Raw genomic sequence first — 124,923 nt, 5'->3', positions numbered from 1 at the left:
GCCCTGCTGCACGGGACAGCTCTGCACCTGGGCGCAGAGGACTGGCAGGGCTCAGGGCATGGCCTCTGATGTTTGCATCACCTCCTAGTCCTCCTCACCTCCCTCCCCGGGTCTCGGAAAGGCTGCGCTTGCAGTTCACATGGAACAGACTAGGTGCACAGCAGTGTGTGAGTTTAGGGGGAGGGGCCCCACCATGCAGGCCCAGGGCTTCACCGGGGGAGCGGGGGGGGGGGGGGGGGCAGCGTGAACACGTCCCGATGTGCAGGAGGCTCTGCAATGACAGGAGGGAGCGAGCCTGGCTCCCAGGGCAGGATTGCACGGGCTTGTTGGTGTGATTCCCCGGGCAGACAGGTAACTCAGGCAGCGCAGGTTCCAGGCTCCGTGACAGCATCGTAGGACCCGAAGCTCAAAGGACGGAGCTGTGTTTCTCACGGCTTTGGAGGCTGGGAGGCCCAGGGTCAAATGCCAGCAGATTGGGTTCCTGGTGTGAGCCAGTCTCTGGGCCTCACATGGCCTATGTTTTATTATTATTACTAGAGGCTCAGTGCACAAAATTCGTGCATGGGGTGGGAGGGGCAGTTCCCTCAGGTCAGCCTGCACCCTCTCACAATCCAGGACCCCTTGGGGGATGTCAGACTGCCGATCGGGCCTAAACTGGCAGTCAGACATCCCTCTCGCAATCCGGGACTGCTGGCTCCTACCTGCTTGTTCATGTGCTGTTTGAATGGTGACGCTGAGATGAGCTCGGTGTGCAGGATTGAGTTTAGAGAAGCAGAGGGCTATTGCTAGTCAGGCAAGTAGCCAAGCCCCCAAAGCTCTCATGGCTTTTATTTGGGGAGTACAGCAAATAACAATGGAGCACAGCAAGTGACAATGATTAATGCTTATGAGATCATCTAAGCTAAGTTATACATTACACTATTAATTTCCTATGTTATACAAAGACCCTTTCCACCTGCAGCAGTGCACCCTCCCTTGAACTTTCCATGCCCTCATGGACTATTTATCACGTCAAGGAAAGTTCTGCCTCTGAACAATAAGTCTTGCTTCCAAGACTTTGTTCTGAAGTGGCCTGCTTGCAGGCCCCCGCCTTTTCTTGGCAGAGCGTCCTCTTCTAGTTAACTTCATTCCACTTGACCAGCTACACTGCTTGCCTGCCTGCCTGATGCCTGATCACCCCTAACTGGCTCTTCCTCAGCCCCTGCCCCATGGCTTCATCTGGAAAGTTCTTTGGCTGTCAAGTCTAATAAGCATATTAGCCTTTTATTATTATAGATTATTACATGTGGGGAGAGAAATGGAAGATCACTGCCTCACTTTCTCTTCCTTGTCTTTTTTTTTTTTCTTGTCAGATTTGACTCTGAGGTTTTTTTTCTTTTAAATTGTTAAAAGTTTTACATATGTCTTGCCCTGGCCGGTTTGGCTCAGTAGATGGGGCGTCAGCCTGCTGACTCAAGGGTCCCAGGTTCGATTCCGGTCAAGGGCATGTACCTTGGTTGCGGGCACATCCCCAGTGGGGAGTGTGCAGGAGGCAGCTGATCGATGTTTCTCTCTCATCGATGTTTCTAACTCTCTATCCCTTCCTCTCTGTAAAAAATCAATAAAATATATTTAAAAAAAGTTTTACATGTGTCTCCTTTTTCTCCGATTGACCCCCCACCCGCAGCCATTCCCATCCCGGGAAAGCCCCCACTGCCCCAGTGTCTGTGTCCTCTCTTCCTTTCCTTATCAGGCCCTCAGTTTTAGGAGGCCACCCTCATGGGCTGCTTTAATGTCACTCCTGAAAGAACAATCCCGTTGGGGGTTAAGGCTTCAACAGATGAATGTGGGGGAGGAGACCCAATTCTGTCCATAGCATCCAGGCTTCTGGGGTTCCCAACTTCCATCCATCCTTGTCTTTATTATTTTATTTTATGTATTTTTATTGATTTCAGAGAGGAAGGGAGAGGGAGAGAGAGATAGAAACATCAATGATGAGAGAGAATCATTGATTGGCTGCCTACTGCATGCTCCCTACTGGGGATCAAGCCTGCAACCCAGGCATGTGCCCTGACCAGGAATTGAACCTGGGAGCTTCAGTCTGCAGGCCGAGGCTCTATCCACTGAGCCAAACAGATTAGGGCCATCGTTGTCCTTATTACAGGGGGTACCACACACCTGGTACGTGCAGAGAAAGCAAGCATATAAGTAATTGCATCATTTCTTCTTCCCATCTCCATCATCCAGGTGATATTCAAAGCATGGTTATATTTCCAGGGACTTGATTGAGGGGGGCTGCAGCCCTGAGGGCACCCTCCCCAGGCTCCTCCCAGCTCTGGAACCAGTAGCCACAGGCAGGTGCGGTTTTGCTCCAGCCGCCCGAGGGCAGGAGATGGTGCAGGGTGCGGAGACGCACAAGCCCTCCTGTATCATCACTTCCAGCTTGAAATCCGGGTGCTGGGCCTGGGACCCGGGCGTGGGAGCCTCGGCCTCACCCCCTGCCCTTCCAGCTCACCCCAGACGCCAGGGGCAGCAGCCCCTCTGGAGCGGGACCCGCCACGCCCATTCCTGGTTTAGTCTAATGTCGAAGTTTCCTCTTTCAAGGAACGAAGAGCTGCAGAGCCCAGAGGAAGCCCCGACAATAAGGTGAGGAGGTTTCGGTGCACACAGGAGAGGAACCTCGGGCCAGCTCTCTATCACAACTGCCTGGGCTGTGGTGGGAGACTTGCTCACTTCCTCATTTCTCAGAGGCGGAGCCTGCGGTTCAGAGAGGGCCACAGACAGGCCACGGGAGCCTGGGAGGGCAGCACCTGCCCTGTCTCTCTCCTGGCTCCTGCCCGTAGCCTGTCCTTTGCCACCTGATCTCTGTACTAGTAACCGAGGCATCTGAATCCTGCTAAGAAGTGGAGAAAGAGGCCCCAGCCGGTTTGGCTCAGTGGATAAAGTGTCGGCCTGCAGCATGAAGGGTCCTGGGTTTGGTTCTGCTCAGGGCACATGCCCAGGTTGCTGGCTCAATCCCCATGGGGGGGGGGGGGCATGCAGGAGGCAGCCGATCAATGATTCTTTCTCATCATCGATGTTTCTATTTCTCTCTCCCTCTCCCTTCCTCTCTGAAATCAAGGGAGAGAGAGATAAAGTGGAGAAAGAGGATGAAGCCACAAGCGGTGCCCCTAATTACCTGGGTAATTAGGGGCAAAATGCACTCATCGCCTTGGCCCCTGGCCAGCCTCTCTCCACCACCACATGAGGGCGGCGCTGGGTGAGGGCTTGAAGGCTGCTGGGAACGCCCCTTCTAAGGCACAGTGAGGTTTTCCTCTGCACCTGGCCTCCAGCACCTCCTCTGGTCCAGGTTGGTCTCTGTGGCTGTTTCTCTAGCTTTTCACAGGCCCCAGCAGCCTGCAACTGTGCATCCTGAGCCACCCGGGGTCACCCAGAGGTCATGTGGTGTCTGGTATGAATGTGCAGGAAATGGGTTGGTGTTGGTGTGTAGTAAGCTTAGTTACAGTAGCACCAGGGAAAACCCCCCCTCTCTCCCTCTCCCCGCTTCTTCTCTCTCTCTCTCTGTCCCTCTCCCTTCTCTCATCCCCCCTCCCCTTCTCTCTCCCTCTAGACCCTCCTCTCTTCTCCTTCTCTCTTTCCCTCTCTCCCTCTCTCCCACTCTCTTTCCCTCTCACCCTCTCTTTCCCTCTTTCTCCTCCTCTCTCTTCTTTTCTCTCTCCCTCTCTTCCCGCCTCCCTCCCTCCCCAGAGGTTCCTGACACCCTACTTTGCGACCACCTCCCATCCAATGCCCAGCAAACCAAATTAGAGCCTCCTGCAAAACCTCAGCTCAGCCAGAGAGGTGAGTGTGCTCTTGCCTACAGGGACCACCTTCCTGTGGGAACCTGCAGAGGCAGAGATTCATGTTTCTGCCACCAGGTGGCAGCAATGGCCCTTCCAGCTCTGGTCCTCTTCAACCAGCCATTGGAATCAAGGGAAAGGTCAGACCAGACTTCTGTCATCAGCTGGAGCGGGTCCAGCTAATTGCTTGAAGCCAGTTAGTGTGAATATTTAGCATCGATTAATTACTCTTCTAACTACTTTATCTACAAAAGCCCCTTTGAGCTTTAGGACCACCCACTGAGGTCCAGAGTAATGATCTGTTTTCCACTGTAGGAGCGATAATGAGGTTCGCTGACGTGTCTCTATTTTTTTTCAAATGGATTTATTGAGGTACAGTTGATAGACAAAAAAAAGGCACCTATTTAATGCATGCAATTTAATGTGTTTGGACATATGCATATACCTGTTGAAACCATGACCATAATCAAGGTAAGAAATACATCTATCACTTCTCAATGTTTCCCTGTGTCTCGTGTTTTGTGGAGCTTTGTTTGTTTGTCGTAAGAAAATGTAAGCCCTGGCCGGTAGCTCAGTAGGTGAGAGTGTCTTCCTGATACACCAAGGTTGTGGGTTCGATCCCCAGTCAGGACACATACGAGAAGCAACCAATGAATGTGTAAATAAGTGGAACAACAAATTGATGTCTCTCTTTCTCTCTCTCTTTCTCTCTCTCTCTCTCTCTCTCTCTCCCTCTTTCTCTAAAAAAAAACCAACAAAAAACTTAATAAATAGCCCAGCTGGCAGAGATCAGTGGTTGAGCATCAACCTATTAACCAGGAGGTCGCGGTTCGATTCCCAGCCAGGGCACATGCCCAGGTTTCGGGCTCCATCTCCAATGGGGGGCATGCAGGAGGCAACCGATCAATGATTCTCTCTCATCATTGATGTTTCTACCTCTCCCTCTCCTTTTCTCTCGGAAATCAATAAAAAATACATTTAAAAAACTTCATCACTAAATAGAAAGAAACTTTAATGTGAGATCTACTTTCTTAACAAAAATTTTAAGTGCACAATGTAGGCACTCCGTTGTACAGCCGGTCTCCAGTAGTTATACATCTTGCATAACTGACACTTGATACCTGCTGAACACACACTCACCATTTCCCCTCCCTCCAGGCCCAGGCAGCCCCCACTCTATCCTCTGCTCCTATGAGCCTGAGTATCTTAGATACTTCAAACAAGTGGAATCACGAAGCATTTGTCCTTCTGTGTCAGGCTTATTCCACTTAGCATAATGCTTGACAGGAAATGCGTAAGGGAGTTCTTCAAGCTGAAAGGACAGGACGGGATGTTAAATGCACTCATGTGCTGCTTCACAGGTTCCGAGCACTGTGTCCCCCGTGGCTTATCAGGGGGATCACTTCATAAATTATATAAATGTTTAACCACTATGCTATACACCTGAAAGTCATATAATATTGTACATCAACTGTAATTTAAAAATTAATTATGAAAATAGTACTAGAGTGGGGAAACTCAAAGGCATGAAGGAAAATCCCGATATGTTCAACCAGTGGTTTACTGGTAAATGTTTAACAACCAGATCATTGGGTACAGAGAGAGTCCTGATTTGTAGGGTTTTCCAATGTCCTTGGTGTAAATATTGCCATCTTGGCCAATTCCAAGCACCCAATTTGAAGTCACTGAACCTGGAGTTGGGAAAAGAAGGGCGCAATTGGCTCTTGCCAACCAGAGAGAGCCAGCTTCAGTACACAAGTGTATGCAATGAAATGAGAAATGTTTTTGCCTGGCAAATCACCATATGCTAAGTCAAAAGGCCATCATTAGGCAGGAAACAAACTTTTTTCAACTAACACTCAGCTGATTTCCTTAATATGAAAAGAGTGTCTTCAAGTCATTAAGAAATCCACAAGGAAATACAAATGGTCCTTAGAGGTAACTCAACCTAGTTATCTTTAACCTAGTCACAAAATGACAAGGTACATTAAAATGATAGTGAGTTCATTTAGGATATCATCACGGATGAAAATGTTTAGCACAGAAATAAGCACATTGCAGGGGTATAAACAGAACAACATCCAGGAAGCAGGATTTGCCAATATCTGTAGAAATTACAAACATACGTTTTGATCTAGGACTTTCTTCTCTAGAAAATTATTTCACACACACACACACACACACACACACACTCACACACATGATGGATGTTCATACAACTAATTCGTTACAGTATAATTTGACTCAGCTGAAGACTGAAAGTGCCATAGTTTTCCACCAACGGGGGACCAAGTACTTTATAGAGTAATATACTTCCAGTTGGAAGACCATGGAGTCATCAGTAAGAATAGAGAAGGTTTCCTATGTACTGATTGATCCAGAAAGATCTCCAAGGGGGGTTTAGTTCATAGTAATGCACCAATGTAACTTTCTTAGCTGTGACAAATGCGTCATGATGATGGAAGACTTTAATGATGAGGGGAGCTGGGTGAGGGATTTATGGGGCTGGGAGAGCTCTGAGGAGGAGGTAAGTGTGTGCCTGGAGGATAGAACAGATGAGCTGGGACATGGAAAACGAGTATTTGAAATCAAGACTGTGCAACTCTCCCAAGCACCGTGGACGTGTTTTGCACAAAGTAGCAGCACAGTAGTGATGAATATGTGTCAAATGACAGGCTTTGCAGATCTCCCTAGAAGCAAATGCACAAGTCCCAGGATTTTGCGTAAAGTTTTGCTTTAATTTTGGTAAAGGAAATGACATATATCTGTTTTTCTTCTCCCTGTATCTGCTCACTCACAACCAGAGGGAATAATAGTTCAAGAAGACCAGAAGTGAGAGGTGAACGAAAGTTTGTTTTTCTCTCTAGGGACAGGGCCAACTCAGCAAAGTGCTTCCCTAATGTGCAGGAGTGGGTTGCGGGGGGGGGGGGGGGGGGGGGGAGAAAGGTTGGAGTGTCCATGTGTCTGGCCCTTTCTTTCTGGATCCGGTGTCCAAGACCTTTCTCATGTCCTCAAGTTTTTCTCATCCCTCCTTTATTTTGGAGGCCCTCAGCCCCGCCAGGAAAAACAGGAGGGAGGTTGGCGTCCGGTAGAATGCTGGCTCTGGGGGCTGAGCAGCTGGTTCTCTGTGATTTGGTGTTTGGGGGACTCAGATAAGGGGTCACCCGTGGGAGGCCACAGGGGAGGAGGAAGCCAGCTGCCATGTGGGTGCTCCTCAGCTGGGTGAAGTCCGGAAGGAGAGGCAGGTGTAGGAAAATGTTGGGAGGACATGAACTTCCTCTTTTCAGCCCTATGGGGAACCACACTTTCTGCCACTTTTTCTCCCACAGTGGGACTCTGGACAGTCTGGGCCAGTAAGTGCAGGAAGTGTCTGCGCAGAAGTTGGGGTGGGGGCCCTGGGGTGGTTGAGACCACCCAGAGAGAGACCAGAAGGTTCCAGACAGAAAACCCCAAAAAAGGGATAGCCTGTCCCTGACTGAATGAGTTAAAACCAGATCAGATGGGGAAAGACAGACAGCACACCCGAAGTTCTTCAGCTGGTCATGAGGACAGGTACAAAATTAAAAGGAAACCTCATTTCTCCCAAGGTCTTGCAACAACTATAAAATGTCACAAGGACGCCCACTTGCTGTGGTGAATGCTTTCCTCCCATGACGCTCCGAGTCTGGTTTTGCTATTCCCATCTAACTACTCAACACAGCATCCGATTCCTAGTCAACACCCATACTGGGCGAAGGGCCCAAGCATGAGGGGGCGGCACGTCCTGGAAGGTCCTGGACAGGCAGACCAGCTTCATTGACCAGGATGTCACCAGACCCTTCCCCAGGCTCCTCCTACTCTGCACTGGGGCCTGGTAATTGTTTGACCTCCCGAGGGCGCCCCAGAGACACCCGGAAGTCAAGGTTGGGGAGCTGTCCTGTCTGTGGTGCTGAAACAGGGTCTCCAGAGGCTTCTGTCCAGTTTGAGGCCAGGAGGGAAAAGGTGTGGGGATGGATGGAACCATGGGAGAAGCAGACCATCGGGAGTGATGGGGGCTGGGCTCCTCCCTCTGCTCTGTCTCCCATCTCTCCAGTTCTCTCTCAGGGATTGTCTGTCCTGAGGATGAGGTCCATCTGTCCCACCTGGCCAAGCCACAGGCAGGAGGTTGTTTGGGCTAAAGCTCTCTGTCCACTGTCCTCTGTACCACTCCTTTCAATAGCTTGCTTCATGACAGCCTCACCCAAACGAACAAAATCAAAGTGAGAGGCTAATCTTCACAGTTGACAAAGGAGAAAACTTTAGGGTCAGAGTCAGGGTTACTAAATACTCCAGGTCTGTCCACCCTCCCCCGTGCTTCTGGGCCGGGGAGGGTAGTCTCAGGCCTGATGGGGAAGGGAAGCACTTCCTGGATACTTATTTCTGGCTCTGATTGATACCTCTTGCTGGACTCACGTGACAGTGTCAGAGGGACTTGGAGAGGAATGAGGCTACCTGGCTGCCTTTTGATTCTGAGTCAGGATGTGGGAAACCATGGGTCTGAGTGTCTGTCCTCTGTTGGGTCAGCGACTGAGGTGCCCTGCCTCTGTATTGCTCTCAACTAATTTTCTGTCTTCTTACCACTTTCCAGAACTCTCCATGGGTTGTCTCTTGCACCATTCATGGGGTTTATAGCTGTGAGTAGAGGGGAGGAGCCGGGGACAATGGGTCCATGCCATCCTCTCTGGATTGGAAGTTTAAGCATCAATGTTTCATGTTTTCAGCGGATGGGTTGATCTGTATTGCTATAATGACACTATGATGAACAGAAGGCTGACTCAGCTGTTCCTTCTGGGTCTAGGGCAGAGGGGTTCAGGCGTTTTCTTACACCATATTTTTTTCCTTAGGGGTCACTTTATGAACATACTAGATAGAGGCCCAGTGTATGAAATTCATCCATGGGGAGGGGGCGGTCCCTCAGCCCGGCCTCCACCCTCTCCAATCGGGATCCCTCTCGCAATCTGGGACTGCTGGCTCCTAACCACTCACCTGCCTGCCTGCCTGATCACCCCTAACCACTCTCCCTGCCTGCCTGATGCCCCTAACTGCTCCCCTGCTGGCCTGATCATCCCTATTTGTCTTTCCCCTGCTGGAATGATCACCCCTTACTGTCTCCCCTGCCAGCCTGTTTGCCCCTAACCACGACTGCCTTGGCCCCCGCCACTGTGACTTTGTCTGGAGCAGCAAGTAAATTCTGGGCTGTTTTTGTTTAAACTATTTTTAAGTTCAAATATTGGTTTATTTTCAGGAGGAAGATTACGAGCTCCGGCTTTTTCCTTCATTTTTTTCCAACCCAGACACATATTTTTGAGCCCATTTTGTAGGATAAAAGGGTGTTACCCAGATGGTGATTTGGTGAGGGGAGTTCCTGGAGGAGGGATGTGGATGCTAAAAGACAGTTAAGGAACGCACCAGAACAAGGGTTCTTAGAGAACGGCTTGAGGGGTTGATGACTTAGGCTATGGTGATGGAAAAGTGGACTGCATGAGATTAAGAATAACTTAGAACAGCCCTGGCTGGGTGGCTCAGTTGGTTGGAGCATTGTCCCATACACTAAAAGGTGACAAGTGTGATTCCTGGTCAGGGCACATACCTAGGTTGTGGGTTCCATCCCCAATAAGGGAATATACAGGAGGCGACCAATTGATGTTTCTCTTTCACCTCTCTCTCCTTCTCTCTTTCTCTCTGTCAAAATCAAATAAACATATTCTCGATGAGGATTTTTTCAAAAAGAATAACTTAGAGCAGAGGTCAGAAAACTTTAGCGGGGGAGGGGAGCTGCCTACTTTTGTAAATAAAATTTTGTTGAGACACAGCCACATTAATTTATTTTCAGATTGCCTATGGCTGTGTTTGCACTGCAACAGAGATGCCTAGCTGCAACAAAACCCACACAGCTTGCAAAGCCTAACATATTTGCTCTCTGTCCCATTACAAAGTTTTTCCCTGATTCGTGATCTAGAATGTCAAATTCAGAAGCTTGTCAATGGTTCTTTTGGGCAGAGGAGATAGAGCAGTGTTTTGACTCCGAGTTTTAGGAAATCCTATAGTGTTAGTAAGTGATTTTGCCCATAGCAGGCAGGCAGGATGGACAGGGAAGATTCAGGAGTGGAGCGAGATGATGGGAAGGGATCCACAGAAGGAATCGGCGTAGAGAGTGAGGCTGACATGTTGTAATACGGTGTCCAGGACAGAACAGATTACACCCAGCCTCTGAGTGACACCACTAACACCATCCCGGGGACGGAGCCAGCGTGCATCAAACTCTCACAGCATACCATGACTTTTGCTGGGTGTTTCCCATATGTACTTCTAAAAAACATCTTTTTTAAAGAAGAATCTCTTACCCGTTGAGACAGCCTGGAGGAACCTGGAGAATGTTATGCTAAGTGAAATAAGTCAGTCAGAGAAAGACAAGTATCACATGATCACACATATAGGTGGAATCTACGTAACAAAATAAACTGATGAACGGAGTGGATCCAGAGACATGGAAGCATGGGACAGAGTGCAGAATATCAGAGGGAAGGCGGGGGAGAGTGTGTGGGTGGGAGGTAATCAACCAAAGAACTTGTATGCATAAATGCAGGACCCATGAACACAGACAACAGGGTGCTAAAGGTCTTGGGTGGGAGTGGTGAGCAGGGGTGGTTTGGAAGGGGTCAATGGGGGAATAAAGGGGACATATGTAAGACTTTCACCAGTAAAGAATTCTTTAAAAAAGAAAAAATATCTTTTTAAATTGATTTCAGGGAGGAAGGACGAAGGAAAGAGAGAAACATCAATGATGAGAGAGAATTGAGCCCACAACCCAGTCATATGCCCTGACCAGGAATGGAACGATGACCTCCTGGTTCATAGGTCCACACTCAACCACTGAACCACACCAGCCAGGCACCATATGTATTTTTCTAAATTGTTTTTATTGATTGATTTGAGAGAGGGAGACATCAATTTATTGTTCCACTTATGCATTCATTGGTTGGTTCTTCTTTTAAAAAGATTTTCATTGATTTTTTTTTGAAAGACAGAAAGGAATGGAGAGGGAGAGAGAAAGAAAACATGGATGCGAGGGCAGGGCATTGATCAGTTGTCTCCAGCACGGCCCCTACTGGGACTCGAGCCAGAAACCTGGCCGTGTTCTCTGACCTGGAATCAAACCAGCAACCTTTCGGTGCACGGGACGCACTCAACCAACGGAGCCACACCAGCCAGAGCCATTGGTTGATTGTTGTGTGTGCCCTGACTGAGGCTCGAACCCACAGCCTTGGCGTAACAGGACAACACTCTAACCAACTGAGCTACCGGCCAGGTTCCATGCGTACTTTTATTTAATGCTCATAGCAACCCTGCGATGTAGAACTTCTTATGCCTGATCACAAATCAGGAAATCAAATCCCGGAGGAGTAAGGTGGCTCAGGTGATGTCATATTCTTGTTAATCGATGGAAAGAGCATGAACTTGATCCCAGGTCTCTCTGATTGCAATGCCTAAGATAGTTCCAACATACCATGAAAGGTATATACAGTAGTTTATAAACGCACTGCCTGTGGGGATGTGAGCTCTCCAAAAGTCAGCTGGTAGGTCCCCCTTCCCATAGACTAGAGGATATGGACATTTTGGTCTCTCACTGGGTCCTGATATTTGAGTATTCCGGTTCGATGCTTGTCTGAGGAGGATTCTTCCCCTGTAAGCGGAGGGAGGCATAATAAACCTCTGGCTCCATCCTCAAGATCGGGGCGGCCACTGCAGAGCTAGTGGAGTCAGCCGCCGGGCTGTCTAACTCTGGAGTCTTCTGGTGACCCTGTATGGAGAGCAAAGAACAACTGAGTCAGAGCAGGATGGGGGTAGGGGGAGGAGTTCCTGCAATAAATTTGATTGCAATAGGATCTTTGTTCATTCTCCCATTTTTTAAAATAAATTTTTAAAATTTATTTTTTGTTAATCCTCACCTGAGGATATCTTTTTCCATTGATTTTTAGAGAGGGGGGAGGGAGAGGGAGAGAGAGAGAGAGAGAGAGAGAGAGAGAGAGAGAGAGAGAGAAGGAGAAACATTGATGTGAGAGAGACACATCTATTGGTTGCCTCCTGCATGCACCCTGAATGGGGCGGGTATAGAACCTATAACCCAGGTACGTGCCCTTGACCAGAAATTGAACCCACAACCCTTCTGTGCATGGGCTGACACTCTAACCACTGAGAAATATCAATCATATCATTCTTTCATTCTTTTATTGAATATTTCTCAAGGTCCCATTTAATCACTTATCCAACAAAGATAGCTCTTATTGGTTGCTTTCCAATTCTAGTGACCACTCTCACAGACCTTTGTGGAAAATACTATTATTTTACAAAGAAAGATAGTAAGTCTCAGAGAAGTTAGATACTTCTTAAGAGCACACATCTACTGGTCAGGAACTCAACCCCTGGTCTCTCAGAGCTCTCCTATGTGCCAAACACTGGATATGCAGGGAGATGTTTATGAAAAAGAACTTCTACTCCTGTGTGTCTCTCCTTTATTCCTTTTTTTAAAAAAAAAATCCTCCCCCAAGGATATGTTTTTATTGATTTATAGAAAGAGAGGAAGGCAGAGAGAAACATCGATGTGAGAGAGAAACATGGATCAGTTGCCCCCGTGTGTGCCCCAACCAGGCATCAAACCTGCAACCTTTTGGTGTATGAGATTATACTCTGACCAACTGAGCCACCCAGCCAGAGATCTCCTTTACTTTTACACCAAGCAATTCTCTGACACCAGCTGGACATCCTACAACTGGACTCAGTTCTGACACCATCTACTTGAAGATATTGTCAGATCCCACAGGTTAAAGGCTCAGTCCCACAAGATCCCCCGCCCCCACTGCCACTTCAGATGCCAATCACAAGTCCAGGTTGCCACCTGTGCTTCTGACCAACTGGCTGTAAATCAGGGGTCCCCACGATTCCCTCCTCAAGTTCAATTAATTCGCTAGAGTGACCCACAGGATTCAGGGAAACTAGCCATAGAGCAGCTTGTTATGGAAGGATGTGATACAGGAAAGAGATGAGCATTTGACGAAGTGATGCATGGGCCCAGGTATGAGGGAAGGGCAAGGAGCTTCTATGTCTCGCCAAGTGCACCAACTTGAAATCTCCTTCAGCCCCATAGTCAGCATGTTTATGGAGGTTTCAGCATGTAGACATGATCAATAATTAATTCCATTTCCAGCCCCTCTCCTCTCTCTGGAGAATGGAGGATGGGGCTTAAACGCCTAAGCTTCTAATTATAGCTCAGTCTTTCTTGTGACCAGCCCCCATCCAGGAATCCACAAGAGTTGCTTCATTACACCCTAGCTGGAGTGCTCAGTGGTTAGAGTGCCAGCCCATGCACTGAAGGGTCATGTGTTGAATTCCTGGTCAAGAGCAGGTACCTGGGTTGCAGGTTTGATTCCTGGCCCCAGTCTGGCACCTATTGGAGGCAATCAATCGGTGTGTCTCTCTCACATCGATGTTTCTCTTTCTCTTTCTCTCTTTCTCTCCCCCTCCCTCTTTCCCCCACCCCTGCCCTCCCTCCTTTCCACTCTTTCTAAAAAAATCATTGGAGAAAATATCCTCAGGTAAGGATTAACAACAACAACAAAAATGTTGCCTCATTAGAAAAAAAAAAAGACTCTTCTATCACTATGGAAATTCCAAGGGACTGAGGAGTACAACCATTTTCTGCTATTGACTCATTCCTTGGCTCCAGAGTTACTGCAACATTTCTCAAACAAGGCTGTTCACTTCCTCTTCCTCCATTCTCTCTTGAACTCAAGCCAATTAAGATATCTGCCTGTGTAAGGCCACCAGATCTGCTTTCGTCCAGATCAGTTCTGATGCCACTTACTAAGTTTAAACCAGTGGTTCCCAACATGGGGTACATGCCCCCCCAGGGGGGAAATTCGATTTTTAAGGGGGATAATTGGAGAATAAGTTATCAACAATGACATTTTTGCATTTCTTATGGTTCTAGGGGCCTCATATACAGTATATAAATATATATTGTGATGTGCTTATGCATTTCAGTTCTCTATTATGTTTTGAAACTTTGCTATTTTTTATATATCACTTCAATTACTGTTATTTTTTAAAACAATTTCTTAGTGATTTCTTCCTGAGTACTTCAACTGCCCTTTCATTCTTTTATTTTTCTCTTTCACGGATGCCATGTTCTTTGGAAGCTTGTTTAGACCATTTAATGGCCTTTTAGGCTTCCTCCATGTGAATAGGAGCTCACTTTTTGAATAATAAGAATTCTATGTCACAGGGGTGGGGGTGGGGAATCAGGATTTTAGAGATGCTTTGGTGGGGCAATGGCCAAAATAAGGTTGGGAACCACTGATTTAAACAGTCATTTCTCAGACCCTATTTTACCAGACTTATTAGCATTTGAAAAAAAGTGAGCACTCTCGCCCCCTTAAAGTTCCACTCCCACTTGGCTGCCAGGACGCATCCCTTCACTCTCCTGGTCAATTATTTTTCTTCGGTGGTCTTTTTGCTCTTTCTACCACATCTCCCTGACTCTAAGTGCAGGGCTCTGTCCGTAGACCCCTTCTTTACTTTCTGGCTTCATCCACTATCAGACCTTGGTGTGGAAGACCCCCAAGTCTCCATGCCTCCCACCTGGACCCCTCTCCTGTACTCCAGACTCTGGCCATCTACTTGTCACCATCACATAAACATCTCAAAAGTGCCTCACACTTACTGTAACCAAAACGAAGTGTGATCGCCTCTCAAAAACATACCTTTCCTGCAGAGTTGGCAATTTCAAGAATTCGTATTTCAATTCTTTAAGTTGCTCAGGGAAACCACATTAGAGTCATCCTTAGTATCTATGGACATTTGTGGACATCTATGGCAATATATGGATCCCTATGACATCATTGGGCATCTATGACATCCATGAATACATCCATTACAAACAATGGACATCTCTGACCATCTTTGAATATCTATGACATGTATGGACATCTATACTATCCATAGAGTTATCTTTGACATCTATGGACATCTATAAGCATTTAAGAGCATCTATGACTATAGACCTCTATGACATCACTGGACATCTACGATATCTATAGAGTCCTCCTTGACGTCTATGACACCTATGCGGTACAGGCAGTGAGCTCACACCCAAGAGTACCCTATCATTCTATTGGCAAATCCTGTTGACCCCACCTGCAAAATGTATCCAGACCCCAACTGCTTCACACCAGATTCATCACTGATGCCCTAAGTCTGTTTTATGGACCAAACTGTCAAATTCATATGTTGATGCTCTAACTTCCAAGGTGACTATATTTGGTGATAGGGCCTTTAACGGGGTATTTAATTTTTTAAATGGTGTCATTAGAGTAGGACCCAACATGACTTAAGGCTTCATAAAAAGAAGAGAGACCAGGAATGCATGGGCACAGAGAAAAGGCCAAGAGCGAGCATGAAGGTGGCCATCTGCAAGCTCAGAAGGGACATTTTACATTTGTAACGTAATAATTTATAAAAATACAGATATTGACAAGTGGGAGATACTGGCCGAAGGAAATGATAAATGCATGGGTGATGGCTGATCATGTGCTCAAAAACCTCACAGTGGTACCCACATAAGGTAGAGTTCCATGAGAGTCAGAACTTGGAGGATGAGCAGGAGCAGGGTGGGTTGAGGCAGGCATGTGAAGAGGAGAGGACAGTCTAGCAATGATTCTGAGATGCAAAAGGATTACTTTGCTGGAGGTGAATGAACAGGCGAGTGTAGGAGGCACAAAGCATGGAAGGTGACTGGTTTTTCCTGCCTCAAATGCCGGACCAAGTTGTCTGGGTGCTCGGCAGTGTGAAGAACCAGTGCATTTCAGACTTGGTTGTGATGGGGCAGTGCTGGGAAGGAAAGGTAGGAGGGCTTCAATAGACATGCTTTGCAGTGTATTAGTGCAGAAAGAGCTGGTGGAGGACTGGGCAGGACAGGGCCGGGTCTCTGGTTGGGTTTCAGGGACAAGAATACCGTTGGTGAGATGGAGAGCCTAGTAGAAGTGTATTTTGGGGTGTATTAACCATGTGTGTTTTATGTCTTGATATCTGGGGCTTTGATAATCCTAGAGAAACTGTCCCTTCCAGGATGAGGTAATTGCTAGAGATAGTAAAGGACTTGCCTCTAAGTGTGACTTTCATATTGCAAACCAACCAGTCCATTCCAAACTCCATGCCTCCAACCATCTCCTTTACGGAACTCTTACACTTCCGACCAGGCTATTCCTGCCCTGATCACACCAGGACCAGGGATCAGACAATGAGAGACAGCCCCTAAAGCCCAGAGCCTGTTGAAATTATTCAAACTAGCTAGTCCTAAGCCTGCTTCCCCTGCCTCACTTCACCTTTCCCATGGAAACCACCATCAAGGTTCCTGCCCAAATTTTCCCCTTCACTCCTTCTGCCTCCTGACAGACCCTGGTGCTGCCCTGTGTGGCCCTGTGGTGTGACGTTTTCCCCTCTTGGGAACTGTGAGGAACAAATCAACAAGGTGTCTCCTTATCTGTTGGCCTGGCATACCTGAATAATAATAAGACCTACAATTTCCAAAGGAGTGGAAAGGTGAAGAGCTCGTTTCTGGACATGCTGAATGCAATGCAAATGTGGGCCACCCAGAAAGTGGGGGCAGGGTTGCATACCAGGATGTCCATGTTACTCACCAGGGAAGCTGGCCCCATGGCAGTGTGGATGTTGTCCATGCCCATTGCTGTCCTGGCTTTCTTCCTGCGGGTTTTCACTCTGTTGGGAGACACCAAGGTCTTTGACACAGGGTCACTCTTTGAGGCTGGAGTGAGTGACTAAGGAAGGTCAAGGGTGGGGCAAGACTAGGAGCCTTCATTTCAAGACTTTGGAACAAAGTCTCTCTCTCCACCCCCAACTCAAGCCTGGCTCAGTGGCTACTGGCTGGATTCTCACCACCATGGAACCCCTTACCTTTGCTCCTGGCCCTCACAACCTCTCCACACCCCTATTCTCCACCTCTGGCCCACACCTGTCCCATCTCACACAAAATAGATGAGGCAGAGACATCCAGCCAGCAGTGCAGTGACACCGGCTCCCCCGATGGCCGCCCCAACCACATCTGCCCTCGTCCTTGGTTCCCCTGCAGACAACAGAGACATGGGTGAACTCCAAGCTTAATGAGCAGGCATATATCTCCTCTTCTCAAGCATGAAGAGATAGGTTCCCCTCTCCTCCCATCCAGGGCTGAGCAACTGGGTCCTCCAGAACCATGGGGTGAAGGACACGGTCTACATGACATCTCCTATCCAGTCCCCACACTCCTGTGCAGCAAACCTCATCTTTTCTAGGACCTGGGTTCTTCTCCATCTAGGGTTTCTCTGCCACAGACTCCAGACCTGGCTGCAGCAGGACCTTGAGCCTCAGTGTCCCATGGGCACTCCAGAGAGACACACACAGAGCGCTGTGGGTTGCCGAAAGACCTCTCTTCTTCCTTCCTGGGAAGGTGTCAGAGTATTCTCTCCTGGCCTCCACTGGCCCTGTCGCTCAGGGTCAAAGGTGGTCTTTTGTGACTCCAGAAGAAGGTGAAATCCAGGAGGTTCTCAGACCTTCAGGCGAGACCAAGAAAGCTTTCATGGTCTCATTTGGCCATGCCTCCCAGGAGCCCTGGGGTCAGGGATATGTCTCTAAGCAGCACCTGTTACAGTCTGATGGAACTGCTCAGAGAGTCCTAACAGGGTCACTGACCAGTGGTGGTGGGGACCAGATGCCGTCACCAATGGGAATAGGGCAGGAGGAGGATTGGGCTCCAGAGACAGGTCAAGGTGAGGGCCAAGGGGAGGGCAAGCAAAAAATAGAGATCTTCAGAGAAGTGAAACTGCTCTGCATGACACTATAATGGTGTACACATGTCATGATACAATGTCCAAGCCCATCGAGTGTACAACACCAAGAGTAAACCATAAATATGAGTTTTGGTTGACAATGATGTGTCAGTGTCGGTTCATCGAATGTCCAATGTCCCCTCTGGTGGGAAATGTGCATGTGAGGGAGGGTGTGACGGGTTTAGGGGAAATCTCTCTGCCTTCTGTCTCCTGCTCAATTATGCTGTGAATCTATAACTGCTCTTAAAACTAAAGTCTACTCTAAAATTCCCCAAACATTTGTAACTGGGGGAAGATAAAGAGCATCTGTAAGGATGGGCAGGGAGAAGGTTGTGGTCACTCTAGCCAGACTGTGGTTGGAGGGTATTGGGGAAGAGGTCAGATAGGGGTGCTCACATTTAACTGCACCCACACCCCCCTGCTGAACTCTGAAGTCCAGCTCTGAATCACCCAGACAGAGACCCATGTCAGTCAATGCCCCATGACAGAAGGCTCCTTCCCACCTGCACTGTCTCCTAGGCAACCACCTGGTGTTGGGTTCTGTGTGGCACCTAGGACAGGAAGAAAGAAATTCCTTCTTCAGTGAACTGAGATGGAGTAAGGATCATTTAAACATTCCCCCTCCACCCTCAGAGACCACAGAAATGCAAGAGGGGCAGGGCTTTATCCTGCCAGTCCCCTACACAGCCAGGTCCCCAGGACAAAGCACCCAGCACACCTGCCTGACCCTCCTGCTCTGCACACCCTCAGGGACCTGCTGTTCTGACCCAGCACTCACAGGTGACATTGAGCTGGATGGTTGTCTCCACGGTCACACCAGCGGCAGGAAAATGCACCTGACAGGTGAGGTTGGTGCCGTGGTCCTGGGGCCGTGGTGTGAGGGTGAGCACGGAGGAGAAGCGGGTCCTGGGGCCCAGGGAGCTGTGGGCAGCTGACGTCCAGGAGAAGATGGGGGGCGTGCCCCGCTCACAGGCCCAGGGCACAGAGCAGGTCAGGTTCCTGGGGCGGCCGCTCTCCAGGGTCCCCGGGATGAGGATGTGGGGTGTGTGGTTGAGGGCTGGTGAGGAGGGGGAGACAGGGGATCAGGAAGGAGGGCCCCAGGTTCGGCCCTGAGAGAAGCCTCGGGCTTTGGTCCAGTTCCTCCCTCTGAGCCCAGCACACTGTACCCTGACCCCCTCCCAGGATGGGGTCCCATCCCAGCCCTGCCCGGGGCCACCGTGAACTCCCGAGGCCTCTCCTGGAGCCCGTTCCTTACCCGTCACTCGCAAGGAGAGCATGTTTTGTGAATAAGAATATTTATCCTTTGGGTATTCTGTCCTCTCCACCCGAAAAAAATATGATCTGCTATCTGTCCTCCTGGCGTCTCTGATGTCCAGGGAGCAGTTTTTGGTTCTGGGATCCCCGAGGAGGTGGAATCGGCCCTGGGTCTCCTCCTGCACGTTGCGAGCCGGGTTGTTTGTGACCACAGCAGCATCGTGGAATTCATTAGCTCCTTCTGGGAACCAGTAGCCATATGCATTGGGAGGATTATTCCAGTAGTACGATGGAGGGTTGAAGGTGCAGGGCACAAACACGCACAGGCCCTCCTGCACCATCATGGGCGTCTGCACTGTCAGCCTGTAGGATTTTCCATTCTTAGCCAAGGACCCTGCAGGAAAAGGAGGGTCAGCCACAGCACCTACCCCCCCCCCCCTCCCCTCTCCCCTCAGGTGCTCACCTGGCAACAGCAGGGGCAGCAGCCATAGCATCTCTGACATGTAGGGTTTCAGGGCTCCTGTGGGTGAAAAAAGAATGAAGACAGTGGGAGGGGGGACCGTGGTGAGACCACGGAAGCTGGGGAGGAGCACGAGATCTTGGCCGTTCACAAAAGAGGAACTTCAGAGCCCAAGCGCTTCCCCTCTCTGCACAGAGCAGGCAGACACCCCACAGCCCAGAGTCCCAGGACACCCTCCCAGAGAAGGACAGACAGGAAGCTGACTCCATGTCCTGTCCTATCTTGAGTTTTCCCTGCAGCTCCAGAGCAGAACAAGGACCTCTGAGGACACCTGGGGAGGGGACATGGGAGTCTCCTAAGGTCCTCCCGTTGGGGGCTTTTCTGAGTTCTGGTGTCTACATCAGAGAGGTGGTTCACCCCTGCATTGACTGGAGGTGCCAGTCTCATCTAGAAGCTGTGGTTTGTCCTACAAGGTGTAGGATTCTGTAATGTCCATGTGAGAGTTTGGGGCAGAAGGAAAGAAGGGGGCCCCAAGTGAAGTGAAGTGAAGGCAGCATTCACTCATTCATTCATTCGTTCATTCATCAAACACTCAGTGAACATCTACATGTTGGTTGGCTGAAGACAAGACAAGAACAGATCCATGGACTTGGTCTATGTCCCTGAGGTGCTCCCCACCCAGTGACATCACTTCCTCCCAAACACAGTGTTGTTGGGCTGGCTTTAGAACGGCAGTCACTGTCAGTCTACCACGTGTCCTGGTGGCATGCTGGGTATTTCCTAAAAACAGAAGTGCGGGTTCCTATTTTACATCTTATTCTGATTCGCGGTGTTGCAATGATGGCATCTCCAAAGTGAAAACCGTGTCGCATCTTCATGTAGCACAAAGGGAGACCACAGGTTCCCTGATGCCAGGGCAGGAAACTCTTCTCTATGATTCTGTCACTCAGAGTGTGTGAATGGGAGAGACTGTCTCAGTTCCTCATCACGCAGAAGAGAGTTTCCTGTTACGGAAAAGCGCTGCAAAGTTGTGGATTAACAATGAGCTCAAACATTTCTCTTATGCCCTAACTGGTTTGGCTCAGTGGATAGAGCGTTGGCCTGCGAACTCAAGGGTCCCGGGTTCGATTCCGGTCAAGGGCATGTGCCTTGGTTGTGGGCACATCCCCAGTGGGGAGTGTGCAGGAGGCAGCTGATGGATGTTTCTCTCTCATCGATGTTTCTAACTCTCTATCCCTCTCCCTTCCTCTCTATAAAAAATCAATAAAATATATTTTTAAAAAAATTTCTCTTATATTACGCAAAGTTCTTTCCATATGGAGTATGTTTCTCCTGGTCTTTAGGAGTAAGATGATATTTGCCTTTCAAATAAAGTACATACTTTCTTGTGTCAGCTAGAGTTCACAATTTCCTTTTTGCATTGACTGCTGGGAATCTCAGGGATATATCTAGACTTAATTTCAGAAACAGTGTTATTCTAGCTCCCTGGTACAATGATGTCCACTTTTCCTATGATATATCTGTTTTGTCTTAAAATATGGCTACCCTATTAGTGCTATAAAGTTGTAAGGCACCTGAATTTCTAAGTTGGACTATGAGGGCTCTGATTTCTACATAAAATAAAAATATGTAAGTTTGATTAAAATATGCTTCTCACAGTAAAATGTGCCTCCAAGAATGTAATATTGCTAGGAAACTTGAGCAGACTATGCAGCTACAATTAAAATTTAGGTTCAGCTCATGTGGTTTTCTATCTGAGTCTGTGGATATGCATCTGGCACACTCTTGATCCCGGTGACATAAAAGCATTTGCCACCAGATATTTGAAAAATCTTTCTAACACAGTAGTGTCTAGATAGATGGGCCTTCAGTCTTACTAATACAGAGAGACTTTTGTGCCCTCATTTGGTGGATAAGAAGTTGAGTTTTGTCCTGGCCGGGGGTAGCTCGGTTGTTTAGAGTCCTCCCAATACAGCAAAGTTGTGGGTTAGATCCCAGGTCGGGACACAAACCCTGACTCTGTGTCCTGTCCCATCTCAGGAGCTTCCCTTCAGCACCAGAGCAAAACCAGGCCCTCTGAGGTCATCTGAGGATGAGACGTGAGTCTCCAAGAAGCAATCAATAAATGCATAAAAAGTGGAATAACAGATCAATGTTTCTCTCTTCTCTCTCTCTCTTTCTCTCTCTCTCTTACACTTACCTTTTCTCTCTCAAATCTAAATAAAAAATAAGAAAAAGATATTGAATCTCCGAAAGTAAAATGATATCTTGTTCTAGGCTGTTAAAAAAACATGTAAGAATATAAGAGAAAACCCACTACAAATGATGTGTATCATAAAGAAAGTTATACCATTTTCATGGAAGGGAGGATTCTGTGAGTTCTAATTGTATTTCTTTTAATAATTTCATAATTTACATAAAATAAAATGTAGCCACTTGTGTATGCATTTCTATGAATTTGAACAAATGGGATTGATCCATAATCAAAATATAGAGCATTCCCACTACCACCGAGGCTTTTCCCCAAGTCTTTGTCATTCATCACTGCCACCTCCAGCCCCCGATTCACCTTCAATCATGGTGAATTAATTCTGTCTATAGGAGAATTCCTATAAAGTACTGATTTGTGTCTATATTCTCTCACTCAACATAATATGTGTGAAATTGATCCAAGTTCTACATATGTGTTCTCTGTAATCTATTATTACTAAGTGGTATTCCATTGTATCTCATCCTGGTTTTAACCTGTAATTTTCTAATAACAAGTGATGTTAAGCTTGTTCTCATGTGGGTAGCTGCCATTATTTTTCTTCTTAGGTGAAATGGCAGGTTATTTTTTTGGCTATTTTTTTTTTATAAAACTGTGGTAACACAAACTTAACAAAACATTTCTAATTGTCTGCGTCAGTGGCATTAAGGACATTCACATTGTTGTGGGACCATCACCACCATCCATCTCTAGATCTTTTGTCATTTTTCCCAAACTGACTCTCTGTGCCCATGAAAAGTGCAGCTCTCCATCCCCCCAGATGCTGGCAACCACCATTCTACCATCTATGTCTATGAATTCGCTAATCTAAGTACTTCATGGAAGTGGTATCACACAGTATTTATCCTTTTGTGATTGACTTGCTACACTTAGCTTAGTATCCTCAACCCACATTGTAGCATGAGTCAGAATTCACTTCCTTTTTGAGGAAGAATAACATTTCCTTGTATGTGTACACCACATTGTGTTTATCTGTTTTTGGTTGATGGGCCCTTTGGCTATTTTCACCTAATAGTGAATAATGCTACTATGAACAGAGATGTATAAATATCCATTAAAGTTCCTGCTTTCAATCCTTTGTGTAAGTACCCAGAAGTGAAAATGACTGGTTCTTATGGTAATTCTATTTTTAATGTTTTGAGGAACTGCCACACTGTATTTAAAAGCAGATACACAGCCTTGGAATGGAGAGCAAAGCCCAAGAGTTTCATTTTTTTCATATCGGCTCCAAGTCTTGTTATTTCTTGTTTTTATTTTATTTGATTGATTTCAGAGAGGAAATGAGAGGGAGAGAGAGAGATAGAAACAATCATGAGAAAGATACATCATCTCTGGGCTGCCTCTTGCATGCCCCCTAATGGGGATGGAGCCCACAACCCTGGCATGTGTCCTGACCAGGAATCAAACCAGAGACCTTTTGGTTCCTGGGTTGACACTCAACCACTCACCCACAGCAGCCAGGCACCTTTAGCTCTGTTAGAAGTAACTTTCACAGAACACAAGCTCCTGCTCCCTAAAATGTGGGTCATTCATGAGGTGACCCACTAATGTATTGGAACATGGAAGAGCAGAGCAAACAAGGTCTGGAGACATTCAATGATTGAAAAGGTCACATGGACAGTGCAGAGAGCTGAAAGATGGGAACCCAGAGACACCCAGGTCTTAATCCCTGTTACCCCAAAATGTTCCCATATAAGGGAAAAGGGGGCTTTACTGATGGGATTAAGGTAAGAATATTTACATGAAGACCATCCTACATTATTAGGGTTGATCCCTGTATCCAGTCACAAGTGTCCCCAACATAGACGTAGCAGCTGACTCTCTACACACAGAGCAGAACAAGGCCAGGTGACCAGGAGATAGCTCTGAGTGACGCAGCCACAAACCAAGGACAGCCGGCACCCCATCACCTGGAAGAAGCAAGAGATGGGTTCTCTCCTTGAGCCTCTGGAGGGAGTGCACCCCAAACAACAAGTGTATTTCTACACAATGGAACCCATTACACACGATGGGGTGTAGGACATGTTACCCCAAGATGTGGCACGCAATCTTTCTTTGTATCTGAGGTCTCCATCGACAACTTAGAAGGGCAGAGGGAGAAGATATTTTTACTCCCTACATGAATTTCTGGTCTCAAGAACTAAGAGACTAAATTTCCATTTTTCAAAGACACAGAGTGTGTGGGAATTTGTCACAATGGCCTCAGGAAACCAAAAGAGGCAGGAATTCATGGAGCACCTCTGGGAGGAACCAGAGGAGTATTCAAGAAAAGACCTCCTTCTCCAGACCCATCCCTCTGTTCCTCTTTGCAGCCAATTTCCTCAAAGGGTTGTCTGGACCCACTATTCCCATATCCCCTTCTCCAATTCTCTCCTGCCTTTGTTCCAATCATATCTTCACACCTTTGCCACCAACCACAGAAACCTCTGTTGTCAGGGTCTCCAATGACAATGTGTTTCCTTCAAGACATTGAACATTCCGAATGAGTGGCCACCATTCAGCCCTCTGTACTGCCCATGTGACCTTTTGCAATCCTTGAATGTCTCTTCTCTATGTGCCATCAGTCCTTTTTCTCCCTCACCTGTTGTCATCATCTCACACTGACTATCCATGTTCACATCTCCCATCTGGACCCCTCTCCTGATCTTCAGACGTCCACACCAGCTTTCTCACTGACAGCCGCTGTTGGATATGAAGTGTCTTCTCAGAATGAACATCTACCTCAAAACCCTCCTCTCTGTGTCCATCAAACACACCCTTTCTGATGCTCAGGGGAGACACTTGGGCACCACCCTTGCTAGACTTTCAGACCCCAAGTCAACTGGAACTTCAATGTATATCCAGAAATTAAACCTCACTCTCCACCTCACTTCTCCCGTTCAGCCACCATCCCTTCTTGCTTTCTGTGTCCTTCCCATTCTCTGTTTGGCAACTATGGACACTCTAGTCTATTCTGAAAAGAGCCGCCAAGAGAATCGGTTACAAAGAATGTTCAACCATATCTCTGATTTCCTCAATGGCAATGGCTTCCTGGTTCCTGCATTTGCTGCAAGCTTTCATTAGGCTGCACACCATTGGGTCTGCACCTCCCTCCAGGGGGTCTAGCCCTTTCAGGCGCCCCTGGACTGTCATGTCCGAGTCTTGTCTCCATCACACACCAGGCTGCTTCTGCCTCAAAACTGGGACACTACTCCCCATCTTCCCGGCTAATCTCCTTGAGGGCAACACACAGTCTGCTCTCTCACCAGCATCAAGTCTAGGCTCAGAATCACAGTTCATACTCTCAGATGTTGGAATTGTCCCTCCATGTCACCTGATCTTTCCTTGTATGATTCCTCCCCAAACACATATCACCATCCAACAGGCTGTAATAATTTTTAAATTTATTTTTAATTTATCCTCTTGTCTCCAGAATGACAGCTTCTGAATGACACAGATTTTTCATGCAGGGTTCATGGTTGCATATCCATTACCTACAACAATGCTGGCACATAGTAGGTGTTCAGTTATACTTTCTAAAGTGTCTGTATATAAATGACTAATTATGATTCCATTCAAATCTATACAAGAATCACACACACACATGTTCAATTGGATGACTATTAACTAAGTTCGAAGTATGATCATCTGTTGGAGATGTATGGATGGGGAGGGAAGGGTATTTCAGCCGAAGGAACTGCACATGCAAAGTCTCAGAGTAACAAAGGCCCTAGCCCAGCCAGATGTGAAGATGATGTGAGATGCAGGGAGATCATAGAATCTAGTGGAGAGTCCAGCAGGAGACAATCCACTCTGAGCCCTCAAGTCCAGCCTGTGGTGGTTGCACCTCATCTCTGGCCATGGAGAGGAAGCGTCATTGTTCACACTGTGTAGGAAGTGGACCATATGTCTCTGGATACACAATCTGGAGACAGGTAGCTGGTGGGTTCAGGGACCCAGGGAAGAGATGAATGCACAGGAACAATCCCAGCATGATGAGCAGGAGACAGCCATCAATATAGGCTGTGATTGGGAAGAATGATGGACAAGTCTTAGTGGATTGGGGAGAACGGGATGGTCTTAGAGAAAGGGGCCACCATGTCATCACTGTGATGGGAAGCCCAGCAGAGAAGTGGGTTTGGGGAAGAAGGTGACAGTTCCATTTTAGCAATGCTGATGGGCAGACCGGTGGGAGGTGTCAGTGGGTATTGGGTGGTGAAACACCTGCATCACTCACCTGAGGGATTAACCTGAGACTGTGTTTGCATCCTCTGTGCTCCTTTGGGGCCCCGGGGCCTTCCTCCTGTGGTACCTGACTCTGAGGGAAGACACCGGGATCTTTCAGTCTGATCGCATCAGGTTCAGTGGGCAGCAGACCCAACCCCCTGCTCCCTGTTCAGGGCCTGGAGAGGAGACTGAAGTGGGAAAGGGTGTGTCTGGCCTGACAGACCCTCCTGATCACTGTACGTACCTCCCACCCTGGAGACCTGGCTTATGGGACATTCAAGAGGTCTGTCTGTATGGAGTCCTCATTCACCACACCTTCACCTCCTTCCAGCCCTGCCCCTGACCCATCGGGATCCAAGGTCTCACTTCAGCACTCAGCCTCCTGCCCCCAGGCCTCCCTTCCCCCCTGAGCTGAGCTCACATGAGGACAATGAGGCAGAGGAGAAGGAACAGGATCTTGACAGCGGCTTCCCCGATGGCCATCAACACCACCTCCGCCCTGGGTCCTGATAATCCTGCAAGAAAGAGGGACGAGGATGGAGCCCCCTGCTCAGCTGCAATCCCATGTCCTCCTATTCCCAGTAGGACCCTGGACATCATTCTTCAGGCGTTCCTGCATCACTGGATTCGGGACCGCTTGGGCTCTCACCCTAGACCAGTGATGGCGAACCTTTTGAGCTCGGCGTGTCAGCATTTTGAAAAACCCTAACTTAACTCTGGTGCCGTGTCACATATAGAAATTTTGTGATATTTGCAACTATAGTAAAACAAAGACTTATATTTTTGATATTTATTTTATATATTTAAATCCCATTTAACAAAGAAAAATCAACCAAAAAAATGAGTTTGTGTGTCACTTCTGACATGCATGTCATAGGTTCGCCATCACTGCCCTAGACCCTGCCCTGATCCCCAGCAGTTGGACAGAACTGGAAATGTGTAAGTTGGAATTCATCAAATTGAAACATTCTGATGATCAACAGACATGATGGGGAAAATGAAAAGCCAACCCACTTAATGGGAGAGAACATTTGCTAGCTATAGATTCGATAAGCAATAATAACCCGCCCATATGCCAAACTCTTAGAACTCAACAACGAAAAGTCAAGGAACCAGATCAAACAATGGGCAGACACTCGATATGAAATGTTTTTTTAAGGCGATATACAAATGAACAATAATTCCGAAAGAAAATAAGCGATGTCATAATTATCACAGAAATGCAAATCAAAGCCACGTTGAAGTAGCCTTTCATAACAACTAGTAGCCTATCTTTTTTTTTTTAAAGGAAAATACCCATGTTGGCAATTGTGTGGAGAAATTGGAAGCCTTATACTTTGCTGGTGGGAATGTCAACTGATGCTGCCACTGTGGAATACAGTCCGGAATTTCCTCAGAAAGTTATACATAGAAAGTACCATTTGACTCAGCAATTCCACTCCCAGGTACATGACCTAAAAAACAGAAAACATGTCTGAACAAAAAACGTACATCAAGTTCCCAGCAGTATTATAACCGCCAAAAACTGGGAACACCCTAATGTCCATCAACTGATCAACAGAAGAACTGAATGTGGTACATCCATACAATGGACTATTATTCAGACAACCCCTTAATGCCCTTGTTCTCCGTTAGTGAAGATGAGCACACAGCCAGGTCCCTTCATGCCATGGACAATTCCACAGTCACAGAGATGGGGGCGGGGCGGGTAATGTCTGTCTTTCTGATGGCAAAGGACCTACTAGGTCCTTCAGGTGAACAACCAACGCTCACAGCAGCGTGTGGACACTGCTCACTTCCAGGGGAAGACTGAGCTTCTGAGGGCAGACTTCAGTGCCTCTAAGGGAAAAGTCTTGTGTTTTTAATAATTGATGGTTAGAGGGAGAGAGGGAAGGAGAGAGAGAGAGAGAGAGAGAGAGAGAAACATTGGTGTGCTGTTCCAATTCATTGGTTGACTCTTGTATGTGCCCTGACCGGGGGATCAAATTCACAACCTCGGTGCACTGGGGCAGCACTATAACCAATTGAGTTACCTGGCCAGGCCCAACTTCAGTGCTTCCTTCATTATTGGCCATGTGACTATATTGCTTGTTCAAAAATACATAAATTAAACTATTGGAGGAAAATGAAAACTTGAGCCTGGAGGATTCGTCAGGAGATGGAGGACCAGGGCCTTGAGAGGCAGCTCAGCCATGTGGAGGGTGCCTAGTTCTCCTGGTGCAGCTGACAGGGGCTAGGAGAAGTCCTCAGGGAGCAAGGGGCCAATGGGAACAGATGCTCACAGTGGCCATGGGGGCTGAGGAAGAAGACGGATCCCTGGGTCCATCCACAGGGGCTGTCTGGTCACCAGGTGAGTCCAGGATGAGGCAGGGTCCAGCCCTGTCCAGATCTGGAAGTGGCCCTGCTCCCTACAGCCCATGATGGGCTCCTTCTTACCTATGCCGTCTCCTAGGCAACCACCTGTTGTTGGGTTCTGCGGGGCACCTGGTACAGGAAGAGAGGAGTTTGCTCGTCAGTGAGCTGAGATGGGGTGAGGATTGTTTAGGCATTGCACTTCTACCTTCAGAAATGCAAGAGGGGTAGGGCTTTGTGCTCTAGGTCCCCTCACAGCCAGGCCTCCAGGACAAAGCACCCAGCACCCCTGCCTGGCCCTCCTGTTCTGCACACCCTCAGGGACCTGCTGTTCCAACCCAGCACTCACAGGTGACGTTGAGCTGGATGGTTGTCTCCACGGTGACACCAGCGGCAGGAAAATGCACCTGACAGGTGAGGTTGGTGCCGTGGTCCTGGGGCCGTGGTGTGAGGGTGAGCATGGAGGAGAGGCGGGTCCTGGGCCCCAGGGAGGTGTGGGCAGCTGACGTCCAGGAGAAGATGGGGGGCGTGCCCCTCTCACAGGCCCACGGCACAGAGCAGGTCAAGTTCTTGGGGCGGCCACTCTCCAGGGGCCCCGGGATGAGGATGCTGGGTGTGTGTTTGAGGGCTGGTGAGGAGGGGGAGACAGGGGATCAGGAGGGAGGGTTCCAGGTGGGGCCCTGAGAGAAGCCTCGGTCTTTGGTCCAGCTCCTCCCTTTGAGCCCAATAGGCTGTACCCCAACCCTGTCCCAGAATGGGGTTCCCTCCCAGCCCTGCCTCTCCTGGAGCCCGTTCCTTACCTGTCACACGCACAGAAAGCATGTTCTGTATGTAAGAATATTTATGCCATTGGGAAATTCCTCTCTCCACCCGAAAAAAATATAATCCGTCATCTGTCCTCCTGGCGTCTCTGATGTCCAGGGAGCAGTTGTTGGTCTGGGGATCCCCGAGGAGGTGGAATCGGCCCTGGGTCTCCTCCTGCACTTTACGAGCCGGGTTGTTTGTGACCACAGCAGCATCCCGGATTGGATTAGCTCCTCCCTGGAACCAGTAGCCATATGCAGGGGAAAGATGATTCCAGTCGCGCCCCGGGTGGGTGAAGGTGCAGGGCACAAAGACGCACAGTCCCTCCTGCACCATCACAGGTGTCTGCACTGTCAGCGTGAGTCTTTCATCCTGAGCCAGGGACCCTGCAGGAAAAGGAGGGTCAGCTGCAGCCCCTGCCTCACTCCCCCGTATCCCTTCAGGCGCTCACCTGCGCACAGCAGGGGCAGCAGCCACAGCATCTCTGACATGGAAGATTTCTGGGCTCCTGTGGGTGAAAAAAGAATGAAGGCAGTGCGGGGGGGGGGGGCGGGGGGGCCATGGTGAGACCACGGAAGCTGGTGAGGGGCATGAGAACTTGGCTGTTCACAAAAGAGGAACCTCAGAGCCCAAGCACTTCCCCTCTCTGCACAGAGCAGGTAAACCCCCCACAGCCCAGAGACCCTGGACACCCTCCCAGAGAAGAACAAACAGGAAGCTCACCCTGAGTCCTGTCCAATCTCGGGTCTTCCCTGCAGCTTCAGAGCTGAACCAGGACCTCTGAGGACATCTGAGGAGGGGACACGGGAGTCTCCTATGGTCCTCCCGTTAGAGGCCTTTCTAGACTCTGGTGTCTACACCAGGCATGTAAAATATATGGAAGGATCTTAGGTAAAGTGTCAGGGGCAGCCATTATTTCATTCACTCATTCATTCATTCACCCATTCATTCATTCACCCATTCATTCCCTCATTCATTCATTCTGCACAGAGAGGGGGGACACCCCACAGCCCAGAGACTCTCAGGCGCAGGTCCATCCAGCATGTTCTGGAACTGGGTGAGGCCCGCCCTGACCCACAAGGGGGCCAGCAGGGGCCTCTGCAGATCTGAGGACTGACAGACCATGAGTGGGTGTCTGAGTCCTGCCCAGGCTGTTTGTGCCCTCAGTGGGCACTTCCTGGCCTGAAAGTCACAATGTTGGGTACACTTGTGGTTCTGAACCAGGGCCCGCCGGCAACATTTGGCAACGTCGGACTCATGTCATGTTCATGGCTAGTGAGGAGGGTGCAACGGGCAGCCAGTGGGTAGAGTCCAGAGACGTTTCTGCACATCCTGCTTTGCACAGGATGGCCTCCTGACAGCAAGCCCAAAGGTCAGCCATGTCAAGGTCAAGACACCAGATCTAGACCCGGAGGCAGGCAGGCAGGGAGGGGTGTGGGACATTTATGTGAGGGTGTGGCATGTCAAATATATGTAAGGATCTTAGTAAAGTGTAGCAGGCAGCCATTACTTCAGGCATTCATTCACCCACTCACTCATTCATTCACTCCCTCATTCATTCACTCACTCAACAAACAGAGTGAGCCTGTGGCCTGTGTGGGGGCTGGAGGAGAGAAGACCAGTAGACGCCCTCCATCCATGCCCAGAGATGGTCCCCATAGGAGTGGGAAGGAAAGATGACCTCAGGACCTGCCTGGTAGGGGCCATGATGGTGAAACAGGGCTGGGGCCATGACTGGAGGCCCCAAGAGCCACAAGAGAGCAGATTGGGTGTGGCCTAGACTCTCCAGGGACAAGAAGGAACGTTCCCAGTTGTAGGACCTGCTGTGGGCCCAGGGACAGTGAGGGGGTGAAATTGCTGAGGGGGTGGGGGGTTAGGGAGCTTTCTGCTTTCTCCCTGCTCACATGACATCGTCCCCCAGGTCTGGCCTCCTTTCTCACTTCCCTTCCTCCTGCCCTCTCACAATCTGGGACTGCTGGCTCCTAACCACTTGCCTGCCTGCCTGATTTCCCCTAACCGCTTCTGCCTGCCAGCCTCATCGGCCCCTAACTGCTTCCCTGCCAGCCTGATTGACACCTAACAGCTCCTCTGCCGGCCGGATTGCCCCCAACTGCCCTCCCCTGCAGGCCTGGTCACCCCCAACTGCCCTCCCCTGCTGGCCATCCTGTGACTATGGGGGAGCAGCCATCTTGTGATGACATGGGGCAGCCATCTTGTGATGCGAAGGCGTGAGGGTCAATTTGCATATCACCTCTTTATTATATAGGATTACACGTGGGGAGAGAAATGGAAGATCACTTTCTCACTTTCTCTTCCTTGTCTTTTTTTTTTTTTCAGATTTGGCTCTGAGCTTTTTTTTTTTTTTTTTAATTGTCTAAAATTTTACATCGGTCTCCTTTTTCTCCAATTTACCCCCTGCCCCCAGCCATTCCCACCCTGGGCAAGCCCCCACCTCCCCAGTGTCTGTGTCCTCTCTTCCTTTTCATATCAGACCCTCAGTTTTAGAAGGCCACCGTCATGGGCTCCTTTAATATCACTCCTTCTGAAAGAACAATCCTGTTGGGGGTTAAGGCTTCAACAGATGAATGTGGGGGGAGGGGACCCAATTCTGTCTATAGCATCCAGGTTCCTGGGGTCCTCACCTTCCATCCATCCTTGTCTTTATTATTTTATTGTATGTATTTTTACTGATTTCAGAAAAGAAGGGAGAGGGAGAGAGAGATAGAAACATCAATGATGAGAGAGAATCATTGATTGGCTGCCTCCTGCACGCCCCCTACTGGGGATCAAGCCTGCAACCTAGGCATGTGCTCTGACCAGGAATTGAACCCAGGACCCTTCAGTCTGCAGGCCAAGGCTCTATCCCAGGGGTGGGCAAACTTTTTGACTCGAGGGCCACAATGGGTTCTTAAACTGGACTGGAGGGCTGGAACAAAAGCATGGATGGAGTGTTTGTGTGAACTAATATAAATTCAAAGTAAACATCATTACATAAAAGGGTACAGTCTTTTTTTTTTTTTTTTTAGTTTTATTCATTTCAAACGGGCCAGATCCGGCCCGCGGGCTGTAGTTTGCCCACAGCTGCTCTATCCACTGAGCCAAACAGATTAGGGCCATCCTTGTCCTTATTACAGGGGGTACCACACACCTGGTACGTGCAGAAAAACCAAGCATGTAAGTAATTGCATCATTTCTTCTTCCCAGTTGAAAGAAATACATCCATCTCCATCATCCAGGCGATATTCAAAGCACGGTGATATTTCCAGGGACTTGATTAAGGGGGGCTGCAGCCCTGAGGGCACCCTCCCCAGGCTCCTTCCAGCTCTGGAACCAGTAGCCACAGGCAGGTGCGGTTTTGCTCCAGCTGCCCGAGGGCAGGAGATGGTGCAGGGTGCGGAGACGCACAAGCCCTCCTGTATCATCACTTCCAGCTTGAAATCCGGGTGCTGGGCCTGGGACCCGGGGGTGGGAGACTCGGCCTCACCCCTTGCCCTTCCAGCTCACCCCAGATGCCAGGGGCAGCAGCCCCTCCAGAGCGGGACCTGCCACGCCCATTCCTGGTTTAGTCTAATGTCGAAGTTTCCTCTTTCAAGGAACGAAGAGCCTCAGAGCCGAGAGGAAGCCCCAACAATAAGGTGAGGAGGTTTCGTTGCACACAGGAGAGGAACCTCGGGCCCGCTCTCCATCACAACCGCCTGGGCTGTGGTGGGAGACTTGCTGGCTTCCTCATTTCTCAGAGGCGGAGCCTGCAGTTCAGAGAGGGCCACAGACAGGCCACGGGAGCCTGGGAGGGCAGCACCTGCCCATCTCTCTCCTGGCTCCTCCCTGTAGCCTGTCCTTTGCCACCTGCACCCTGTACCAGCGACCGAAGCATCTGCATCCTGCTGAGAAGTGGAGAAAGAGGCCCCAGCCGGTTTGGCTCAGTGGATAGAGTGTTGGCCTGCGGCATCAAGGGTCCTGGGTTTGGTCCCTGGTTGCCGGCTCAATCCCCATAATGGGGGGGCCGGGCATGCAGGAGGCAGCCGATCAACGATTCTTTCTCACCATCGATGTTTCTATTTCTCTCTCCCTCTCCTTTCCTCTCTGAAATAAAGGGAGAGAGAGGTAAAGTGGAGAAAGAGGATGAAGCCACAAGTGGTGCCCCTAATTACCGGTCATCGCCTTGGCCCCTGGCCAGCCTCTCTCCACCAGCACATGAGGGCGGGGCTGGGTGAGGGCCTGAAGGCTGCTGGGAACGCCCCTTCTAAGGCACAGTGAGGTTTTCCTCTGCACCTGGCCTCCCGTGTTTGCTTCGGGCAGCACCTCCTCTGGTCCAGGCTGGTCTCTGTGGCTGTTTCTCTAGCTTTTCACAGGCCCCAGCAGCCTGCAACTGTGCATCCTGAGCCACCTGGGGTCACCCAGAGGTCATGTTGTGTCTGGTAGGAATGCGCAGGAAATGGGTTGGTGTTGGTGTGCAGTAAGCTTAGTTACAGTAGCACCAGGGAAAACCCCCCCTCTTTCCCTCTCCCCGCTTCTTCCCTCTCTCCCCGTCCCTCTCCCTTCCCTTCTCTCTCCCTCTAGCCCCTCCTCTCTTCCCCTTCTCTCTTTCCCTCTCCCCCTCTCGTTCCCCCTCACCCTCTCTTTCCCTCTCTCCCCTCCTCTCTCTTCTTTTCTCTCTCCCTCCCTTCCCACCTCCCTCCCTCCCCAGAGGTTCCTGACACCCTACTTTGCGACCACCTCCCATCCAATGCCCAGCAAACCAAATTAGAACCTCCTGCAAAACCTCAGCTCAGCCAAAAAGGTGAGTGTGTTCTCGCCCCAGGGGACCACCTTCCTGTGGGAACCTGCAGAGGCAGAAATTCAGGTTTCTGCCACCAGGACATATGCATATACCTGTTGAAACCATGACCATAATCAAGGTAAGAAATATATCTATCACTTCTCAGTGTTTCCCTGTGTCTCGTGTTTTGTGGAGCTTTGTTTGTTTGTTGTAAGAAAATGTAAGCCCTGGCCGGTAGCTCAGTAGGTGGGAGCGTCTTCCCCATACACCAAAGCTGTGGGTTTGATCCCCAGTCAGGACACATACAAGAAGCAACCAACGAATGTGTAAATAAGTGGAACAAGAAATTGATCTCTCTCTCTCTCTCTCTCTCTCTCCCTCTTTCTCTAAAAAAAAACTTAATAAATAGCCCAGCTGGCAGGGATCCGTGGTTGAGCGTCGACCTATGAACCAGGAGGTCGCGGTTCGATTCCCAGCCAGGGCACAGGCCCAGGTTTCGGGCTCCATCTCCAATAGGGTGTGTGCAAGGGGCAACCGATCAATGATTCTCTCTCATCATTGATGTTTCTACCTCTCCCTCTCTCTCCATTCCTCTCTAAAATCAATAAAAATACATTTAAAAAGACTTAATAACTAAATAAAAAGAAACTTTAATGTGAGATCTACTTTCTTAACAAAAATTTTAAGTGCACAATGCAGTTTACACTTCGTTGTACAGCCGGTCTCCAGTAGTTATACATCTTGCATAACTGACACTTGATACCTGCTGAACATACACTCACCATTTCCCCTCCCTCCAGGCCCAGGCAGCCCCCACTCTATCCTCTGCTCCTATGAGCCTGAGTATCTTAGATACTTCAAACACGTGGAATCACGAAGCATTTGTCCTTCTGTGACTGGCTTATTCCGCTTAGCATAATGCTTGACAGGAAATGCGTAAGAGAGTTCTTCAAGCTGAGAGGACAGGATGTTCAATGCAGTCATGCGCTGCTTCACAGGTTCCGAGCACTGTGTCCCCCGTGACTTTGTCACCGTGCGGACATCACAGCACACCCTTATACAGACCTCGATGGTGCAGCCTCAGCCATCTGGTAAACCACCGTCATATGTGCTGTCCATTGTTGACTGACACGTCGTTATCACTTTTAATTTCTGTATAAAAGTTAAAGGACAAAAGTATTGCCCTGGCGGAGCGGCTCAGTTGGTTAGAGCCTCGTCCCGTACAACAAAAGGTTGTGGGTTCGATTCCGGGTCAGGGCACATACCTCGGTTGCAGATTCCATCCCACATCGGGGCAAGTATGGAGGCAACCGATCATTATTTCTCTCACACATTGATGTCTCTCTCTCTCTCTCTCTCTCTCTCCCTCTCCCTTCCTCTCTCTCTTCTCAAATCAATGAAAACATATTCTCGAGTGAGGATTTTTTAAAAAAGACAAATGTTTTAAAGCAACCATTTGTTAATGGATACACAATATAAAAAGGTATAAATGGTGACATTAAAAGAAAAAACTGCCTGGCCAGTGTGGCTCAGTGGTTGGGCATCAATCCATGAAGCAAGAGGTCCCCCGTTCAATTTCTGGCCAGGACTTTGGGCTGGATCCTTAGTAGAGGATGTGCAGGAGGCAACCGATTAATGTCTCTCACTCTCAACAATGTTTCTATCTCCCTCTCCCTTCCTCTCTCTCTCTCTCTGAAAATCAATAAAAATATTTTTTTATAATTCTCTATAGGTTTGGGTGTTCTTATTGACACTTATAATAGTAGACTGTCACACTGAGATATTTTATGATCTCGTTTTCTAGCGTGCTAGAGCCGGGATTTGAATCTTATCTTCCTGTTTCTGAAACATATGTTTTTAACTATACACTCCAAATCCCCAAACCCACAAAGAAAAAATAGAGAGAGGGACAAATTGGGGATTGGAGTAATTACTGACTTGTCCACCAGATCTGGGGCTCCTATCTTATCTCTCTCTGCCTCTTATTTAAAACATAAAATTCAGGCCCTAATTTGACTTAGCTTGGGATGAAGCTGGTTTCTAATATGATAGAAACACAAATTTTCTTGTGTGTGTGTGTGTGTGTGTGTGTGTGTGTGTGTGTTCTTGTTGTCGCTGCTGCTGGGTTTTAAAAAAAATATCTTTTTATTGATTTCAGAGAGGAAGGGAGAGAGAGAGAGAGAAACATCAATGATGAGAGAGAATCATTGATTGGCTGCCTTCTGCACACCCCACACTGGGGATGGAGCCTGCAACCCAGGCATGTGACCTGATTGGGAATCATAGGTCGACACTCAACCGCTAAGCCACGCCAGCCAGGCTGTTGTTGCTGACTTTTATTCAGCTGGGTTTTTGTTCCCCAGTTCATAAAAGTAGGAGCTGTGATGTCCACTTTTCAAATGAGGACACTGAGGCCTGCAGCGATCACGTAACGCTCCTCTGGAAGGTGGAGTACGTGCAGGCTGCACGGGCCCACGACGCCCACCTGCGTCCCTGCATCCGTCTCCATGTTCCCTGCCCTGGTGAGGGCGCCCTCTGCTGCTCACCCAGAGAATTACTGGGATCATGGCACCTGTCTCCTCCCTCAGTCCATCTCTTGCAACCCATCCTACTTCACCACACACTGCTTCCTGCCGCCTCTCAGAGGCAAACCTTTCTCAAGATGTACATTCTCGCTACACAGGAACGATAAATAGGAAATTGTTATTACCTAGAGGCCCGGTGCACAGATTCGTGCACCAGTGGGTCCCTCGGCCTGGCCTGCGCCCTCTCGCAATCCAGGACCCCTCAGGGGATGTTGGAGAGGCAGTTTTGGCCTGATCCCCGCAGATCCGATCCAGACAGGAGGGAGCCTGATCCTGTGCATTGAGCGTCTGTCCCTGGTGGTCAGTGCACGTCATAGTTACCATCCAGTCATCCGGTCATCTGGTCATAATTGTCGCTTAGGCTTTTATATATATAAAGGGTGTCCCAAAATTCACGCAAGAAGTAATTTTAATAGAAAACACAGGTTTATAATTTTAAAAAGTGTAAATTTTTTATTGATTCATAAAGTATACAATATAGGGTTATGTATGGAATAGCACATTGGGAAATGGCCTCCACGGCTTTGCTGGCACAGACGCAAAGCCGCGGTCTTCATTGGTCTTCATTGTCCCTGCTCCTGGGCCATAACTGGTACTTGGTAATACTTATCAAATTGAAGGGATTGAAATCAAAGGGAAACAGATATTAGAATCTGATTCAATAAACCAGGTAAAATTAGGCTTTTATTTTTTTGTAGTTGTTGTTGTTAATGCTCACACACAATTCAAATCTTGCGTGAATTTTGGGACACCCTTTCGATGTTCTTATTAACAATGCTATTGTTACTATAATTATTATTTTCCATCCCACTTTCTTCTTCTCTGATGGGGTGACCGCCTCTTACCCTATCTATCGCACACATGAGTCTTTAGACCAAGATCAGGGCTGCTTTGGTTCACAGCTCCAGGGCTCCCCCTGGTGGCCTAATGCATTGGGGTGGTGGGGTTTGTCTGGAGGGGCACAAAGACAGGTCTGTTGGTGGTCATGGTCCCAAGAGGTTTACAGGTCCATAGAGATCCCAGGTGAGCATTCCTTGTGGTCTCCAGGCCTGATAAGCAGGGAGGAGGGCCTGTTTTATGAGGGTACATTCCGGCTGTGCTGGGCAGTACCTTGCCCTGGGAGGGGCCGTGACGTTTTTCTCTCTTGATAAGAAGGAACAAAGCGGGGCTCTGGTACTGTAAGCTCTGACAATTCAGTTTTCTCTCTCTCTCTCTCTCTCTCTCTCTCTCTCTCTCTCCCACTCTCTTTCTCTCTCTCTAATGCAAGTGCCTGACTCCAGCTTTGGTGGCCAAGGCATCCACATCAAAGATGGCCTTCTGGAAAAAACACATTGCCAGCCGCAAGACTAGATAAGACCCCAGCCTCTACTCTCCATGAGGCCCCCCCCTTTTTTTTTTAAATGTATTGATTGATTTTGAGAGAGAGATAGAAAGAAAGAAACATTGATTTGTTGTTCCACTTACTTGTGCATTCATCGGTTCATTCTTGTATGTGTTCTGACTAAGGATCAAACCTGCCACCTTGTCATATCGGGACAGTGCGCTAACCACCTGAGTTACCTGGCCAGGCTCCGTTGCTTTACAAATCTTGGTTAATTTCAATAACTGACCATTTAGGCTACTTGTGTTTTTTTTTTTTTCCTTTCTTTCTCTTCTGGTGCTTTAAATCCCTGCCCTATGTTTTATTTTTTTAAATATATTTTATTGATTTTTTACAGAGAGGAAGGGAGAGGGATAGAGAGTTAGAAACATCGATGAGAGAGAAACATCGACCAGCTGCCTCCTGCACACCTCCTACTGGGGATGTGCCCGCAACCAAGGTACATGCCCTTGACCAGAATCGAACCTGGGACCTTTCAGTCCGCAGGCTGACACTCCATCCACTGAGTCAAACCGGTTAGGGCATGCTCTATGTTTTAAATTCGCCAATAAGAAAACCTCTCTCCCTCCCCCGCCTCCTGTGACCTTGCTGTGTGGCCCCAAGTGTGCTGTGTAATTTATAGGGCCAATAAGCAATAAACCTTTATTTTCTCAAGGTTTCCTGATGCTTATTGCAGAGGGTATCTTGTAATCATAAGAACCACAAGGGCCGGTCCAGGCACAACATTGGTCATCAATAAGCTGAGTGAGACTAGTGCCAGGCAGCTCCAGAAGGAGATGAAGGGCTCATAAGGCTGCTCCCCAGGCTGTCACCTGCCCCAGGTGAGCCTTAGAGATGGCTGAGGGGAGCTACCACATGCACGATGGACACGTCTTTCTGGAGAGAATCTTACCGGATGGCAGGGGCCCATTTTCCTGTGCAAATCAAGGGCCAATAAGGAGTTTTCAGCCAAGAAAGTGAAGACTTATTAAGGAGATGGCACCATGCCTGCAGTCAGAGGTGGCTCATGCTCAAAGACCTGGCTCCCCAATGGCTTCCAGGGGATGGATTATATAGGGGGAAAATCATTCATCATGGTGACTAATAGAGTTAGGGTCATAGTCTCTACTGATTGGTTGGTGCTAAGGGAGGGATAATGGATCTCATTGCATCTGGTCCTGGCGTCAGTCATGGAGTTGTTCTGTCCAATTTTGAAAGGATTGGCTCTGTGGGATCCTTCTGCTTTCCTGGGTCTGGAGCTAAAACTCAACCGAGGCCAAGCTATTATGTTTAGCTTGATTGAACTCTGTGTCTCAATCGTCAGTAGACTCAAGAACTTGTTTCTAAGACTCCTGAATGCTGACTAGAAGGTTATTGTCCCAAGGGAGCTGTGTGAGTGAGTCAGGGTGCTAGGTGGGGCCAGTTTGAGTCAAAGGAAAAAAAATCAAGAGAAAAAGGCCAAATGAGCCCTGTCTGGGTAGCTCAGCTGCTTAGAGCATCGTACCGATAAGCCAAGGTTGCAGTTTAATCTCTGGTCATGGCACATACAAAAAGCAACCAATGAATGCATAACTAAGTGGAACTACAAATCGACATGTTTCTCTCTCTCTCTCTCTCTCTCTCTCTCTCTCTCTCTCAATGAAAAATAATTTAAAAAATCACTTTAGACAAAGGCCAGATGAAAGAAAATAGTGTCTGCATTGGTGACAGGAATCACTTCCCAACATACATTGGGCTTCTCAGCTTAGGGGTGTTCAGGGACTGATGACATAGGAATCCCACCATTGACTGAAGAGACAGAGTTTCAGGTGTTCCAAGTTGTGGGGGACCCAGGATGGGTGGGCCATGTCCAGCTCTGGGGTCTGCTTGAGGGAATAAGTGTGAATCTCTGGAGCCTGAGGGATGTTCCAAGCCTGCAGTCACCTCCCAAGGTCACGGGCCTCATGGGGGTCTCAATGCATTAAACACTCAGATTCGCCCTAACTGGTTTGGCTCAGTGGATAGAGGGTCAGTCTGCGGACTGAAGGGTCCCAGGTTCGATTCCGGTCAAGGACATGTACCTTGGTTGCAGGCACATCCCCAGTAAGGGGTGTGCAGAAGGCAGCTGATTGATGTTTCTCTCTCATCGATGTTTCTAACTCTCTATCCCTCTCCCTTCCTCTCTGTAAAAAAATCAATAAAAACAAACAAACAAAAAAACCCCACTCAGATTCATGCCATGGGCTATGAATGAAACCAGCTCTGCCATCTTTGTCCTGGGTAAGTGGACCTGCCATCAGAGGCCAGTACAGTCTGAATGCGAGGGGGGATGGGGGACATTTTCCTGCCATGACTTGGCACCAAGCTCTGTCTGATAGACAGAGATGCTCCATGTTGGGTGTTGCCAAATAGAGCCACTCAGCTGCTCTGTGTGGCAGAGGTGGCTCATCTCCTCCCAGTGCCCCCCCCCCTTTTTCCTTAGTGATAAGGAAAGTAGATACAGGGGAACCCAGCTAAAAGGCTGCATTCTTCAGCTTCCCCTGCAGGTAAGTGTAGCCGCATGACAACTTTTGGCCAATGAGATATACGCAGAGCTGTTGTGAGCCCTTCTCAGGAAGGGACCCTTCAGGGGAGTCATACCCACCCCTTCCTCCTTCCTCCTGTCTGGCACGTGAAAGTGCTGGTGGAGCTCGAGCAACCATGTTGGATCAGGAGGTGGGAGCCACAGGGATGCAGAGCAACAACACTGAAGGAGCCTGGGTTCCTTGTTATCACAAAGCTCCCAAACTCCCCGGGGGCTGCTCCCCACTAGAGTCCTTATATGATAGAGAAATCAATGACTGCCTTAAGACTGTCTTGTTTATGTGTGTGTGTGTGTGTGTGTGTGTATGTGTGTGTGTTTCAGCTGAATGCGACAAGACACGTTAAAAAAAAAAAATTTAGCGTCTTGTCCTTATTCTGTTGTTTGGTATCTTCAAGTTTTCATAAAAGTGAGTTGGTGGTTATTGTTTTGTTTTGTTTTGTTTTTGTAACCGGGACAGAATAGTGTGAATACATAATAAATAAATAAGTCAATAAAGGCAACACAAAGTCATAAAGATAATGACTGGCTCCCCGGAGGCCCTCCTGCCCAGCCCCTCCCATCCGTGGTGCAGAGTCCAACCCTGGAGGCGGGAGGGCGATGGACACACAGCAGCTCTAGACCTGATATACAGGTGGGTGCTGGCGCAGCAGAGGCGGGTCCCAGTCTCTGGAGAGATCCCTCCACCGGGAGGACCCACGGGCGCTCATGCACCTTTCCAGACCTAGACGCAGCCCCTGGAGGGAACTGGTCCTTGTGGGTAAGAGAAAGCGGACCTAGCAGGGCTGGATGGGGGAGGTGACGGAGACGGGGCCCTCGCCAGGACTTTCATGAGTTCACATACCTGGATATACAGCCCCCCCCCAACACACACACACACACAGAACTTTCCCCTGGGTGCCCCATTTTCCTGACCCCCTCCTCCACCTCTCCAACTGGGCCCCTTCCCAACCCCTCACCTGGAGGCCTGGAGCTGAGGCCTCAAGTATCTCTGCCTCCTCCATAGAACCAAGGTTTCGGGCTCACAGGCAGTAGATGATAACAGATCTCCAGCTCTGTCCACATCCACTCCACTGGATTTAGACACTAAATCAAGGTCTTGGGGGACTTTTATCCAAGACTGCCAAGGACTCCCTCTGGGTTCTGCCCCGTGCTGAGGGGGACTGGGGCTGCAGTGGTGACCCAGACCGCCCTCCCGGGGCTCACTTCCAGGGCCAGGTGCCCATCGGCCACCCTATCCCCTTAACCCAGAGTGGTGGGGACGGGTGGAGGGGGACCCAGAAGGCTGGGGCAGCACCCAGGGGCCATCAGACCCAGGCTGGGGAGGAGGCGACATCAATGCTGAGAGCAGAGGGATGAGTAGAAGTCAGTCAGCAAAGAGGAAGTGGGGACCAGTGGGCCAGAAATGGGGAACAGCTCATGTGAAAGCCCGGTCAGGAGAGAGGGCGGTGGGTCAAGAGGGCTGTGTGTATGACTAGGACACACCGTGTGGAGGGATGTTATGGCTTCTGATGAATGAATGAATGAATGAGGGAGGGAGGGCATGGGGTGGGATAGATGGGATGGGAAGGGAGCCTCAATGAGTCCGAAAGACCAGCTCTCTCTCAGGGTGTCCAAAAAGCCACTCTGAGTTTGAACTTCATCACGAGAGAGCACTGGGAGCCATGGTAAGTATCTGAGCAGAGGGAGAGAGCAAGGCCACAAGTGGGCCTTTATAAAGATCTGCAAAACTGCCATGTGAGGATGGATTGGAGGACACTTGCAAGTGTCCCAAGGAAGAGTCCAGGCTGGAAGACAAGGAGGAAAGAATGGACCAGGGTGGAGGTTGAGTGGATAGAGAGGAAAGGATAGGGTGTCTGTGGGTCATTACTTGGATGATATAAATTATTCTCCGCCCCCCTCCCCCCACTGCTCTCTTCCTCAGCAAGTCTGCTGGCATGGGGGATCTGCCAGGCCTCTGGCCAAATCTCCATCATCTCATCCCCATGGATTGAGGGTTATGAGGCCCTCCTGGAACTGCAGAATGTCCCCGAGGGTGTGCAGGAATACAGCTGGCACCGGGGTGCAAATGACAGTGCAGACTCGATGATTGTCAGCTACCAACCTCCCTCCCAGGCTTGGCAGACTGGGCCCATGTACAGCAGCCGGGAGAACGTGACCGTGAAAGGCCACCTGTTGATAAAGTACTCCCTGTTAAACGACACGGGGAGCTACACCGTGAGGGTGGACCTCGGCAACGAGACCCAAAGAGCAACCGGCTGGCTGGAGGTTCACAGTGAGTTGACAGGTCACCCCACTCCCTGAATGCGAGAGTTGGACCTGGTGGCTTTGGGAGTGGGGTGCCTTGGAGGTCTTACCGCCCAAGTCTCCCACCCACCTCCGGACGACCCCGGGGGCCTTGGCATATGGTAGCTTAGCTTCTCCCCCCAAGATGGGCCACTCACTGCCTTCACCGGGCTAGAGTTTCATTGTCAGTTAGTTATCTGTGAGTAGAGCAGCACAACAAATAGCCACCGGCTTAGCAGCTAAAAAAAAGAACCACCCCATTTTTAAAAAATATTTTTTTTTATTGATTTCAGAGAGGAAGGGAGAGGGAGAGATAGAAACATCAATGATGAGAGAGAATCACTGATCGGCTGCCTCCTACATGGCTCACACTGAGGATAGAGCCCACAACCTGGGCACGTGCCCTTGACCGGAATCGAACCCGGGATCCTTCAGTCCGCAGGCCAACACTCTGTCCACTGAGCCAAACTAGCTAGGGCAACAACTCCATTTTTTTTTTTTATTGCACAGTTTCTGTGTCAAGATTTCAGGTGTGGCCCTAGCTGGTTTGGCTCAGTGGATAGACCGTTGGCCTGCGGGCTAAAGAGTCTCAGGCTTGATTCCGGTCAAGGACACATGCCCGGGTTGTGGGCTCAACCCCCCTCCCCAGACCCTCCCAGTAGGGAACGTGCAGGAGGCAGCTGATCAATAATTCTCTCTCATCATTGATGTTTCTATCTCTGTCTCTCTCCCTTCCTCTCTGAAATCAATAAAAAAAAATATATATGAAAACGATTTCAGGCGTGGCTTCGCTAAGTCCCTAGCCTCATAAATGTCGGCCCATAAATGCTGGCCCTATGGCTGTGTTCTCGAGTGTGGCTCAGTACACAGGTTGTTTGCTCCCTCAAGGTCAGCCAAACTCTCTCTCTCTCTCTCTCTCTCTCTCTCTCTTTCGGCTACTAGGCAGCCTTATAGGACACAAGGTTTATGATGGGCGTGACAGCCATCACCTTCACTATATTCTATATATTAGTCACAGGTCCCAGCTGTATATATTGTATGGCCTTGGGATTTTGTCTTCCCTCTGTGACCCTCGGCCTTCTCATCTGTAGAATGGGAGTAACATGAACACCTGTGGCCTGTCGTAAAGTTGGAGGGAGCACTGGTAAAAGAAAGGGGACTCAGAGCAACTATGACGGAGACTCCAAATACCACCTCTCCCTGTAAATTCTACTCATGGCTCTCAAGGTGGGGATGTCCCGGAATTTGGGGGTTCAGAAGCAACCCTTCGGCCACATGCTTATGTCAAGAACTGGCCACGATTGCAGGGTATGCCACAGCAAAGGCTCAGTGCAGAGGATGATGGGCCCAGGCAGGCACCCCCATCTCGGCCGCCTTGTGCCCACTCCCTACTTTTCTGTCCCTTAGTATCAGGGGTGCTCTCCTGCCAAGACCCCAGACACTCCTCCTCCCCGATTTTACAACTCTTGCTTTCTCCCCAACATACCCTACACCCCCTCCCCCTCGGAGACAAAGCAGGGCTTGGGGAGGCAGACCCCATCTCTAATCTTCCCCTCTTCACACAGAGTGGGAAGGTGATCCAGGCATCTCGGCCAACACCACTTCTGTGGTGGAGTATAGGGATCCCATGGCCGTCTTCTGCCACACCAATGTCACCAACGCCACCAGAATCCAGTGGTATGTGAACGCCTTAAATGTGTCCAGCAATGAGCAGATGACGATTTCGCCAGACCGCAAGACCCTCATCCTCCACCAGCTCAGCCGCTATGACTTCATGATTCAGTGTGGCATAGAGAACGTCTTAGGGTTTCTTCAGAAAAGTGACATCATCTTTCTGAAGGTGTTCTGTAAGTGTTCTGGGGGGGTCATGGGTGTGGCGCCAGGGCTGGGCTCTGGGCCTTCCAGGGGCGTCTGGGTAAGACGGGCAGAACCGGAGAAAGATAATAGCATCCTGAGCCAGCCTGCAGTCCAGCTGGATCTGGGTTCAAACCACAGCTCTGGGTCTTCATGGAGAAGACAATTTCCTACCTTCATCCACTGTTTACTAGTTGGAGGTTTGAACCAGACCCTAGGCCCCAGGTGCCAGGGGTTATAGCTACTCAGGGCTAACGCCCCTCCCTCCCCCACCCCCGCCAGGGCCATAGGGGGACTTGCTTAACCTTTTTGTAGGTCAATAGAAGACTGTTAAATCCCCAGTCCTCTCCTCTGAGCCTCATCTTCCTCATCCATAAAATGGATCCATCCCGTGGGTTGCCCTGGGAATGAAATGACTGTGTAAAGTATTTAGAGTGCTGCTTGGCACGCAGCGGGCTTGGTGTGTCTGTTTCTACTCTACACCATTTTTTATTTATTTGTTTGTTTGTTTAGTTGTTGTTGTTTTAAAAAGTATTTTTATTGCTTTCAGAGAGGAAGGAAGAGGGAGAGAGAGATAGAAACATCAATGATGAGAGAGTCATTGATTGGCTGCCTCCTGTACCCTCCCTACTGGGGACTGAGCCTGCAGCCCAGGCGTATGCCCTTGACCAGAACCGAATTGTGACCTTCTGGTTCATAGGTCGACACGCAACCACTGAGCCACGCCAGCTGGGCTACATCTATTTTATGAGGGTGTAAAGGGCTACCACAGGACTGGCCCGTATAGTACATGCTTCATCACGGAAGACATTATTATTGTTGTTGTTGTTGGCCCAGCTGCCTTGCCTGGGGGCAGGTCTAGGGGCCTGCTAAGGGTGCAGAGTGAAGTACCTCCAGCTGGGGGAGGACTTTGTGTGGACTGAGAGAAGGAGACAGGACCCCCGGGGGTCAGACACTTAGCCCCTGTCTCCGCAGATGGACCCGACAGCGTGCTGCTGAGGACTAAGCCCTCCCAGTTCAGCAGCGTTCTGGCCGCTGAGGTCGGCTCTGCGGTGCAGCTGGACTGCACCTCTACCTCCTCCCCGGGGCCCACGTACCGCTGGATCCACAACGGCTCCTTCCTGAGCTCGGCAGCGAGCCTCAACTTCTCAAGTCTGACCTGGGAGCAGATGGGCAGGTACAGGTGCATCGTGGAGAACCCAGTAGCAGGGCTGAGCTTCTACAGGGACATCCGGATCCAGAGGCCCCGTAAGTGCAGCCGCTACCCCTCCGGGACTCACATCTTCCCACCCCCAGGCCTTTGCCTAGCGAGTGCCCATCCTCAAGTGTGCCATCACCACCTGGCCAGGCCCTGCTCCCAACAGTTGGGTGACGTCCTCCCATCCTCTGAGGTCAGAGCCCAAAGCTGCCCCCTCTAGGAAGCCCCCAGAGTCCTCAGATCCAAGTTTTTCTTTTCCTTTTTTCTTTGTTTTATTTTTTAACTAGAGGCCCAGTGCATGAATTCGTGCACCAGTAGGGTACCTCAGCCTGGCCTGCAGGATTAGGCCAAAACCGGCTCTCCGACATCCCTTGAGGGGTCCCGGATTGCAAGCAGGCACAGGCCAGGCTGGGGGACCCCATCAGTGCACAATTGGGGCCAGGGACAAATGCAAGAGGTTGGCCAGCTGGGGAGGGACCACGGGAGGGCTCCAAGGTATGTCTGGCCCGTTTCGCTCAGTCCTGATCAGCTGGACCCCAGCAGCAAGCTAACCTACCAGTCGAAGTGTCTGCCCCCTGGTGGTCAGTGCACATCATAGTGAGAGGTTGAGTGGCCTTAGCATATCATTAGCATATTACACTTTAATTGGTTGAACGGATGACCGGACGACCAGACACTTAGCATATTAGGCTTTTATTATATAGGATACATTTGTATTGATTTCAGAGAGGAAGGAAGAGGGAGAGAGAGAGATAGAAACATCAATGATGAGAGAGAATCATTGATCGGCTGCCTCCTACACTCCCCCTACTGGGGATCGAGCCCGCAACCCAGGCATGTGCCCATGACCGGAATTGGACCCGGGACCCTTCAGTCCGTAGGCTGATGCCCTATCCTCTGAGCCAAACTGGCTGGGGCAGACCCGAGTTGATGTGAATTCCAGGAAGATAAGGATCAATGGACATTGGCTGAGCACACACTCTGTGCCAGCCACCCTTCCGACCTGGGTGAGCCTCACAGACTCCCTCCAGAGTAGGTGCCTGTTGTGCGCATCGCCTCCATTGTACAGGCGAGAAAACCGAGGTTCGGGGAGCTGGGGAGCTGGGGTGCTTTACTCAGGGTTCCAGTTCTAGTCAGCCAAGGAGCAGGATTCAAACCATGGCAGTCTGGCCACACAGCCCTTGCCCTCAACCATCCCCCTCCCCCCCCCCAACCTCTCCTCCCCGGGCTGCCTCTGCAATGAAGAAGTGGGAAGATGAAGGGGAAGTGGTGCAGAGAAAGGAGATGTTTGCCATGGCCGTGGTGTCTGAAGCGTGGCTTTGATAGCAGACACAACACGGGTCCGTGGCTGCCTGTCGCCACTAAGCCAATACACAGAGGCAAGGTTGAATCCTTTAGGAGCATTTATTAATCAGACTAGAGGCCCAGTGCACGAATTCGTGCACCAGTGGGATCCCTCAGCCTGGCCTGCGGGGATGGGGCCGAAACCAGCTCTCCGACATCCCCCGAGGGGTCCTGGATTGTGAGAGGGTGCAGGCATATGGTTGCTGCTCAGTGAATATTTGCGCCATCTGTGCAACGAGTGCATGACCCTGTGTCCCCAGCACGCCCTCGCCCTCTCACCCTCCGTCACCTTCCATGGTCTGTTCTTCTCCAGAGCACGCATTGCTCCTGCAGTGATATGAGGCATCTCTTTGCTTAATTTCCCAGCTACAATGTCAGCCCCATGAGGGCAGAACACTTGTTCTGATCACTGTTGAATCCCTACCACCCGGAACAGGGCTTTGCACACAGCAGGTCCTAACACATCTTTGGAGAATAGGCGTGTGAGTGAGTGAAGGGATGACTGAATGGTGGTCCCGACCCCCACGTATCCTCTCCTTCCAGGGACCATCCCTGACATCAGGACGGGTTTCTACCTCTCGGGGTCCTTGGTGGTGTTCTTCATCGGGATGACGGTCCTGGGAGGAGTCTACCTCTGCGGAGTCCTGATCTACTTTCTCATCACTCGTTTCTCCACCAGGTACCTGTCGCTCGGGGTCAAGGGTGGGGCACCGGTTGGGGTCTGGACTCAGAAGCCAGCACCCCCTGGAGTGGGGGTTGCAGAGCGAAGGGGGAAGGGACAAGCCAGGAACTGGGTTGTCAGGGACCCTATGGGGCAGACACACGGGTCTTTTTTTTTAATATATATTTTTATTGATTTCAGAGAGGAAGGGAGAGGGGGAGAGAGACAGAAACATCAATGATGAGAGAGAATCATCAGTTGACTGCCTCCAGCACACCCGCTACCCAGGCATGTGCCCTTGGCCAGAATTGAAGCTGGGACCCTTCCGTCCACAGGCCGACGCTCTATCCACTGAGCCAAACCGGCTAGGGAGACACAGAGGTCTTAAGGACCAGAAGCCAGCCAGTGGGAGATGGGGAGGGTTTAGAGTCAGCCATGGCTCTAAAATAACAGTGGGGCTTTATCCAGTGACTTCTCTTCCTCATTTTCTTGCTGTGTGACTAGGCAAGTGACAGCCCCCCCCCCCGAACTCCTGTTTCTTCACCTGCAACATGGGGTTAAAGTATCTAACCGTGTAACTGTTGGGAGGGTTCAAGATAATTTCTTTTTTTTTTTAATATATTTTTATTGATTTTCCACAGAGAGGAAGGGAGAGAGACAGAGAGCTAGAAACATCGATGAGAGAGAAACATCGATCAGCTGCCTCCTGCACACCCCCCACTGGGGACGCACCCCGCAACCCAGGCACATGCCCTTGACCGGAATCGAACCCGGGACCCCTCAGTCCGCAGGCCGACCCTCTATCCACCGAGCCAAACCAGTTTTGGCGATAATTTCTTTATTGTTGTTGTTAATCCTCACCCAACGATATTTTTTCCATTGATTTTTAGAGAGAGGAAGGGAGAGGAAGAGACAGAGAGAGAGAAACATCGATGTGAGAGAGACATCTCTATTGGTTGCCTCCTGCACATGCCCTGACTAGGGCCAAGGATCAGGCCTGCAACCAAGGAAAGTGCCCTTGACTGGTAATCAAACCTGGGACCCTCCAGTCCACAGGCCGATGCTCTATCCACTGAGCCAAACCAGCCGGGGCTAGATAATTTCTATAAGTCATCTACTGTAGTGCCTAGCATATAATAGGCATGAAATAAATCATCATCACTATCATTGTCATCATCCGTCCTTAGGCCAGGTTGTGCAAACTCCTTCCCCAGATATGCTCAGCCTCTTTTCCCTCCATTCATCCCCTGCCCCATGCCATCTTCCTTCAGCGACCTTAGGGCCTCAGAATCATAGAAAGTATGGGGAATGTTGAGGACTCTTGGTGTAGAGCAAGCATGTCAAACTCGCAGTCCACAATGAATATTCTTGCAGCCCAGCCAATATAACAGTATGTAAAAAAAAAAATGTTTTAATAAAAATTTCGTAACTTAATTTTTACAACATCCTGTTACACATAATTATCAATAACGGATGACAATGTTCGCTAATGACGGATGACTATAATCGTGTTGCATTCATTTCCCTTACTCGCCTTACGTGCAGGCGCACCATTTCTCTCCACTCATACCAGCAGCAAATATTTTAGCAGCCGATGGCCACGTCATTAGTCTTGGGCTGACTTGTTTGGTGTGCTCAACAGGAAATATTTTGCTTTCAGGCAAGAAAAAATAGGTTTATTTGCGTTGTGCTTATTAATGTGTGCAGTTTATTCAGTGTCTGGTAAGTTAATGTTCAAGAAAAAATATTAATTTTTATTAAAAATGTTCTGTTTTTTTTATGTGAACACGACTCATTTATTTCATCCCTTTGTGTTCAGCACGTCTCTATCGAAGTAAACCTATGTTTCTATGAAAATTGAAGCTTTTGGGGTTTTTGTTTTGCGGCCCCACAGACACACCTTGTTTATTTGGCCTGATGTTAGCCTTTGAGTTTGACATGCTTGGTGTAGAGGTTTAGCCCCCAGATTCATCACCTCCTGCTCCTGGGGGCTCTCGCCCGGGAAGGCCGGCAAGACAAAGCTGCCTCCTCATCTACCCAGGACTCTCTTGCTTTCTCTCCGTTTCCTATGGACCCGAGATGTGACTTCTTCCCTGATTTCTCCCCACAGGACAAGCCGGGCTATATAAGTGTCCGCCTCAGACCTGGAGGACAAGACCAGATGAGCTAGGAGGTGAGGGGCGTAGGAGGGTGATGGAGAAGGGCCGAGTGTCCTCACAGGGGTGGGCTCGGCTATGGGGGCTGGTACTCACAGGGGACCCACGAAGAGAGGGAGCAGCCATAGTCACACTGCAGCTGGGGAGACGCAGGCTCCTGGAGAAGGTCTGGAGGCCCCACCTGGGACCTGGGATGGGACATCACCGACAGCATGGCCATTGGCTGCTGCCTGTGTCCAGCAGAGCCGGCCAATGGGCTGCAGGCTGGGGCGGGTCCCGCGGGGAGTTCTGTGTTCTAATTTCAGTGCCTCCTCCCCGCCAGCAAATGTGCTTCTAAGGTCCCCACTCTTTTGAACCTGAAGCCATGGACCGTCAGAGACGCTGCAAAGATGCCCCAACTCGAATTGCCGGTGGGGACCATCGATGGCATCAGCAACAGCATCACGATAATCACCGCTGTCCCCATTCGTGGGCACAGCCTATGAGCGCCCAGCAGCCGGGAATCGCTTAGATGGGGCACAGCGCCTGTTGAGCTGATCTGTGACCTGTTAGGAACCGCTCTGGGGAAAGGTGCCTACTAAACGCGGACAACGCTCACACCCTGACAAGTTAGAAATGCGTAATGCAAAGCAGCATCTGACGGGACCATCGTCATTTAAAAGTATAGACTAATTTATTAAGACAGATAATATGTACAGTATGTATGTGTGTGTTTCCCAGTTTTACATGTATACACACCTGCACGAAAATTGTGGAAAACGTTGACCAAGAGCAGTGCTATCTCTTCGTGTCCTTCTTTACATGCCACTGTATATTCTCCAGTGGTGTTTTTTTTTTTTTCTTCCTCACAAAATGTGTACATTGCTTTTGTAATCATAAAATAACCAATAAAGTTAAAACAGCATGAAGTGAGTTCAGGTCCCGTGATGCCATTTCTGGAACTTGCTTTCTGAGCTGTCTTTGTGGATGTGCCCACAAGTATCTAAACAAATTTGTTTATCCCTATGGCACTTACAACAAAAGAAAGGAAGAAAGAAAAGGAAGAAAGAAAGAAAGAAAGAAAGAAAGAAAGAAAGAAAGAAAGAAAGAAAGAAAGAAAGAAAGAAAGAAAGGAAGGAAGGAAGACGGAAGGAAGGAAGGAAGGAAGGAAGGAAGGAAGGAAGAAAGAAAGAAAGAAAGAAAGAAAGAAAGAAAGAAAGAAAGAAAGAAAGAAAGAAAGAAAGAAAGAAAGAAAGAAAGAGAGAAAGAGAGAAAGAAAGAGAGAAAGAAATTTGGAGGAGCCCTGGCTGGTGTGGCTCCGTTGATTGGGCAGCATCCTGTGATCTGAAAGGTTGTAAGTTTGATTCCAGGCCAGGACACATGCCTGGGTTGTGGGCTTGACCCAAGGGTGCACAGAAGGCAGCCAATTAATGTTTCTCTCTCACATCAATGCTTCTCTCTCTCCCTCTCCCTTCCTTTCTCTCTAAGAAAAAAAAAGAATCAAAGAAAGAAGTAAGGAAGGAAGGGAGGAAGGAAGGAAGGAAGGAAGGAAGGAAGGAAGGAAGGGAGGAAGGGAGGAAGGGAGGAAGGGAGGAAGGGAGGAAGGGAGGAAGGGAGGGAGGGAAGGAAGGAAGGAAGGAAGGAAGGAAGGAAGGAAGGAAGGAAGGGAGGGAGGGAGGGATGGAGGGAGGGAAGGAGGGAGGTGAGAGAGAGAGAGACTCCTCCCTGGCTGAATGTATGGAAGTGTGGACGGCCAGTCTAGCTGCTGCTGTTGGAATGTTCACAGGCTTAAAACAATGCCTGGACCCAAGGCAACCCCCCAGAACCCAGGGCTAAAGACCACCTTGTGGCCTCGAGCAGCTCACCGGTGCCTCCTCTGTGCCTGGGGACAGCACTGACCCCCTCAGGCATTACGGTGAGGACTGAGTGAGACAGGATAGATGGAGGCCCTGAGCAAATGCACTGGTTTCCTAGGGCTGCTGGGTGGCTTGAAACTATGGAAACGTGTTCTCTCACAGGCCTGGAAGCTGGAAGACCCACATCAAGGCTTCAGCAGGGCCACACTCCCCTGGGAGGCTCCCGGGAAGAGTCCTTCCTCGCCTCTTCTGGCCTCCTCAGCCTTCCTGGCTCTGCAGCGTCACCACTACAATCTCGGCCTCCATCATCACGTGGGCTTTCCCCTACCTGTATCTCTGTGTCCAAATTCCCTTCTTTGTGTGTGTGTGTGGGGGGGGGGCACATTGTTCGCTGGATTTAGGCTCTCATCTAATCCAGTTGGACCTCATAATAACTTGATTGCATCTGCAAAGACCCTATCTATACTAATAAGAGGGTAATATGCTAATTAGACAGGACATCTTCCGGACATCCTTCCGGACAAAGCCATGGTGGCAGGGGGCCAAGGCAGAGGCAGTTAGGGCGATCAGGCTGGCAGGGGAGAGTGGTTAGGGGCGATCTGGCAGGTAGGCAGGTGAGCAGTTAGGAGCCAGCAGTCCCGGATTGCAAGAGGGATGTCCAACTGCCAGTCAGACATCCCCTGAGGGGTCCTGGATTGGAGAGAGTGCAGGCTGGACTGAGGGTAACCCCCCTTCCCACGGTGCATGAATTTCAAATAAAATAAAATCCCAAATAAAATCCCATTTCCAGGTCTTAGCGCTGAGGACACAATCCAACCCACATCAGTAGGTGTTCATTCTCAGGATCATTGGACCCCAATGTTTCCCACTGTCCATTGCCCGTCCCCACCTTCCTCCTGAGCTCCAGGCCACCCATCTATCTAGCTGCCTGTTGGGTGACGGTCCCTATGGGGAGGTCCCAGAGACCCTCCCGCTCCCAACATGTGACTCTCCTCTTGGCCCTGCCCCCCCCCAACGCTTGAGAGAAACAAAAACAAACCTTGAAACAGTCAGGTACAAGCATGCTCACGGCAGCTTTATGAGTCATCACCCCAAACTGGAAACCAGCCAAACATTCGTCCATAGAAAAATATGGGTACACAAACCATGATACGCTCCCACAGTGGGATCCTCAACAAATGCAAGGCCAAGTTTAAGAAAAACAGACATGGAGGACAGGCTGTATGATCCCAGTTAAAGAAACCACTTATATCATGTGTAAGATTCACCATTTCCAAACCTCGATCCACTTGCTCCAAGTGCATCCCTTGAGCTCCACTTTCAAAGACAGAAGCAGATAAAGCCTGGGTGAGACGTTCCAGCACGAGGAACCTCAGGGTGTAAGGACTGGTGCTGGTCCCCTCCAAGGTCAGGAGAAATTCCTGGTAGGACCTTTCCGTGCAAAGCCCAGGGACCCAGCACGTGTGCAGCCCACACATTGAGCCAGGTGCTCTGGTAGGCTTTCACTCCCAGAATTCTCACCACAAACTTTCATGTGGGGCTTCTCCGCTGGTCCCACGGGGCAAGAAACGGAGGCACAGGGAGGCAGGGACTCGTCTGTCACTTTACTCAGGAAAGGGGCGGAGTGTGGATTTGAACTCACAACTCTTTGGTTCCAAAGCCAGTGCTCTTTCCACCATACTTTTAACGCATCACCCAAAGGGTTTTTTTGTTTTGTTTTGTTTTTTAGTTTCAGGCTTTTTATTTTACTTTATTGATTTCAGAGAGGAAAAGAGAGGGAGAGGGAGAGAGAGAGATAGAAACATCAATGATGAGAGAGTATCATGGATCGGCTGCCTCCTGCACACCCCCTGCTGAGAATTGAGCCCACCACCCGGGCATGGGCCCTTGCCTGGAATCCAACCTGGGACCCTTCAGTCCGCAGGCCGACGCTCTATCTGCTGAGCCAAACCGGCTAGGGCCACCCAGAGGGCTTTTAATTCTCCGCAGTCCCCACTTTCACATCAAGATCTCCGAGTACTCGTTCTCAGTGCCGCCCTCCTGTTCCTGAGGTCTCCCAGGCTTTATCTGATGAAATTTGAGGGTTGCGTATTGAATCTCTTCTTTCTTCCCTGAGGAGGGGGCAGCCAGAGGTGGGGGAAGGTGTTCTAGGCGGCTGTCTGGCTGGGATTTATTCAGAGAACCCTGTGTGGAGGGAAAGAAAAGGAAGTCTGAGTCGCCCAGCTGGTGTGGCTCAGTGGGTTGGGCGTCTTCCCATGCACCAAAAGGTCGCCGGTTCGATTCCCGGTCAGGGCATATAACCAGGTTGTGGGTTCGACCCCCCAGTCAGGGCATATACAGGAGGCAGCCAATTAATTGATGTTTCTCTCTCACGTGGGTGTATCCCTCACTCTCTCCCTCCCTCCCTTCATCTCTCTCTAAAAAAAAAAAAAAAAAACATATTGAAAATTTTAAACTATTCAAAAATGGACCAAGAATTTGAATTAGGCATTTTTTTTCCAAAGAAGATATTCAACCGGCTAGAAAACTGTGGAAAGATGGTCACCATTCCTAACCATCAGAGACATGCAAGTCAAAACATCAATGAGAAGTCACTTCACATCCATCAGTATGGCCACCATCAAAAACGGAGCAAATCAAGATGAATTAGCCATGCGTACCTCTTTTATTCTTAGGTAATGTAACACTCACATGTCTCTAATAAAGGCCCAATTTGGAAAAAAAATGAAGCAAAATGAAAAAAAATAGCAAGTGTTGGCAAGGATATGGAGGAATTGGATCCTTCTGCAATGCAGGTGGAAATGTGAAATGGTGTAGCCACTATGAAAAATAGTGTGGATGTTCAAAAAACACACAACTACCATATGACCCAGCAATCCCACTTATGAGTACCCAAAAGAATTGAGAATAAGATCTTCAAGAGATATTTGCAGCCCTGACTCAGTGGATAGAGCGTCAGCCTGTGGACTGAAGGGTCCCAGGTTCGATCCTGGTCAAGGGCATGTACCCTGGTTGTGGGCTCATCCCCAGTAGGGGATGTTCAGGAGGCAGCTGATTGATGTTTCTCTCTCATCGATGTTTCTAACTCTCGATCCCTCTCCCTTCCTCTCTGTAAAAAATCAATAAAATATATTTTTTAAAAAAGAGATATTTGCACACTAGTGTTCATGGCAGCATTATTCACAAGAGCAAAGAGCTGGAAACATCCCAAGTACTCATCAGCAGATGAGGAGGAAAAGAAGATACGGTGTACAGATGCAACGGGATATCATTAAGACTTTGAAAGGCAGGAAATTCTGCCACAGGCAACACCATGGGTGAGCCTTGAGGGCATGATGCTGAGTGAAATGAGCCAGTCACAGAAAAGACACAAACTCGATGCAGTGAGGTGCCCAGAGAAGTGAAACCCATAGAAACAGAATGTATGGTGATTGCCAGGGGCTGACCTAGTGGGGGAAGTGGTAGTTGTTGTTCAATGGTTACAAGTTCCTGTTTTGCAAGAGGAAAGGATTCTAGAAATATGTTGCACAACTGTTGTAATCTTAGAAATGATTAAGGTGGTATGCTTATGTTACGTTTTTTACCACGACAAATAATAATAATAATAATAATAATAATAATAATAAAACTTTCATAAGCTATTTCCCCAGCACTCCCTATCCCCCATACCCTGCGTTTCTCCCAAAATACGTGTCTATTTTGTACATTCTATTCACTTATTTGTTTGTCTGGTTGGTTGGTTGGTTTGGGTATATCCTTCTGCCTATCCCAAGATTTAAAAAATAATTTTTTTCTTTTCTTCTTTTTAAATATACTTTATTGATTTTTTACAGAGAGGAAGGGAGAGGGATAGAGAGTTAGAAACATCAATGGGAGAGAAACATCGATCAGCTGCCTCCTGCACACCTCCTACTGGGGATGTGCCTGCAACCAAGGTACATGCCCTTGACCGGAATCAAACCTGGGACCTTTCAGTCCGCAGGCCGATGCTCTATCCACTGAGCCAAACCGGTTAGGGCAAGTTAATGCCAATTAGAAACGCAGTGCAAAAAAAGCCTCATAACAGGGAGAAATGATATTTTAATGATTTAATGTTTAAATCAAAATGAATGCAATAAATCCATGGAGACCAAAATACCCAAGCATTTATATAAACCCAAGATTAGTAAGAGTGCGCTCTGAGCCGACGGGAGATTGAGGCAGAAGGAAGAATGTGTGTGCCTCTATACATATGTTTCTACATATTTTTAATGGCCAGCTTCTTCCAGATCTTGAAAGTAACTAAAATATTACTGAAAGCATGAAACTTTAAGTTTCAACATTTTATTTATATACCCAACCAAAACTCATTATAATTTTGTTTTCTTAGCTTCACTGCAAGCAAACACAGAAAGAATGTTTTAAAAATTGACTTCCGCCCGGCCGGAGGTGGCTCAGTGGTTGAGCGTCGACCTATGAACCAGGAGGTCACGGTTCAGTTCTTGGACAGGGCACGTGCCCCGGTTGCGGGCTCCAATCCCCAGTGTGGGGCGTGCAGGAGGCAGCCGATCAATGATTCTCTCTCATCATTGATGTTTCTATCTCTCAACCCCCCACCCCCACTTTCTCTCCCTCTAAAAAATCAATAAAAACATTTTTTTAAAAACATTATTTGTCTTGTTTCCTGAGATTTTTGGCATCCCCTTGAGCTTTGCTTCTAGGTCAGTGGTTGGCAAACTGCGGCTCGTGAGCCACATGCGGCTCTTTGGCCCCTTGAGTGTGGCTCTTCCACAAAATACCTACTTCTCTGCATGGGCCACGAAGTTTCAATTGCACTGTACGTGCTCGCCCGCATGTGGTATTTTGTGGAAGAGCCACACTCAAGGGGCCAAAGAGCCGCATGTGGCTCGTGAGCCGCAGTTTGCCAACCACTGTTCTAGGTGAATGCCTCACTCACCTCACCCTAATCCTAATCCTAATCGCAACCCTAACCCCAACCCTAACCTTAACCCTAACCCTAACCCTAACCCTAACCATGGCCATTCTGGAGAGGTTGGCATTGGAGAGGCCAGAATCGACAGAGCTGCAGACTGAGGAGTTAGGGCTTTATTCTCTAGGTCAGGGGTCGCCAAACTACAGTCCTTGGGTCAAATCCCACCCTCTGCCAGTTTTTGTAAATAAAGTTTTATTGGAACACAGCCATACTTATTCATTTCTAGGTGGTGTATGGCAGTGCTGAGTGACTGCCACAGAGACTGTATGGCCCACAAAGCCAAAAAGATTTGCTCTCTGGCCCTTTATAGAAAACGTTTGCCGGCCTCGGATCCAGGCAATGAGGGCAAGCAGATGTCCGGAGGCCCACGGACAATCCCTCTGTGTAGGGCAGTGGTTCTCAACCTAGCGAGTTCGATTCTGGTCAAGGGCACGTGTCTTGGTTGCAGGTGCAGGAGGCCACCAATAGATGTGTCTCTCTCACATTGATGTTTCTCTCTCTGTGTCTCTCCCCTTCCCTTCCACTCTCTCTAAAGATCAATGAGAAAAATATCCTCGGGTGAGGATTAACAAAACAAATAAGCTAAGATGGAGAGAGAGGGGGACCAATGCTGGCTGTTCTTAGGAGGAAAAATAGACGAGACCTGGTGGATTTGGGGGCAGCAGGAGAAGAGAGGACAGGGAGAAGGTAAGTCCATTCTTGGCTTAAATAAAAGAGGAGGAGGCTGTCGTGCTGTGAGCAAGGTGGGGAGTCTAGAGGGAGGAGGAGATGAGGAGAGCAACTTGGCCATGCTGAGCAGGGCAACCCAGGGGGCCTTCCTGGGGGAGGTGTCCACACGGACTGCCAATCGCGAGATGCCCAGGTCACTCACCTGAGGGGTTGGCCTCTGGGCGGCGTTTGCACCCTCCGTGCCCGTGTCCCCTGTGCTGGCTGCTGCCCCTGCCGCTTTCCTCCTGCAGGACCTCACTCTGCATGGAGAGACCAGATTCCCTTCAGTCCCCCCGTCCAGGGTGCGGTGAGCAGACCGGCCCTCCTCTGTTCTCTCTTAAGAGGCTGGAGGGGTGACTGAGGTGGGCCCAAGGTTGAGAATGCAGCCCCCCACCCCCGGAGCCAGAGGTTTGTGGCACCCACCCAAGGTGCCAGGGACCTGCTTCCTGCCCGGGCTTCAGGCTCTGCACCCCCTCCCCCTGCTGAGTCCCTCCAGCTCTAGGTTCAGGGATTCCACAGCCTCCTGCCCTCCCAGCTCAGGGCTCTACCTCCCTCCCTCCCCAGGTCAGTGCTCACATGAGAAAGACGGCACAGAAGACCAGGAAGAGCAAGGTGGTCGCACCTGCTCCCCCGACTGCCCACAGCATCACTTCCGATGATGAGCACGATGATGATGGTGATGGCCCCTCTCTCCCTGCAGACAGATGGGATTATGGGGTGAGGGGGGATCCCCCGCTGAGAACTCAGTCTTTCCTCCTCCCACGCCCAGCAGGGACCCCACACGTGTGTTTTCTGGCCCCTTTGCAGGGTGCAAAGTACAGGAACAGGGCAGGGGGTGGAGATCAGGGTGAGGCGGTGAGGCGCCCAGAGCTGGGTGGCAGCCTGTCTGTATGGGAGGCGTGGACATTTTGCTCATTGTGGGGTTCACTTTGCATTCAGCGCTATTGACAAGAAACACTGCACTGTGGTCACGTTCCTCTGCGTTTCTGAGGTTTCTTTAGAGGTTGTGCCCAAGAGGAGTGCCTCGCTTGCCTGACCCTCCTCCGGCCCCCGAAAAACAAGGACCATGCGTCCAGGGACACCCCTGTCCAAGCCCCAGCCCCTCTCCCAAGACCCACCTCCTGCACCCGGCTTCTCCCTCCCGGCCCCGCCCCACCCCACAGCCCTAGCCAGGCAGGAAGAGGGCAGGGGCACTTTCAATCCCAGGGAAATTTCGAGCTCTCACAGCTGAGCCCAGAGCAGAGCTGACCTCCTCTCTGAAGGACAAGGGGATGCAGGGTGGACTGTGAGGGTGGAGAGGGTGCTGGTTTCCTGCAGCGTACCCCCCTCCCCTCTCCCATCCACTGGGGCACTCACTCTGTACAGAGAGGCTCAGGGAAGAGTGCAGAGAGCCCCGAGAGGTGTGGGCCCGGCATGTGAACTCCCCTTCATCCCCAACCTGCACTGGAAGCAGCTCCAGGACCCCAGGCCTGGAGGCATTCAGGTTCTGGTTCCCCTTGGCCCAGCTCAGCCTGGCAGGGGGGTTGCTGTTGACCACACAGACCAGGCGCAGGGACTGGCCCTCCAGGACCGAAAGAGACGAGCCGTTCTCCGGGACTGTGGGTGCTGGAGAAGAAGAGACAGAGGGTCAGAGTGGCCGGGAGGTGGAGAGGAAGCGGAAGGATGCGGGAAGAGAGCAGAGGAGAGGAACAGACACACAGCCTCCGGCTGCTGGGACCGCAGGCTTGTCTGCCTTCCGTGCAGAACAACCTGACCACTTCCCTCAAACTTGCAAAGAACGTGTGAAGTGCTAGTAGCTATGTGTTACTTTTAGGAACTGACCCCGCAGACACTCACACACACAGGGTTGTGAAAGTGGAGGCAGATTATTCGTTGCAGTGTGGAGGTTAGCAAAGTAAGATGAATGCCTTGGGTCTCTGTTACTAGAAGATGTGCACGCAGCCCTGGCTGGTTTGGCTCAGTGGGTAGAGCGTCGGCCTATGGACGAAAGGGTCCCAGGTTCGATTCTGGCCCAGGGCACATGCCCTGGTTGGGGCTCAGTCCCCAGTCGAGGGGGCGTGCAGGAGGCAGCCGATCAATGATTCTCTCTCATCATTGATGTTCCTATCTCTCTCCCTCTCCCTTCCTCTCTGAAATCAATAAAAATATTTTTTTTTAAAAAAAGATGTGCACACAACCAGAACCCAGCCATGCTGTGGAATACTGCACAGGCACAGAGAGGATGGGGACGTCTGACCTATGGATGGCGAAGGACCTGTGAGATCCTTCAAGTGAACAAACCCAAGGCTCACACCAGCGTGTGGACACTGCTCACTTCCAGGGAGGTGACCAGGCATCTGAGGACAGACTTCAGTGCCTTTCCGTTTTTGCCCATCTATACGAATAAAAGGGCAATATGCTAATTAGGGGGGACATCTTCCAGATGTCCATCCAGACGTCCATCTGGACAAAGCCACAGTGGCTGCGAGGCCCAGGGCTCAGGCCTCACAGCCACCATGGGCCAGCAGAAGCAGCTGCAGTAGCATGATGGGGGCATTGCCTTCCCCTGATCAGCCCAGGCGCCTCCCAGGAAGCGGGCCTAAGCCATCAGTAGGACATCCCCTGAGGGATCCTAGACTGTGAGAGGGGGCAGGTCAGGCTGAGGGACCCCCACCCCCTGCAGTGCATGAATTTCATGCACCGGGCCTCCTCTAGTCTGTATATATATGCCTAATATGCAAATTGTCCCCTCAGGAGTTCGACTGGGAGAGCAGGAGTTTGAACGCTTGCTATGATGTGCGCTGACCACCAGAGGGTGGCACAGAACATGGCAGGCGACCAGTGGCGGAGATGGCCTGGTCCTGAGGGAGTGAGGGAAGGAGGAGGCAGGGAGGTGGGGAGGCCTAGAGACCCTACCCTGTGCACAGATTTTGTGCACAAGGCCTCTAGTGTGACTATATTGCCTGTTGGAAAATATACAAGTTAAACTATTGGAGGAAAATGAAAACTTGAGCCTGGAGGACTCGTCAGGAGATGGAGGACCAGGGGCCTCGAGTGGCAGCTCAGCCATGTGGAGGGTGCCTCGTTCTCCTGGTGCAGGTGGCAGGGGACTTGGAGACCAACCACGGGGACTGAGAAAGAAGAGGGACCACTGGGGGTGTCTGGTCACGGGGTGAGTCCAGGATGAGGCAAGAACCAGCCCTGTCCTGCCCTGACCTGGGAGAGGCCCTCCTCCCTACAGCCCATGAGGGGCTCCCTCCTACCTGAGCCATTTCCTTGGAAGACAGTTATGGTCAAGTTCTGTGGAGAGTCTGGGACAGAAAGACAAGATGGACCAAAGTCAGTGGTGAGGGCTGGACAGACATTGGCTCTGGGTCCCCAGGAACTGCTTAAAGGGGACAGGGTGGGACCAGGCATCCCCTAACCCCTTCCCAAACTAAATTCACGACCCTGCAGCCATTGTCTGAGGTCCCCATCCTCCATCTCTGCTGCCCTCGGGACCCCCATCAAAGACCCCCACATCCTGGTCCAGCTCTCACAGGACATGTTGAGGTGCATGGTCCTTATTGTGGTCACCCTGGCCCCAGGCAAGGTCACCTGACAGGTATAAGTGGCACCCGCCCACCCCCAGAGGCAACAGAAATGCAAGAGGGACAGGGCTTTGTGCTCTAAGTCCCTTACACAGCCAGGTCCCCAGGACAAACACCCAGCACACCTGCCTGGCCCTCCTGCTCTGCACACCCTCAGGGACCTGCTGTTCTGACCCAGCACTCACAGGTGACGTTGAGTTGGATGGTTGTCTCCACGGTGACACCAGCGGCAGGAAAATGCACCTGACAGGTGAGGTTGGTGCCGTGGTCCTGGGGCCGTGGGGTGAGGGTGAGCATGGAGGAGAGGCGGGTCCTGGGGCCCAGGGAGCTGTGGGCAGCTGATGTCCAGGAGAAGATGGGGGTCGTGCCCCGCTCACAGGCCCAGTGCACAGAGCAGTTCAGGATCCTGGGGAGGCCACTCTCCAGGGGCCCCGGGATGAGGATGTTGGGTGTGTGGCTGAGGGCTGGTGGGAGGGGGAGACAGGGGATCAGGAAGGAGTGCCCCAGGTGGGGCCCTGAGAGAAGTCTCAGCTTTGGTCCAGCTCCTGCCTCTCAGGCCAACAGACTGTACCCCGACCCCCTCCCAGGATGGGGTACCATACCAGCCCTGCACGGGGCCACTGTGAACTTCTTCTGTGGCCTCTCCTGGAGCCTGTTCCTTACCCGTCACTCGCACGGTGAGCTTGTTGTCTTTGTAAGAAAATTTAGAACTTCCTCTCTCCACTCGAAAAGTGTAAAATCCGTCATCTGTCCTCCTGGCGTCTCTGATGTCCAGGGAGCAGCTGTTGGTCTTGGGATCCCCGAGGAGGTGAAATCGGCCGTAGGTTTCCTCCTGCACTTTTTGAGATGGGTTGTTTGTGGCCACTAAGACCTTGTCAGGTGCACCTGCCTGTTCCCGGTACCAGTAGCCATGAGCTGGTGTAGAGTTATCCCATCCGACCTGGGCGTAGGACACGTTGCAGGCCACCTGGGCACACAGGCCCTCCTGCACTGCCACAGGCGTCTGTACCTTCAGACTGTATCCTTCATCCTTAGCCAAGGACCCTGCAGAGAAATGAGGGTCAGCCTCAGCCCCAATCCTGCCGGCCCCCTCCCTTCGGGCACTCACCTGCCCACAGCAGGGGCAGCAGCAGCCACAGCATCTCTGAGGGCATCTGGGCTCCTGTGGGTGAAAAGAGAAGCAAGACAATGGGAGGGGCCTGCAGACAGACCAGGAACGCTGGGGGCAGCACAGGACCTCCCCGTCCACAGAAGAGGAACCTCAGCGCCTGAGCTCGTCCCCCTCTGCACAGAGCGGGGAGGACACCCCACAGCCCAGAGACCTGGGGGACCGCCCTCATTATCCACCCTGAGCGCCCTCTGGCCCTCTTGCAGCCCACCCTGGCCCCACAGCAGCCTGCCTGGGGTCAGGGTAACAAGTTCCCACTGGGGAACTGTGTTACAGAGGGTTTATCACTGAGAAACTAGAATAAATGTTGCAAGATTTACAGAAGGCAGCACAGGAAGATGAGCCTGAGAGCACAACAGTGACCTTCAGCAGAGGAGAAAGGTCGGGCTCTGATACTATCAGGACTTGGACAGCCCTTGGAGATCACCCATCCCCTGTCCACGTCCACTCCTGGGAACCCGGAGGCCAGGGAGGGTGAGAGAGGCATCAAATCACACCCAGGCAGGACTTCAGCCCACCTCCTGCTTCCCCAGCATGCCTTTCCCCTCAGAGGTCATTTTCTGCAAAAGTAAAAATGGGCCAGATGCCCTAGTCACAGGCTGCAGAAGTCTGTGGAGGTCAGCCAGCCAGGGATGGGAACATGGGAGACATGGGGAGGCCAGTGGTGAGGGGGGGGGGGGCAGGTAAAGAGGCCAGTGATCATTCTTATCTCAGCAGCCATGCGGTGGACACCACTCTCCACTCAAGAGGCCACACGCCAGCCCTGGACGCTGCCCCAGAGTCTCTGTCCAGTGGGGACACAACAAGTGTCCTGGGACCTGGAGCTCTCTGGGAGGGAACTGCAATGTGGGACCCCAGGTGGGGTGGGGTGTCACTCACCCCCGGGTAACACGGGAGGATTCTGTGTGTTCACACACACCGAGGGCATGAAGGGGAGACCCACAGGCGAGACACTTGGGAAACCGAGGCTGGGATTCTCTGCACAGTGAGGTGTGGTGAGGAAAAAAGTGCAGAGAGGAATGATCAGATTTCAAAAGGAATAAACTCTACGTGCTTCCTCACAGCTGTCTGGGAGCCAGGAAGGCTTTCTTCATCACTGTTATCTCACGGGACAGGCTCCTCCTTGCTCCAGAGCATGGCGGGCTGTCCAGCCTCTGGGGCTTTGCCTGGGTAGGCTCTGCTCCCAGTGGGACACAGGGAGTGAGGAACACCACCCTAAGAGTCCTCCACCTTCGGGGATGGTGAGGATTTCAGAGGGAATGGAGGTGGGGGGAGGGAAGAGATTAACCAAGGATCTTACATGCATACTAGAGGCCCAGTGCACAAAATTTGCGCACTGGGGTGGGGTCCCTCAGCCCGGCCTGCACCCTCTCACAGTCCGGGATTCCTCAGGAGATGTCTGCCTGCTGGCTTAGGCCCACTCCCTACCTAAGCCAGCAGGCAGACATCCCTCTCACAGTCCAAGACCCTTCGCTCCTTACCACCTGCCTGCTTGCTGCTCCTTACCACTCATCTCTGCTTGGTGCTCCTTAGCTTTTTGGGGTCTATTTTTATTCCATATGAATTTTTGGAGAGTTTGTTCTAGGTCTGTGAAATATGCCATTGGTATCTTAATGGGGATTGCATTGAATCTATAGATTGCTTTGGGTAGTATGGACATTTTAATGATGTTGAGTCTACCAATCCATGAACACGGTATATTCTTCCACTTGTTAATGTCTTCTTCTATCTATCTCAGTTTTCAATGTCCTGTAGTTTTCCGAGTGTAGGTCTTCTACCTCCTAAGTCAAGTTTATTCCTAGATATCTTTTTTTTTTTGTTGCAATGGTAAATGGGACTTTTTTTAGTTTCTTTTTCTTTGAGTTCATTATTGGTGTATAAAAAAGCCATAGATTTCTGGGTGTTAATTTTGTATCCTGCTACATTGCCAAATTCATTTGTTAAGTCTAGTAGCTTTTTGATGGAGTCTCTAGGGTTTTCTATGTACAATATCATGTCATCTGCGAATAATGACAGTTTTACTTCTTCTTTTCCAATTTGGATGACTTTTATTTCTTCTTCTTATCTGATCACTATGACTAGCACTTCCTGTACTGTGTCGAACAGGAGGGGTGAAAGTGGACATCCCTGTCTTGTTCCTGTTCTTAGGGGAAATGGTTTTAGTTTTTGCCCAGTGAGAATGATGTTGACTGTATGTTTATCATATATGGCCTTTAACATGTTGAGATATGTTCACTCTATTCCCACTTTACTGAGAGTTTTTATTAAAAACTAGAGGCCCGGTAAACAAAAATTTGTGCACTTTCGGGGAGGGGTCCCCTCAACCTGGCCTGTGCCCTCTCACAGTCTGGGACCCCTCAGGGGATGACCACCTGCTGGCTTAGGCCTGCTCCCCAGGGGACTGGGCCTAAGCTGGCAATCAGACATCCCTCTGGCAGCCCGGCAGCCCTCGGGGGATGTACACTTGCCAGCGGGGAGCAGGCCTAAGCTGCAGTCGGACATCCTTAGTGCTGCTGAGGAGGCAGGAGAGGCTCCCACCACCACCACCGCTGTACTGGCAGCCATCAGCCTGGCTTGTGGCTGGGCAGGGCTCCCCCATGTGCGAGCACACTGACCACCAGAGGGCAGCTCCTGCATTGAGCGTCTGTCCCCTGGTGGTCAGTGTGTGTCATAGTGACCAGTCATTCCCAGTCTTTCTGCTGTTAGGGTCAGTTTGCATATTACCCTTTTACTATATAGGATAGAGGCCTGGTGCTTGGGTGGGGGCCAGCTGGTTTGCCCTAAAGGGTGTCCTGGATCAGGGTGGGGGTCCCACTTGGGTGCCTGGCCAGTCTGGGTGAGGGGCTGATGGCTGTGTGCAGCTGGTCACACCCCCTTCAGGGTAGGGGTCCCCACTGAGGTGCCTGGCCAGACTGGGTGAGACGCTAAGGGCCGTTTTCAGGCTGGTGGGTGACTGAAGCTCCCAGCCTCTCCTTTTTTCCTTTTTCTTTTTTAATTCTGGGATTTATTTACCTTCTGTAATTGAAACTCTGTTGCCGTCACTGGCGCTCTAAGCTCTGAGGCCGTGGCCAGCTGAAAGCAGGTATTTGTTTAGCTTCTATAATTGAAACTTAGTTGCTTTCGGGCTCAGAGCCGGGCCACAGCAGGTGGGGAACCTTGGCTTCCTCCATCACTGGAGCAAGCAAACCTCCTGCTCGCTTCAGCTGCGTGGCTGTCAGCCGCCATCGTTGTTGGTAGTTAATTTGCATATCTCGCTGATTAGCCAATGGGAAGCATAGCGGAGGTATGGTTAATTACCCTTTTTGTCTTTTATTACATAGGATGGATGTTGGATTTTGTTAAATACTTTCTCTGAGTATACTGATGGTGTGATTTTTGTCTTTCAATTTGTTTATGTGATGTTTCACATGTATGTATTTGTGTATTGATTTTCAGACAGAGAGGAAGGGAGCAGGATAGAGATATAAAAATATTGACGGGGGAGAAATTCATCCCTGGGCTGCCTCCTGCGTGCCCCTTTATGGGGATGGAGCCCACAAACCTGGCATATGTCCTGGATGGGAATCAAACCAGAGACTGCTTGGTTCCTGGGTGGACACTCAACCACTGGCCCACACTAGTCGGGCCTTTAGCTCTCTTAATAGTAACTTTTACAAAACAGCAAGCTTCTGTTTCTTAAAATATGTGTCACTCACGAGGTGAGCCACTAATGTATCAGGACATGAAAGAGCAGAGAAAACAAGGTTAGAGGAAGATGGGGACATTCAAGGATTGCAAAAGGTCACATGGACAGTGCAGAGGGCTGAATAGTGGCCACACAGAGACACCCAGGTCTTAATCCCTGGTACCCCAAAATGTTGCCATGTAAGGGAAAAGGGGACTTTGATGATGGGATTAAGGTAAGAATATTCACATGAAGAGCATCCTAGATTATGAAGGTTGATCCCTGAATCCAGTCACAAGTGTCCCCAAGATAGAAGTAGCAGGTGAGTTTCTACACATGGAGCAGGACAAGGCCATGTGACCAGGAGATAGGTCTCCGTGATGCAGCCACAAACCAAGGACAGCCAGCACCGCAGCACCTGGGAGAAGCTAGGGATGGGTTCTCTCCATGAGCCTCTGGACTGAGTTCATCCCAACCAAATCGGATTTCTACACAATGGAACCCATTACACATGATGGGGTGTAGGACATGTTACCCCAAGATGTGGCACCCAATCTTTCTTTGTTTCTGAGGTCTCTGTCAAACACTTAGAAGGGCAGAAGGAGAAGATATTTTTACTCCCTACCTGTATTTCTGGACTCAAGAACTAAGAGACTAAATTTCCTTTTTTTAAAGGCACAGAGTGTGTGGGAATTTGTCACAATGGCCCCCAGGAAACTGATATAGGCAGGAATTCATGGAGCACCTCTGGGAGAACGCAGTGGAGGAGTCGAGAAAAGACCTCCTTCACCAGACCCATCCCTCTGTTCCTCTTTGCAGGCAAATTCCTCAAAGGGTTGTCTGGACTCACTATTCCGACATCCCCTCCTCCAATACATTTCTGAAGTTGCTCCAATCATGTCTTCATACCCTTTCCTCCAACCATTGAAACCCCTACGTCAGGATCTCCAATGACAATGTGTTCCTTGTGTCTTCTCTTCTCTATGTGCCATCAGTCCTTTTCCTCCCTCACCTGTTGTCATCAGCTCACATTGACATGTTCACCTCTCCTGTCTGGACCACTCTCCTGACCTGCAGACCTTCACACCAGCTCTCTCACTGACGGCCCCAGTTGGATATGAAGTGTCTTCTCAGAATGAACATCAGCCTCAAAATTATTCTCTCTGTGTCCATCCAACACAACCATCCCTTCTGATGCTCAGGGGAAACACTTGGGCACCACCCTTGCCCTTGACACCCTCAATCCCCACAACCCTAGGAAAATTCAGTCAACTTGAACTTTGAAATATATCCAGAAATTAAACCTCGCTCTCCACCTCACCTCCCTGGTTCAACCACTATCCCCTCCTGCCCTCGGTGCTCTCCCCCATCACTATTTGGCTGCCGTGGTCTATTCTGAACAGAGCGGCCATGGGCATCCTGTTACAAAGAACATTCAACCACATCTCTGATCAGATCAATGGCTTCCAGGTTCCTGCATTTGCTGCAAGCTTTCACTAGGCTGCACACCATGGGGTCTGCACCTCCCTCCAGGGGTCTCCCCTCCCAGGTGACCCTGGTCTGTCACGCCTGAGTCTTGTCTCCATCACACACCAGGCTGCTTCTGCCTCAGAGCTGGGACACTGCTCCCCATCTTCCCTGTTAATCTCCTCTAGGGCAACACACAGTGTGCTCTGTCACCAGCAACAAGTCTAGGCTCAGACATCACAGTTTATACTCTCAGATGTTGAAATTGTTCCCCCCACATGTCACTTGATCCATTCTTTACATGAATCCTCCATACACACATATGACCATCGTACAGGCTCTGATATTTTCATTTATTGATTACTAGAGGCCCAGTGCATGAAATTCATGCACGGGAGGGGGGATGTCCCTCAGCCCAGCCTGCACTTTCTCTACTCCAGGACACCTCCGGGGACATCTCTCACACTCCAGGACAGCTAGCTCCTAACCGCTCACCTGCCTGCTGGCCTGATCTCCCTAACTGCTCTCCCCTGCCGACATGATCCCCCTAACTGCTTCTGCCTTGACCCACCACCATGAGTTTGTCCTAAAGGGCGTCCAGTCTAATTTGCATATTACCCTTTTATTAATATAGATTAATTCTATCCTCTTGTCTCCAAAATGACAGCTTCTGGGTGAGAGAGATTTCTGAGGCTTGGTTCATAGTTGCATCCCCATTATCCACAACCATGTAGGTGTACAGGCATACTTGCTAAAGAGTCATTAAAATAAGGACTATATATTTTTTTTTCAAAAACCTACAAGAATCACACATGTACAATGAAGTGACTTATAACTGGACAGGAAGAATGATCATCCATTGGAGATGTAGGAATGGGGAGCGAAGGGCATTTCAGCAGAAGGAACTGCACATGCAAAATCTCAGAGTCACAAAGGCCCTGGTCCAGCCAGATGTGGAGATGATGTGAGATGAAGGGAGATAATAGAATCTAGTGGAGAGTCCAGCAGGAGACAGACCACGCTGAGCCCTCAAATCCAGCCTGAGGTGGTTGCACCTCATCTCTGGCCATGGAGAAGAAGCATCATTGTTCACACTGTGCAGGAAGTGGGCGATATGTCTCTGGAAACACAGTCTGGAGAGAGGTAGCTGGTGGGCTCGGGGACCCAGGGAAGAGATGAGGCCACAGGAACAATCCCAGCACGACGAGGAGGAGACGGTTATTAATATAGGCTGTGATTAGGAAGAAGGATGGACAAGTCTTAATGGGTTGGGGAGAAGGGATGGGAGGCAAAATGTAGAACCAAACCCCAGACCTGGCCTTAGACAAGGGTTTCCCCCAAGTCATAACTGTGATGGGGAGCCCAGAAGAGAAGTGGCTTTGGAGAAGGTGACAGCTCAATTTAAGCAATCCTGGGGGCTGACCTTGAGGAAGTGCCAGTGGGATGTTGGGCGGTGAGACACTTCCATCACTCACCTGAGCGATTAACCTGAGCCTGTGTCTGCATCCTTCATGCCCCCTTTTGGCCTCAGTGCCTTCATCCTGTGGTACCTGCCTCTGAGGGAGGAGACCAGTGTCTGTCACTTTGACTGCATCAGGTCCAGTGGGCAGCAGACCCAACCCCCTGTTTCCTGCCAAGTGGTGGAGAAGAGAGTAAAGTGAGAGAGAGACGTTCTGACTCCACACTCTCCTGACCACTGCAGGTACCTCCCACCCTGGGCACTTGACTGGCATGGCATTCATGAGGACTGTCTGTATGGAGTCCTTACCCAGCACCCCTTCACCTCCTGCCAGCCCTGCCCCTGAACCGTCAGGATCCAGGTCTTTGGTCTAGCACTCGGCCTTGTGCCCCCTGCCCTCCCCAGGCCTCCTCTCCTCAAATCTGAACTCACATGAGGACTAGGAGGCAGGGGAGGAGGATCAGGGTCTTGACAGCTGCTTCCGAGATGGCCACCAACATCACCTCTGCCCCAGGTCCTGATAATCCTGCAGGAAAGAGGGACCAGGACAGAGTCACCTGCTGGTCCGCAATCCCGGTTCCTTCTGCTCCCAGTAGGAATGTAGACGTTTTTCCCTAGATGTTCCTGCATCACTGGATGCGGGACCACCTGGGCCCTCACCCCAGACCCTGCCCTGACCCCAGCAGTAGGACAGAAAATAAAATGCTTAAGTTGCAGTTCATCATAATGAAACATTTGTTCATCAGTGGAACTATGGGGAAAGTGAAAAGCCAACCCATTTAATGGGAACAAATATTTGCTAGTTATAGATCAGACAAGGATTAGTATCCTGCCCATATACAGAACTCCGACAACCCAACCTCAAAAAGTCAAAGAACACTATCAAACAATGGGCAGAAGACTTGACATAAAAAGTTCTTTAAAGGTGATGTACAAATGAACAATAATTCCGCGATAAAATAACCAGCATCATAATTATCACAGAAATGCAAATAAAAGCCACATTGAAGTAGCCTTTCACACCCACTAGTAGTCTTTTTTTTTTTTTTAAAGGAAAATGCCAATGTTGGTAATTGTGTGGAGAAATTGGAAGCCTTGCCCTAATCGGTTTGACTCAGTGGATAGAGCGTCAGCCTGCGGACTGAAAGGTCCCAGGTTCGATTCCAGTCAAGGGCATGTACCTTGGTTGTGGGCACATCCCTAGTAGATGTGCAGGAGGCAGCTGATTGATGTGTCTCTCTCATCGATGTTTCTAACTCTCTATCCCTCTCCCTTCCTCTCTGTAAAAAATCAATAAAATATATTTTAAAAAAGAAAGAAATTGGAAGCCTTATACTTTGCTGGTGGGCATGAAAGCTGATGCTGCCACTGTGGAATACAGTCTGGAATTTCTTTGGAAATTTATACATAGAAAGTACCATTTGACTCAGCAATTCCACTCCCAGGTACATGACCTCAAAAACACAAAACATGTTTGGGCAAAAAATGTACACCATATTCACAGCAGTATGATAACTGCCAAAAAGCGGAAACACCCAAAGGTCCATCAGCTGATCAATAGAAGAACTGGACTATCCATACATCCATACAAGAGACTATTATTCAGACAACAACTTAAGAACGATGTTGCCTGAATAATAGTTCTCCATTAGAAGAAGGTGTGCACACAGCCAGAGTCCGTCCGTGCCGTGGACAGCACCCCAGGTATGGAAAGGGATGGGGACGTCTGTCCTACTGATGGCAAAGCACCTGTTGGATCCTTCAGGTGAACAAGCCAAGGCTCACAGCAGCGTGTGGACACTGCTCACTACCTGAGGGGTGGGGTGAGGGGGTGGAGTGAGGGACCAGGCATCTGAGGGCAGACTTTAGTGCCTTTACTCTAAGGGAAATGTCATTTTGGGAGATTTGTTAGTGATTGATTTACAGAGAGAGAGAGAGAGAGAAAGGGAGAAAGAGAGAGGGGGACATCGATGTGCCTTTGCACTTATTTATGCATTCATTGGTTAATTATCATGTGTGCTCTGACCTGAGATCAAACCCACAACCTTGGGGCACTGGGACGACGCTAGAAGCAACTGAGTTACCTGGCCTGAGCCAACTTCAGTGCTTCTTCATTATTGGCCATGTGACTATATTGCTTGTTCAAAAATACATAAATTAAACTCTCAGAGGTAAATGAAAATGTGAGCCTGGAGGACTCATCAGGACATGGAGGATCAGGGGCCTCAGCCATGTGGAGGGTGCCTAGTTGTCCTGGTGCAGCTGACAGGGGCTTCTCCCTCCCGGCCCCACCCCACCCCCACAGCGCTGGCCAGGCAGGAAGAGGGCAGGGGCACTTTCATTCCCAGGGAAATTTCGGGCTCTCACAGCTGAGCCCAGAGCAGAGCTGACCTCCTCTTTGAAGGTCAGGGGCTGCAGGGTGGACTGTGAGGGTGGAGGGGGTGCTGGTTTCCTGTAGCGTCCCCCCCTTCCCGTCCCCCCCATCCACTGGGGCACTCACTCTGTACAGAGAGGCTCAGGGAGGAGTGCAGAGAGCCCCGAGAGTTGTGAGCCCAGCACATGAGCTCTCCTTCATCCCCGACCTGCACTGGAAACAGCTCCAGGATCCCAGGCCTGGAGGCATTCAGGTTCCGGTTCCCCCTGGCCCAGCTCAGCCTGGCAGGGGGGTTGCTGTTGACCACACAGACCAGGCGCAGGGACTGGCCCTCCAGGACCGAAAGAGACGAGCCGTTCTCCGGGACTGTGAGTGCTGGAGAAGAAGAGACAGAGGGTCAGAGTGACCACGAGGTGGAGAGGAAGCGGAAGGATTCGGGAGGAGAGCGGAGGAGACGATCAGACACACAGCCTCTGGCTGCTGGGACCGCAGGCTTGTCTGCCTTCCCTGCAGAACAACCTGACCACTTCCATCAAACTTGCAAAGAACGTGTGAAGTACTAGTAGCTATGTGTTACTTTTAGGAACTGACCCCACAGACACCCACACACACAGGGTTGTGAAAGTGGAGGCAGATTATTCGTTGCAGTGTGGAGGTTAGCAGAGTAAGATGAACGCCCTGGGTCTCTGTTACTAGAAGATGTGCATGCAGCCCTGGCTGGTTTGGCTCAGTGGGTAGAGGGTCGGCCTATGGACCAAAGGGTTCCAGGTTCAATTCTGGCCAAGGGCACATGCCCGGGTTGGGGCTCAGTCCCCAGTCGAGGGGGCGTGCAGAAGGCAGCCGATCAATGATTCTCTCTCATCATTGATGTTTCTATCTCTCTTCCTCTCCCTTCCTCTCTGAAATCAATAAAATATATTTTTAAAGTATTTTTTAATATATTTTATTGATTTTTTACAGAGAGGAAGGGAGAGAGATAGAGAGTTAGAAACGTCGATGAGAGAGAAACATCGATCAGCTGCCTCCTGCACATCTCCCACTGGGGATGTGCCTGCAACCCAGGTACATGCCCTTGACCGGAATCGAACCTGGGACCCTTCAGTCTGCAGGCCGACGCTCTATCCACTGAGCCAAACCGGTTTTGGCAATAAAATATATTTTTTTAAAAAAAGATGTGCACACAACCAGAATCCAGCCATGCTGTGGAATACTGCACAGGCACGGAGAGGATGGTGAAGGACCTGTGAGATCCTTCAAGTGAACAAAACCAAGCCTCACACTTCCAGGGAGGTGACCAGGCATCTGAGGACAGACTTCAGTGCCTTTCCGTTTTTGCCCATCTATACGAATAAAAGGGTGATATGCTAATTAGGGCGGACATCTTCCAGATGTCCATCCAGACGTCCATCTGGACAAAGCCACAGTGGCTGCGAGGCCCAGGGCTCAGGCCTCACAGCCACCACGGGCTGGCAGTGGCAGCAGCAGTGGCGTGATGGGGGCATTGCCTTCCCTTGATCAGCCCAGTCGCCTCCCAGAAAGCAGGCCTAAGCCATCAGTAGGACATCCCCTGAGGGCTCCTAGCCTGTGAGAGGGGGCAGGTCAGGCTGAGGGACCCCCTCCACCGCAGTGCACGAATTTTTGTGCACCAGACCTCCTCTAGTCTATATATATAGAGAGAGACTATATATATATATGCCTAATATGCAAATTGTCCCCTCAGGAGTTCGACTGGGAGAGCAGGAGTGTGATCGCTTGCTACGACGTGCGCTGACCACCAGAGGGTGGCACAGAACATGGCAGGCGACCAGTGTTGGAGATGACCTGGTGCTGAGGGAGTGAGGGAAGGAGGAGGCGGGGAGGTGGGGAGGCCTAGGGACCCTACCCTGTGCACAAATTTTGTGCACCAGGCCTCTAGTGTGACTATATTGCCTGTTGGAAAATACACAAGTTAAACTATTGGAGGAAAATGAAAACTTGAGCCTGGAGGACTCGTCAGGAGATGGAGGAACAGGGGCCTCGAGTGGCAGCTCAGCCATGTGGAGGGTGCCTCGTTCTCCTGGTACAGGTAGCAGGGGGCTTGGAAACCAGCCACAGGGACTGAGGAAGAAGAGGGACCAGTGGGGGTGTCTGGTCACGGGGTGAGTCCAGGATGAGGCAAGGACTGGCCCTGTCCTGCCCTGACCTAGGAGAGGCCCTCCTCCCTACAGCCCATGACGGGCTCCCTCCTACCTGAGCCACTTCCTTGGAAGACAGTTATGGTCAAGTTCTGTGGAGAGTCTGGGATAGAAAGACAAGGTGGACCAAAGTCAGTGGTGAGGGCTGGGCAGACATTGGCTCTGGGTCCCCAGGAGCTGCTTAAATGGGGACAGGGTGGGAGCAGGCATCCCCCTAACCCCTTCCCAAACCAGGTTCACGACCCTGCACCCATTGTCTGAGGTCCCCATCCTCCATCTCTGCTGCCCTCGGGACCCCCATCAGGGACTCCCATGTCCTGGTCCAGCTCTCACAGGACATGTTGAGGTGCATGGTCCTCATTGTGGTCACCCTGGCCCCAGGCAAGGTCACCTGACAGGTGTAGGTGGCACCCGCCCACCCCCAGAGGCAACAGAAATGCAAGAGGGACAGGGCTTTGTGCTCTAGGTCCCTTACACAGCCAGGTCCCCAGGACAAACACCCAGCACACCTGCCTGGCCCTCCTGCTCTGCACACCCTCAGGGACCTGCTGTTCCGACCCAGCACTCACAGGTGACGCTGAGCTGGATGGTTGTCTCCACGGTGACACCAGCGGCAGGAAAATGCACCTGACAGGTGAGGTTGGTGCCGTGGTCCTGGGGCCGTGGGGTGAGGGTGAGCACGGAGGAGAGGCGGGTCCTGGGGCCCAGGGAGCTGTGGGCAGCTGACGTCCAGGAGAAGATGGGGGGCGTGCCCCGCTCACAGGCCCAGGGCACAGAGCAGGTCAGGTTCCTGGGGAGGCCGCTCTCCAGGGGCCCCGGGATGAGGATGTTGGGTGTGTGGTTGAGGGCTGGTGAGGAGGGGGAGACAGGGGATCAGGAGGGAGGGTCTCAGGTGCGGCCCTGAGAGAAGCCTCAGCTTTGGTCCAGCTCCTGCCTCTCAGCCCAACAGGCTGTACCCCGACCCCCTCCCAGGATGGGGTACCATACCAGCCCTGCCCGGGTCCACCGTGAACTTTTCCCGAGGCCTCTCCTAAAGCCCGTTCCTTACCTGTAACTTGCACGGTGAGCTTGCTCTCTCTGTAAGAAAACTTCGCAATACTTCCTCTCTCCACTCGAAAAGTGTAAAATCCCTCATCTGTCCTCCTGGCGTCTCTGATGTCCAGGGAGCAGTTGTTGGTCTTGGGATCCCCGAGGAGGTGGAATCGGCCCTGGGTCTCCTCCTGCACTTTATGAGATGGGTTGTTTGTGGCCACTAAGACCTTGTCAGGTGCACCTGCCTCTCCCCGGTACCAGTAGCCGTGAGCTGGTGTAGAGTCTTCCCATCCATCCTGGGTGTAGGACACATTGCAGGCCACCTGGACACACAGGCCCTCCTGCACCGTCACAGGCGTCTGCACATTCAGTCTGTATCTATTATTCTGAGCCAGGGACCCTGTACGGAAACAAGGGTCAGCCCCAGCCCCCGCCCTGCCGGCCTCCTCCCCTTGGGCACTCACCTGCCCACAGCAGGGGCAGCAGCAGCCACAGCATCTCTGAGGGCATCTGGGCTCCTGTGGGTGGAAAGAGAAGCAAGACAGTGGGAAGGGCCTGTAGAGAGACCAGGAAAGCTGGGGAGCAGCACAGGACCTCCCTGTCCACAGAAGAGGGACCTCAGTGCCTGAGCTCAACCCCTCTGCACAGAGCGGGGAGGATTCCCCACAGCCCAGAGACCTGGGCGACCAGCCCTTTTTATCCATCCTGAGTGCCCTCTGGCCCTCGTGCCCCCACCCCTCTTAGCCCCACAGAAGCCTGCCTGGGGTCAGGGTAACAAGTTCCCTCTGGGGAATTGTGTTTCTCAGGGTTCATTTCTGAGAAACTAGAATAAATGTTGCAAGATTGACAGAAGGCAGCACAGGAAGATGAGCATGAAACCAGAACAGTGACCTTCAGCAGAGGAGAAAGGTCGGGCTCTGACACCATCAGGACCCAGACAGCCCTTGAAGATCACCCAACCCCTGCACACTTCCACTCCTGGGAACCCGGAGGCCAGGGAGGGTGAGAGAGGCGTCAAATCACACCCAGGCAGGCCCTCAGCCCACCTCCTGCTTCCCCGGCATGCCCTTCCCCTCAGAGGTCATTTTCTGCGAAAGTAAAAGTGGGCCAGATGCCCTAGTCACAGGCTGCAGATGTCTGTGGAGGTCAGCCAGCCAGGGATGGGAACATGGGAGATGGGGGAAGCTTCGGGGGGGTGGTAGTTTGAAGAGTCCAGTGATCTTTCCTCCCTCAGCATCCACATGGTGGGCTCCACTCTCCGCTCACAAGGCCACACGCCAGCCCTGGACGCTGCCCCAGAGTCTCTGTCCAGTGGGAGACACAAATGAGGATTTCAGAGAGAAGGGAGGTTGGGGGCGGGAATAGACTGGCCAAAGATATTGTATGCATATATGCATTACCAATGGACACTGACAATAGTGTGGTGAAGGCCTAGGGTTGGATGGGAACCGAGTGGAGGGGTGCAATGGGGGGAATAAGAGGGACATCTGTAATACTCTCAACAATAAATTTAAAAAAATCAATGGAAAAATATATCCTCTGGAGAGGATTGAACTAATAATAATGTAACAATAATCCAGTGGTTCTCAACCTGTGGGTAGCGACCCCTTTGGCGGTCGAACGACCCATTCACAGGGGTCGCCTAAGACCATCCTGCATCTCAGATATTTACATGACGATCCATAACAGTAGCAACATTACAGTGATGAAGTAGCAACGGAAATAATTTTATGGTTGGGTCACAACATGAGGAACTGTATTTAAAGGGCCAGAAGGTTGAGAACCACTGCAATAATCTGTACTAATAAAAGGGTAATATGCTATTTAGACCTGATAAACTGGACGTCCTTCTGGACAAAGCCACGGAGATGGGGGCAAGGCAGAGGCAGTTAGGGGTGATCAGGCCAGCAGGGGAGAGCAGTTAGGGGGATCAGGTTGGAAGGGGAGGACAGTTAGGGGGGTCAGGCCTGCAGGGGAGAGCAGTTAGGGGTGATCAGGTTGGCAGGGGAGCAGTTAGGGGCATCAGGCAGGCAGGCAGAGGTGGTTAGGTGTGATGAAGCAGGCAGGCAGAATGGTTAGGGGCAATCAGGCAGGCAGGCAGGTGAGCGGTTAGGAGCCAGTAGTACCGGATTGCGAGAGGGATGTCTGCCTAAATCGGCAGTCGGACATCCCCAAAGGGGTTCTGGATTGGAGAGAGTGCAGGCCGGGCTGAGGGACTGCGCCCCCCCGCCCCCCCCCCCCGCATGAATTTCATGCACCAGGCCTCTAGTAATAATAATGTAATAATAATAATAAATGGCTGTTTGCATACCATTGAGCCCTTACAAGCATAACCAGAATCTAGGAGAGGAAGATGGCCAGGAGGAGAACAGGACATCAGCTCAGCAACATCACAACACACTGCCCACAACACACTGCTTTGTGTTGCTCTCACCACTTCCAGGCTGAGACATCGCTACAATAAAGTGTGCTTATAAATAAACCGTAGATGAGTAGCCATCACGCAGCTTGCTGTTTCCAGGTAGCAGCAAGGGAACAGATCTGTTTCCTGAGGCAGGCCGCTGTAGATGCCAGGTGTCAGCCCAGCTTATGGCTGAGTGGTGCTCTCCCTGTGGGAGTGCACTGACCACCAGGGGGCAGCTCCTGTGTTGAGTATCTGCCCCCTGGTGGTCAGTGCACATCATAGCGACCGGTCGTTCCACTGTTCTGTTGATTTGCATATTACCCTTTTATTATATAGGATGCTAGTTACAAAAAAGAAAAAGAAATAGAATGTTGTGGGGGACCTCTTCCTGGGTCCCCCAATCCTTATCAACACACCCCAAATCCCCAAAGGAGCCCCTGGCCTCACTTGAAAGCTAATTTTGTCCTTGTTTTTCTTTATGTTTATCACCCCAACATGCTACCCTTCATACGATGGCTTTGCACATGTTTTTCTTAAGGATGGAAAGCAATTTTTCTACATATGGAAAGCAATTACAGTCTGTTTCCTCCCATTCAAGTTCAAGAATCTGCCCATCCCATAATATGCCTTTCGCAGAACCATTACCCACAACCTGGAGTGGAGTCAGAGCTGTGACCTTTGGGGAGGGAAGCTGCAGGGCTTGAGCATGCATAGTAGACACTCCCACACCAACACCAATTTCTGCATTTTCAGCAGGTATCCTGCCTGCAGCCCCCTCCTGGATCCCTGATCCTGGCCAGCCCACTCTCTCCCCAGAGGACCAAAGGACCAAGTTACAGCATCTCTGTGGTCAGAAGGGCTGGGCCACCCCGGTTTCCAGTTTCCTCCAATTTGCAGATGAATGGGAAGGAGAGACACTAAGAAACCTCAGATAATCTAACCGTATGCAAAAGAGGAACTTATAACCCGCAGGCCATCAGATCTGCGAAGTCTTCTAGCTCCACTTCTTCAATTTGCATAAGAAGACACAGAGGTGCAGAGAGAGCAAGTGAGTTGCCTACATCACAGGGGTGTCCTATCTCAGGCACCTGTCTCACGGGGAGCCACGTCATCAGTCTGTCTGCTGGGAAACAGGAAGATGTTTGTGTTAATCTGAGAGGAAAGAATTGTCAACTCTTCCCATGAGGAAAAGGAGGAAATTTCAGTCAGTCAGTCATTCATCCAACAACCATCTACTGTGCCCTCAGGTTTCCAGTAAAGGGGTGAATATGAGAGATTCAGCTCTTGCCTTTGAGAAGAGCAACTTCTGGTTGGGAGACAGGCAGGTTACCTGACAATTCTGGTGGCGTAGGATAGGTGGCTGTGATGGGCACAGCCTGGAAGTAGTCGGGCTGTTGCTCTTATGAACTGGAAGGTAAGTTCTCGGGGAGAAACAGGCCGAGTGGACATGGTAAGGACTCTCAGGCAAGTCACAAGGGACATAAATTCTGCAGGTGACCCTGGGAACTACTGGACTCAGGGATTGTGTTCTCGATGCCACTCACTCCTCCATCAACTACCAAGTTATGTGCTGTTTGTGACCAAACCCACCTCTGCCCCAACAGGAGTCAGTTCATCACCCATAGGGGGCGCTCTCTCCACCCAAAATATATCCTGGCTCCCGGGGATCCCCAGACATGGGTGATAGCGCTGTCCGTGGTGCTGATTCAGAGGTGAGATGAGGCAGGACATGGCCCTTCTGGTGTGTGTGTGTGTGTGTGTGTGTGTGTGTGTGTGTGTGTGTAGATACTGAATATTGGTTTTCTAGACCAGTGCATGACTGGGCCACTGGATGCCCATATTAAACATTATTTGTGGGTGCGTCTCTGAGGATATTTCCAGATGAAATTAGCATTTAAATCTGTGGACTCGGGAGAGTGGCTTGCCCTTCCCCAGTGTGGATGGGCACCATCCAATCCACAGAAGGCCCGAACAGAACCAAAAGCAGAGTAGTGTGTGTGCATACCAGTACTATTCATGTGGTTACTTCTCACATTTTTGTGCTTAACACAGGCAGTCTCTCCATTTTATCTTCCCCCTCCATTCTGAACCAGTGTTTGTGGAGTGGATGTTTCTCTCAACCGACTTCTCTGAGACCTAAGAGTCCAGGGTTGAGAGAAAGAGGGTAGAATCCAAATGGGGTTCAGTACACGCTCCCTGAGGGCCAGGACTCGACTCTCTTTTCTGAGACTCCAATATTTGCTAGGGTTCTTCCCATCAACCCAGAGGTATGTCTTACATGGGGTTTGTGCTTGAACCCCAACTCAGAACAATGTGATGGAAGATGGAAAGCTCAGGTGACCCTCAAATACAGAACCAATGACATACAAGGCTTCTCTGGAAGTCATTTCACTAATTTTATTCAGGTCTGTCCACCCATATGAGTGGGACTATGCGTCTACTGGGGAATCTTATATAATAAAAGCCTAATATGCTAAGTGTCCATTCAACCAATCAAAGAGTAATATGCTAATGATATGCTAAGGCCACTCAACTGCTCACTATGACGTGCACTGACCACCAGGGGGCAGATGCTCCCACTGGTAGGTTAGCTTGCTGCTGGGGTCTGGCAGATCGGGACTGAGCGAGACAGGCTGGCCACACCCTGGAGCCCTCCCTCGGTCCCTCCCAGGCCCCGATCTGCACTGGTGGGGTCCCTCAGCCTGTCCTGTTCCCTCTCGCAATCTGGGACCCCTCAGGGGATGTCAGAGAGCCAGTTTCGGCCCCATCTCACAGGCCAGGCCAAGGGACCCCACTGGTGCACAAATTCATGCACCGGGTCTCTAGTCTCAGTAATAATTACCAGGGTCCTCTCAGCCCAACATTTTCCCTCTATATTCCTGAAAAGGCAGGTCTCCATCACCCACACCAGGACAGTGACTTTATTTGTAACACCAGAACCTAGCGCAGGGCCGACACAGCAGACCTCAGGAAATGATCATTAGACAAATGAACTAACAAGCCAGTGATGAGAACTGGCCCATCACGATTTTTAACGGTGACTTCATGGAGGTCATCTCTGAAATCGAGGCATCGTGGTTCCCAACATGAGGACAATACGGGCTACACAGTGCCCATCGTGTCCCTCAGGTTATCACTCACCACAGACCCTCTCACCCTCAGGCTCTGCACCTCCTGGGTTGTCTAAGACTCTGCCCCCTTCATCATGAAGACCCTTGAGCTCCGGGTCTGGGGATTTGGGTTTGGTGGCCCTGAGCCCCAGGATTTCTGGTCTCCTGGGTCTCAGGAATCTGAGTCTTTGGACTCCTGGCACCCCCGGATTTCAGTTTCAGGGGTCTCCAAGGCCCTTGGCCACTGGAGGGGAAATGGATGCGCTAGGCCCCTGGGTTGGGTGGGAGAAGGTTGTCTCTGGGGCAGTGGTTTCCTCAGCTTCTTGGATCTCAGGGATCTGAGACTCCAGGCCCTGGGGCTCCTGGGTTAGGAAGGGTCTAAGCCTTTGGACCTGTTCGTCTAGGGCAGCGGTTCCCAACATGGGGCATGCGCCCATGGGGGAGGAGCAATTTGATTTTTAAGGGAGGCAATTAGGGAATGAGTTATTAACAGTAAATATTTTTTGCATTTCTTATGGTTCTAGGGATCTCATATACAGTATATAAATATATATTGTGACATATTTATGCATTTCAGTTCTCTATTATGTTTTGAAACTTTGCTTTTTTCATATCACTTCATATTATTTTTAAAAACAATTTCTTAGTGATTTCTTCCCCAGTACTTCAACTGTCCTTTCATTCTTTTATTTTTCTCTTTCACGTTCTTTGGAAGCTTGTTTAGACCAAGTTAATAGACTTTCAGGCTTCCTCCACGTGAACAGGAGTTCACTTTTGAATAATAAGAATTATATGTCACGGAGGGACGGGGGGCGGGGAGCATCAGGATTTTAGAAGTGCTTAGGTGAGGCATGGCCAAAAAAAGGTTGGGAACCACTGGTCTAGGGTCTCAGTCTCGAGGCCGTTGGGTTACTGGAACCGTGAGTCTCCATGACTCTGCGCCTCGGGACTACTGGGCTTCAGGGGTCTGCACCTTCGGACCCCTCTGTCTCGGAGTCGGAGTCTGTAAGGTCTCCTAGTCCCATCAGGACCTCTCTCACCGTCCATCATCCAGCTCCACCTCCACATAACAGGAAATGTGTACCGGTGCCCTGGCCAGGGCCTGTGCAGAGGATCCCAATCACATCCACTACCCATGGCCATCCAGGCGCAGGAACAGAGACCCCCATCCCACTCAAAAAAAAAAAAAAAAAAAAAATCACTAACAGCTGACGCAGGCGCAGAGACCTCAACTCAAACACTGCTCCTCTCCCCATTCGACACGCTCACATGCACCAAAATCAATCCGCAGACATGCAGCAGAGACCGCCCCCCGCACCACCACCACCACCACCACCAATCCGCAGACCCTCGGGGCCCCCACCCTCGGAAAGTCTGCCCTGTGCACGCGCTGTCCTCGCGATCGACCCCCGCACTCCCACCTTCCATTTCCACCTGCAACCCCACCTCGAAGGGTAGACATATCATGCACCCTAATCCATTAAAAAGCCTATAATAATCCCACAAAAGCAGATAACGAGGACGCAGCCGGACGCAGCCACTTGTGACACAGATTGTCTGCGTCCCATGCTTCTGCGCAGGCGCAAAAAGGAACCGAGGCAATGCATTTGGGAAGCGGTAGGCAGAGCCCAAGGGGCCGCAAGGATTGCTGGGAGTTGTAGGCCGAGCGGGCTTTGGAATGGAGCTGTTGCATGGGGTTCTGGGAGCCGTAGGCCAGACAGCCCCACAGCCTTGTGGGAGTCGTAGTCTCCGGAGCCACTTCCGCGAGTCTAGCAGCTTGGCCCTCCCAGCGCCACATTCTGCGTAAGTGAGTATTTCCTGCCGTGGCTGGTGGGCCCGTGGGCGGCCGCTCTTCGTTTGCGGTGTGTTGGGTGAGTTAGGGTCTCCAGGGGTGGTGACTCGCCTTTGTGATTTCCCAACGCCTGTATCCCCAGGCCTTCTGGCCAGGATCCCCACGTGGGACACCGCGGTTCGCCTGTCTCTTGCCCGCCCACCCCTCCCCCAAGTCGGGTTCGACCATCTCCCTGCCGCCGCCTCTAATCGGGTTCGTCCGGTTGGTCCCTTCTCTGCCCTAGAACTCCCGTCATGATAGATGTCACACAGTATCCATCCTCCGACAAGGCAGCGATCCCCAGGCTTCCCAGGGGTCCGCGTGCCTCTCATCCTGCAGATATTTACTGAGCGCCTGCAACTGTGTGCCAAACCCTGTGCGACGTGGAGGAAGACAGTGGTGGCGAGGAGGCCCAGTCCTGCTGTTACTGAGCGCACAGTGGGCTGTCAGGCCTGTCACCGACAGCTAGAGTCGTGGTTGGGCTGGGATGAGGCATGCAAGCGGCTCTGGGAGCCCAGAGGAGGGGCCTGGCCCATCCTGGAGTCCCTAAAGTCTTTGAAGGGAAGACGCTTCCCAGGGACTTCAAACCTGACATGTCCCAATGGAGTTCCTAGTTACCCCCTCCCACCCCCCGACTAAATGTCCCGTCATCTTCCCAGGGGCCGTGGCCAAAACCTCAACGTCATTCTTCATTCCTCTTTTCTCATCGCCCTGTCCTCCTCCCCAGTCAGGGCTCCTGCCCGGGTTGTGGGCTCCATCCCCAGTGTGGGGCGTGCAGGAGGCAGCTGCTCCATGCTTCTCTCTCATCACGGATGTTTCTCTCTCTCCCTTCCTCTCTGAAGTCAATAAAAATACATTTTTAGAAAAGGCAACTTAAGAAAAACGTAACCCCCTATTCACATAAGTATATGTTTTAAGATTTAAAATAATATGATTACCTTTCAGATTAAATCAGGTGCTCCATCTATCAGATTATAGCCCCCCCCCCCCCCCGCCCCTAGGCCATCAGCCATGAGGTGAGGTGAGATGCATGAGAGGATGAAGACAAGCGACTGGGCAGGATGCCTCTGACTTTATGGAGAAAACTGTGCCTCTCAGAGCAGAATCCTTAAGCCAGAACGTGTGTATAGGCCACCCCATCCCCAGAAGCCTGCTCCGCCAGCACAATCCCTGGATCTCTTTCGGGCAGGGCGCTTTCCAGAAAGCCTTGCAAGGAGGCAACCCCGCAATCCGGTTCCACCCGTAACCCGCCTCCCTTCTCTTCTAGTCCAGGAGAAGCGGACCCCTCGCACCCGCCCGGACCCCGCGATGCCCGCCCCCCAGTGCGCCTCCTGCCACAAGGCCCGCGCCGCCCTCCGCCGCCCGCGCTCCGGCCAAGCGCTGTGCGGCACCTGCTTCTGCGCCGCCTTCGAGGCCGAGGTGCTGCACACGGTGGTCGCGGGCCGCCTGCTGCCGCCCGGCGCCGTGGTGGCCGTGGGGGCCTCGGGCGGCAAGGACTCCACGGTGCTGGCGCACGTGCTGCGCGAGCTGGCGCCGCGCCTGGGCATCTCGCTGCAGCTGGTGGCCGTGGACGAGGGCATCGGCGGCTACCGGGACGCGGCGCTGGCGGCCGTGCGGCGCCAGGCGGCGCGCTGGGAGCTGCCGCTCACGGTTGTGGCCTACGCCGACCTCTTCGGGGGCTGGACGATGGACGCCGTGGCCCGCAGCACGGCCGGCTCGGGCCGCAGCCGCTCCTGCTGCACCTTCTGCGGGGTGCTGCGGCGGCGGGCGCTGGAGGAAGGGGCGCGCCTCGTGGGAGCCACGCACGTCGTGACGGGTGAGCGCATGCGCGTGGCAGCAGGAGGGACTTTGTGGGTGGAAGGGGCGCATGCGCGGGCGAGGGCGGCACTGTCAGGGGCTTAGGCGCATGCCCCGGAAATGAAAAGGAGACCCGGGAGGATCTCAGTAAAAGGGCTGAGCGTGCCCCGCCCCCCTACCTCCCCGGCAAGGCTCAGGGACCTGGTATGTGCGCGTCCCTGCAAGGGGCCAGGGCAGGCGTGGTGAGTTTTTGAGCCACTGCCATCACCCTGGTGCACACACAGTGGCCAATAGAGGGCTGGAGGGGTCCCCTTAAGGCCTAGGGTCGTGGTTCTCTGCATCTTAAAAATGACATTCTAGCCCTGGCTGGTTTGGCTCAGTGGATAGAGTGTTGGCCTGCGGACTGAAGGGTCCTGGGTTCGATTCCGTCAAGGGCACATGCCTGGGTTGTAGACTCAATACCCAGTAGGGGGCGTGCAGGAGGCAGCCGATCAATGATTCTCTCTCATCATTGATGTTTCTATCTCTCTCTCCCTTCCTCTCTGAAATCAATAAAAATCTATTTAATAATAATAATAATAATAATAATGACATTCCAGAGGTTTCCCCCGCACAAAAGAAGGAGTGTGCAGGGGTGTCTCCCATCTGTAGTCTGAAATGCAACTATGTCTTTTTTAACTTCTTTTCTCTCTCGGTTTGCCTCTCTCATTCTCTCTAAGCCCCTCCCAGTCATCCCTTCAACAAGTAATTATTGACCATTTCCTGTGCGCCAGATGCAAGCCATGTAGCCTCTAGCTGAGCGCCTAGCCTCGGTTCCCTCTTTTGTAACTTGGGGGTATTAATAACGCCTGGGCCCTGGAGATGCTGAGAGTTAGGTGAGTTATGTGTGAAGCACTTAGACCGCAGGCCGAGAAGCAGTGACCCTCATACAAAGGTTTGCGGTTATGGTGCACAAGTCAGCCTGCTGCTGCCCGGCTCTCACATAACGTAATTACAACCTGAGAGGCGCTGCTAAGGAAAAGTACGCTTTGCGAGTTTGCAACAGGGGGACCTAGAGGAGGGAGAAAGGCGGGGGTTAAGGGAGCGTTTGGGAGTGAGCGGAGGCCTGAAGGCTGTGTGGGTAACCAGGTGAAGGGCGAATAGAGGTTGGGAGAGGTGTTCTGAGCCAAGGAAACAGCCCATGCAAACGCCCTGTGGAGAGGATGTGAGCCGATGGAGACGCCCTAAGAAGACCCGGGTTTCACTGTATAGAAAAGCCCAAGATGACAAAGTGCAGAGTCAGTAGGCGTTTAGCTTAAAGTTTCTGGTGACTGTCGTGCAGTCACTTTCTCCGCGATCTGCCGCCCCAGGGGCACTGTGTCAGCAGCCTGTTGAGAGTCTCCATAAAGTGCCCTTTGGCTTTCGCTGTGCGGCCTGAGTGCACTTGACACTGAGGCTGGAATGACATCTGCAGCTGAAAGCACTGTTACTCCCTCCGTCAGGGCGCATCTAGCACAGGGCCTGCCTGGCCCGGTAGGTGGGTCACAGTGAGGGCGCCCCAGGTGGCTCCACGGGGGCCTGTCCTCTGTATCTCACTGTGTCCACCTTCTGCCCCCCACCCCCTGCGCCCCCGGGTCCCCATGGCCAGCAGCACCCCCTGCGCCCTCTCTGACCGGCTCCCCGTCTCTCCCCCAGGCCACAACGCGGATGACATGGCGGAGACGGTGCTGATGAACTTCCTGCGGGGCGACGCGGGCCGGCTGGCCCGGGGCGGGGGCCTGGGCTCCCCGGGCGAGGGGGGCGCCCTGCCGCGCTGCCGCCCGCTGCAGCTGGCCTCGCAGAAGGAGGTGGTGCTGTACGCGCACTTCCGCCGCCTGGACTACTTCTCCGAGGAGTGCGTGTACGCGCCCGAGGCCTTCCGCGGCCACGCGCGCCACCTGCTCAAGCTGCTGGAGGCGGCGCGGCCGTCGGCGGTGCTAGACCTGGTGCACTCGGCCGAGCGCCTGGCGCTGGCCCCGGCCGCCCGGCCCCCGCCCGCCGGCGCTTGCTCCCGCTGCGGGGCGCTGGCCAGCCGCGCGCTCTGCCAGGCCTGCGCCCTCCTGGACGGCCTGGACCGCGGCCGGCCCCGCCTGGCCATCGGCCAGGGCCGCCGGGGGCGGGACGAGGTGGGGCCGGTGGCGGAGCCTCCGCAGGAGCGGGAGCAGGTCCAGCCCCCAGCCCGCGAAGCCGTTCCCGCTGTCCCCACCTTTTAGGGACCCCGGTTCTCCATTGGGGCCCAACCGGGGAGCGCGGGGGGGCGCCTGTAAATGACACTGTGAATAAACCCGAGTGACTTTTGCGCAGGGCTTCGCTGTGAAGTCGGGAGTGGGACACTGACGCTGCAGGAGCTGGGGGCCTGGGCTCCAGGGTCTGAGGGGGTGTTGGGGGCTGAACAACTTTCCACTCCTGAGCGAGTGGGAATTGGGGGTGGGAGTGGGGGGCTTGCCTCACATTTCTGCTACCTTCCTGAGCACCTACTGTGCGCAGGCGTTTCCTGTTTGCCTGTAGGGCATAAACAAAGCCGCCTGATTTGATGGGCACATGGCTCAGTCATCAGGGTGCTCCTCTGAGCCCTGCCCACCCTGCAGGCCCGCCCCCTCTCATCATTTGCACAATCTCATTGGCTGTAGCCTGAACAGCAGAACCTGGCCTGGGGTCACCTGGCGGGGGAGGGACCAAGCTGGGGGGTCACACCAGGGTCTGCCTGGGGCTCTTCAAGACCAAGAAATTGTCCCCACCCCCTCACACCTGAATCCCTCCTGGTGTCTGTGATGGGTGAGGCCCAGCTGAGTGAGCCTGGGTCTGTGACTTGACTTCTCTGGTCTTCAGCTGCCGCCTCTGAAAACGGAATCAGTGCTCCGCCCCCCCCCCCCCCCCCAACCCCCTCAACAAAGCACTGTTGTGAGGACTTAGTTGCTCACCTTAAGGTTTGGCCACCAGGGGGCTCTGGGTTTCAGGGTTACTGTCCTGCTAGTCCCCCATGTGTGAGACCCCCAGGGGAGACTTGGTGTTTTTAGTCCCACCTCCAAGCTTTGCTGGGCTGGTGTCTTGTCAGGAATGCCCTCTTCCTGCTCAAATTTTCCAGGGTCCTCCTAGAGGCCTTCTGACTCTCTCCTTCCACCCGACCCAGACTCCATCCCCTGGATCCAGCCCTCCCATGTGGCCATCCACACTCTTTGGGTCTCATCTTTTTCTAATTAGACTAGAGGCCCTGTGCATGGAATTCGTGCATGGGTAGGGTCCCTAGGCCTGGCCAGCAATCAGGGCTGATGGGGGCCTTCCGGCTGCGAGCCAGGGCCTTCCTCCATTCTGTGCCGCCCCCTGGTGGTCAGCAAGCGTCATAGCAAGCAATTGAACTCGGGTCTCCCGGTCAAACTCCCGAGGGGACACTTTGCATATTAGCCTTTTATATCTATAGATTGGGCTGGAGGACAGGGACCAGGTACCCTGCCTCTTCCGTGAGCGAATCAAGTATTAACATTAAGAATTCATTCAACAAGTGTTTATTGAGCACCTTGTCTGTGACCTGTGTGTCAGGTGCTAGGAGTTCCTCAAGGTGCTAGGAATACTGCAGTGAACAGAAGACAAAAGCCTCTACCCTTTCTGAAGTTCACAGTCTGGGAGGGACAGACAATAAGCCAATAAGCCGTGTCAAGTCGTGGTGAAGGCAACAAATAAAATGGGATAAGCCGAAACCGGTTTGGCTCAGTGGATAGAGCGTTGGCCTGCGGACTGAAGGGTCCCAGGTTCGATTCCGGTCAAGGGCATGTACCTTGGTTGCGGGCACATCCCCAGTGGGGAGTGTGCAGGAGGCAGCTCATCGATGTTTCTCATCGATGTTTCTAGCTCTCTATCTCTCTCCCTTCCTCTCTGTAAAAAATCAATAAAATATATTTTAAAAATTATTTAAAAAATAAAGTGGGATAAGGAGAGAGGGAGATGGTGGCAAGAGCCAGTCTCCACAGGGGTCAGGGCAAGGCCTCTTTGAAGCCATGGCATGTGAGCAGGGACCAGAATAAAGCAAAGGGAAGAGCTTCCCAGGTGGAGGGAACCGCGGGAGGTGGGAGTAAGCTTGGTAATCCAGGGAACAGCAGGGGAAGTGTGTCCAGAGCAGAGTGGATAGGAAAAACAACAGCAGATGAGGTGAAGCAGTAGCCAGGGCAGGCTGTGCAGGGTCTGCAGAGGCAAGAAATATTTGCATGGAGTCTAAGAGTGATGGTAAACCATTGGGCGGCTTTCCACCATAGAGGTCAAGATCTGATTTCCAGCCCTAACCGGTTTGGCTCAATGGATAGAGCGGGCCTGTGGACTGAAAGGTCCCGGGTTCGATTCCGGCCAAGGGCATGTGCCTTAGTTGCGGGCTCGATCCCCAGTAGAGGGTGTGCAGGAGGCAGCTGGTCAATATTTCTCTCATCGATGTTTCTAACTCTCTATTCCTCTCCCTTCCTCTCTGTAAAAAAATCAATAAAATATATCTTTTTCAAAAAGGATCTGATTTCCATGGCCTCAAAGCTCACTCCAGCTACAGTGAGGACAGTGGACTGTAGGGGGCGCAAGATGATCAAGGTCGATTGGGATGCCTTTTTAAAAAAAGAATGCTTATTTTTCAATTCCAGTTGACAGACAACATCACATTCATTTCAGTGATTGCACATTAATGTGCCTTACAAAGTGTTCCCCCACCTCCAAGAAGTCTGGTACCCACCTAAGACCATAGTTACCACAATGGGATGGCTCCTGGGTTGCGGGCACTACAGAGCATTCTTCCCGTGTTAGCTCAGAGGTGTGATGGGCAGGGGTTGGTTCCCGATTCTACGGAGGATACGCTTGTGGCTCAGTGAAGGAGGTGGGACGCAAGACCCTTTTGCTGTGCTGCTGCTGGAAGCCAGGAACCTGGGTCCTTGTAGGTGGGCCTCTAATTCGCCTATGGCTTTGGGCAGGGGACCTTTTCCCTTCTGTTCAGCTGAGTTTCTGCCTCCCACCAGGAGGTGGGCGTTGGGTGAGATTTCTATGGTGCTTTAGGGCAGTGTTATTCAATAGGAATATGGTGTGGATCCTATATGTAATGATAAAGTTTCCTTTTTTTTTTTCATTTTTATTGATTGCTTTGAGAGAGACATCGATTTGTTGTTCCACTTATTTATGAACTTAGTGGTTCCTTTCTTGTATGTGCCCTGACCTGGGGTTGAACCCAAAACCTTGCGTGTGGGCATGGTGCTCTAACCAACTGAGCTACCCAGCCGTGGCTGTGATTTTCAAGGTTCTAATAGTCATATTTTATTTTTTTCTAATAGTCAGATTATAAAAGGGGGGAACAGGTAGCATTTAATTTTTAAAAATTTTTGTTAATCCTTACCCAAGGATTTTTTTCCATTGATTTTTTTTAGAGAGAGTGGGAGGAAGGGGGGGGGGAGAAACATTGATGTGAGAGAGACACGTCGATTGGTTGTCTCCCGCACACACCCGGACAGGGGCTGGGGATTGAACCTGCAAGTTACGCATGTGCCCTCCACCAGGAATCGAACCTGCGACCCTTTGGTGCCTGGGCCGACACGCCAACTACTGAGCAACACTGGCCAGGGTGCAACAGGTGACATTTAAATAACATTTTATTTGACTATATCCAAGATATGTAACCAATTTTTTTAATTTTTTACATTCCTTTTTTTTTTTTTTCTTTTGCTGAGTTTTTGAAATCCGGTGTGTCTGTTACACTTTCTATCTGGCTTCAGGCCCAACCACTCTTCAATCCACATGTGCTAGACATGAGGGTCCCCCTGGGGAGCTGGGGAAGATGCTATTCTCTGCCCCGACCACAAGGGGTCACTGTGCCCATGCCTGTGCATGGGCTGGCCGCTGCCTTCATGGGGAGCTCGGATATTCTCCCCTGGCCTGAGCCAGCCTCCGAGGGCGAGAGGCACAGGCTGGCAGGAACCTTAAGGCCCCACATGAACAGGGAAAACCTTCCGTGACCTCAAGAGCTGTGTGTTCATTCATTCATTCCACAAACGTTTATTGAGCATTTAATTTGTGACAGCAGCGACCAAAGCAAAAATCTGCCCCCGTGGGTGTTTTCCCTCCCCTTCCTTCCTCCCTTCCCCCTACCTCCCAGAGATAGGGTACCCAGCTCAGTGTGGGCTGCCGTGAAATGGTTCCCAAAGGAGGTAGTGCTCAACCCAGGACCCAGAAGGTAAGAATGAGCACGGGCCTGGCCGGTGTGGCTCCGTTGGTTGTGTGATGGCCTGGGCACCAAAGTGTCGCCGGTTCAATTTCCGATCAGGGGGCACACGCCGGGGTTGCGGGCTCGGTCCCTGGTTGGGGTCGTGTGCGGAGGGCGGCCGATCGAAATGTCTCTCTTACCTCTCTATCTCTTTCTCTCTTCCCCCTAAACATGTCCTTGGGTAGGGATGAAAAAAAAAACATAATAATAAGTAAATAAATAAGAATGATCACGGAAAGGGGTGGGAGGGGGACGAGAGAAGGGCCAGCACAAAGGATTTCGGGCAGGCCAGCCCGGAGCGCGGAGAACCTGTGCAGAATGGAAGGGCTGCTCCTGGCATAAGACCGCCGGGAGGAGCCGGCAAAGGCGGCCAGCCCCCCCCCCCCCCCCCCCCCGCCCCCCACCCAGGGGTCAGAGTGCTGCTGCACCTGTGCATGTTCAGCTCGGCTTATGGGGCACTGGGGAGAGTTTAGAGCAGACAGGGCTGCCCCGGGTGTCAGAATAATCCTCTCAGGCCGTGTCCAGGAGGCCAGGGATCGACCCAAACAGGCCATGGCCAGGGCGTGGGAGTGGCTGGGCTCAGATACGAGGGCTATTTACGAAGCCCTCGCCAAGGATTGGATGGAAATCCTGCTAAATAAACTTTAGGGTGTGTTTTGTAAGCACAAGAGTTTCCACACAAACCCACATGCAAGAGAAGTCTCTACGAAACAGACCGAGCGGAAACAAAGGTGTCTGGCACCCAGGCAGCCGGCCACAGTACACACGGGAGAGCCCTGCGGAGGGAGAAGGCCACACACAGTCCGCAGGGAAGGCGGGCAGGGTGTTGCTGAGGCGGGAGGCCCTGGTCTGCGGGGAGCCGGGCTGTTGCTGAGGTCTGTGGCCTCGGTGAATGCAGTCCCTACTTAGACCCAAGCGACTCTTAGAAGGACCAGGCAGATGGGACCCATTGCCCTGGGGCACCATCCCCTAGAGTCGGAAACATTCCTCCCTGCCAGTATTTGGGGCCCAGTCTCCCCCGCTCCCCCCATGAACACTCTCCCGGAGCCCGCTAGTTGGAGATTCCTGTCAGGTCTGAAGTGGTAGAGGCAGTGGATGCAGACATTCTGGAGAGAAGGCTCCGCGATCATCTCATGCGTCTGCCTGTATCCATAGAGCCCCGGCCACAGGCAAGTATGGGATCGGGCTCCCGGGACTCAGCAGTGAACATGTTAGGCACGGTCCCTGCCCTCACGAAGCTTCGGTTCTAGTTACAGACCCGTTTCTCCGTTTCATGAGCGTTTGACGGCGCACCTACTGTGCGCCCCTGGCACAGAAGCAGATAAAGCAGACAGAACCGCCCGCCCTTGTCCGAGCTGACACACAGATCGTGGGGGTCAGACTACACATCAAGTACATCAAGCAGGAGGGACCTCCAACGGGGACACGCACCCTCGAGAAAAAACACAAACAACAGCCACACACAAGGAAGCAAACACATAAAGCAACGATAGGTCGAAATCCGGCGTAGACAGGAGGCCACCAACGAAGCTACGACAGGAAGCAGAAGGGGAGATCTGCTCTTGCAAAGGTGGTCAGAGGGCAACCTTCCCACTGAGATTTGAAGGAGGATCATGGGCAGAGTGGTAGGAAGCCTGTCCCAGGCAGAGGAAACAGCCAAGATAAAGAAAGGCCCTGAGGTGGGAAGGCACCTACCATGTCAAGGTAATCGAAGAAGCCCAGGGGGCCGGAGGCACAGAGCCTGGTGGAGTGGGGGGCAGGGGGGCGGGGGGGAGGAGAAGGACATAAGCCAGGCTTGGGGTGCCCCAGGGTCATTTTGATTCCCCCTACAATTGCAGTGGGAAATGACATGGTTTTAAGCAGGTTTTGACCAGATACTGTTGTGTGTTTTAAGGACACATTGACTTGGTGTGGTGTCGGGGTGGGGGAGGCGGGGGAGGTGGGGACGGGGGTTGAATGTAGAAGCAGCTAGACCAAGTTGGATGCTGTTTTACCTGTCCAGGTGGCTTGCATGAGAGCGGGTGACAGGAGGTAAGTGGGTGATTCGCCATCTATTTTGGAGCCAAGGTGACTAGAATTGTCAAAGTGGGAGGTGGGAGCCAGGGCCACTGGGAAGAGGATCATTTACAGACAAGGGGAAGACGGGGCGGGGTGGGGGGTGGCAGGGAGGGAGGGGGGATACCATGGAGCCGAAACAAAAACAAGTGGGACGCAGCCACGGAGGGAGGTGAGGCCGAGATGTTTGTCGGCTGTTGACTTGGCATCAGGGGTGCCCAGGTGTGCACACAGTTGCCGCCTGGCACGTAGCAGACACAGGTGTTGGCTCAGAGGCCGTGGAGAGATTACCCAGAGGGAGTTTGGGTAATCAGAGACTCGTGAGGTCAGCAGCAGAGAGAGGCTTCGAGACAGCCGGGCTGGGGTTCGAATCCCAGCTCCCCCACCTGCTCATCAGGCCGACGTTGGGCAACTGTCCACATTTCTCTGTTTCCTCATCTGTCGAAGGAGAGTGTGTTTGCATGCATCTCACGGGGCTGATGGGGGAATCCGGCGAGACACGGCAGGTGGGCGGTAGGTACTGGGAAAATTGTCCACCGAGAACGTGCAGAAGACAGATGAGGGGCTGTGTGCTCATTGCAGACGCCCTCGCGCCAGGCTTTTCCAGGCTCGGGCAGCGGGCGGCACGCTCCCTGCCTCCCCTGGCACGGACAACAAACAGCCCGGCGATTGGCCGTCGCGGTTCCGGCCCGGACGACGCCACTTGCACAGGCGACTTCTGTCTTCCCGGTTTCCTCACCCATCACGCACGTACTAATGAGAGCCTCCAGCCTCAGGAAGCTGTTGGCGAGGATTAAATGCGATAATGTAGGCAAAGCCCTTGGCAACCTGCCCGGCCTTTAAATTTTTATTTTTGTTATAACTGGAGGTGGAGGCGGGCACCCGCTGACCCCGGGACTCGGGCGCTGACCCCCGGGTTGGGCAGTGTCCCTCCGTCCGTCCACATGGCCGGAGACCAACTCGGGCGGTCACCCATTCTCACGGTCACACCCCGGCCCCTATCTCCATCCGGAAGGGCTCCTCCTCTGAAACCACCAAATCCCACATCCCACTCCCTGACCACAGCCTCCCAGGGCTGTGGGTGGCTCCGTCCTACCTGTTTTTCCACCTCAGAGACACCCTGACCCTTCTCCTTCAGCCTCCCCTCCAAGCCCCTTCTGTCTCCACTTCCCCCACCCCACAGTCCACCCCTTTGTGACCCCCGCCACCCCCCCACCCCATCCTCAGCTTCCCTGTCTCAGCATCTGCCCCACCATCACACAGCCCTACATCTGCCTGTTCTTTGCTGGAGAAAAACAACAACAACAAAAAATCAACCAGCTGCTCAGATGGCTGCTCTGTCCATTCCCGAGGGCCCACTTCACCCGGCATGTTCTCTACAGTCATCCCTGCCCCCACCCCACCTGCCCAGGCCTCTCTCAGGAGATGTGATGGTTCCTGGTCTTCCCGCCTCCCCGGAGGAAACAGAAACGGCCCAACAGGCCCTCCCTCCACTTCCTGCCGCCTGACCCACACCCCACCGGCCACCCCAGCCGCCCTTTCCTCCTTCCTTCCTGGAACAATGGAAGAGGTGGTGTCGGCGGGGCCGCTGTCTGGGGCGAATCCCACCACGCTGGGCGGTTGCACCATCTGCCCCCTTGTTCTGGGACATCTGACTCCCTGGGGCTGTGAGCTCTCCGCAGGGGTTCGTCGGATCAGGGTGCCATCAGCTGCGTGTTGTGTAACCTCGGGCGGGTGACTCTGCTTCCTCCTCACGGGATAACAAGAGTCCCTTTCTCACGGGACCATGGGAAGGGTTCGGGGAGTTAATGTACACAAAAAAAAAAAAAAAAAAAAGCATTGAAACAGCGTTGGGCAGAGAGATGCAGACTGGGACCAGCACTCTGTGACCACGTGGGGAAGGGGGCCGTCTGCAAGCCGAGGAGAGAGGCCTCCACCTGCTGACACACCTTGAACTTGGACATCTAGCCTTCATAACTATGAGAAAATAACTACCTGTATTTTAAGCTCCCACCCCCCCCCCCACCCCCCATCCCCAAAATAAAACAGTGCTGGCACAAAAATCAGTGCTCGGATGGAACTGACTCCTCTCCTCATCTCCAAAGATTCGGAGAGTGAAGCAGAGGTTCAGCTAGTCCTGGAGTTTGAATGCTTCCTCCTGCATCTACCAGCTGGATGACCTTGGGCAAGCCACTTCCCCTCCCTCAGCCTCAGTTTCCCTGTCTGTAAAATGGGGACAAGATAGCCCCTGTCTCATGGAGCCCAGACTTCCCATAATCTCACTGCCCCCCCCCCCTTTTTTTTCTGCCCCAGTGACACGGCCTCCCCTCTGGTCCCCGGACACACCAGGACTCCTTCTCCCACCTCCAGGCCTTTGCACTGGCTGCTCCCTCAGCCTGGGACAATCTTCCCCCAGAGATCCCCATGGCTCGCTCCCCAACGACCTTTAAACCATTGCTCGAAGTTCCCCGCATCAGGACTTCCCTGCCCCTGCTCTCCTCCCTGCATTCTTATTATTTTTTCATATCACTCATATCTTGTCATATTATGTCCGATATTTCTTTCTTTTTTTAGAATATATTTTATTGATGTTCTACAGAGAGGAAGGGAGAGGGATAGAGAGTTAGAAACATCGATGAGAGAGAAACATCGATCAGCTGCCTCCTGCACACCCTCTACTGGGGATGTGCCCGCAACCAAGGTACATGCCCTTGACTGGAATCGAACCGGGGACCCTTCAGTCCGCAGGCAGACGCTCTATCCACTGAGCCAAACCAGTTAGGGCATGTCCTGTATTTCTTTAACTTTCTCTCTCCTGGTTGCCCCCTTTCCAGAATGTAAATTTTTTTTTTAAAGTTTTGAACAGCCCAGCTGTGTTTGACCTCCCATGCACATCCTCCTTAAAGAGCTACCTGTGCCCAGCTGGTGTGACTCAGTGGTTGAGCATCAACCTATGAACCAAGAGGTCACAGTTCAGTTTCCTGTCTGGGCACATGCCCGGGTTGCACGGGCTTGCCCCCCCAGCCGGGGGCATGCAGGATGTTGGTATTTCTCTCTCATCAATGTTCTATCCCTCCCTCTTTCTTTCTCTCTCTCTCAAAATCAATAAGAACATATTTATTTTAAAAAAAGGAGTTACCTACAATTCCCTGACACCTCTCTCTCCTGGTTTTCCTTCTAGCTCGTCCCTGGCTCCCTCTCACCCCTCCACTTCCTGCACCTCAGAGGCAGCCTCCTCCCACCCACTGGGGCCCTTCCTTGGGGTCCCTAATTGTCTCACTCAATCCTGTCTCCTCAGACCAGCTCCCCACTCTGGCTTCTAGTGCCATCTGTCCTGGGAACGCCCCATGGCTGTCTCTACCCAGACAGCTCCCCTAAACTCAAGACCTAGTCAGCCGTGAGGACCCTCAGGGCTCTTCCGTTCCCTGCTCAGAATCACCCTCAGGCCTCTTGCTTCTCCTGGCCAGGTCTCCCTCCAGCACTCTGAGCTCCGTCACCTCCTCCTTCCTGCAGGACTATCCTCAGAATCACTCCCTTCCCTCCCACCCCTGCCACAATCCCCCTGGGGAACTCCTACTCATCCGCAGGACCCAGCTTCGCACGCCCACCAGGGTCTTCCCGCTCCCCAGGCTCCATCAGGCCCTTGGCCAACATCCCCCGTCAGAGGCCCTGTGGACCTTTCTCACCAGACTGTGAGCTCCTTGAAGGCAAGACTGTGGCCATATGTTTGTTCATTCATTCATTCATTCAATCATTCATCAAATATTTATTAACACCACAGCATGGCAAACAACACTGTGCTAAGCTGTTGGGTGGAGTGGGGAGCAGAGTTTAGTCTGGCGAGAAGGGAGTGAGTAAGCGGGAGTGGCCCTGAGGGGGCTCGAGGGCTGGGCTGGGCCGCGATAAGGCGGTTCTGAGCCTTATATGTGGTTGCATCCCCGGCCTTCTCAGCTCCCGTGGGCTCCGTGAGGCCGCCTGCTTGAGCCAAGAGTTCTTCCCAGGATGAGGGAGACACTGGAGACAAGCTCAGTGGAGGGTCCCCGTGAACCCCTCAGAGCAAAGCTTTCTCCTCAAACCGGGGTCAAGGGCTTGTGTTTGCCAGGAGGTTCCGTGACGTGGGCAACTCTTTATCCTGAAATGGTTATAGATCAGGGGTGGGCAACCTTTTTGTGAGTGCGTGCCGAAACCAGCAAAATCTCTGACTCAAAATTCTTCTGCGGGCCAACCCTAATTTTTTGAGAACATGTTACTCCTACTTGATATCTCTTAAGGTGTACGTATGTGAAGAACCTCGAAGAAATAATAAAATTCACTCGAGCGACAAAAACACAGTATATGATGACGGAAAATACATTTATTTTTTAATGTATACCTGTACACTGCTAGTCCGACAGGAAACTTTATGACTCCGTTTGATATTATCAGTGGGACTTTTGCTGCTGCATCACTGATGACAGAGATTTTACATCAGGTTTTTATTTCGTGACCTTCAGAGATACGCACGAGCTACTACTTTCATCCGTCAGGCTACTCCTATTACGAGACTTAACAGAATTCATCACCGAGAACAAAGATTCACCATTGTAAATGGAAGATTATAAAAGAGAGGGTTTCGCGTGCCAGCAAAAGTTACTGGCGTGCCGTGTTTGGCACGCGTGCCAGGGGTTGCCCACCCCTGTTATAGATTCACAGGGCATTACACAAACAGCTCACACAGTTCCCGTGTCCCCTCCCCGGATGGTGATGCCTAGTGGACTGTGGCCCAACCTCAGGCCCAGGCCATCCACAAGGGTCAGCTTGACTCCAGATCTTTTTAAAATTGAATTTATTGAGGTGACATTGGCTAATGAAATTGTACAGGGCAGGGCTCTAGGCCTCAGGTCTTATCCTGCGTCCATTGCTTACATGTGTCCATCTGCCTGTGCGTGTGTGCACGTGTGTACACATGTGTTTCTATGTAACTTTATCCCAGGCGTAGCTCGGTGTAAGACACGGAACTGGTCCCTCATCACAGAGCAGGCCCCTGGAGCCGCCCACCTCTCTGCCCCCTGAGAATTCTTTCTTTTTTTACATGTTTTTATTCTAAACTTTTAGAAAGAGAGGAAGGGAGAGGGATCGAGAGAGAGAAACATCGATGAAACAGGAGCATCAGCAATAGGCTGCCTCCCGCGTGGCCCCTACTGGGGATCGAGCCCGCAGCCTGCAATCGAACCAGAGATCTCTGGGTTCCTGGGTCCACACTCAACCGCTGAGCCCCACTGGCCGGGCCGGAGAATTCTTTCTTTACAAAGGGGGGTTCAGTGTTGCCCGGCTCTGGCGGCTCAGTGGATTGAGCATCACCCCAGGGACCACGAGGTCCTGGGTTCGATTCCAGTCAAGGTCACGTGCCTGGGCTGGGGACTCGATCCCCAGTGTGGGGTGTGCAGGAGGCAGCCGATGAATGATTCCCTCTCATCATTGATGTTTCTCTCTCTCTCCCCCTCTCTCTTCCTCTCTGAAATCAATAAAAATATATTTTAAAAAAACAATAAGGGGGTTCAGTGTTTTAGCTCAGCATCTGGCCCTTCTGTGTCACCAGGGCCCCAGCCAAGGCCTTCAGCACAAAGCAGGGCGCCCCCTCCGTGGGGTCGGTTGGCGGGAAGCAGACCTGCCCAGGGCCCAGGTGGGCGTGGGCGTCCGGAACCCAGCGGTCCCCAGGTGCAGGCAGAGGCAGGCTCAGCTCAGGGCAGCCGGGCCCAGGCGAGGAAAAGTGGTTGGGGAGCCAGCCCTGGGCCGGCCAGGGAGGGAGGGAGGGAGAAAACAGAGGCGGCCTCCTGAGTCACCGCGGCTGGGCTGCTCAGGCCCTGAGACAAATTGCAGTCATTAGGGACTTTAAGAGGCTGGGGGAGGGGCTGGGCACCGAGACCCTGCTCCCAGTTAGGACGGGTTCCCCAAACCCAGGGCTCCCCACCTCGGCCTTCCTGAAAACTTCCTTCATCTCACCGCTATCTCTCCAGCTCTCTCGGGGTCCCTGTCTCCCTCTCTCCGGGTCTCCATGGCTTTCTGTGTCCCTGGGCACAGAGCCTCCCTGTCCCTGACCGGGACCCTGCTCCCTCACCTCCCAGGACTGTGAGGACCATAAAGTGAGAAAGCGTGGGAGACAGGCCTGGCCAGTCCCAGGTGCCTCCTGCACCTCCCGCTCCTGCCGGCTCCCTGGTCCCCCCCTCCTGCCTCTCTCTCTGCTGCGTCACCTTCCCCTGTCCGTGTCCCCATCACCTGTCTTGCATCCACCACTCTCATCTTCCTCTATCATCGTTGCTCTCAATCCTCACCTGTGTGTTTGAGGGGGAGGGGGGCCCCTCTTTTCTCTCTCTTTGTGTCCCTTCCCATTCGGTCTGCACCTTCTTCCCTGGTCTCTCTGCTTCTCGCTCAGCTTTTCCACTCTGACCTCTCCACGCATCTCTCTCTGTGCCCCCTGCCCCGCCTTGTCTCTTTCCATCTGCCTCCCCTGTCCCCGTCCCTCTCAGCTCTGCCTCTCCCACTTCTCTCTGGGCCTGTATTTGTCTTAACTCTTTTCCCTGTCTCTCCACCTTCAGGTACATTTCCAACCTCTGTCCCTCCCTCTCGCAGCCCCTCCCAGTGCCTTCCTCAGAGCCCCTCCACCCCCACCCCATCCGCCCTGCCCTGCCCTGGGGTCCCCTCCCTGGACCCCTTCCAGATCCTAACACCTTTATGGGGCGGGCAGGTTCACATGAACAATTGTGGCTGCTTTTCTGGCCAGAGAGGGAGGGAGGAGATGGTACCCGGGAGTCTTGGAATGGGAACTAAGCAATTAATAAAATGTTAGGAGAAGGGCGGGGGGCGGGGGGGCGGGGGGGGCGGGGGGGCGGGGGGAGAAGCTGGGCAGGGCCAACTGCCCAGACCAGGGATAAAAGGGATCTACAGCGTGACTGGGAGGTGAGACACCATCCCCACTTCCTCCTCCCAGGAAGACATCAAGGCCCGACGTGCTCCATGGTCAGCATCCTCCCTCCAAGTCGCCAAGGACCCGGGATCCATGTCTCTAAGGGTCTCAGTCTCCGTGTGAGAGGCTCTCGCTGCCTCTCTGGCCCTCGGCCTCTGGTCCTGACGCAGCCTCCTTCTCTCTCACTTTCTCTCTGTTTTTTTTTTGCCAGAACCCAAAGCCCGCGTCCCCAGAATGCTCCTCCTGCTGACCGCACTTCAGATCTGGGCTCTAGGTAAGCAGTGGGGTCCGGGGTAGGAGATGCCCCGGAGACGCTGAGAAAGGAGGGGCAAAGGGCCCTGGGGACCAGGATGCTTGTGGGTGACCTGGTGAGGAGGAGAGGGGGGCTGTAGTTTGGAAATCAGGGCTGAGGGATGGGCTGGAGCCGGGCCTGAGAGCTGACTTGTGGTGACATCGCAGTTTTAGGGCATAGGGTGCTCCCAAATGCTGGTGGGGGTGACGATGGGGTGGCAGGGATGTGGTGTGGAGTATGGAGTGGGTGTGGGGAGAGATGGTGGGACCCGGGGACCACATGGAGTGGGGAGTTTGGGGATGGGACAGGGAGCTCATTGAATGTTTTAGGGGAGGGTCGAGGGGCGTATTGAGATAGAAAGTGTCTGTGGGAGAATGCCGTTGAGGGCAGGACACATAGCAAGGCCCTGGGTGAGATCATGGGAAGGGGGTCAGTAAGCTCCCTATTGCGTTGGAGCAGAAATGGAGGCCCTGTGGGTGGGGCTGACGGAGGGGGTGGGTCAAGGGTTCAGCAAAGAAAGTGGGGAGGTTGGGTCCTGGAGATCCTCGATTGCTGGGGGCTGGAGGGCATTTGCTCACCTGCTCTTCCCACCCCCATCCCTGCCTGTTCCTAGCCGGGGCCCAGAGGCAAGAGGATGAGAACAAAATAATTGGCGGCTACTCCTGCATCCAGCACTCCCAGCCGTGGCAGGCAGCCCTGCTGGCCGGCCCCGCCTGCCGCTTGCATTGCGGAGGGGCCCTGCTGTCAGAACACTGGGCCATCACCGCCGCCCACTGCTCCCTCCCGTGAGTGGCACCCTCCCCTACTCTTATGCCAAGTGACCTACAGTTCGGAGGCCCAGAGCTCAGCTGAGAACCCTGGACCCCTGTGCAGAGCCCAACGGAGTAGCTGGGTCCAGGTTTGGGGGTCTAGAGAAGAGCCTAGAACCTCAGACACAGCTCCGCGTATGGAATCCAGCCACGCCTCTTGAACTCGGTTTAGATTCTGAGAGCAGATGGAGAGTTTAGAACCCCCCATACGCCAGCCTGGAGGCCCCCACAGAACCTAGAACTGACTGCGTAACCTCAGGATCCCTACGGAGGCCGGGGCCCACAAAGAGACCAAGATTAGGAGCCCATTCTAGGTAGGTGGTTGAATTTGGGGCACAGTCTACCTTTAGAAACTCAGGGTCCACTCTCAGACAGAACACTGCCTAGATAGAACCCAGAGTCTGGTTCAGAACCTACAATCCAGCCATAAGTTCGGAACCCCACTTAGAGCTGGGACATACAGCTCAGAGAGTAGGGTAGAAGCAGGACCGGGAGCCCGTTCCAGATCCAATGTTTAGTCCAGAGTCTACAGCTCCTGGTTGAGCAGCCTAGAACCCAGACCCCAACCCAGTGTCTAGAACCCAGAATTCAGACCGTAACCCGAAGCCCCACGCAGAACTCATCACCTCTCTAAGCTTCTGCACCTAAACCTAGAAACCCAGGCCTCCAATGAGAGCTCTCCGTCCAACTGCCTACGAACCAGGTCCAATGCCATAAACGGAAGTTCCCTTTAGAACAGCGGTTCTCAACCTGTGGGTCGCGACCCCTTTGGGGGTCAAATGACCCTTTCACAGGGGTCGCCTAAGACCATCGTAAAACACATATATAATTACATATTGTTTTTGTGATTAATCACTATGCCTTAATTATGTTCAATTTGTAACAATGAAATTGGGGGTCACCACAACATGAAGAACTGGATTAAAGGGTCGCGGCATTAGGAAGGTTGAGAACCACTGCTTTAGAACCTAGAGGGCAGAACTCAGCCCAGAGTCTAGGATGCGAAGCCCAGAGTGCCAACCAGCGTCTAGACACGTGGGTCCGGGAGCTCATTCTAGAGCCCAGAGCCCAACCGGAGGCCGAGGGCTCAGACCACAGTCTAGTCGACCAAGAGCCCAGACAAACCAGTGATTCGATGTGAACAGCCCAGCCCAGAATCAAGACCTCGGACCGATGTTTAGGACCCTAAGCCCAACTGCAGCACAGAGCTCCAACCACTGTCCAAAGCCAGAGCTGAAGCAAGAATCCAAAACTCAACCTAGAAACTAGAGCTCATATCAACATCCAAAATCCACAGCTTGGGTATTTTTTTTGTTTTAATTGATTTCAGAGAGGAAGGGAGAAGGAGAGAGAGATAGACACATCAATGATGAGAGAGAATCATTGATCGGCTACCTCCTGCATGTCCCCCTACTGGGGATGGAGCCCACAACCCGGGCATGTGCCCTTGACTGGAATTGAACCCAAGACCCTTCAGATGCTCTATCCACTGATAGGGTCTTAATCTATCAGTCCGTACAGCATCCTCCCCCTGCCCCCAAAACGGAAAGCTCAAACCAACCTCTAGAACCCAGATTCAAGCCATCCTGCAGAGCTCAAAACAGACCCCTCAGCCTGCCCGACCAGTATCTAGAAAGGGTGCCACAACCCACACTCCCATCTAGAACCCCAGTCCCCGCTTAGATTCCAAAATTCAAAAGGTCGGGAACCCAGAGGCCAGGCGAGAACGGGGACGGAGGCTCCCTGGAGCCCATTCCAGAATTTTGATTCTGATTTAGAGCCTGGAGCCGTAGCCCTGAGTATGGCGTAGAACACAGAGCAGAGAACCCGGCCCCGGCCATCGCCTTACCCCCGCAGACAGAAGCCAGAGCACAGCTCACGAGAGGAGGGGGCGGATGGGCCTGGGCGGAGAAAGGATACCCAGCAAATGCCCAGCCCCCAGGCAGAGGGAGTGGGGAGGGGTCTCCGGGTCAGATCCTGAGCAGCGCTCCTCTCTCGGGTCCCGGGCCAGGATCCTGCGGGTCGCTCTGGGCAAACACAACCTGAAGAGGCGGGAGGCCACCCAGCAGGTGCTGCGCGTGGCCCGCCGGGTGCCCCATCCCCAGTACAACCCCCGGACCCACGACAACGACCTGATGTTGCTGCGGCTGCAGCGGCCGGCCCGGCTGGGGAGCGCGGTCAGGCCCATCCCCGTGGCCAGGACCTGCGCCAGCCCACAGACACCCTGCCTCGTGTCCGGCTGGGGCACCACGTCCAGCCCCATCGGTGAGGACTCCTGCCCCCCTGGAAAGGGGCGAGCTGGGGGCTCGGGGGGCTGGGCTCCGGGTCCGAGGGAGGAGGCGGGGGGCCCCCACATTCCAGGGTGCCTGGTGGAGGGTAGACCCCAAGTCCTGACCACTCAGTGCCTCCCCAGCCAGGTACCCCAACGCTCTGCAGTGCGTGAACATCAGTATCACCCCCCGGCAGCAGTGTCAGCAGGCCTACTCCGGCGCCATCACCGACGGCATGGTCTGTGCGGGAACCCCGGAAGGCGGGAAGGACTCTTGTCAGGTGAGGCCCAGGGTGAGAGCCGGAGGAAGTGGGGTGTGGGGGGGGTGGGGGTGGCTCGGGGCCAGGACTTCAATGCAAAAGGACCTCAGGAGCATCTAAGACAGTGGTTCCCAAACTTATTTGGCCTACCGCCCCCTTTCCAGAAAAAAATATTACTCAGCGCCCCCTGGAAATTAATTTTTTTTTTAAATTTTAATAGCAATTAAACAGAAAGATCTATGTATTAATGTTCCTACCTTTTTCGTAAAATATAGTTAAGAAAGGTGTAAATTAGAAACATTGACGTTTGAAATTATGAAACTATTTATTGAACTCAGAATAGAAAGGTAATACAAAAAAAGTTAGAACAGATGCACCTGTGGCCATCACCGCCCCTCTGGATCGCTGCAGCGCCCACCAGGGGACGGTAGCGCCCACTTTGGGAATCACTGATCTAAGACCTTGAGCGATAGGAGTAGCCGGGCGACCTCCCAGCTGTGAGCTGTGGGAACGGACCTAATCCCTCTGTGCCTCAGTTTCCTCCTCTGTCAAGCGGAGGCAGCACCGCTTAGAGCAGTTGGCAGATCAGACGAGCTGGTCCGTGGAAAGCGCGCGGAGCGGTGCCTGCACGCGGCTCCGATCGCTGCTGTCCTTGTCCTGACCGTGCACCTGGGAATCTGTGCTCGGGGCCTCCCGGCACCTTACTCCATCCCCAGGAGATGGCTCCAGAGTCAGGGGGGTGTGATGAGCCACACACAGTTTTCTAGAGACACAGCTAAGATGAAGGGGGGGGCTCCGTGAGGCCCCGAGACAGCAGGGAGCAAAGAGGGAAGGAAGGGACCCAACCCTGGGGCTGATGTCTGCAGTCTTTCCACCGCCCGCACCCCCACCCCCCACCCCTCCCAGGTGTCAGCCATGTGCCTCCCCATCTCCGCCTTTTGGCTTCTCTATGCACATGGCTCTGTCCATCTGCTCACGGGTGTCTGCACTGGGGTCTGTCCCCCTCAGGGAGACTCCGGAGGACCCCTGGTGTGCCACGGGAAACTCCAGGGCCTGGTGTCCTGGGGGATGGAGCGCTGTGCCCTGCCTGGCTACCCCGGAGTCTACACCAACCTCTGCAAGTACTACGACTGGATCCAGCAAACCATACTGGGCGCGTGATCGCCAGTGTGAGGGAATACGGATGCCCACCCGCTGCCCAGACCTGCTCTCTCCACTCAAGACCAGTGGCTCGTCTCCCAGACCCAGGATTCCAGGCCCCCAGCCCCTCAGACCCAGGATTCCAGGCCCCCAGCTTCCTCCTCCCTCAGACCCAGGAGTCCAGGCCCCCAGGCCACTCCTCCCTCAGACCCAGGAGTCCAGGCCTCCAGCCCCTCCTCCCTCAGACCCAGGAGTCCAGGCCCCCAGCCCCTCCTCCCTCAGACCCAGGGGTCCAGGCCCCCAGCCCCTCCTCCCTCAGACCCAGGAGTCCAGGCCCCCAGGCCCCTCCTCCCTCAGACCCAGGAGTCCAGGCCCCCAGCCCCTCCTCCCTCAGACCCAGGAGTCCAGGCCCCCAGGCCCCTCCTCCCTCAGACCCAGGGGTCCAGGCCCCCAGCCCCTCCTCCCTCAGACCCAGGAGTCCAGGCCCCCAGCCCCCTCCTCCCTCAGACCCAGGAGTCCAGGCCCCCAGCCCCCTCCTCCCTCAGACCCAGGAGTCCAGGCCCCCAGCCCCTCCTCCCTCAGACCCAGGAGTCCAGGCCCCCAGCCCCCTCCTCCCTCAGACCCAGGCATTATTCTATTTATTGGGAGTTCAGGCCCCCAGCATCCTGGTCCTAACCCCTGACTCAGAACTTCCCTCTCCCAGAGGGTCCCTCAGATGTTCCCTCCCACCCCCATAGCATCATCACCCTTAGACACAGAGGCGGGAGCATGAAGGCACCAAACTTGGCAACATATTCCGAAGAAGACAGTTTTCAAAACGCTTAGCGTCTCTGTAAACCAGATGAATAATAATAATAAAAATGGAATAATCCTAGATTCCGTTCATCTGTTCATGTAATTCATCCAACCTACGTGCACACAGCAGCTCCCCTGTGCACAGCGAGGCCGTGTCTGACCGGCTGAATGGGTCACCTGTGGTCCCTGGGTGTTCCCTGGGGGTCTACCAGACCCCCCTCCATTGGGATGGTGTGAAGAAGGAGCCCCCCCCTCCCCCCCCAGCTCTGCAGTGTCGCCCCTCCCTGGCCTCTGGGCTGCGTCCTGTGAGCGGGGACTGCTGAGGTCCAGGGCAGGGAGGGCAAAGATGTACTGTGTTTCCTGGAAAACCCTATGCAAATGAGCAGTCTTTTTCCTAATCAGATCTCAGGTGAAGAGAGTCGAGTTAATCACACTTTGAAGTTCAAGTCCTGGCAGGGCCCGGCTCTCAGCAGCTGTATTGGTGTATTTCCACCTCTCATCCCTGGCCTCGGTCTCCTCCCTCCCCAGCGGCACCGACGCAGATGGCCTCAGATGCCAGTGCGCTGTTGCTTCTAACTTACAGGAAACCATCGTGTTATGAATTTCATCTTCTTTCTTACTTTCATTCATCGACAGCTATTTGTGGGGGCACCTACTATGCGCCAGACATTGGTCTACTTCTCTGCCTCCTACTGTGTGCCAGGCAGTGGTCTACTGACTAGGCACCTACTGTGTGCCAGGCATTGGTCTACTATTAGACACCTACTGTGTGTCAGACATTGGCTTATTATTGGGCATCTACTATGTGCCAGGCATTATTCTATTTAGTGCGCCCCTACTGTGTACCAGACACTGGTCTACTGATTAGACACCTACTGTGTACCAGGCACTGGTCTACTGATTAGGCACCTACTGTGTACCAGGCACTGGTCTACTGATTAGACACCTACTGTGTACCAGGCACTGGTCTACTGATTAGGCACCTACTGTGTGCCAGGCACTGGTCTACTGATTAGGCACCTACTGTGTGCCAGGCACTGGTCTACTGATTAGGCACCTACTGTGTACCAGGCACTGGTCTACTGATTAGGCACCTACTGTGTACCAGGCACTGGTCTACTGATTAGGTACCTATTGTGTGCCAGGCATTGGTCTACTACTAGACACCTACTGTGTGTCAGACATTGGCTTATTATTGGGCATCTACTATGTGCCAGGCATTATTCTATTTAGTGTGCCCCTACTGTGTACCAGGCATTGATCTACTGATTAGGTACCAGCTGTGTACCAGGCATTGATCTACTGATTAGGCACCTACTGTGTGCCAGGCATTGATCTACTGGTTAGGCACCTCCTGTGTGCTAGAAGGTGGAGCTGTGAATAACTCAGACAAACCTAAATGCTTCTTCTCACAGAGCTTACCTCCTAGCAGGAGATGACAGACAAGAAACGAGAAACTTAATTTAAAAGTAAGGGAGAGAGTCCAGGTGAGTAAGAAGGTCGATAAACGCGGGCTGGGCAGCAGACCCAGTGTGTGCCAGAGCCAGCTCACAACCAGCCCAGAAGAGCCCGTTGGCAAAATTTCAGGAATTTTGAGAGCGGGTTGCTAAACACAGCCATTGTTAAAAATTAAATTGCATAAACTTACAATTAAACGAAGGTGTATTTAAAACAAAATCCAGTCCGGCCGGAGTGGCTCAGTTGGTTGAGCGTTGTCCTGTGCACCGAAAAGTTGCCAATTCGATTCCCAATCAGGACACGTTCCTGGGTCGTGGGTTCGCTACCCAGGGACATGTACAAAAGGTAACTAATAGATGTTTCTCTCTCTCTCCTTTCCTCTCTCTAAGCATGTTCTCGGGTGAGGATTAAAAAAACCGAAATAAATAAAACTGAAAGAGTATCTTTAAAAAAACACTCAAAACGAATCAATTCCTAATTATGTTTACCAATATTCATGCTTTGAGGTGATTTATGTCTATCACATTGCATCTGGTGATAGTGGGCTTCTGAGTATCTTTTTAAAATATATATATTTTTATTGATTTTAGAGAGAAAAGGAGAGGGAGAGAGAGATAGAAACATCAATGATGAGAGAAAATCATTTATCGGCTGCCTCCCGCACGCCCCCTACTGGGGATCCAGCCCACAACCCAGGCATGTGCCCTGATCGGGAATCAAACCGTGATCTCCTGGTTCATAGGTCGATGCTCAACCACTGAGCCATGCTGGCCGGGTTGAGCATATTTTTTTCTGATTCAGTGTCAAGCAACTTTGCAATGGTAGGTTGATACCAACTGAAGGGGCAGTATTTACACTATAGAAATTGGCAAATGGGGCAGATCAGAGAGCTGTTAACCCCTCACCCACACACTACTGGGCAGGTCAGCCTGGGAGCAACCTGCTGATCTTGGTGTCTGTCTTCTCATAGTTCTGTGCTGGGGGGAGGGAGGGCTTGCACAGTGTGGCTTCATCAGTGCCCACGTGCTGTGCTGAGGGGACAGACCAGAATCAGAGAGTTCTGAGCTGGCAGCTCTGGGACCTGTGTGACCACAGCAGCTCAGAAGATTTCTGGGAAATGTCCTGGCCAAGTTGCTCAGAGCATCATCCACATACACTGAGGTTGTGGGTTTGATCCCCAGACAGGGCACACACAGGAATCAATCAGTGAGTGCATAAGTGGGTGGAGCAATCTCTCTCTCTCTCTCTCTCTCTCTCTCTCTCTCTCAAAATTAATAAATTTGCCCTGGCTGGTTTGGCTCAGTGGATAGATCATTGGCTTGTGGACTGAAGAGGTCCTGGGTTCATTTCTAGTCAGGGCACATGCCTGGGTTGCAGGCTCAATCCCCAGTAGGGGGCATGCAGGAGGCAGCCAATCAATGATTCTCTCTCATCATTGATGATTCTATCTCCCTCTCCCTCTCCCTTCCTCTCTGAAATCAATTTTTTAAAAAAGAATTTATAAAAAAATAATTAATTAGAAATAAAATTAATAAATTTATTTAAATTTAAAAGAAAAAAAAGGCTGCTGGGCAATGGAGGCTGCACCTTCTGTCGCGGTCTCACACACACACACACACACACACACACACACACACACACACACACTGTGGCCAAACCAGCTCTGTGAGGGCAGGGAAGGTAAGCAGCTGGGTGTCTGGGTCGCGTCAGGCCTGGGTGAGGCGAGGATACAGCCCTGTTGTAATTCTTGGCCTGTCTCCTTCCATAAAGCTAAGTAAACATACCTCAAAGATTACTCTAATCTGATTTCCAACCCATACTCCCAGCTGTGGTGGTTGAGTACCATCTTTCATTGCTTCTCAGAGGCACATTTCTTTCACATTTTTAACGTTTCTAAAATTGGGAAGGCAGCCCTGGGCACCAAAGGGTCTGGGGTTTGATACCTGGTTAAGGGCATATACCTGGTTTGCAGGTTCAATCTCTGGTCCTGGTCGAGGTATGTGTGGGAGGCAACCAATCCATCTCTCTCTCTCCTCCTCCTCCTCTTCCTTCTCCTTCTCCTTCTCCTTCTCCTTCTCCTTCTCCTTCTCCTTCTCCTTCTCCTCCTCCTCCTCCTTCTCCTCCTCCTCCTCCTCCTCCTCCTCCTCCTTCTCCTTCTCCTCCTCCTCCTCCTCCTCCTCCTTCTCCTTCTTCATCCTCCTCCTCCTTCTCCTCCCTCCCTCCTTCCCTCCCTCCCTTCCTCCCTCCCTTCATCTCTCCTTAAAAATCAATGGGGCCCAGCTGGTGTGGTTCAGTGGTTGAGTGTGGACCTAGGAACCAGGAGGCCATGGTTTGATTCCCGGTCAGGACACATGCCCTGGTTGTGGGCTCGATCCCTAGTGTGGGGCGTGCAGAAAGCAGTCAATCCATGAGGCTCCTCTCTCATTGATCTTTCTATCTCTCTATCCCTCTCCCTTTCTCCCTCTCAAAAAAAAAAATCAATGGGAAAAATAACCTCTGGTGAGGATTAACCAAAAAAAAACCAAAAACTAAAAAGTAATAATAATGCGAGGGCATATTACAGCTGATAGTGTCAGCATAATGTCATAATTTAATTGTCACCCCCCCTTTTTTAAAAAATTCTCATCCAAGGATATTTTTTCCATTGCTTTTTAGAGAAGTGGGAGGGAGGGAGGGAGGGAGGGAGGGAGGGAGGGAGGAAGGGAGAGAAAGAGAGAAACATTGATGTGAGAGAGACATAACAATTGGTTGCCGGGGATTGGGAACCGAATCTGCAACCCAGATATGTGCTCATGACCGCTCATGACGGGGGATTGAACCAGAGATCCTCTGGTGCTTGGGGGGCCGACGCTCTAACCACTGAGCTACCACCCAGGGCAACCAGCACCCCTCTTTTCTTTCTTACTGGTATCCTCCTATATAATAAAAGGCTAATAGGCAAATCAAAAAAAGGCAGAATGACTGGTGGCTATGAGACGCACTGACCACCAGGGGGCATTCACTCAACGCAGGAGCTGCCCCTTGGTGGTCAGTGCACTCCCACAGGGGGAGCACTGCTCAGCCAGAAGCTCTGAGCCCAGCTCACGGCTGGCGAGTGCTCACAGCAGCGCTAAGGATGTCCAGCAGCGCTAAGAATGTCCGACTGATGGCTTAGGGGCCTAAGCCGTCAGTGGGACATCTCCCGAGCGCTCCAGGACTGTGAGATGGCGCAGGCTGGGCTGAGGGACCCCCCCTCCCCCCGGTGCACCGGGCCTCTAGTATGAAATAATAAAGCAATTACAACCCACAGCATGATGGCAACAAAGGAGGCTCTCAGACAAGTCACCTCTCAGGATGATCTGATCACACGTTCTGAACTGGGCAGGTCCACGGTGGGTGGTGAAGCCCCAGGCACACAACCTCTTTAGTGAAAGGTTTCACGCCGGCCTTCGCCGTTGTTCTGCTGCATCTGGACTAACACAGGCACACACTCCGGTGCCCACTCTGCTTCCTCCCACCTCCGTGCGATCTTCCTCAGTTCCCTGCTTACGTAATTCCAAATGCGTAAGAGAAACCCCAGAACGTTTATTCCCCAGAGCATTTGAGACCTCGCTGCCCGGCACGTGTCTTCAGTTTGGCTCAAATAAAGGCTTACCAAAAAAAAAAAAAAAAAAAAAAAAAAAAAAAAAATTACTTGCAGGTTTGGACGCTTCTTATGTCGACAGCCCTTTATGTCGACATCCTTTTCGAGTTAATGAAAGAGGGTGGGAAGGAAAGCGCGTGGGTGGGGAGCCAGGCGGCCGTATTAACGAGATGATGTCATCCCACCACACAGTGTTAATCCACCCGTGTTGCCCTTGGCTCGGCTAGTTTATTGCTTCTAACTGTCTTCTCAGCCTGTGTGGTCCAGCGTGGTAGCCACTGGCCACTTGTGGTCATTTTTATTTATTTATGCTTTTTATTTTTTAATCCTCACCTGAGGATATGTTTTTATTGATTTTAGAGAGAAAGGAAAGAAGAAGAGAGAAGGGGGAGAGAAAGAGAGAGAGAGAGAGAAACATCGATGTGGGAAGGAAACATTGATTGGCTGCCTCCTGTATGCACCCCAAGTGGGGATCGAACCCTCAACCTGGGCATGTGCCCTGACCTGGAATCAAACCCATGTCTTTTTGGTGTATAGGAGGATGTGCCAACTGACTGAGCCACACCAGCCAGGGCACTTGGCGTTTTTAAATGAAGCTTAGCTGAATTTTTTAAATATATTTTATTGATTTTTTACAGAGAGGAAGGGAGAGGGATAGAGAGTCAGAAACATCCATGAGAGAGAAACATCTGTCAGCTGCCTCCTGCACATTCCCCACTGGGTATGTGCTCACAACCAAGGTACATGCCCTTGACCGGAATCGAACCTGGGACCCTTGAGTCTGCAGCCCGATGCTCTATCCACTGAGCCAAACCGGTTAAGGCAGTTGAATTTTTAAAAATATATATATTTTATTGATTTTTTTTTTTTTTACAGAGAGGAAGGGAGACGGATAGAGAGTTCTAGAAACATCGATCAGTTGCCTCCTGCACGCCCCCTACTGGGGATGTGCCTGCAGCCAAGGTACATGCCCTTGACCAGAATCGAACCTGGGACCCTTCAGTCTGCAGGCCAATGCCCTATCCACTGAGCCAAACCGGTCAGGGCCAGCTTAGCTGAATTTAACACGTGTGGGATTTCCATTCCTTCGTCTCAGGGCCGCATCTTGGTGATCGATACCCGTGTGTGGCCTGTGGCAGCCAAATCGGGTGGTGCCAATACATAACGTATTTGCATGTCGGACGAAGAATGTTCTACTAGATGGATGTACTCCAGCCTGTGCCCTTGCTTCTCAGAGCGAGGCCCCGAGAACAGCCAAAGCGTAATCACCTGAAGCTCATTCGAGGTTGAGTCCTGGACCCCCAGCCCAGACCAGCTAAACCAGAGTCTGCATTTCATCACGATCCCCGGAAGACAGTGCCTAGGAAAGTTCGAGAAGCACCACCCCACGGTGCCAACGTAAGAAACACCCAAACCCTGTAGAGAATTCTTGTAAGCCTTTCTTAGAGCCAAGCTGACGACATATACTGGGGAGCAAGATCTCAAATGCTTTGGGGAATGACAGTTTTGCAGCTTTGTGTGTGTGTGTGTGTGTGTGTGTGTGTGTGTGTGTGTGCTCGCGCCTCTGAGGTTCAGGAGGGAGCGAAGGAAGATTGATTACATGAAGGTCGGATCACTGGAGAGCTAAGGAGATTAAGTGTTCTCTCTCTGGAGGGTGGTTACGCCTTCCAGGGGTGTCACTTATGGCGTCTCAAAAAGGTGTGTTAACCTAGATGCCCAAGAACAATCGAAGTGGCTGGTTTCACAACTTTTCGCTAAAGCGATAGAAAAAAAAAAGTGTGTGTGTGTGGGGGGGGGCCTTGAGAAATTAAAAAAAGATGCCCCAATTGGGTCCAACCGTTTGGTTAGAGTGTCGTCCCAAAACACCAAGGCTGGTGGGTTCCATCCCCAGTCAGGGCACATACAGGAAGAAACCAACGAACGCGTCAATAAGAGAGGAACAACAAATCGAGGTTTCAGTCTCTCTCAAATCAATAAAAATAAATAAATACCTAGAAGAAGAAAAAAAAAAAAACAAATAAAGAAGTGAGAGGCCCAGGTGTGACTCCCCACCGGGCCCTGCCCGGTTAGAAAATGGTAATTTATTTCACCATCCCTTTTTCAGCCACCGTGTGAATGACTCAATCCCCCAGTGACGGGCACACCTAGGTTCCCTCCACTACCCAAGCCATGGCGCAACGACAATTTGGGGCGTTGAGCATAAACAGCCGTCAACTTGGTATTCGCTGGACAAAAAGGGTTTATTCAGGAGAAAAAAAAACAAAAAACACCCTACAATCCGGTACAGTATGTGCAGCCATGGCCAGCCACGTGGAAGTTCTGGCCAGGACAAAGATGGAGGAAGTCCTTTGTACAGGGGGAAAGAAAAGCTAAGGGAAGGGGTGGTTACCACCTTAGAGCCACATTGGAAATAGAATGGTTCCTGTAGGGCTCTCTCTACAACACAGGGCATGAGAGCTCCCCCTGCAGGCCCTCCCGATTCCTGTCTAGGGTTAAGGTCACTGTCCTACATTTTGACAGGGAGGATAGGATGCCCCTTATGTACCTACAGCAGACGTCTCTGGAATACAGGAGCAGGACTAATGGACCAAAGGGCCCATTCTTAATCCGTCTCACCAAATGCCAGCAGGTTTTTGTCCAGATAAAGATTCCTGTCTCCCGCCCCGGCCGATTTGGCTCAGTGGATACAGCATCAGCCTGTGGACTGAAGGGCCCCAGGTTCGATTCCGGTCAAGGGCACATGCCAGGGGTTGCAGGGTCCATCCCCAGTAGGGGGCGTGCAGGAGGCAGCCGATCAATGATTCTCTCTCATCATTGATGTTTCTATCTCTCTCTCTCCCTCTCCCATACTCTCTGAAATCAATAAAAAAATATATTTTAAAAAAAGATTCCTTTCTCCCCACACCCTCAATCATGCCACTAAGTTCATTCATTCATTCAACAAATATCCATTGAATCCTATTCTATGCTGGGTACTGAGAACTCACTTCCAGGGGAGAGGCAGACAAAGAAACAAATGAAGAAGTAAAACAGAAGGTATTACAGATGGGAGTCAGCCCTGGAGACGAAGGTTCCAGTGTGGTGTGCTTTTGGGGTTTTTTTTTTCATTGTCACACAAACACTTCCCACCTGCCGGTGGGACTCCAGTGATCCCATTAACAGATGAATCCCCTTTGTCAGTTACAGCTGACATTCATCATTACTTTATATTCCTTTCAGGTGTACAGCATAGTGGTTAAACAGTTATATAATTTACAAAGTGATCCCCATCTTGAGTCTTGTACCCACCTGGCACCATCTATAGTTAATACAATATTATTGACTACTAGAGGCCCAGTGCACAAAATCCGTGCACCGGTAGGGTCCCTTGGCCTGGCCGGCAATCAGGGCCCATTGGGGCCTTCCTTCGTTCCATGCTGCCCCCCTGGTGGTCAGTGCCCGTCATAGTGAGGGATCGAACGCCTGGTTGAACTTCCTAGGGGACACTTTGCATATTAGCCTTTTATATATATAGATATTCCCTGTGCTATATTTTACCAGTACATCCCTGAGGGCTGTCATGCTAAGCCACGAAGGGTTGTTAACTCAGTGGGCCTGGGCTGTCCAAGTCCGGGACATTACATACAAAGAGAGGTCTGGCCTTTGCCTGGCTTCTTGGAGATAACCACGGAGCCTCTGAATTATCCTGTTTTTGTTTGGTCCAGGGCACGGGACCATGCCGGAGAGTCTATGCTAACACGGTGGTGACTTCTGGTGGAGTCCTCGGAGCACATCGTGTCTGTTTCATCTTGGGAGGACCCAGAGATGAAGGTCAGCCACAAAGGCAGACAGCCGTGCCTACATGACCAACACCCAATAAAATACCTAGACACCAAAGCTCAGGTGAGCTCCCCCGGTAGACAGCCCTCTGTATGTGCTGCCAAACATCATTGCAGGGGGGATGAGGGGCGATCTGCATGACCACAGCCGGAGAGAACCCTGGGAGGCTCGTGCCTGGCCCCTCCCTGGTCTCTGCCTTGTGTGCTGTGTTGCTTTGTGCATGTTCATCTGCAGCCTTTGGCTGTCATTTAACCCAAACCGTGAGCAGAGCCGCTTTTCTGAGTTCTGGGAGTCCTTCTGGGGATTCTCAGAACCCGTCTTGGGCACCCAATTACAGGAGTCAAGGAAGTCTTCATGGAGAGGATGAGGAGAATAAGAGAAGCCAGAAGTAGACCTCTGGTTTGGAAGAGGGTTCCTGTAGTCAGAACAGCCCTGAGGTGGGAGTTCAGCTGGCATGAGAGGGGCAGGAGGAGGGAGGGAGGGTAGAAGACATCAGAGGACCATCGGGGCCAGATGGTCTAAGTAGAGCCCTGTAGACCACCCTCAGGAAACTTGACTTTCACTCTGAGTGAGGCGGAAGGCATTGCAGGGTTTGAAGAAGAGGAGTGACCTGGCTTACTTTTTTTTTTTTTTTCAAAGGTCAGTCTGGCTGCTGTGTCGCAAATAGAATGTAGGTGGACAAGGACAGAAACAGGGAGACCAGAGAGTGAACATACCTGGTATAGGTGAGAGGGGATGGTGACTGGGAGGGACCAGGTGGCAAGGATGGAAGGTGTTGAGAAATGGGCATATTCTGGATCTCCTTCGAAGGTGTAGAGCTGGCAGGGTTTGGTAACAAAATGGATGTGTGTGGTAGGAGACAAGGAAGTCAAGGGCAAGACTAAGGTTTGGACCAAGGCGTGGAAGGACGGAGAGACCATCTACAGAGAAGACCAAGACTGGAAGAGGAGCCTGTGAGAGGAGTGGAGGACGGGAGTTTGGTTTTGAACTTGGAGGAACACGGAAACATTGAGTAGGCAGTTGGGTGCTAAGCCCAGCGTTCTAGAGCGGGGTCTTGGCCGGAGACACAGATCTGGGAGTCGTCAAACATGTGGATGGTATTTAAAGCCAGATGTGATCATCACCAAGGGACTGGGTCTAGGCAGAGGAGAGAAGAGGACCAAGCGCTGAGTCCCGAGATGCCCCACCACGTAGAGACCGACCGGGGAGATGAGAGCGAACAGCACCAGCCACGGATGAGGACCAGCCAGTGAGTGAGGAGGAAGACTGGGAGGGTGTAGTGTCCCAGAGGCCGAGCAGAGAAACCCTTTGAAGGAACGGGGAGTGATCCGCTTGTTCAACGCTGCTGATAACTCAAGTAAGAGGAACCCTAAAGGGATGGCCACTGGGTTCAGCACCATGGAAGTTATCGGTGCCCTGAACAGGGACACAGTTGGCAGAGTGGTTGGAGGATGGGGGTGCGGTGGAGGCTTAAGAAAGAACAAGAGGAGAGAAATTGCAGCCAGTGAGTGTAGCCAACTCTTTAGAGAAGAATTGTAGTGCAAGGGAGTAAAAATTCGGCCAGGAGAGCATGGAGGTTGGAGAGGTTTTTATTTGATTGATTGATTTTACATACATATATATATATATATATACATACATATATATACGTGTGTGTGTGTGTCTAATTTTAGAGGGACAGAAGAGAGAGGAGAAACATCGATTGGTTGCCTCCCATACACGCCCTGACCGGGAATGGAACCAGAGCCCCTTTGGGACACTGGATGATGCGCAACCACATCAGCCAGGGCGTTTGGAGAGGTTTTAAAAAATTATTTTAATGGAACATGGGAGAAACGGTAGCATGTCTGTATGTTAGCGAGACAGCTCACTGGTCTGGGGAAGAATTGATGACGGAGACAAGGGAAGAGAGACGTGCTGGCTGGAACGATGTCTTCAAGAAGACGAGAGGGGACGGGAGACTGGGCACAAACGGAGGGGTCCGTCTTCAATGGAGGTGCAGACTGTTCATCTGTAGACACAGGAGAGGAGGCAGAGGATGTGGGCACGCAGGCAGGTAGGTGGCAAGGCTGACCTTGCTAGCGTTGGCTCTTCCGCTGGGTGAAAAGTGATGTTGTCGCTGCCCAGGAACGATGTTGACTGAGGCCAACGCCTGTGACTCAGGGACCCAGCTCTAGCGAATGAATGCGTGGCTCTTGACTCCTGGCACATCTCAAGTCTGGTTTTTCTGGGGACATCTCTCTCTCTCTCTCTCTCTCTCTCTACCCCGCCCCCCCCTTATGTCTTTGTGCCTTTGTCTCTCTCTCTCTCTCCCTCTGCATTTCCCGACTTCTCCCACCCACTTTGTCTGTCTGTCTCGGTGTCTTTATCCCTTTGTCTTTCTTGTATCAGGGCCTCTCCTCTGGGCCTGGTTGTGGGGCCAACTTTCTCGCCCTGATCAGCACTTCCAACCAGAACTTCCAGTTCGTGCCTCACAAAGAACCCCATGTTGAAGCCAAGCCAGGGTGGGGCTTCCAGGAACCTCATCTGCCTCCATCTCCTCCAGCTTTACCTATTTAACAAGCACCTGTGTGGCCCTAGGTCCCTATTAGGCGCTTGTGCAAGCACCTTCCAATATTAACTCATTTAACCCTCCTCTGTGAGGCAGGTGCTGCGCACGGTGCCATTGTACACAGAGGCACAGAAGGTCCTTGTCGCTTGAACTCCAGAGTCGCAGCCCTAAGCCACCAGGAACCCTGCCTCTTTTTCCCGTCTTTCTTTCCCCGGCCCTACTCTCAGAAGCGGGGAAGACCCTGACCTGTGAGACCGTGCACCTGGACTTGATCCAGTTGATGTGTAACCCCCCGTGGGCTCCAGTTGCCTTATCAGTCAAGGGAGGGGGTGGAACGCACCCAACCCTCAGTGGGTCCATGACCTCACGTCAACGCGAGCCAGCCAGCCTCGGTCCTGGCCAATCATAAGCTCAACAATCAGCACTGACCTCGTACTCACCCCTCTGAAGATGCCACCCCAGCCACCCCCTCTCCAGGTTCCTTCCAGCCCTTCCTAGGTGAGAAAGGGCCCTTCTGAGATAAGAAAGGCTTTTGTTGGACGCGTGGACCCAGCCACAAGAGGGCACAGGTACCCTGACTTCCCACACGAGCCCAGCAACTCACATAACCCGGCATCCTCCCTCCTGCCACCCAGACTGAACCCAGCTCTACTGGGAAAGCGTCAACGCGGTACCCACTCCGGCCCCAGCCCTATGGAGTGGGGGAATTCCAATTGCTTTTCTGTCACCCGGAGAGGAGCTCACAGCTATGACCCAGCCCACTCCCACTAAAACCCTACCTCAACACAGATGCTCAAGCTCAGTCTTCATCATCCATGGCAATCCATACATAACACCAACTCAAATGCATTTCAACACCTCCCCATCCAAAACTTCAGTTTCTGCCCCATCCCCAGTGCCAACCCAACAGGAGGACTCCATCAACAGCCTTATGGCCAGAAACCCCCCCAACCACAACTCAATCCTATCCCCTACACTGTAGGGCCTACACCAGTGGTCGGCAAACCGCGGCTCTCGAGCCACACGCGTCTCTTTGGCCCCTTGAGTGTGGCTCTTCCACAAAATGCCACGTGCGGGCGCCCACGTACAGTGCGATTGAAACTTCGTGGCCCATGCGCACAAGTCGGTTTTCTGCCTGGGCGAGTCTATTTTGAAGAAGTGGCGTTAGAAGAAGTGGGGGGTGTCGGTCGGTCAGCTGACGGGAGACGCAGCGTCGGGGAGGTACATTGTTTTGAGGTACGGTCGCTGAGGTCAACCCTTTCCAACTCTCCCATCCACACTCGTCTAGCTGAAGCAAGTATATAAGACGAGTGTGGATGGGAGAGTTGGAAGGGGTCGACCTCAGCGAACGTACCTCAATAAGATTGAGGACGTTTTTAGCAAAGGCCAGCTCAGGAGGACCCCAATTAAGTTAATAACAATGTACCTACCTATATAGTTTAAGTTTAAAAAATTTGGCTCTCAAAAGAAATTTCAATGGTTGTGCTGTTGATATTTGGCTCTGTTGGCTAATGAGTTTGCCGACCACTGCCCTACACCAACTCCCCAGCGCCATCTTCACCACACGTCCATTCTTCTCCCCAAATTCACTTGCATTCCCAGTGCTGTCATCAGACACATCCTAAACATGACCAAGAACTTTTCTCCCTGGTGTACGGAAGCATTGCGAACGGCATTGATATTGTGAAGGCAATGGGTGACGTCAATGGAAAACTAGAAGGGCCCACTGATTTTTGGGGTCTCTGCTTCTTTTACTGTCTTGGAGCTGCTTTACAACTCGGTAAATTATGGACAGTTGCTAGCAATGCAAATAACTCTTGTCCATAACCACAAAAATGAGTCTTACCAGGTAGAAGTGCAATTTCCTTCTCCCCACCATGTGGGCTAAGACAGCTTATGTCTATTTATAAATTCATTTCAGCATGCCTTATTGCCTATGGTTCTTTGTAACCTCTTGATAGTTTTATCACTTATTAATGAATCAAAATATTAGACATATGTTCACTTTATATATGTAGGAGAGTCATGGTTAGATCTTTTTGAAAAAATTATATTTTAGCCCTGGCCGGTTTGGCTCAGTGGATAGAGCCTCGGCCTGCGGACTGAAGGGTCCCAGGTTCGATTCCGGCCAAGAGCACATGCCAGGGTGGTGGGCTTGATCCCCAGTAGAGGGCATGCAGGAGGCAGCCGATCAATGATTCTCTAATCATTGATGTTTCTATCTCTCCCTCTCCCTTCCTTTCTGAAACCAATAAAGAAATACATATATTTTAAAATATTATATTTTAAGCCCTGGCCAGGTAGCTCAGTTGGTTAGAGGATTGTCACTATACGCCAAGGTTGTGGGTTCAATCCCTGGTCAGGGCACACACAATGAATGCATGAATAAGTGGAGCAGCAAATCTCTCTCTCTCTCTCTCTCTCTCTCTCTCTTTCTCGCGCTGTCTTCCTTCCCTTCTCTCTCTAAAATCAACAAATAAAAATCTTAAAAAGTCACTAGATTTGATCCCTATATCCAAATTTAAACTTTCCCCAATATGGCAGCACCAGTTTTGATGTTAGCACTCACTCCGTCCGGCTCAACCCCTTATCCTTATCCTGACACCACGACCCTCCTCAGACTTCATCATCTGGCCCCCATCCCTGGCTTTCTTCCAAATTCTGACCCCACCTCCGTTCTCCCTAATCCCTAATCCTGCCTCCTCCACCCCCTAGAATTAACTCACAGCCCCACCCAGTCACAATTCCAGCAGACTCCTACTCATTCCCCAAACAACCTCTTCCTCCTTCCTCTTCCCTCAGCCCAGCCCCCAGAGCACTTCCCTCTCCGCCGCCTCCAGGCCCGTGGACTCCCTCACCCCGGCTGACCCTGCTCCCAAAGGGCCATTTAGCCAAAAGATTGCTTCCCCGGACCCAATCCCTGCCCCAACCCTCATTTAAGGACAGTTGACTATCCATCACCCACCTGAGGAATGAATCCCCTTGCTGTGCCTGACGGTTGTGGGTGGGGGTGGGAAGGGCAGACGGTAGAATAGGCTTGGGCATCCCTGTGTTTGGGGGAAGGAAAAGGGCTGGAGATGGAGTTGGGGATAGCGTCCAGGCCAAGGACTGAAATTCAGGTGCCTTGTTTTGTGATGTTGCGAGATAATTTCGAGATAAAGCTACGATCGATCGATCGCACTGGTTTGAGGGATAGGCCAGGGGCTGGGTTCTGGTTGGAATTAGGCCGGGAAATGGGAATAGGGTGGAAATAGCCTTCTAGGAGCTGATGTATCTGGAGAGGGTGCGCAGGGTTGGCGTGGAGGTTGGCACGCCAGCTATGCTACCAGGAAGGGTCATGGGGATTTGGGGTGGGTTTGGGGAAGGAAGTGATGGGCTTTCTCCTTCCGCCTAGGTGGGTCCTGCCACCTCAGAGTTCACTGTGGGTTCAACTGGGGCTTGGGAGGAGCCAAATCTGGGTCCCAGCTTGTCCCGAAAGCTCCGCCCCAAGCAGAGGGCCAAGCCCAGGCTGGGGGGGTGCCTGGCACAGCCTGCTGAGCCATCGGGGGTGGAGAGGGGTAGGCCAGCGACCGGGAAATGCTGAGGGCGCTGGGGGAGGGTGTCAGGGGTTAAAAGGCATGGGTCGGGGCTGAAGTTGGAGGCAGCTGGCTGCAGAAGCTCTCCACCGGGGCCCCTCGACCAGGTAGGTGGCGTGCGCCTGGGGCCGGGGCTGGAGCTTTGGAGGGGAGGGGAGGAGGGGGGGATGGAAAGGGGAAGAGGGAGCATCGCTGAGTCAGGGAGATGGAGAGAGAGACCTGAGGCTCATTTATAGATAGAAATCTGCAGAGATGGAGAGCTGCAGCCGCAGGGAGATAGGCTCAGATTGAGACCAGGTGTGGGAACCAGCCCCGGGAGGGGAGGCCGGGGCCGGAGAGAGGGGCCGGAGCGTGCACCGAGGGCCCAGCTTGCAGGGCAGGGTGGAGGGACTGGCTGCTTGGGTCGAGGACTAGCCAGCCAGTGCCCTAGGGTGCACGCCTCCCCTCCTCACCACCACCACCACCACCTCCCCGCCCGCCCCCGATAATTTTGGGGAGGACGTGGGCCGGGGTTCTCAAGGGTGTGCAGGCAGCTTGACAACTGGGAAGTTCAGGGGTCAGAGATGGGGATCCCGGCCAGCCCTGAACGCCTCCCTTCCAAATTCTCAGGCCCGTCCCGCCCGCCCTGCCCCCCCACCCAGGAGCTGCCATGTGGCCCCTGGCCTCTGCGATTGCCTTCCTGACCACGGCCTTGTCCTCGTCAAGCGGTAAGAATGGCGGGGGTGGAGGCGGGGCGGCCACCGCACACAATGGTAGGAGGGGTCAGGCCGCGGGACGGGGCGGGGAAGCCGCGAGCTCCGCCCCCCGCCCCCCCGCCCCCCGCCCACTCCGGGCAGGGTCCCCCTGGGGCCAGTCCCTGAAAACTTCCTGCTTATCCCGGAGTGACCTGGTTTCCTGGCTGCGGTCAGCCCAGTGTCCCCAGCAAGGCCCCCTCTCCTCTCTGACTCCGCGTTGGAAAGCCCACCCCCAGCCCCCCCCCTCCCAGCCCCTCCCCCCCCCGCCCCCGGGTTCCAGGCCTCCTGGCCTCCCCGAGTGAGAGGAGTCGCACCCACAGGGGTTCGAATCCTGCCGCTGCCACTCTGAGCGAGTGACTTCGCTTCTTCGTGCCTCGGTTGTTCCATCTGTACAATGGGGGCGTACGGGGCTGGGCAAAAGTAGGTTTACATAATGCAATCGTTAATAAATTAATTAATAATAATCATACAAGCATAAACCCCGCGTTTCGCCTGGTACTCATCACTGTAAATGGGCTTTTGCCCACAAAGGGTTGGTGCGAATATTAAAATGAAACCGGGTCACGCCCGTCTGTGCTTGCTGACTGCCTGGCAGATGGAAGGGAGGGGAGGTTGGTTAGTCGTCACGGTTACCTTCTTGATCGTGTTCTCAGAGCCTCCCGGTTCTTCCTTCCACTCTTGGGGTGACCCCAGACCTGTCTGATTCTACCCATAGTCAGTCCTCTCCCATGTAACCCGCGCCCCCCCCCCCCCACCTCCCTGCCTTTGCCAGCGAGTTCTCTGGAAACCTCATTCATGCATTCAGATGATGTATTATAGATGTGTAACCCTGACAGCTCCATCCTTTTATTCACCAATGGCACCCCAATAAATTCAGTAATAATTCTTTTTTAAAAAAAAAAAACCCACAGCTCTGCATGCCAGACAGGGTCCCTGCTCTCAGCATGCAGACCTCGTTCCAACAATTACCCAAATAATGAGTTCATCTTCAGCTGCAATTGTTGCAGGAGGGGATGGCTTTAAAGGACCAAGCCAGGAGGCCTCCCTGCCTCAAAGGACTAAGTCCTGGAGCTGAGACCCAACGGAGGGAGGGGGCCAAGGGGCACCCGGCACCAGCCTTGGCCTGGAGGTGGGGTGCCTCGTCTCCTTTGGCGACACTCCCAGGACTCCTGCCAGGTCCCCGGCCCTTCCTGGGCGCCACGCCCTGGGCTCGGAACTCCACATGCATTGGCTTGTGGAATCCTCAACAGTCTGAGGAGGTACCTGAGCTGTAATTACTCCAGTTTCACAGCTGAAAAAGCCAAGCCTCTGACAGGAGAGCCCGGCCGAGACAGCAGCGTCCCTGAGTCAGGGTTCTGATCCCCACCTGCCCCGTCCCGTCCCCCACGTCCTGGCGTCCATCTGCATTATTTTAGGCCCCAACGACCTGCTTAGAATCTTTTTTTTTTTTTTAATATTTTCCGTGTTTGTTTTTTTAAAATATTTTTTATTTATTTTTTACAGAGAGGAGGGGAGAGGGATAGAGAGTTAGAAACATCAGTCAGCTGCCTCCTGCACACCCCCTACCGGGGATGTGCCCGCAACCCAGGTACATGCCCTTGACCGGAATCGAACCTGGGACCCTTTAGTCCGCAGGCCGACGCTCTATCCACTGAGCCAAACCGGTTAGAGCTCACCTCAGTTTGTTGATCATCATCCCATGCACAGAGAGGTCTCAGGTTCGATTCCTGGTCAGGGCACATGCCCGAGTTGTGGGCTCGATCCCCAGTAGAGGGCATGCAGGAGGCAGCCGATGGATGCTTCTCTCTCTCCCCCTCTCCCTTCCTCTCTCTAAAAATCCATGTGAAGATCTGAATTGGAAGAGAACCGTACAGTGACTGTGTCTGAGGATACAATCTGATGTTGCTTACGCCTCAACCCTGTGCCCCCTAAAATGACCTTGCACCCACCAATGACTTCTGTCCCCAACTTTGAGAACCACTGGGCTAATCCGGCCGCTTATGGAGGTGGGGAAGGGGCCTGCTGGCCACACAGCTGGGGCCCTCCTGGTGCAGCTAATAATAGCAATCGTAGCCACCTGCTGAGTGCTGTGTGTGTCGTAGGTGTAGGATTTTACCGAATCCTATGGCTGCCCCGTGAGAGATGGAACTGTTCCCTCCCCCACTGGATCGCTGAGAAGACGGATGCTGGCAGCTTGTGACGGGATCCCCAGCCAAAAAAGCGGCCCATTCAGAATTGGGCTTTCTCTGTTCCATTGTCAACGGCTGTGTCCAGGGCCAGATACAGGGCCTGGCACACAGGACATTGGCTGAGCACCTACTGTGTGTCAGAGACTATGCTAGGTCTATCTCCCTCCTATATCTGCAGTGTCCAATAGGGTGGCCACTGGCCACTTGGAGTTCTTGAGCATTTCAAATATGACTGGTGTGGCTGAAGAAGTGAATTTTTATTTTGTTAATCCTCACTTGGGGATAATTTTTCCATTGATTGTTTTAGAGAGTGGAAGAAAGCGGGGGGGGGGGGGCGGGGAGGAGAGAGAGAGAGAGAGAAACATCGATGTGAGAGAGACACATTGATTGGTTGCCTCCCGCACATGCCCCAACCGGGGCCTGGGATCGACCTACAGCCCAGGTGTGTGCCTTTGACGGGAATTGAACCTTCCACCCTTCGGTCCAGGGCCAATACTTTACCACTGAGCCACACTGGCCAGGGCAAGAACTGAATTTTTTTAAGTTTCGTTTTGATGACTCTAAATTTAGCCACACCAGCTAGTGCTGCCATATTGAACAGTGCAGGTCTGGAGAAAGAACTGTCAAGAAAGAGGAAGCAGCAAGTGCAAAGGCCCTGGTCAGTTTGAGAACAGATCCTTGAGACTGTAACAGAGTGAGTGAAGAGGAGAGAGGTGAGGGGTGGGGTCGAGGAGATTAACAAAGGTCAGATGATTCAGAATCCTGCAAACTTTGAACTGAGTAGTCGTTAGCCTGTGGATGGTATTTGAAGCCATAGAGGAACCCAGTAAATAAGGTGTTAAAAAGATGGATGCATGGATGGACAGATGAGTGGATGGACGATGGATGGGTGGATGGATGGATGGATGGATGGACGGATGGATGTTTGGATAGACAGATGGGTGGATGGATAAAGGATGGAGGGATGGATGGACAGATGGATGGATGGGTGGATGGATGAAGGGATGGATGGATGGATGGATGGACAGATAGGTAGATAGATAAAGGGATGGAGAGGTGAATGGATAGACAGATGGATGGATGGATGAAGGGATGGATGGATGAATGGACAATGGATGGGTAGACAGATGCATGGATGGATAAAGGATGGAGGGATGGATGGACAGATGGATGGATGGGTGGATGGATGAAGGGATGGATGGATGGATGGATGGACAGATAGGTAGATAGATAAAGGGATGGAGAGGTGAATGGATAGACAGATGGATGGATGGATGAAGGGATGGATGGATGAATGGACAATGGATGGGTAGACAGATGCATGGATGGACAGATGGGTAGATGGATGGATGGATGGATGGATGGATGGATGGATGAATGGATGGATGGATGGATGGATGGATGGATGACGGGATGGATGGATGGATGAAGGGATGAAGGGATGGATGGATGGATGGATGGATGGATGGATGGATGGATGAAGGGATGGATGGATGAAGGGATGAAGGGATGAAGGGATGGATGGAAGCTGCCTAGGTGGTTGTGGAGGTCCATCTCACTTCTACCTCTTGAGACCCATCCCCGTGGTGGAATGAGAGAGAAAATGGAGGTGGGGAAAAAGCTTATCAGAAACATCTTCATTCAGTGAACTCTTCCTTCCTCCCCACAATGGAGGATATGACACTTCTGTGGAAAAGGACACTGTCATCTCTTTGCCCTGACTCATCTCTGCTCTGTCGAAAATGGCAACTCCCAGAGCCCAAGAGATGAATCATCAGTTCCTGGTCACCAAGAGCCAATTCTGACCCTCTCCCCAAACTCAAGAACGATACCTCCAGGCCTCCTCTGCCTGAACCCCCATCCTGTAACCTAACATTTTCCCTCCTTTACCAGGCGTCTCTCAAGACCATCCCAAGATTATCAACAGCACCAATGGGACCAATGGGTTTCTCCCAGGCGGCTACACCTGCCCTCCCCACTCTCAGCCCTGGCAGGCAGCCCTGCTGGTTCAGGGGCGGCTGCTCTGCGGGGCAGTCCTCGTCCACCCCCGCTGGGTCCTGACTGCAGCCCACTGTCTGAAGGAGTACGTGGGGGTCGGGGGAGCATGGGGTAGGGGTGCTAATGGGACTGGGTGGAGTTTGCATCTGAGGATGAGGTTGGAGTTCTTTCTGGGTGAGAATGAGGTTTGGGTGGAGTGAGGGGGTTGGGGATGGGAATGGACTTGAAGAAGAGGATTCGGATGGGATTGGAGTTGATGTGGAAGGAGATGGGGAAGGTGTGATGGAGCTGGGAGGGGGGTAGGGAGGGGCTCATCTTCTCCTCTAACTACCCTGTTGCTGCACCCACAGCGGATACAGAGTGTCCCTGGGCAAGCACATCCTGGGGCACGAGGAGGCTGGAGAGCAGGTGCGGGACGTCGCCCGCTCCATTCCCCACCCTCTGTACCGGAGCAGCCCCACTCACCTGAACCATGACCACGACATCATGCTGCTGGAGCTGCAGTCGCCCGTCCGTCTCTCGAGCCACATCCGCGTCCTGCCTCTCTCCCACAGCGACTGCCTCCCTGCCGGCACCTGCTGCCGCGTGTCTGGCTGGGGCACCACCATCAGCCCCCGGGGTATGTACCCACCCAGGTGGTCTCACAGGGTGGCCAGGGAGACGGGGGCAGAGGCGGGAGAGTAGGTTGGAGGAGGATTCATTTTATTTTTTTAATTTGCTGATTTTTAGAGAGAGAGAGAGAAACATTGATTTTGTTGTTCCACTTATTGACCCATTCGTTGGTTGCT

The 124,923-nt window shown here is 51.8% G+C and overlaps 8 protein-coding genes across 11 annotated transcripts in view; 4 read left to right on the top strand and 4 right to left on the bottom strand.

Moving 5' to 3' along the window:
• Nucleotides 1-10,762: 10,762 nt before the first annotated feature.
• On the bottom strand, nt 10,763-19,500 carry LOC138999617 (myeloid cell surface antigen CD33-like). Its single transcript, XM_070401788.1, has 7 exons — nt 19,434-19,500; nt 18,972-19,364; nt 18,495-18,773; nt 18,220-18,267; nt 16,878-16,974; nt 16,532-16,610; nt 10,763-11,637 (listed from the first exon to the last, which is right to left on the bottom strand). The coding sequence occupies exons 1-7, from the start codon at nt 19,471-19,473 to the stop codon at nt 11,461-11,463; spliced, it is 1,113 nt and encodes a 370-aa protein (XP_070257889.1). The 5' UTR covers nt 19,474-19,500; the 3' UTR covers nt 10,763-11,460.
• A 5,582-nt stretch (nt 19,501-25,082) lies between these two features.
• LOC138999620 (myeloid cell surface antigen CD33-like) lies at nt 25,083-29,568 on the bottom strand. 2 transcript variants are annotated; one of them, XM_070401791.1, is made up of 8 exons: nt 29,513-29,568; nt 29,058-29,447; nt 28,607-28,885; nt 28,342-28,389; nt 27,324-27,359; nt 26,327-26,420; nt 25,916-25,996; nt 25,083-25,701 (listed from the first exon to the last, which is right to left on the bottom strand). In XM_070401791.1, exons 1-7 carry the CDS (start codon nt 29,550-29,552, stop codon nt 25,924-25,926), a joined length of 960 nt encoding a protein of 319 aa, XP_070257892.1. In that variant the 5' UTR covers nt 29,553-29,568; the 3' UTR covers nt 25,083-25,701; nt 25,916-25,923. The 2 variants fall into 2 exon arrangements, with proteins under 2 accessions (XP_070257892.1, XP_070257893.1); XM_070401792.1 differs by lacking the exon at nt 25,083-25,701 and having other exon boundaries at nt 25,922-26,093.
• Nucleotides 29,569-40,957: 11,389 nt separating this feature from the next.
• CEACAM18 (CEA cell adhesion molecule 18) lies at nt 40,958-50,736 on the top strand. The gene is made up of 7 exons (XM_070401787.1): nt 40,958-41,085; nt 42,250-42,600; nt 44,177-44,458; nt 45,441-45,713; nt 47,551-47,686; nt 49,779-49,841; nt 50,147-50,736. The coding sequence occupies exons 1-6, from the start codon at nt 41,034-41,036 to the stop codon at nt 49,795-49,797; spliced, it is 1,113 nt and encodes a 370-aa protein (XP_070257888.1). The 5' UTR covers nt 40,958-41,033; the 3' UTR covers nt 49,798-49,841; nt 50,147-50,736.
• A 2,513-nt stretch (nt 50,737-53,249) lies between these two features.
• LOC138999623 (sialic acid-binding Ig-like lectin 8) lies at nt 53,250-62,050 on the bottom strand. The gene is made up of 8 exons (XM_070401794.1): nt 62,017-62,050; nt 61,572-61,952; nt 61,094-61,372; nt 60,582-60,629; nt 58,696-58,944; nt 57,916-58,033; nt 57,503-57,599; nt 53,250-53,843 (listed from the first exon to the last, which is right to left on the bottom strand). The coding sequence occupies exons 1-8, from the start codon at nt 62,048-62,050 to the stop codon at nt 53,658-53,660; spliced, it is 1,392 nt and encodes a 463-aa protein (XP_070257895.1). The 3' UTR covers nt 53,250-53,657.
• Nucleotides 62,051-69,094: 7,044 nt separating this feature from the next.
• On the bottom strand, nt 69,095-76,699 carry LOC139000330 (sialic acid-binding Ig-like lectin 13). Its single transcript, XM_070402563.1, has 8 exons — nt 76,681-76,699; nt 74,711-74,764; nt 74,263-74,646; nt 73,842-74,062; nt 73,548-73,605; nt 73,270-73,317; nt 71,167-71,415; nt 69,095-69,192 (listed from the first exon to the last, which is right to left on the bottom strand). The coding sequence occupies exons 1-8, from the start codon at nt 76,697-76,699 to the stop codon at nt 69,095-69,097; spliced, it is 1,131 nt and encodes a 376-aa protein (XP_070258664.1).
• A 4,819-nt stretch (nt 76,700-81,518) lies between these two features.
• CTU1 (cytosolic thiouridylase subunit 1) lies at nt 81,519-85,705 on the top strand. Of its 3 annotated transcripts, none has more exons than XM_070401652.1 (3): nt 81,519-81,567; nt 82,859-83,407; nt 85,063-85,705. In XM_070401652.1, exons 2-3 carry the CDS (start codon nt 82,900-82,902, stop codon nt 85,617-85,619), a joined length of 1,065 nt encoding a protein of 354 aa, XP_070257753.1. In that variant the 5' UTR covers nt 81,519-81,567; nt 82,859-82,899; the 3' UTR covers nt 85,620-85,705. The 3 variants fall into 3 exon arrangements, with proteins under 3 accessions (XP_070257753.1, XP_070257752.1, XP_070257751.1); XM_070401651.1 differs by having other exon boundaries at nt 81,525-81,563; XM_070401650.1 differs by having other exon boundaries at nt 81,548-81,631.
• Nucleotides 85,706-98,843: 13,138 nt separating this feature from the next.
• Nucleotides 98,844-103,596, top strand: KLK14 (kallikrein related peptidase 14). The gene is made up of 5 exons (XM_070401979.1): nt 98,844-98,898; nt 99,530-99,701; nt 101,737-101,990; nt 102,139-102,275; nt 103,263-103,596. Exons 1-5 carry the CDS (start codon nt 98,859-98,861, stop codon nt 103,413-103,415), a joined length of 756 nt encoding a protein of 251 aa, XP_070258080.1. The 5' UTR covers nt 98,844-98,858; the 3' UTR covers nt 103,416-103,596.
• Nucleotides 103,597-119,863: 16,267 nt separating this feature from the next.
• Nucleotides 119,864-124,923, top strand: part of KLK13 (kallikrein related peptidase 13) — a 9,230-nt gene continuing 4,170 nt past the window's right edge. The window contains exons 1-3 of the mRNA XM_070401859.1: nt 119,864-119,921; nt 124,031-124,220; nt 124,486-124,754. Of these exons, the coding sequence (XP_070257960.1) occupies nt 119,864-119,921; nt 124,031-124,220; nt 124,486-124,754 (517 nt within the window). The remainder of the gene's footprint in view (nt 119,922-124,030; nt 124,221-124,485; nt 124,755-124,923) is intronic.

The sequence above is a fragment of the Myotis yumanensis genome, unplaced genomic scaffold, assembly GCF_028538775.1.
Source record: "Myotis yumanensis isolate MYYU_CA2020_CCGP unplaced genomic scaffold, mMyoYum1.0.hap1 SCAF_23, whole genome shotgun sequence".
Classification (NCBI taxonomy): Eukaryota; Metazoa; Chordata; class Mammalia; order Chiroptera; family Vespertilionidae; genus Myotis; species Myotis yumanensis.
Note: the sequence above shows the minus strand (reverse complement) of the source record. Positions and strands in the feature narration are given on the sequence as shown.

Excerpts from the sequence above, each read along its gene's own strand:
- LOC138999617 (XM_070401788.1), bottom strand. The coding sequence starts at position 19,473 with ATGTCAGAGATGCTATGGCTGCTGCCCCTGCTGTTGCCAG. Across the intron at positions 18,268-18,494 it reads CATCCAGCTCAATGTCACCT|GTGCCACACAGAACCCAACA; the intron begins GTGAGTGCTGGG and ends TTCCTGTCCTAG. Across the intron at positions 16,975-18,219 it reads TTGCCTAGGAGACAGTGCAG|GGGAACCAAGGACGAGGGCA; the intron begins GTGGGAAGGAGC and ends TGTTGTCTGCAG.
- LOC138999620 (XM_070401791.1), bottom strand. The coding sequence starts at position 29,552 with ATGTCAGAGATGCTGTGGCTGCTGCCCCTGCTGTGCGCAG. Across the intron at positions 27,360-28,341 it reads TTGCCTAGGAGACGGCATAG|GTCATGTACCTGGGAGTGGA; the intron begins GTAAGAAGGAGC and ends TCTGTTTTTTAG. Across the intron at positions 26,421-27,323 it reads TGGAATTGCTGAGTCAAATG|GATTATCAGGACCCAGGGCG; the intron begins GTACTTTCTATG and ends TCTTTCTTGCAG.
- CEACAM18 (XM_070401787.1), top strand. The coding sequence starts at position 41,034 with ATGCACCTTTCCAGACCTAGACGCAGCCCCTGGAGGGAACTGGTCCTT. Across the intron at positions 42,601-44,176 it reads CGGCTGGCTGGAGGTTCACA|AGTGGGAAGGTGATCCAGGC; the intron begins GTGAGTTGACAG and ends CTCTTCACACAG. Across the intron at positions 44,459-45,440 it reads CATCTTTCTGAAGGTGTTCT|ATGGACCCGACAGCGTGCTG; the intron begins GTAAGTGTTCTG and ends CTGTCTCCGCAG.
- LOC138999623 (XM_070401794.1), bottom strand. The coding sequence starts at position 62,050 with ATGCTGTGGCTGCTGCTGCCCCTGCTGTGGGCAG. Across the intron at positions 58,945-60,581 it reads CTTCCAAGGAAATGGCTCAG|CACCCACAGTCCCGGAGAAC; the intron begins GTAGGAGGGAGC and ends CTTCTTCTCCAG. Across the intron at positions 57,600-57,915 it reads TTCTGTGCCGTCTTTCTCAT|AGTGAGGTCCTGCAGGAGGA; the intron begins GTGAGCACTGAC and ends CTCTCCATGCAG.
- LOC139000330 (XM_070402563.1), bottom strand. Across the intron at positions 74,647-74,710 it reads GCTGCCCCTGCTGTGGGCAG|GGTCCCTGGCTCAGAATAAT; the intron begins GTGAGTGCCCAA and ends GTTTCCGTACAG. Across the intron at positions 74,063-74,262 it reads GCTCACCGTGCAAGTTACAG|CCCTCAACCACACACCCAAC; the intron begins GTAAGGAACGGG and ends CCTCCTCACCAG.
- CTU1 (XM_070401652.1), top strand. The coding sequence starts at position 82,900 with ATGCCCGCCCCCCAGTGCGCCTCCTGCCACAAGGCCCGCGCCGCCCTC. Across the intron at positions 83,408-85,062 it reads AGCCACGCACGTCGTGACGG|GCCACAACGCGGATGACATG; the intron begins GTGAGCGCATGC and ends TCTCTCCCCCAG.
- KLK14 (XM_070401979.1), top strand. The coding sequence starts at position 98,859 with ATGCTCCTCCTGCTGACCGCACTTCAGATCTGGGCTCTAG. Across the intron at positions 101,991-102,138 it reads CACCACGTCCAGCCCCATCG|CCAGGTACCCCAACGCTCTG; the intron begins GTGAGGACTCCT and ends GTGCCTCCCCAG. Across the intron at positions 102,276-103,262 it reads GCGGGAAGGACTCTTGTCAG|GGAGACTCCGGAGGACCCCT; the intron begins GTGAGGCCCAGG and ends TGTCCCCCTCAG.